This window comes from Grampus griseus (genome assembly GCF_964374135.1).
Source record: "Grampus griseus genome assembly, chromosome: 17".
Classification (NCBI taxonomy): Eukaryota; Metazoa; Chordata; class Mammalia; order Artiodactyla; family Delphinidae; genus Grampus; species Grampus griseus.
In genome coordinates, this window is record NC_139011.1 from 69323884 (window position 1) to 69468062 (window position 144179).

Here is a 144179-nt window from a genome sequence, read left to right on the forward strand (position 1 = left end):
TGTTAATTATGTGCAATTAATGATTGAACCTGTCTCATATGGCAAAGTCTTAATAGCCTTTGGCTTAAAGAGATGCATGCATTGCTGTTATTTCCTCATCTAGTTCCCTAAGGTATCTGTGTCTGGCTCAACCAGATATGTCAAAGGCTTAAATGGAACTTAAAGGACTACAACTCTTCATATACCAGAACACCCTTAAATTCCCTAGGTTTTCTAGAATAAACAGCTTCAGTTCTTTTAACTTTTTCCACACCTCTTTTTCTCTCTTTTTTTAATGTTTTACAACTCTCGTACAACTTCTTTCCAAATTCTCCACATTCTTTTTTAGATGAGATGCCCATTATGAGACATGGAATCTTCTTTGAAACGATTGGGTAAGTCCTTAGTATAGTGAGAGCATTCTCTCAGCCCTTCAATTCACACTCCTATAATGCAACTTAGAATTATTCTTACATTTAGAATTATATTTCATCATTAGACTTTAAAATCGGAACTCTAGATGCTTGTTTAGCATACTTACACTTCTCAAACTATATTTAAGAGGTTATTTTGATTATCCTATTGAACTCCTCTGCACCTGTTTTACCAAAACTATTTTTCCTGGATGATTTTTAATTTCATCACATTTGTTAAGACAAGACATCCAAAGTGGAGGGTACAAATCCTAGGAGTACTCAAGACAATTTACTACAGTTGAGAAAGAGGATATCCCAGTGTGTAACAGATCTTCCTCAACTTACGATGGGGTTACATCCCCAATAAATCTATAAGTCGAAAATACTCTAAAATGCATTTAATACACCCTACCTACTAGACGTCATAGCTTAGCCAAGCCTAGCTTAAACCTGTTCAGAATCCTTACATTAGCCTACCGTTGGGTAAAATCCTCTAACACAAAGTCTACTTTATAATAAAGTGTTGGATATCTCATGTAATTCATTGAATACTGTACCGAAAGTGAAAAATGGAATAGTTTTCTGGGTCCAGAATGGTTGGAAGCGTATGGGTTGTTTACCCTCCCGATTGCCTGGCTGACCAGGAGCTGCCGCTATCCAGCATCACGAGAGAGGATCATAGCAGCATATCCCTAGCCCAGGAAAAGATAAAAAGTCAAAATTTGGAGTTCGGTTTCTACTGAATTCATATTGCTTTCACACCATCGTGAAGTTGAAAAATCGTAAGGTGAACCATTGTAAGTCACGGACCGTCTCTATTTGTTTTACCTAAAAAGGAAGAAATTAAGCTGTATTATTCAACATATGCACTGCCACTGGCATGCTCATACAGTCCTTTGTCAGTCATTCGTATGCTCTGCGAGGTATCCTGAGAAGGGTGCGCTTCCACTTGAAGGGAAACCTTCATTCATCCATCATCAGTGTGATGCAGTTTTGTGTGGTACAGGAAGTCACTGATGTGATTAATTTTGTAAAAACTAATCCTTTCAATAGAATCTATATAATATTTTGTATTGAGATGGGGAGTCATTGTGGAAACTCTTTATCTTCTATCATAGTATTCAAGATGCTTGGGCTTAAAAGCATTTGGAAAAATGTAATTTTGTTGCAAAAAACAGTGCATGTGTCCTATTAAAACTAATATATGCACGCTTAAAAATTTTGGAAACAATTTTTTATTTGTTTAAATATTTTCCAAATAATGGATTTCAGTGGGTCTTAAATTCATCTGTTGAAAAGATAAAATTCTTTTAAGTCACAGGCAGACCTCTGAGATACTGCAGGTTCGGTTCCAGACCACTGCAATGAAGCAAATATTGCAATAAAGTGAGTCACAAATTTTTTGGTTTCCCAGTGCATATAAAAGTTATGTTTACACTCTACTGCAGTATATTAAGTGTGCAATAGCATTATATCTAAAAAAAGTACATACCTTAATTTAAAAAAGACTTTATTTCTAAAATATGCTAGCCATCATCTGAACTTTCAGTGAGCCATAATCTTTTTGCAATAGGAACATCAAAGATCACTGATCACAGAGCACCATAACAAGAACAAGTTTGAAATATTGCAAGAATTACCAAAATGTGACACAGAGCCACGAAGTAAGCAAATGCTATTGGAAAAATGGTGCCAATAGACAGGCTCAACACAGGGTTGCCACAAACCTTCAAGCTGTAAAAAGTGCCGTATCTGCAAAGTGCAATAAAGTGAAGCACAATAAAATGAGGTATGCCTGTAGTTTGCAAGAATTGCTGATTGATAGCAAGCAAAATGGAAATTTACTAGTCAAACTTCAATATAAACCTTTGTAGAACTGGTTGATGAGATTGAAAAAAGAAAATGAGTACTTTAATAGATACAGTCAACAACAATGCATTTCTTCCATTTAAATCTAAATATCTTGTTGAAATACCTTTTCCAGTTATGATAGTTATTAAAATGTAGTATTAGAATAATCTAACCTTAGGACCAGATCTGCAAATCACGATAGCAAGAAGAGTTAAGCCAAGAATTTTAAAAAGGAATAACATACCAAGTAACAAAACATCAAGTGAAAGCAAAACGCTCTTATACTATTAATCAAATACCATTAAATTATTTAAATATATTGATTATTTCATATTTTTAAATTTGGGGTTTATATTGTACTATGTGTACAATCTATTGCTATAGGTCACAATTACATAATTTATACAGGGGTGTGCATGCAGAAACATTCTTAAAGATGGGGTGCATTTTCAAAAAGCAAGTTGTCGGTTACCTTTCGCCATTCCTACTCCTTCATTTGGTGTCATCTAAGAATTTAATGCCTTTTGTTCTCTTCATTCTTCATTCAATAACTATTTGTTTAGTGCCTAGTGTGTGCCAGGTACTGTGCTAGGTTCAGGGAGGTAGAAATTAAAAATATAATCCCCACCCAGATCAGTAGTTTAAATCATTTATGAAACGTATAAAAGGACCTATTCCCACGACTAAACTCCACACTATCACCTGCTTCTCAACTCCTTCCCCCACCTCCAAACCTGGCCTTTACATATGTAATGATCCACTGTGGATGGGGACTTGAATCTGAAACTTGTCATTTGAACACCTACTTAATTTTTATGTAGTTTAAGTAAACCATTTATGACTTATTTTCTCTTCTAGATATCTGCAAGGTGCTTTTAAGGCAATCTTATGTAAATATAAATATTACTAATTCAACAAACACTTCCTCTGCAAAGCCCTGTGTTAAGACAGAGGGAAGTTTTTTTGTTGTTTGTTTTTTTAACATCTTTATTGCAGTATAATTCCTTTACAATGGTGTGTGAGTTTCTGCTTTATAACAAAGTGAATCAGTTATACGTATGTTCCCATATCTCTTCCCTCTTGCGTCTCCCTCCCTCCCACTCTCCCTATCCCACCTCTCTAGGTGGTCACAAAGCACCGAGGTGATCTCCCTGTGCTATGCGGCTGCTTCCCACTAGCTATCTATTTTACGTTTGGTAGTGTATATATATCCATGCCACTCTCTCACTTTATCACAGCTTACCCTTCCCCTCCCCATATCCTCAAGTCCATTCTCTAGTAGGTCTGTGTTTTTATTCCCGTTTTACCCCTAGGATCTTCATGACCTTTTTTTTTTTCTTAGATTCCATATATATGTGTTAGCATACGGTATTTGTTTTTCTCTTTCTGACTTACTTCACTCTGTATGACAGACTCTAGGTCCATCCATCTCACTACAAATATCTCAATTTCGTTTCTTTTTATGGCTGAGTAATATTCCACTGTATGTATGTGCCACATCTTCTTTATCCATTCATCTGATGATGGACACTTAGGTTGCTTCCATGTCCTGGCTATTGTAAATAGAGCTGCAATGAACATGACTCTTTTTGAATTATGGTTTTCTCAGGGTATATGCCCAGTAGTGGGATTGCTGGGTTGTATGGTAGTTCTATTTTTAGTTTTTTAAGGAACCTCCATACTGTTCTCCATAGTGGCTGTATCAATTTACATTTCCACCAACAGTGCAAGGCTACAGTAATCAAGACAGTATGGTACTGGCACAAAAACAGAAATATAGATCAATGGAACAGGATAGAAAGCCCAGAGATAAACCCACGCACATATGGTCACCTTATCTTTGATAAAGGAGGCAAGAATATACCATGGAGAAAAGACAGCCTCTTCAATAAGTGGGGCTGGGAAAACTGGACAGGTACATGTAAAAGTATGAAATTAGAACACTCCCTAACACCATACACAAAAATAAACTCAAAATGGATTAAAAACCTAAATGTAAGGCCAGACACTATCAAACTCTTAGAGGAACACATAGGCAGAACACTCTATGACATAAATCACAGCAAGATCCTTTTTGATCCACCTCCTAGAGAAATGGAAATAAAAACGAAAATAAACAAATGGGACCTAATGAAACTTAAAAACTCTTGCACAGCAAAGGAAACCATAAACAAGACAAAAAGACAACCCTTAGAATCAGAGAAAATATTTGCAAACGAAGCAACTGACAATGGATTAATCTCCAAAATATACAAGCAGCTCATGCAGCTCAATATCAAGAAAACAAACAACCCAATCCAAAAATGGGCAGAAGACCTAAATAAACATTTCTCCAAAGAAGATATACAGATTGCCAACAAACACATGAAAGGATGCTTAATATCACTAATCATTAGAAAAATGCAAATCAAAAGTACAATGAGGTATCACCTCACACCGGTCAGAATGGCCATCATCAAACAATCTACAAACAATAAATGCTGGAGAGGGTGTGGAGAAAAGGGAACCCTCTTGCACTGTTGGTGTGAATGTAAACTGATACAGCCACTATGGAGAACTGTATGGAGGTTCATTAAAAAATTAAAAATAGAACTAACATATGACCCAGCCATCCCACTACTAGGCATATACCCTGAGAAAACCATAATTCAAAAAGACACATGCACCCCAGTGTTCATTGCAGCATTATTTACAATAGCCAGGACGTGGAAGCAACCTAAATGCCCATCGACAGATGAATGGATAAAGATGTGGTATTTCTAAAATAAAAAAAAGTGGAAGAGGGAGGCAATAGAAGAGAGAGAAAGAGATGCAACTGTGGAAGAATGGTCAGAGAGATGCAACACTGCTGGCTTTAAAGGTGCAGAAAGGGGCAACTGACAATCAGTCTTAGTGAGAGGCAAGCAGGGCATGACCTGCCCTGCTTATAAACAGTTAATAAACAGTTGCCTGTTTATTAACCAGGGCTCGAACCCATGTCCCCTGCATTGGCAGGCAGATTCCCAACCACTGCACCACCAGGAAAGCCCCAAAACAGGAATTTTTAATAGTGCCTACCTCATGGCTTAAATGTGTTTATATTCACAAACTCTTAGAAGGATACCTGCCTGGTTACATAAGTATTTGTCAAATAAAATGAAGGATATGTACATGGGTCTCTTGTGTGAATGCTGGTCTCACAATTCTGTACACAGTTCTGATGAGGCTGTCCTGTTCAGTCAAACTGTCATGCTGGAAGAAGACACGAGACAGCTGAGTGAGAGAAAAAGAACTTTATTATTCACAGCACATCAAAAAAAGAATGAGCATCAGAATGTCTGCATCAATTCCCCTTGTCTCCAAGTTCCACACGAGTGACATGGAGGGGCCCAGAGAGATGCCACATGTGCAGTGGGTTTGTGTTGCAGCTGGGGAACAATAAACTTGGGGAACCCACTGCTTTTCTAGCAAGCAGCAAGCTAAGCTTGTCCTTTGTTCCAGAAGGAGATGTTACTTCATCCCTCAAGACTGCCCACTGCAAACCCAACCATGAGAAATGGCTTGCGTACAGTGGTGTGGTAGAGAGCCTCCAAGACAGCCCATAACGGTCCCCAGTATTCCCAATACTTGCCTCCCAATATTCACTCTTTTGTGTGACACCCCTCCCTCCAGTTGATTGTGGGCTGGACTTACTGACTCACTTCTAACTAACTGAATACAGCACAAGAAATGGGATGTTGCTTTTGAGATGAAGTTATAAAAAGACTGGCTTCTGTCTTGGGCACCATCTTATGTTCTCTCACTGACTCACTCTCTGGGAAGACAGCTGTCATGTTGTGAGATGCCTTATAGAGATAACTGCATGGCAAGGAAAAGAAGATGTCTCTGGCCAACAGCCAGGTGAGTGAGCTTGGAGGCAGAATCTCCTCCATTCAAGCCTGGAAATGACTGCAGCTTTGGCCAGCACCTTGACTATAGCCTTGTCAGAGGCAAGGCTGCAACCCTGTGCCAGAGGCACCCAGCTAAGCCGTGCCCAGATTCCTCATCCACAGAAACTGTCAGAAAATAAGTGATTGTTGTCTTAAGCCTCTATGATTTAGAGTAATCTGCTATGGAGTAACAGATAAGTAACACAAGCAGTCAGGGCTTTGCATTCTGGGCATCCCGAGCAAGACATGCAGGCTCGTGAGAGATAACCATCTCCCAACAACAGCCCAGGGGTCAGCAATGCTATCTTCCCTGAAAAGGGCTGGCATGCTTAGTGTCTGGCATGTAGGAAAGAGTCAGATACTGAGACTGGAAACTAGAATTTGGAAGGAAGCCCATAGCTGGAACTAGCCTTACCAACCTTGGAGCTATTTTTGAGATTTTTTGCTTGCTTGAGGACATGATGCAGGGTAGAGAAAACTGGCTTCTGGTTTGTACGGGTAGTGGGAAGCAAGGTAGGGAGGCATCCTTTTATAGTGTCAAATACTGAAACGCCTGCACTGCATTCAATGAACCAAATTATCCAGTTGTATATTACTCCCTGTACTCATTTGTCTTTTGTTCTTCTGAAGCCCTTTGTAAACTTTTGTTTAAATTTTTTCCCTGGTCTAATCCCTACTCCATCGAATTGAGAGTCAAATGCTTGAGCCACTATGTTAAAGGGGAAATAGTGCCCCCTGGAGGCCAGAGTGGCAATGCTCAGAGACCCCAAGAGGCAGGAGAAGCTAGGACAGGCGAGGGAGATGGCAAAGTTCTTGAAAAAATGCTAGGAGAATATGTGATACTATTTCAAATCTCCTTGATCTAAAGCCTTTAAGAAATTGGCATGAAAATTTTATAACTATGTGTGGTGACTGATGTTAACTAGACTTATTGTGGTGCTCATTTTATAATACATGAATTATAACATTATACATCAATTAAAAAATTCATTCTAAATAACTAAAAAACATTTTTTTTTAAGAGAAAGAAATTGGTATGGAAGGTTTTTTATTCTTGACTTGATAAAGAGCTTTTCTTTTTTCTTTCTTCCTTTTTTTTTTTTTGGCAAAGAGAGAGTCAACTTTATATGTAATGAAGGGCCAGACAATAGTCATTAAGAACATGGTTTTGAAATATGACAGGCCTTCCTTTTGTTAGCTGTATGTCCTTGGGCAAGTTGATAAATCTGAGCCTACTTCTTCATCTGTAAAGGATAATATCTTATTACATTATAGTGAGGATTAACTGAGATTGTGTATATAACATCCTTAGCACTTGGTAAACAGTATTTGAAAGCTGCTATTATTATTAACTATTACTACTACTAGTAGTACTACTACTACTATTCAGTACATTAATGAGGTGATGTGTCCCATGTAACCACACTTAATATACTATTCTACATGCTGGTAATAGAATTTTCAGATAAGAAGTATTTACAGGAGACATAAATTAGAACAGAGGAAAGGAAGACTCACTGGGAAAGAAAATCCAAGGACCTTTGTAAAGGTAAAGGGGAAAATATAATCTTTAAAAACTTTCTATCCAATACATAGAGAGTTGTTACAAATATATAATTAACATCTGTTGGATAAGTGGTCAAGGAGATGAAAAAGCAGTTTAACAAGTATGTTATTAAATGGCTTATTTATTAGTTAATAAATGCAAAATAAAACAACTTTCAGGTCTCATACCTTTTAAAGTTTCAAATGTAAATGAAAATGGAAAGAACGGATATTGGAGAAGACACAGGGAGAAGGCACTGACCATGGAACACAACACACCTGACTTCGCCTCCTACCAGCTGTGAGCCCACATATGTCACCCTCCTTCTCTGTGCCCTATTTCCTTATCTGTACAGACTGATAGTAACAGCATCTTATAGACTTGTCATGAGGATTAAATGAGAAATGACACAGAAAGCCCAAAGCGAAATATCCAGCTCTCAACAAAGAGTCTCATCATCCTTGTTGCCATTACCTTCATCACTGCTACTGATGTGCTGATGTTGTTATAGGTAGAATTGGAAAGGTAGGAGAGCCCTTCAGGAGATTCCTCAGAGCACTATGCAGTAAGAGCTATAAAGTCACATATCCCTTTAATCTGTTTTTCCCATTTGTGGGAAGAAATTTAGAGGGAAAAATTACCTGATTAAAGATGTTTATAGCTAACTGTGACCATCAAAATTAGGAACAACCTAATGCCCAGAAATGAAGGAGAGGTTAAATAAACAAAGTATATTAATAAAAGATATTAGATACAAGAGGAATATATATAAATCATAGTTTTACTGTGTATCAGCAAGAACCAGATCGAAAATGTAATGGAAAAATATCCCAGGGCTTCCCTGGTGGCGCAGTGGTTAAGAATCCGCCTGCCAATGTGGAGGACATGGGTTCGAGCCTTGGGAAGGTTCCTGGGAACCTGGGAAGGAGCCTGGGTAGATCCCACATGCCGCGGAGCAACTAAGCCCGTGCGCCACAACTACTGAGCCTGAGCTCTAGAGCCCGCGAGCCACAACTACTGAAGTCCGCGCGCCTAGAGCTCGAGCTCCGCAACAAAGAGCAGCCCCCGCTCAACGCAACTAGAGAAAGCCCGCGCGCAGCAACGAAGACCCAACGCGGCCAAAACTAAATAAGTAAATAAATTTAAAAAAATATCCCATTCATAATAACCACAACTATAAAATACCTAGAAATAAAATTAACAAGAAATGTTCAAAACAGTTTAAAAATACTATAATGTTTTATTGAAGGACGTACAAAGATCTCTGTAAGTGGAGAGTCATATCTGAATAAGAGGCCTCAATATTTTTTAAAGCCAATTCTCCCCATATTGATCTGTAAACTAAATATGATTTTTATCAAATTCCCAATGGAATTTTTTAAATTTAAAAGCTGATTCTCTAGCTTATCTAAAAGAGTAAATGTTTGAAAATAGCCAAGAAAATTTTGTAAAACAACTGTAACAAAATAAGACTTGGCCCACAAAACACTGAAAAGAACTATAAAACATGGTAAATAGGATAGTGTGGTACTGATCAGGAAAAGATAACTAGAACAGTGGAGTGGAACCGAGTCCAGAAAATAATAAGTATAATGGGTTTATACTTAGAGGGTTTCATACATGCTCAAGGTGGTATTTCAAGTCAGTAGGAGAAGACTGGATTATTCAATACAAACAGCACAAGGATAACTGGCTATCCATAAATTACTGATGGTTTAAAGATCTAAATGTAAAAAACAAAACAATAAAACTGTAAATATATATATATATATAAAGATATATATAATATCTTTATAAACTTTGGGTAGGAAAGAAATTCCTTGGCCTGAAACAAAACCTAGAAGCCACGATGGACTGATTAAATTACATAAAGATTAAACACTTTAGCAGAGCCCTGCCTTTATGTACATCCTTCTCCCCTAGGAATTCCTAGGAGAGCAATAGCACTGGGTGGCAGAAGAGCGCTGGGAGGGAAGTACAGGGAGCCTGAGAAGGGCACCCAGAATTCTTTTGCTATGCTTTGCTTTGATCCTGGGCATTGCTCCCTTCTCAGAAAAGCACAGTGGATTTTCCGCCTGGAGTTTTGATAGGTTTTTAAAATGTATTCTTAGCTCCTAGTATTTTAATTTTAAATGAAATAAAAATTCATTTATACCCTCCCACAAACACCAACATAACTTCCATATAGCAAAAAAGACCATAAAGTTAAAAGATGAATGACACACTGAGAGAGAATATTTGCAAAATGGGCAACAAAGGGTTATCATTCATAATCTATAAAGAGTTCTTTTAAACAATAAGAAAAAGAAAATAACCAAAAGAAAAATAGGCCAAGGATATGAATAGGCAATTCAGTGAGAAATACAAATTGCCAATAAACAAATAAACATATGTTTAACTTCACTACTCATCAGAGAAATGCAAATCAAGCAAGACGGCTTCTTAACCTACCTGTATACAGGGGGGGACGGGATGGTGTAGTCAGGAGGAAGGCAGGCAGGCAGTATGGGGGTGCACTGTCTGGAGAGAATTTATTTTTTAATTTTTTTGGCCGAGCTGCGAGGCACGGAGGATCTTAGTTCCCCAACCAGGGATGGAACCCGCGCCCTCTGCAGTGGAAGCTCAGATTCTTATCCACTGGACCACCAGGGAAGTCTCTGGGGAGAATTTTTTAAACATAATAAAACGTATCATTATGCTCCAGCAATTCTAAAATATGTCACTGGTAAAATGTCCTTTTTCTGTTCCAGGATCCAATCTCTTATACCACACTGTGTTGTCAGGTTTCCTTATTATTTTCCAATATGTGACAGATTCTTAGTCTCTCCTAATTTCTCAGGACATTGATACTTTTGAAGAGTACTGGTTAAGTTTTTTTTTGTTTTCTGTTTTTCTGGTGACCTATAAATCCTATTATTCTTTTATTATTAAAAATTATTCCAGGATCAGACACAACTGAAACTGTGAACTCCCTGAGTGCAGAGACAGTATCTTTTCACCTTTCCATCCTGGTCATCAAGCATAGTGTGTGACGTACATCAAGGTCTCAATAAATGTTTGCTAAATGAATGGATGAACCAACACTCGGTTCAGCTCCTTGTCCTTTATAACTCCTAGAATATTATCTGCCAGTGTTAATCTCGTTGTTAGTGTAATTTGTTTTGGTTTAAGTTGCTTTTGCTGCTTAATGACTACAAATCTTTCCTAATTGAAGACTGAATGATGAGGAGACATCAACATTTTCTGGCCATTCGAGTGCCAATTCGATTAAATAAACATTTATTGAGTTCTTACTACATTAAGAAAGTCTAGGAAGATAAATAAGATATGATCCCTACTCTTAAGATAGGTACATTTTAGTGGAGGGTATATAGTTGTACACAATAGCTATAATACAAGGAAGGATATGATAAATCCAAAGAGCTATAGGAACACAAAGAAAAGAGTGACTAATTATCAGTGGACCACGGGAAAGATCATCCACTGACCACCCAATTCATCCCAGACAGTATGTCAAGGCTCCAGCCCTTACCTATGGCTGGTGTCTGTCTGGCCTGGTCTTCTACACACTTACATCTTACAGGGATCCAGAGAGGGCAGCTGAAGCCACAGTAGCTGGTTGGTTGAGGATTTAAGGATCCTGGTTCCCAACCCTCTCTTTCATCTTAAAATAACTAATATGTATCCCTGTCAAATGTCTCCTAGTTTAGGGCCTGATCCAAAAGATACACCCAGAATTACCCAAATGTTTGATTTGGAATTATACCTTTGCTTTGAATCTTCAAACTAGTAAAGATTCAAAATGATTAGCATGAGACAGATATTAAAAAATCTTTTTAGATTTGCAATAATATTCATACACTACAATCTGTTGAAACAACCAAGCCAAAAGAACCAGTAATCTAATTCTGGTTACTGCAGGTAATAAGTTCTCAGCTTCACTGGCAACAGATGCTAATTATAGCAAAGAAATCAAAGGTGAAGGCAGACACTGAGGTGAAGAAAACATGCATTGTTTGGTCACTGCTTCTTCTGTGCATCCTTAAAGTGGAACCAAATCTGGCTTTTACGAAGCTACCTCCAGTTTAACTATTTTTAATTTTCTAATTTCTGAAATAGAGAAGACTGAGATTAGCTAACAAGCTTTATCTTGATTTTTTTAAAATGCTTCAGAAATGGTGCTATTTTCAGATTCTATTTAAGAACAGTAGACAAATCACAGCGAGTAAACAGGTCAAGAACCTGAGAAGGCTGAATGATAAAATTAAAACATTCACTCATGTTTAACAGTCTGTGTATGCCTGCCAAGCACGGTGTGTTTATGGTTCACTGTACCGGACTGTATGCCAGACACTTCAAAGAACATTCCAGAGAGATGGGCTGACTTACTGGAAGTTGAAAGGCTCAAACTCCACAGTTTGTCTTTTTTTTTTTTTAACTTAAGAGTTTTTATTATGAAATATTTAGACATTTTACAGGACAACTAATCCAGTTTCTACAACAAGTCAACGACATAAATTTTTTTAAAGGAAAAAAGGAGGACTTCCCTGGTGGCGCAGTGGTTGGGAGTCTGCCTGCTAGTGCAGAGGACAGGGGTTGGAGCCCTGGCCGGGGAAGATCCCACGTGCGGTGGAGCAGCTGAGTCCGTGCACCACAACTGCTGAGCCCACGTGCCACAACTACTGAGGCCTGCGCACCTGGAGCCCGTGCTCCGCAGTGGGAGAGGCCACGACAGTGAGGGGCCCGTGCACCGCGACGAGGAGTGGTCCCCGCTCACCGCAGCTGGAGGGAGCCCGTGCACAGCAAAGGGGACCCAACACAGCCAAAAATAAATTAAAAAAAAAAAAAAGCAGTGACTTGTATTAAAAGAGACTTAAAAGGTCTAAGATGGCATGGATCTTATTTAGATTCTGATTTGAACAAACCAACTATAAAAAGACATTTTTTGAGACATTAAAGAAATTTGGTTATAGAATTGGTATTAGATGTTAGCAATAAATTTTTATGTTTTGTGAATATGGCTTTGTGGTATGGAAGAAAATGTTTATATTTTAGAGTTGGAGCCTTAATATATGAAGGGACAAAATTACATACTTGGGATTTGCTTTTAAATACTTAAGCAAAGGAAGAAAAACAAGTGACAGATGAAGTAAATGTCAGCAAACAATATTCATCAAGTAACTGAGTAATTCCCAAGGTAATGGGAATTTATTATACTCTTCTCTTTTTACAGAAGTTTCAAATTTTCAAAATAAAAACTTTTTACAGGACTTCCCTGCTGGTGCAGTGGTTAAGAATCCACCTGCCAATGCAGGGGACATGGGTTCGAGCCCTGGTCCAGGAAGATCCCACATGCCACGGAGCAACTAAGCCCGTGCGCCACAACTACTGAGGCTGCACTCCTGAGCCCGCGCGCCTAGAGCCCGTGCACCACAACAAAGAGTAGCCTCCGCTCACTGCAACTAGAGAAAGCCCGCGCGTAGCAACGAAGACCCAACACAGCCAAAAATAAATAAATAAATAAATAAAAACTCAGAAATAAAAGGCCATATACACATGTGTACATATACACACACAGACACACACACTTCTTTAAAAAAAAAAAAGAAAACTTTTACAAAATACCCACACTTTAAATTGGGGGTGGGGTTATGGTTATAAATCTAGACCTTCCAGGCCTGAGAAGATGGTTATTTACAAACTGTATAAGCAACTCTTTTATTTTTTTTAAATTTATTTATCTCAGCTGCACCAGGTCTTAGTTGCAGCACTTGGGATCTTCGCTGTGGCATGTTTAGTCGCAGCATGCGGAGTCTTAGTTGTGGCATGCATGTGGGATCTAGTTTGCCGACTAAGGATCGAACCCGGGTCCCCTGCATTGGGACCGCAGTCTTACCCAATGGACCACCAGGTAAGTCCCTGTATAAACAATTCTTTATAGCTGAAGTTACTTTAAGTCTGTTTTATTTGCCATTGTGGTTTTTAAACTCTCTGACAAGAGGGAAAAATAATCTGAGGTCACAGAAACCTTCATTTGCCAAAGTTGCAAAGAATGCCCTGCTTCCACGTCTGACCTTCTTTCTCTACTCGTTCTCCACTTACTAGCTGGAGTTATATTAAAACCATAAGTACAGTCATCTCACTCTCTGCTGAAACCCTTCAGTGGATTCCAATTCCTGGAGTAAAATCCAAAGCTGTCCCAAGGCTCACGCAGGCCCACATGAGCCAGTCCCTGTGGGTCTCTCCTGTCTCCTCTTGGCCACTTATCTGCACCCACTATATTCCCACTTCGCTGGCTTCTGTCGCCCTCCAGTGGCTAAGGTCTGTCCTGGCCTGTGACCATTCCAGAGCTTGTCATTCCTCTTGGAACATCCTCCCCACCCATTGTTTTCTCCCTTATGGAAACAGTTCTTTTCTCTTTTATCAATTTTCACAATTTATTAGGGTTTATTAGTTTTGTGTCTATTTTTCCCACTCTTCTCCATGTGTATTCTGTTTACCACTGTGGAGCCAACAACATTCAACTTTTGTTGAATTAGCTAAGAAACATTTTTACTAAGCTTCCGGTCCTGTTAAGTATCATTATCAATTTTGAAATTTAGTTTTGGAATATTGGAAAAAGGGAATATGGTGAATATTATCCAAAAAGTTAACTTAGGGACTTCCCTGGTGGTCCGGTAGTTAAGACTCCACGTGTCCAATGCAAGGGGCGTGGGTTCGATCCCTGGTTGGGGAACCCACATGCCACACGGCGTGGCCAAAATAATTAAAAAAAAAAAAAAAGGTTAACTTAAACTTCAGAGGAATTAGGGTTGAGGGACCAGGGGGAATTTAAGAGGAAAAATATCAGAGTATAGCAAGTGGTGAGTAGGCTGCACAGCAATACCTTACACAGGGGAGATGTTGATGCCAGTGTGATTCCAGTTGTGTTTGAATTCATGAACTTCCATTTCCCTGGGACACCGTTTCCACTCAGCCAGTGCCCTAACTTCCATCCTAGGTCTCTGCTGTGCAGTGAAGCACAGCCCTCACTAATGGGAGGGATCGGGGAATGGGATCCAGACAACTGACCAGAATCTCTCACTTCCATGTCAAGGAGCAAAAGTTGGTAGAATACATGCAAAGATACACAGCTTTATACTCCTAGGGAGCTTTTAACACACTTCTCTAAAAATTGAAAGCTCATACATATATAATTTGAATAAGACAGTTAAAAAATATGAGCTAGAGGGGCAAGATAGGGGTAGGGGATTAAGAGGTACAAACTACTATGTATAAATAAGCTACAAGGAAATAGTGTACACCACAGGGGATATAGCCAATATTTTATAATAACTTTAAATGGAGTATAATCTATAAAAATATTGAATCACTATGATATACACCTGGAACTAATATAATGTAAATCAACTATACTTCAATAATAAAACAAATATGAGCTAGTGGACTATATATATAACTGTACAACCATATGATTATTTTTAAAATTGAACACTTCCTGTTGCTTATGACGTGCCAGGCACTGTTGTAAGTCCGTGTATAGCTATTGGCTCATTTAAAGAATTAAAGAGTATACATTCTTTCCCAGGTTATATGGAACATTTGTAAAAGTGATCAAGTACTAGATTACAAAACAAGTCTCAACAAATGACCAAAAGTCAGTATCTACAGATATAATCATTATGCAGTAAAAGGACAAAAACATGTAAGACAGCAGGTTCCCTGACAAAGGCAAGGGAAGGCAGGGAGGGGAGGGAGGGGATGATTGAGGAGGGGGAGTTTAGCTCTACCTACACGTTTTATTTGAGAAAAAGCAGGGAAGGAAGGAAAGAGAGGGAGGGAGGGAAATTTACCTTAAATGGCTCAGAAAAAAAAAAAAATCTGCCTATGTAATATAGAGAGATGGGGACAAGCAAAGGTGGTGCAATATTAACACCTGGAAAACTGTGAAGGGTGTACGGGAATTCTTTGTAACATTCTTCCAGTTTTTCTAAACGTCTGAAAGGAAGTCAAACTTTTAAAAAGTTATAGCAATCTCAGTTTATGGGTAAATGAGTGACACATTATCTTCCTTACATAAGTTCATAATTGAAAGATAAAAAGAAAACATTTAAATCAAGCACAGCAAATCGCTTATAGGAGGAACCCCTTGTGTCAGAAGAGAGGAGGCCATCGTTCACCCACAGAAGGCTGCCTTTGAGCCAATGAAACACAGTGCTCTCGGGGACTCTGTAAAGCAGAGGGGCCCAGAGGTTGGTCCCCACTCTCCTCTGGAGCCGGTGGCCCCGTGCAGGGAACGATCTAGCTGACTCTTCGGCCCTGACTCTGCATCCCACTTATCTACAGTTGGCGGGTTTTCTCTATGACAGGATAAATAAATTAATAAACATTAAAACACACCTAAAATCCGTCTACCCATGACTTAGTTTCTGTGCATGTATGCCAACGTTGTTCAGCTGGCATTTATACGATGCTGCTGTAAACAAAGCACTGTACTTTATATAGTAGAAAAGTATAAAAATAAATACAAGACTTGGCAAATGCTCGCCCCCAAAACCACAATCTAACAGCGGAAGGAAAGGCACGAGTGCCTGTGTGTGCCAGAGGTTACAGGGTCCACTTTCGTTTTTGCTGGCTCATTTCATTTTCATACCAATTCTGTGAAGTAGATTTCATTATTCCTATTTTATAGATGCGGAAGCCTAGAGAAGTTATTAACTAGCCCCAAATTGCACAACTACTAAGTGACAAAACCAGGAGTTTACCTCAGGTCTGTCCGACTGCAAAGTCCATGCTCTTTCTACATCACTAAGTTTATAAAAGTCACAAAAACATAAATACTGTAAGATTTCATTTATTCAAACTCTCTTGGGGATGAGTCATGATGGATAGATGACTAAGTGAAAGGGTATCCTCTAGGACAAAGAGCATTGTTCAAAACCTTCCAAGGCTAGAGCAGAATACTCCAGAAGCCTCTGGGGAAGAGGCTTTTTCTCCCTGTGTTTCTTCGCCCTCTTGGGCTTTTGGCATTTGAAGCCCAGCACACCTGGTGTCTAACTGACAAGGTTCTTTCTGAAAGCTCCAGCAAAGATCACTTTTGCCTTTTTGCTCCCTCAAAGTACAAATGAGATAAACCGATAATTTGGAAATAATTTTAGTACACATTAAGGGAAAACAAAACAAGAAGTATTTACAGAAACTACAAGCATAAAAATAGTTGGATTTCCAACACACAGTTTTCTGATACCAGATCGGGCCCCCATCCAGTCCTGAAAGTGACAACACTGCACCTTGGTCCTAAAGGGAGGTACACTGAAGTCTGTTTCTTATCTCATTACTCAGCATTTTGCTATCTCCCGGCCAGCTGGCTCTCAGTATTTATCTTGTCCTCTAATGATTCATTCTACATATGGAAATATGTAACCTCCCTGAATTTTAGATTCCTCATCTGTATAAAGTGGGAATAAGAAAATATCTAACTCGGGCTTCCCTGGTGGCGCAGTGGTTAAGAATCTGCCTGCCAATGCAGGGGACACGGGTTCGAGCCCTGGTCTGGGAGGATCCCACATGCTGTGGAGCAACTAGGCCCGTGAGCCACAATTACCGAGCCTGCGCGTCTGGAGCCTGTGCTCCGCAACAAGAGAAGCCGTGATAGTGAGAGGCCCGCGCACCGCGATGAAGAGTGGCCCCCGCTTGCCACAACTAGAGAAAGCCCTCGCACAGAAACGAAGACCCAACACAGCCAAATAAATAAATACATAAATAAAGCAAACTGTCAACAAGTAAAAATAAACACTATTAAAAAAAAAAAGAATGAGGGTTACAAGCAAACATGGACTGAATTCCAGCAACACTACTTTACTAGCTGTTCAAACTTCTGTGTTTTCTCATCTATAAATGGGAATAATGATACCTATCATCTCGGGATACTGTTAGGCTTAAGTAAGACAGTAATAATTAAGGTGCTTGGTACAGTGCCAGATGCATCACGAGTACTCAAAATATTTTCCTTTTTACAACATCACAGTAATGGCTGTGCCAGGATTCATTTAACCCAGTCCCACATTGTTAAACATTTGGATCATTTTCAATATTATCAATAATAGAAACAACAGAAAAATTTCCTATACAGTTCCGGTTATTTATTTAGTCTTAAATCCTATAAGTGATTTGATGGATCAAAGAATATCAACCTTGTAAACTTGTGACACACATTATCAAATTATTGATCAATATATAGTTTTCCCAAGTGAATCTCTATGTTGAAGGTGATCTAGTCAACTCTTGCCAATAGTAGACATTATTTTAAAGAAATACACTAATATGCAGGCCCCCAAAATAACATGTTGTTATTTTACTTATTAGACATTTTAATTTCTTCCTTTGTTATATTACAAAGCTCTTAGCCTCTAAATTAATTTAAAGTATGAGATTGGCAGGAAAATAGAAAAATAATTGGAATGGGTAAAAAAATTTAACATAGCATACTACAGACATGGCATTTCAAGTCATTTATGAGGAGAATTTTTCCAATGGTTTTCAAAGTACTCCCTGGAGCCTCCCCTGTAGGGAGGGTGAGAATGGGGGTAGGGAGTGTTGCCAGGTTGCAATAACTCTCATCCTTCCGCATTTGAACCAAATTTTAACTGTTTTACATATTGAACTTATTGGTAAGTCGATCTGAAGGGTTCTGGACCTGAAAACAAAACCAAAAACACATTTAATGCAAGGTTTGGGGACAACTGGTATTCTGCAATATAAAATAAAGAGATAAATTAAAAAGTTGAATCTCTCCCTCACATCAAATACAAAAATACACATTAGCTGGATTAAAACATTAAGTGGAAAAAACCTCCATATACTACCAGAAAATATGGGCAAACCATAAACTGTTTTTCAAGCACACTCATAAAAGTAGATCGTAATGAGGGGCACTATTTGCCTGTGTTGGTTTTTCCTAAAGTGTGTGCCTCTGACACAGATTCAGAATGGTTCTGTAGCCAAAGAAGTGTGGAAATGCTACATTGTCAATAGTAAGGCCAAGGGGTGCCTTAGGTCATTACCTCTATCAGCATGCCCAAACCAACCCCAAAATATATACTCTAAGTAAAACCAAAAAAAAAAGAATAAATAAATAAAACAGTGTGCAAAGAAAACAAATGTAACCTAGGACCTTGTGCTGCCAGCACTCTGGTCACTAAGCCCTTCCTCTCCCTAGACATTCCAGAGCTGTCACTGCTGCTCTCTGGAAAGAGTCACGTTGTCATCAGGATAGAAAGGCTCTGAGAAGTCCTACGGCAGAAAAAGAAAACTTAGTTTACTCAACATTTCCTAAACTTATTTGACTGTAGAACCTTTCCCTCAACGATACCTATTAATATCCATAGAATTTGTGGAGCACACCTTAGCAAATGCCAGGCTATATGAAAATTAATCTTCGAATGGGAAAATGCTGGCTGAGGCATCCTTGTCAAGGATATACTGTCCATTTATCACTCTCCTATGTTGTGATTTGCTGACATCTAATGCCGATGCTTTAATTTAGTACACACACATAATTTCTTCAGTATACTGCTGCCCACTGATGTAAAACGCCCCCCCTTGCAGACTGCCTTGGATTTAATTTCTTGTATGTCATCATTACGATGTATTTATATCTTGGAATACTATGAATTTACATACATGATTCACAGGGCTAAAAAAGTATGCTGGCTTATACTTTTGCTCTACTTTTGCCTATTAAAATATCTTATGAAACTATACATATGAAAAATGTGTCAAGTACTTCTTGCTCTGACTTTTTGTGTCATATTCATGGAAGGAATGAATGAGACTGTGTTGAGGGCATAGAGCTAGAAGGTTCAGAGACAGGGGTCAGGCTATTCTACAAAAACTCAAAATTGCTACTGCAATGAAGATACAAATGTTTCTTTTAGTAAATTCTTGAACTTTCTTTTACCCTTCAGGTTCTAAATTGAGGGAAAAGAAAAAGAAAAAGCAATGCTAATATAACCGCAGTGATAAGAATTCTCCTGCTCCAAGGACAGTAGTTATTTTGTCCAGCCATTTAAAATTAACGTAAATTTAAATTGTAAAATGTTTGGTTTGTGAGTATTAAGATTCAACTTCTGATCTACATTAAATGTATCTCTGTATGTTTAATAATGTCAGTGCAAATGATACCTGTTTGCACAAAGTATTAATAACTTCCAAGATTTTTGCTTCTAGTTCAAGATAATCAGATCTCATATGTTCATAAAAATTCTGGTGCTACAAAATCCTGGAATGTCAATTTTAATTGAGGATCAATTGATAACTCTGTAAAGCAGCTTATTCACTGTAAGATGGGGTTATTATTTTTGAGTACTTGAAATCTGAATTAAATAGTATCTAATCTAATTATTGATGGGAACCAAAAACCAATTCCTCACTGTGGCTTTACTAGTTCACTTACAGCTACTAAGTTGTTGTGAATATATGTATGTGTATGTGTGTTTTGTGCAATTTCCGCTTCTAACTGGAATGTGGCATTGACAGTTAAAGTGCTGGTTCTTTAGAGTTTGGCATGTCTAGGCTACTGTGTGAAGTGATATCTTTATTCATACATTGTGTCATGATGTCCTTTGGCTTTCATCTGATCCAAACAAAATCCTAAACTCAATGTGAAATCAGCACTAAAAAGTTTATGTGTTAAGGTGCTCATTTGGAAAATCATTAATAATATTACCTTGCTTTAGATTAGTATCAGAATGATACTAATCTTTTTTTAATCTTGTAGAGAATTTGTGGATTTTCTATGAACATACGCTTGGATCTCAGGCTGAGAAACTGCCATGGACGATAGCCATTCATTCATTCAACAGTATTTATTGAGGCTACTGTGTGCCTGGCACAGGGAGTCCAACAATCAACAAACTGCCTGCCCTTATGAACAGCCTTACAGTCTAATGGGGAAGGAGGACAATAGACAAGTAATTATATAATTTCAGATAGTGATTCGTGCTGTAAAGAAAGTGAGGAGGATAAGGGAATGGAGAGTGAAAAGGACAGGAGTGCTGTTTTAGAGAGGTTGGCAGGAATGGCATCTTGTTGGAGCTGACATCTGAGCAGATACCTAAATGAATATTTTCCGGGAAGGTTTTCCAAGTAGAAGAAGAGCAAGTGCAAAAGCCTTGAGACAGGCATGTACTTGGAGGGTCTGAGGACCAATAAGGTGGCTAGTGTGACTGAAACGTAAGTCAGGGAAATAATGTCAGAGAAGCAGCCAGGGGCCAGATCACGCGGGGTCCAGCGGCCAGACGACACGGGGTCCAAGGGCCTGATCACACAGGGTCCAGGGTCCAGACCACACAGGGTCCAGGGGCCAGATCACGCAGGGTCCTATAATTTTGTAGTAATGACTTTGGTGGTTGTTAGGGAAAAAAATGGGATGGATTGCAGAAGGCATGCTTTAGATAGAAAAGAAGGGGAATTCCTGTCTCTGAAAAATTTTTTTTTCCTTTTAAAATCAAGTTTATTGAGGTATAATTTACATACAACAAATGTGCTCATTTTAAGAGGACGGTCAGGTGAGTTTTGGCAAATGTATATATCCCTGTCACCATCACCAGAATCAAGATAAAGAATATTCCCATCAGCCTCAAAAGTTCCCTTGTTCCCTTTTGCAGACAGTGCTCACCCCCTGATCCTCACCAGAGCCAGGAACTCACTGGAATTGGGGACTCATTTTTTTTTTTTTTTTTGCGGTACGCGGGCCTCTCACTGTTGTGGCTTCTCCCGTTGCGAAGCACAGGCTCTGGACGCGCAGGCCCAGCGGCCATGGCTCACGGGCCCAGCCGCTCCGCGGCATGTGGGATCCTCCTGGACCGGGGCATGAACCCGTGTGCCCTGCATCAGCAGGCGGACTCTCAACCACTACGCCACCAGGGAAGCCCTAGGGACTCATTTTTAATGTGGGCTGTAAGGACCTAGATCTGTGCTGCCTGATATGGTAGCCACTAGCCAAATGTGGCTACTTTAATTGAATTTAAATCAAATTAAATGAACAATTCAGTCCCTCAGTTGCACTAGCCGTATTTCAAGGGCCTAATAGCCACACGTGGCTAGTGGCTGCCATATTGGACGGGACGGGCATGGGACTTTTCCATTGCTGCAGACAGTTTTATTGGGCAATGCTGAGATGTCACCCTGGCGGAATGTGACCTTCACCACACGGAGGTAGGCCAAGCGGTCTGAAAACTGAGTAAGCCATACACGTCACAACACCCAGCTTTATGTTACTATCTGTGTTTATTACCTTTATCACCAAGTAATTAATAAAGCCATGCTTGGGCCAGGGTGTTTAAGGAGAATGGTATGATGATGGCAACAGTAACTATGGAGTTGTTCATTGCATAGAAATTCTTTCTCCATTACTAAGTTTCAAGGATGTCCTATTTTTATTAAGGACATGCCTTTATAACTCATAAGGCACAATCTTGTTTTGAGTAAAATTAAACCTCAAATTCATAGTCTTACTAAATCTGTGTGTGTGTGTGTGTGTGTGTGTGTGTGTGTGTGTGTGTGTGTGTGTGTGTGTGTGTTTTGGAAGGGGGGATTCTAAAGCAAATACGCTGAAATGGAAACATTTGTTAAAACTAGTAGTGGTTTTTATATTATTTTTCTGTACACTCTTGAACGCCTGAAATATTTTTTAAAAGTAGGCTTTCATTTTAAATGTTGGACAAGAATATTTAATGTTATCAAGATTGTTCATGATGTGATTAAAGAATACAGGTTAAGGACTTCCCTTGTGGTCCACTGGCTAAGACTCTGCACCCCCAATGCAGGGGGCCCAAGTTCAATCCCTGGTCAGGGAACTAGATCCCACATGTCACAACTAAGACCCGGTGCAGCCAAATAAATAAATAAAATATTAAAAACAAAAAAGAATACAGGTTAAAAACAGTATGCGCAGTAGTATAGCATAACGGTCAGAATAGCCTAAGAGTCAGTATAGCATAATAGTTACATGTACTCTGGAGCCAGACTACTTGGTTTTAATCTTAATTATGTCACTTATTAGCAATGACACATTGAGTAAGTTACTTAACTTCTCTGCACCTCAGTTTCCTTATCTGTAAAATAAAAATGATAAGAATAGTACCTGGCTCATAAAGATATTACAAGGATTAAGTAAATATATGTAAGGGTCCTGGTGTACAGTAGATGCTCAGTAAGTGGTAACAGCTGTTATGATAAGGCTGAGGCTGAGGATGATACAATTTTGGTTTCTTAAAAAAGGATACTACACCCCCCACTTTTTGTTTTAGAAAAAAGAACTTGAACAGTCCATCAAAAATGTTAACAACTGTAACCTCTAATTGATAACAGACTTATTTTAATTTTCTTCTTTTTTACTTATAGACATTCTACGTCAAGTAATTCTTTTTGTACTTAAAACAACAGAAACACAGAAACAAAATCTTGGCTTTAAGCCCTTCCCCAAAAGTGCCCTACAGCCTGGTAAGCAGTGATTTTCAAAGTGTGATCTTTGGACCAGTAGCATCAGCAGAACCAGACAACTTGCTAGAAATGCAAATTCTCAAGGTCCACCCCAGATGTACTCATTCTGGAGTGGAGCCCAGCAATCTGTTTTAGCTTTATATTCGATTCTGATGCTCACTAAAGTTTGAGAACTACTGTGCTAAGGCATGACGTGTAGCTCTGTACTTGACCTCTCTCACCTTTATATAGTGATAAATACTGCCAATCATTCTTCCTCAAATACTCTGCAACTCTTGTTCGCAGTGTCCTCTTTCCACCCTTGGACATAACTTCTTCGTGAGCCTTTTGAGAGCTATTGCTCCTATCCTCAGTTACTGCCTGGCAATAGAAAATGCAAATGCCTTCTGGAGCCAGGCAGGTAATTTGTCTCAAGGGGGCCTGGTGTACGACCTTAAAGAGTGAAGTGCTGGCCACTGCCCAAAGATGTTCACAATTTTTTGAAAAGTTAAACTGCTGCTGGCCAAACAAAACCACACCTAAGCCAAGTTTGGCTACTGGCCACCATTTACACTCACTTCTTGGCTAATTCTCTCTCAAATCACTAAGCAGCTATGATGTAGTGGCAAGAGTGAGTGCTGAACATGGAAGAAAACCTTGATTTGAAGCCCAGCTCTGCTACTTGCTAGCAGGGTGGTAATAATGATAATAATGTTAATCTCTCAGAGTTAAATTTTCTCATCTGTATAATAAGGACAATACTACCTATCTCACAGGATTGTTTTAAAGATTAAGATAATATACTTAAAACACCTGCCATATAATAAGTCCTCAATAAATTTTTCATAGCTTTTGTGGTATTTAGTTTCTTGTATTGTTTTGATTATATGCTTTATTCTACTTATACTTATGAACAACTTAGTTTAGCCTATTTATTCTATTAGACTCTAGGCTCCTTTGGGACAGGGATGGCCTTCTGCATCCCTTTAAGTTCCTACAATACCTACTTCAGTAATTAAGTCCCTCTCACATCCACCTCAAGCTTCAACAAAAGCCTGTGATTGTCTGGGGTAGGGATCTGGAGTGACAGAGTCAAGTCTCAGTAGAGATGTACATTTCATATGAGAAAGTAAGTGGCTTGCTTCTAACAATCCCCAAAGTTATGCTTCCCTTCTTTTTCCAACATAAAAGAGAAAAAACGATGATGGTTACTCTGTTAAGTGGAGGCCTTTTGCTTTTCACAGTTACCACGTTTGTTAAAAGCAATACAGGATGTTCAGAAGTGCCATACTAGAAATTATGAAGAAAACGGGTTTCAGTTTTAACTTAATTTTGACAATTCAGATACAAGTGATGCTGTGTAGGTATCAGAAGAGCTAACATTAGGTGCCCAGCTCATTCTTCCCACCTGGAATAGTGAGGCAAGAACAAGAGCTATTATTTATCCCACAAAGAAGGTTATTAGGCAATAAATATCATGGGATTTGGGGAAGAGGAAGGAAGCATGTGTATCTCACATAAGCAGGTTAGAGGCTTTCTGCACTCCTATGGTTTTATAAGAAACAATGTCATATTTTGTCCTAACAAAATTTTCTTTTTCTTACTTTATAGGTACCCAGGCCTAAGTGCCTGTAAAGAATTAATTTCACATATTGAATTTGGTTAATATCATTTTAACATATAATAATATGGTTAACATATTATTTATGTTAGCTTTCTTACCTTCTGAACTTTGTATCTACAGACTCATTAAATAAATGACTTTCAGGTTAAATGATCTACTTTCAGAACTGTTTGAAAACTTACCTCCTCTACCTCCCCCCATTAACTATGCTTTGTACCAGGGTATTTCTATATTTTTCCGTCAAAAGTATAATCCTTAAAAGTAGGACAACTGTAGTAACAAATGGGTTTAGGTATCAAATTTAGTTTGGGAAGAATGTTTCTAACTAATCTAGGTTCCATATGGGTAAAGGAACACTGGACCAGTCAAATGGATTGTGCTTGAGAAGCCAGGGAAAGGCTACCCATTTCTTTAGTAGGGTAGGAAGTAGTTATTCTGTGAAGGCACAATTCAGAATGAAATATTCAGACGCAATTTTAAAAATCGATTTCACTGTTCGCATGTATCATCAATAAGGAAAATTTTGCTTGGTGGTATTGACATGAAAGTACATGACAGTGTTAGAACTGCACACTTGCTGTTATCTTTCCTGTGCTTTGAGGCTTTCATCATGAGAAAAATACAATTTCACTGCAGGTTTAAATTCTCAGTCACAGTAGAAAATAATTTCCACTTAAAGGGCATATCTAATTTCTCAACTTATAAAGAATTAAAAATCAGTTCCAAGACCACTTGTGTAGTTTACCACCAAACTACTGTCAGAATAGAAATAAATAAAATTTCCTGCATGAATTAATTCTTTAAGAAAACTTTATTGAAAATTATTCCCTTCAAGATAAATAACATTACCTATCTTGTACAGAGGTAACATTATTTTTGCAGGGGCCAGGTAGAATTGGGCAAGAAAATAATTAACATTTAAAGGATTTCCCGGGACTTCTGTGGTGGTCCAGTGGCTGGGACTGCACTCTTCCACTGCAGAGGGTGTGGGTTTGATCCCCGGTCGGGGAACTAGGATCCCGCATGCCCCACTGCGCGGCCAAAAAACTTAACTTGCTGGTTCACATTATGTAAATGTTGTTGTTGTTATTATTCATGTGATGACTGGTGTGTGAATAGCAAGTGTGGTGCTTGCAGGGAAAGAAAAATAAACCTTTAAAAAAAATAAAGGATTTCTCTTTGAAACATATTGCTTTAGAAGAAAATTGTAGACAATAATTAGGTGAAAGGCAGTACTAATACCTTTTAGGAATGTCTAGTCTACAGACGATTCATTTCAAAGTATCAAATTCTATTTACTCAAAAAACTTAACAAAGTAAACAGTAGACTTGGCAGCTACAGAAAACTGGAATGGCCTCATGGACTGCACTGATGTATCTATTTTGTGCCAAATGTTTCAGAAATTTTGAGGCAGTTCACTTATCTAAGGTTTCAGAAAGCAAGAGTTTCCAGAATTATAAGTGAAAGGAGCTGACTGTACAATATTAAAATAATACTAGCTTTCAATTAACATATGAATGTGTTTTGCGTGAAGAGGCAGTTGCCTAGCACACAAGAAATAAAATAAAGTTCTGTGGCCTCCTTAACGGTAAACATCCTTACAGCCCCTTGAGTCACTACGGGGAGATCCTGAGGCCTAACAAAAGGTCTGTGCTTAACAGCTCCTTTTTTCTCTTGTAGGAAGTAGTATAAAAAGCACTCCGGGGCTGCCCTGGTGGCCGAGGCTTCCCTGGTGGCACAGTGGTTGAAAATCTGCCTGCTAATGCAGGGGACAAGGGTTCGAGCCCTGGTCTGGGAGGATCCCACATGCCCCGGAGCAACTAGGCCCGTGAGCCACAACTACTGAGCCTGCGCGTCTGGAGCAGGTGCTCCGCAACAAGAGAGGCCGCGACAGTGAGAGGCCCGCGCGCTGCGATGAAGTAGTGGCTCCCGCTTGCCACAACTAGAGAAAGCCCTCGCACAGAAACGAAGACCCAACACAGCAAAAATAAATAAATTAATTAATAAACTCCTACCCCCAACATCTTCTTAAAAAAAAAAAAAGCACTCTGTGTCTGAGAGATCCTGGTGATTTGACCTTGGACAAATAACTTAATTACTTCTAGTTTGTTTCCATAACTGTAAATGGAGCCAACAATACCTGGTAAAGATATTACAGTTGTGAGGATGAGATGATATATGTGATCATGTTTTGTAAACTATAAAGCAAGAGTAACCAGAAATTAGTTACTATTTTATATAATACTGTCCTAACATTTCCTGCCTATGTCCCTGTCTGTAAAACGGGTACAGATCTAGGTCCAAACGCCTGTGAACTTGAGCAAGTCATTTCCTTTCTGGACGTGTGTTTCCTAGCAAGGTTATTATTACATTATGAAGATCAAATGATATCGTGTATGTAAATGCTGTGACAGGCATATATCAAGAACGCAATAAATGATAGCTGTTATTACTCTCTGAGGGTAGGATTGTAAGGATCAAACAATATTATATCTACTTAAAAGGCTCTGAATATATATTTAAATTCTGTACACATCCAAGGTATTGTTATTTGTACTGTAAACTGCAAAGACGTACATGGAACGACGAAACAAATGGCGCCTCAATGACTACCAGTAGGGGGGTAGGAAAGGCAGAAAGGGGGCTCAGGAACCTCGGCGGCTTGTAATAGCGGTGGGAATGAGAAGAGAGGAGTGTGACAGAAGAAAAAAAAAGAAAAACCTTAAAAAAATACTCTGAGAATCAATTCACTATTCTCCCCCTTTTTCTCTTATGACCTCCAGCCTAGATTAGACCATTTCATTCAACTTCCCATCCCGCCATGTCGCTGGACATTTATTTACTGTACCTTCTTCACTGAGAGCCTTTCATTCCCCTCCCCTTCTAGGAGTCGTGAACTTCAGAACCTCTGCCTCCGACAACCATTCCCTTTAACTCTGATATTAACCAAGCTTCCCTATATTCTTCCCTCCGCCTAAGGGGGAAGTAAGTCTGGTCGCACCGCAGGGCATCCTAGGAAATGTGGTCTCTCATACTCATTTTGCTTGGGCCCCAGAGTGGGGAAGACGACAGAAGGCATACAGTTAAAACTACAACTCCCGGCAGGCAAAGTGAGCGACTCTCCGCCTTTCTGCCCCCATTTCGAGTGCCTTCCTCTTCCTCCTCTCCGCAGGCGCCGAACCTCTTGGCCTCACGGTATTTGTAGTTCTTTATGGACCCAGGATCCTAGCACTTGATGGCCAGGAGAGAGGCTAGAAAACTCTAATTCCCAGAGGGCAGAGCGAAAGGTGCGCCTGCGCAGTCTCAGTGAGGGCGTGTATGTCTGTGTGTCTGAGGGAGAGAGAGCGAGAGCGAGTGAGTGTGAGTGCGGGCTAGGGTGGTGGCCGTTACGTTCGGGGCAACGGCTACGGTAGTGGAGAAGCAAGAAGAGAAACAACGTCCGGCGCTTCCGCCTTCGCTTAGGAGGAGGAGGAGCTGGTAGGGAAAGGAAAGTGATTCGCCCTGGGCCTGGACTAGACCGAGTCGGGCCGGCGGGGGTTTGGCTATGAGCCTTTGAGGGTCGCTTGGGACGCGGAGCGAGACTCGGGAGCCGAGAGCTATGTCTCAGCCGCCGCCGCCGCCTCCGCTGCCGCCGCCGCCTCCTCCCCCAGAGGCTCCGCAGACTCCGCCGTCCCTGGCGGCGACGGCGGCGGCTGCTCCGGGAGTGCTCTCGAAGCGGAGAGACCGGAGAATCCTCTCCGGGAGCTGCCCGGATCCGAAGTGCCAGGCGCGTCTGTTCTTCCCGGCCTCCGGTTCTGTCAGCATCGAGTGTACCGAGTGCGGACAGCGGCACGAGCAGCAACAGCTGCTGGGGGTGGAGGAGGTGACCGACCCGGACGTAGTGCTGCACAACCTGCTGCGGAACGCGCTGCTCGGGGTGACAGGGGCACCCAAGAAGAACACGGAATTGGTAAAGGTGATGGGCCTTTCCAACTACCACTGCAAGTTGCTGTCGCCCATCTTAGCTCGCTACGGAATGGACAAGCAGACAGGCCGGGCTAAGCTTCTCCGGGACATGAACCAAGGCGAGCTGTTCGATTGCGCTTTACTGGGGGACCGCGCCTTCCTCATCGAACCAGAGCATGTGAACACGGTGGGCTATGGCAAGGACCGCTCCGGAAGCCTCCTGTATTTGCATGACACGCTTGAGGACATCAAGCGGGCCAATAAGAGTCAGGAATGCCTCATTCCAGTGCATGTGGACGGGGATGGACACTGCCTGGTGCATGCTGTGTCCCGGGCTCTAGTAGGCCGGGAGCTCTTCTGGCATGCCTTGAGAGAGAATCTTAAACAGCACTTTCAGCAGCACCTGGCCCGATATCAAGCCCTGTTCCATGACTTCATTGATGCCGCTGAGTGGGAGGACATTATCAATGAGTGTGACCCTCTGTTTGTACCACCTGAGGGTGTTCCCTTGGGCCTGAGGAACATCCACATATTTGGCCTTGCCAATGTGCTGCATCGCCCGATTATTCTGTTAGATTCACTCAGTGGCATGCGAAGCTCTGGTGATTATTCAGCCACCTTTCTGCCAGGCCTTATCCCTGCAGAGAAGTGCACTGGGAGAGATGGTCATTTGAACAAACCCATCTGTATTGCCTGGAGTAGCTCTGGTAGAAACCATTATATCCCCTTGGTAGGCATAAAAGGGGCTGCTTTGCCCAAACTGCCTATGAATTTGCTTCCTAAAGCATGGGGTGTGCCTCAGGACCTCATTAAGAAGTACATCAAACTTGAGGAGGACGGTGGTTGTGTTATTGGAGGAGACAGAAGTTTGCAGGATAAATACTTACTTAGGCTTGTTGCTGCTATGGAAGAAGTCTTTATGGACATACATGGTATCCATCCTAGTTTGGTGGCTGATGTCCATCAGTATTTCTACAGGAGGACAGGGGTGATAGGAGTTCAGCCTGAAGAAGTCACAGCAGCTGCTAAAAAAGCAGTAATGGATAATCGCCTTCACAAATGTTTGCTCTGTGGTGCCCTTTCTGAACTTCATGTTCCTCCAGAGTGGTTGGCTCCGGGAGGGAAACTGTATAACCTGGCAAAAAGTACTCATGGACAGCTGAGGCCTGACAAAAATTATAGCTTTCCCTTGAACAATTTGGTTTGCTCATATGATTCAGTGAAAGATGTTCTGGTACCAGACTACGGATTGAGTAACCTGACAGCTTGTAATTGGTGCCATGGCACATCTGTGCGAAGAGTCAGAGGAGATGGGTCTATTGTGTATTTGGATGGGGACAGAACTAATGCTAGGTCCACTGGTGGCAAATGTGGTTGTGGATTCAAACATTTTTGGGATGGTAAAGAGTATGACAATCTACCAGAAGCTTTTCCTATTACTTTGGAATGGGGTGGAAGAGTGGTCAGAGAAACAGTATATTGGTTCCAGTATGAAAGTGATGCATCTTTGAATAGTAATGTTTACGATGTTGCCATGAAACTTGTTACCAAGCACTTTCCAGGTGAATTTGGGAGTGAAATCCTGGTTCAGAAAGTTGTCCACACTATATTGCATCAGACTGCCAAAAAGAATCCTGATGATTATACTCCTGTAAATATAGATGGTGCTCATGCCCAAAGAGTTGGAGACGTACAAGGACAAGAGTCGGAGTCCCAGCTCCCAACTAAAATTATTCTTACCGGACAGAAAACAAAAACTTTGCACAAGGAGGAGTTAAACATGAGTAAGACTGAAAGAACTATTCAACAGAATATTACGGAACAGGCTTCTGTAATGCAGAAACGAAAAACAGAGAAGTTAAAACAAGAACAAAAGGGGCAGCCCAGGACTGTTTCTCCCAGTACCGTTCGTGATGGTCCTTCCTCTGCACCTGCCACCCCTACCAAGGCTCCCTATTCACCAACCACTTCTAAGGAGAAGAAGATCCGAATAACAACTAATGATGGACGACAGTCCATGGTTACACTTAAGTCTTCAACAACGTTTTTTGAACTTCAGGAAAGCATAGCCAGAGAATTCAACATTCCTCCATATTTACAGTGTATTCGATATGGCTTTCCTCCTAAAGAGTTAATGCCACCCCAGGCAGGAATGGAAAAGGAGCCAGTTCCTTTACAACATGGTGACAGAATTACAATAGAGATTCTAAAAAGTAAAGCCGAAGGGAGTCAGTCTGCAGCAACACACTCGGCCCACACTGTGAAACAAGAAGAGAGTGCTGTCACTGGTAAACTGTCATCTAAGGAACTTCAGGAGCAAGCTGACAAAGAAATGTACTCCTTGTGTCTTTTAGCAACGTTAATGGGTAAGATCAATTTAACTCAGACAGTATTTCTTAATTGTGAATGTAATATGCTGAGTTTTTCTGATGTCTTCATGGAAAAAAATGGTCATCCTAAAAACTATCTGATTATATATTTTAGAAGAAAATTATTTTCTTTAGTTTTTTGACAGTTAGTGGATAGATGTTAGTGTGATTTTCTATTGAGTAAATATTAGGAAAACGTAACTAAGAAAGTGAAAGTAGTCCCTAATTGTCACCAGATTATTTAAATATAACGTATTCTTGTAATTGTTTTTTTAAAAATAGGCTTGTAATGGATCCATTTAAAGGCTTTTTCATTTTTTCCCCCTTGGCTCTATTGAGCCTGCCCACCTTGTCCCTTTTCATTTATTTTTAAATTTCATTTTCCTGCGTGTCATGTGATTTCAGGACTTCCTGTTTGATGAATTGCAGTTTCTGGGTTTATATGCTCACTGTACTCCCACCTAATGGTCTCTCTCATCCATTTCCTGTTCTCCCTTTCCCAGTTCATCACATTTTTCTTATTTGTACATTAGGATTTGTGTTTAAGTAATTTCCTTGCTCGGTGACTCTTTGCCATGAATTGTAATGAACTATTATAACTGAAGAGAAACATAAGGAACCGAGCTAGATATTAACGGGGTTGCTTAAGAAGCATTTCTTTTTAATAATTCAACACAAATTAAAGGAAAATAGATTATCAATCAAATATATGATTTAAAGCTTTAGATGATTTGGGAAATAATCCAATGGTGTACTTTTTACATTATTTTTATTGACTAATCTTTGTGTTTAAATTACTGTTAATATGCTTTATTAAGGCTTGAAATAGAAGTAAAATTGAAATACATTACATATTAGAAGGGCCTTATTTTTGCTGAAATGAGAGCTTTCAACTGGAAAAGTGATCTGGGTTTTGATTGTGTTTTCTAAGAGTACTAAATATCAGTGAATTGGTCCTTGACCTTCCAAAACGAAGATTATTTATTTCTGGCTTGTTAAGTTTAGGGGCCTAGTAGTTAATAGGGGATCTAAAAGCCCTATACAAATTTATAACTTAATATTGCTGACTTTATTTTGGCAGACATAGTCATTGAATTGGGGGCTATGTCAAGAAATGTACTAGCTAGGCACTTTGCATTTTTTTCTATCTCTTAAGAGTTTTTAGTTTCTTAGAGACTGCGTGGAATAAAGGAAAAGATTGTGAATTTTGGAGTGAGAAAGACCTAGAATTTGAATTCCAGCTCCACTACTTGTTAATTTAGTGATTTCAGGCAAGCTGCTTAACTCCCCAGTAGTACTTCAGTTGCCTCCTATCCACAAGATACCCCTTGTAGTTGGTACATAGGGCAACAGCAAAGTACTCCCAGAACTCCGAAAATTTAATAACATCATTAATAACAGAATGGATAAACTTAGATATGTGCTGAAGCCACTTTTAAGAAAACCAACAATCTCCCAGGTCAAAACAGGAAAAGAGGTCTTTCTCCATAGAAGAGGAACTCTTGAGAATGTGGCTCATATATAACCTTGGATGTTCAGCACCTGGTATGATGCCCAGCAGGGAGTGGGCACTTTGAAATGTTTTTTTTTTATTGAATTAAATAGATGACATTAACATATCCAAAGAAAGGCTGTGTCAGCAGAAATGGAATGGATGGTCAGCACTGAACACTGAAAAAGAGTTGAAAAGCAGAGTTTGGCAATGTTTATACACTGCTATACAAGGGGAAAAGATACATCAACTGGGGTTCGTGAAAATTCTGGTAACTAGAAAGGTGGTCTCAATTGAGGGGCAGGAGTATTTGATCAGTTCTCACTGTGGCCTGGCTCAAAGATCTGAATCCCTTTACTGATTGCACAGTCACCAAGCATCTAGTCTGATCACTCATTTAGCTTCCTGATGTAAGTATTGATAATACAGGTGAGAGTGCAGGTGAGGATTATATTCACTTGGAAGGCTGTGTTCTCCATGTAGATTAATAATTTGGCACGGGTGAGATTATGATCAGTAGTCTAAAAGTCTGGTCAGCATAATATGTTTCATAATGAAAATTAGTAAAATATAATTCTCGTTTACAGTTAGTCACTTTTTGAGGTTGGATTGAGGTTTCTGGACCTGAATATCTGAGTACTGGACTGTGGACTGCAATGAGTTGACCAAGATAACGTCGTCTTGTTACGATCTCTTCCCTCTTCACCTCCAGCATTTATGTTGCTGCCCCTACAAACCCACACATTTCTTTAAGTCTCCCACTTCTACTTCTGACACAGAATTTAAGCATAAAAAGAGTGTTTTGCTAATTTTATGGTGGTGGTTCTTGAGAGACTTTCTGCTTTAAAGTACTAAGACAGTGCCTGGCCTCTATTAGTTCCTCTATAAACATTAGTTTTCTACCTCTAATTCTCTCATAACTGTATTTGAATTACATAGAAGTTTTTTTTTTTTTTTTGGCCCCCTGGCTTGTGGGAACCTAGTTCCCCAACCAGAGATTGAACCCATGCCCCCTGCAGGGGAAGTGCAGAGTCCTAACCACTGGACTGACAGGGAATTCCCTGGAAGATGTTCTTAATTAAAAGTGATAGGTTTGTAAAAATGTCAGTTTGGGGTTAGCTAAGTAAGTACACACAGCCCTGTGTAAAGAGTGCTGAGGAACTCTTGATGTTTAGATTGGAGAGGGCTGGAAAATGAAAAATGACGGTTTATTTAGAAAATTGCAAATTTCAAAGTGCAGAAATAACTTTGTGAATTACCAAATGTGAGCTAAGCTGCTGGTATGTTGGTTTAGAAAATAGCTCATCAAGCTTTCTGCTGTTCAGATAGCTGCCTCCTTCTCACTTAGGTTAAGGCTTTACTACCACTTTCTTAAAGAGGTTGTCTCCTGACCACCTTATCTAAGGGTTTGAGAGACCTTTGCTAAACCACTCTATTACTGCACCCTGTTCAATTCCCTCTTAGCACCTGTTATAAGTTTTCATTATCTTGTTTGTTGGTTTACTTACTCATTTGCCTCCCCCATTATAAATGCCACAGAGGCAGAGACAGTAGCCTGTTTTATTCACCGATAAATACTTTATCACCTAGTACAGGCCCTGGCACTTATTAGGTGCCAAGTACATGCTTGTTGAATGAATGAATGCAGATTATGTCAGCAAAATGAACATCTGCTGTGAGCTAGAGATTGTGTTGTAGGTACAAAGATGAATGAGACATGGTCCTTGCCCTCCATAAACTTACCTGCAGGGTCTCAACTGAGGGCATCCCATACTTTTATAGTTTTCATTTATAATTTTTATACATAGAGAAAAGGAAGCTGGAGATCTGTTGATGAAAGCTACAAAAGTATGGGGGATATATATATATATAGATAGATAGATAGATAGATATAGGATTGTGTGTCTTCATTAAATAGGCTGACTTCTTGATAGCCAGGGACGTGTGTGTTGCCTATCTACTGTTTTTAAGTAGGATATTTATTAAATAGAATTTATATCTATTATTATTTGTATCAACGAGACTAAGTGAGTACATCAATCTTTTGCTCAGTTCATGGAACTAGTCACTTTGAATCTAACAATGGTAGTTTAAAATGAAATAACAGTGTTCTACCTGTAATATTTCACAGATTTTAATCTGCTTTATCCAGACCACTTGGACATTATTAAACAGTTTTTTCAGACTGTTATCTTCATTATTTATACAGTATGTGAGTGACTTTAACTCTGGCATTGCAAAATATGTAATTAAATTTTCTTATAGACCAGTTTTTTGTGGATTCTATTTTGTGGTAGATATGATAGATAGTAGTACATCATCCACCGTGAATACTAGGCTAATTTCTTTTTTATTAATATTGTATTCCACTAACTTTTTAGTTAATTTTCTCTTTTAAGAGATAAAGACAGATTTGTGAAAAACGGTTTGTCAGTTTTATACATACTTTGTCAGAGTTGCTGTAATGGAATTAGGCTATTTGTGAGATATTTACCCCACTTTACTTACAAAGGTTAGCATCCTTTCAGGGGTTGAGAAACTTGTGTGATTTTTATATACCTTCTGTCTTTCTTAAAGAACTGTATGAGTTTTTAGTATACATTTTTAAATTACACAATATTTTATAATTTCATAGTAACTGCCTTGGGCTTTTCCAAAATCACACGTGGTATTCAAACACTTATTTTTAAGATGACTTGGGGTCTGAATATCATTGCATCTTGAATTTTTTCTTCAAATATTGGGTGAAGGACGTTTCAAATCTAGATAGGACTTAATGCATCTGTTATTCTTAACATACACTCTGGTAACCCTTCCAGTTGATTTGTAGACAGCATATTTCTAATGGGGGAGCTGTCATAAAGTTGAATAAAAAGAATGCATATAGATGTATCTTAAGGTAAATATGTACCTTCAAAGTATGATATTATAAAATCACCATTTATGACATAAGTGATAAATGGTGATTTTATAATATCATACTTTGAAGATTAAGTTAAACATCAATTCTATTTCCTTTATTCCTTCACATTTTTTTAATTATAAGATAATATTATTTTTAAAAATTCAAAGATCTCAAGTATGTATAAAGTAGAATATAGTAGTTCTCTTTAACATTTGTACTCCCCAGAGAGAATCAGACTCTGTGTGTGTGTGTGTGTGTGTGTGTGTGTGTGTGTGTGAGATAAATATATCTTTTAATGACTGATGATGACACTAAAAGACACTTAAGGGACTGAGTATAAGGAGAGAAACAAGCATGCCTTTCTTAGAAATGGTTTTGACTATTGATAAGGTAGATACAGTTTTAGATGGGAGGATCTGCAGGAAGGGTGGAGAGATGGCAACAATTTTTCTCAGCTAATGAATACCTTTAGGATTCTTCTAGTAGAAACAGCCCTATGTTCCTACTTTAAATTTACATTTTGGTCAGTTTATTTTATGGTAATAGGAACTTGAGTTCAGAATTAACTTAGGTATTTTGGGGGGGAACTTAATAATATATTTCATATATTTTTTATTTGTTTTGTTTTTTTAATATATTTCATATAGATGTTAGATTTTAAAATTTACTCACTTGTTGAAACTTCAAATTGCTTTTTAAAATATCTAAAGTTAGAAAATTGGAACGATGACCTTTTAAACTCACTTTTAACCCATGATTTTGTTACTAGTAGTAAAAATTAGAAAAACAATGATATTTTTAAAATGTTTAATTTTAACATACTTAAAAAAATTACCTCTTATTAAAGAGGAAAAATATTAGATAACCAAAAGAAAAAACATCCATAATATCACTGCCATATATAATAACTACTGTTCAGGTGAGAGAACTGAAGACTATTAGGAAGGATTCAAGGAAGACGAGGTATGAACAGAGCTTATCTATGGTGGTGGTATAGACTTTTTTCTACATTTATACATATATGCAGTATGTTCAATATAAGTATTTTACTGTTGTACTATGAAGAAACAGTTGAATTATAAAGCAAAATTAATTGGAGACTAACAAAAATATGAATTAGTATAGTATTTGTTAGATGCTTTACCAGACTAGTCCTGTTCTCTAAGAATTTGTTTTCCAATGAAATGGTAGAAGAGTTATTCCTCCTCCCCCTTTTTTAAGCAGTTTTCAAATATGGTATTATTAAGTATGGTCACCATGTTGTATATTACATCCCTGTCACTTATTTATTTTATAACTGCAAGTTTGTACCTAAAAGCCTTTACTTTTGTTTTTGCTATGATTTTGTTTTATTAGATTCATGAAGAGGTACAGATAGTACCATTAGTTAACATTTTATCCATATAACATTAAAGAGCAGTTGTCGTTGTGCTGCTTCAATTAAGTTTTTCATGGACATCTCTCAGGCATTATTAAAAGAAAACCTCATTTATGCTAGTATTCATTTCACGAATTCTGAGTGCTACTAGCTCTCCAGCATTGTGCCAGGCCCGGGAATAGAAAGTGAAATAGGCCACTGACCTTTTCCTGACTCTGAAAATCTTCTGGTCTAGAAGGGGAAACAGAAAAGTAAACTGAGTTAACCTGCAGTGTGATCAGGGCTATGGTGTTTATATGCATGGGAGCATTAAGGAGGGTACCTACCTAACCACCACTGAAGAAGAATCCTAGAGGAAGTGACACCTAAATTGAGTTTTAAGGAATACATAGCTATTACTCGTCTTTGGGGAACTGGAGCAATTTGGTGGTGTTGCTTTGTAGAAATCAAGTTAGGATATGATGAGAGAGCTGTGAGATAGGAGCAAGGGTAAGGAATCTTAGGCTGCCTTTTATGCCGTGAGAAAGGAGCTTGGACTTACCATATGGTTTGGTGGAACCATTAAAGGTTTAACTCTGAAGGCTGTATGGAGTAGAGATTTGAGGAGAGTAAGATTAGAGGGAAAACCAATTTTGAGGCGGTGGCAGTGCTTCAGGCAGGAGATGGGCCTGAACCAGGTCAGTTGTAGAAGGAATGGAGAGAAATGTAGCAGAGAGCCATCTGTGACTGATGGGGGACTTGTGCAGTGTCACAATCCTTGCTTCCTGATCTCTGATCCCTTTTCCTGGTTCTGTTTCTAACAAACATGACTTCAGTGGAAGTGTGTATATACCAAAGGAAATAATTTGCCTAGTTTTTCTTTCAACCAGTTGTTGATGCCATGGATTTCTATAAGAAGAGAGTATGGATAGTTCTGCCAAATTTGTTGTAACATGATTTGACCTTTAGTAGAGGTTTAGTATCAGTGGAGAAGGTATAAGCTGTGGAACGATATACAGGATTCAGATCCAGGCTTTGCCGCTTACTAGCTATTTGATCTAGCGAGAAATATTTAAACTCTCTGAGCTTGTTTCTTTTTCTGTAAAATTGGGCTCAGTTTGGAGGAGAAAACGAAATTATGTGAAGTGCCTGATCAGAGCTGGGTAGACAATAGAGATTTAGGTGGTATCTATCCTTCCCTTAAAGCAATAGAGTATCCATGCTCACTGGGGCCATATAGGTCTGAAGGGGGTGAAAATTGGTTCTTGGGGGAGGGTAAAATAAATCTTACTCTAATGAAAAAAGTACAGATATACATATAGTATGTAAACAGATAAACAGCATATCTGTAGTATGCAAATACCATGGTCGAGGCAGATTAGGAAGATAATGGATAATTCTTGGGTAGATAATGAAAACACAAGGTTGATAAACAGTTCAATAGAGTTATTACTTTTTAGAGTTCTGCCTGCTTAAGTAAGGAATAGTTGGGTTTGTAAAGTATCAATATTAAGAAACATCGTTTTTCTTACTAGTATTTAGGTGTTCAGTTCTGAGGAGTTTACTATTTTGGCACCCGTTTAGATTTTTTTTTTTTTTTTTTTTTTTTGGCGGTACGCGGGCGTCTCACTGTTGTGGCCTCTCCCATTGCAGAGCACAGGCTTCGGACGCACAGGCTCAGCGGCCATGGCTCACGGGCCCAGCCACTCCGCGGCATGTGGGATCTTCCCAGACCGGGGCACGAACCCGAGTCCCCTGCATAAGCAGGCGGACTCTCAACCACTGCGCCACCAGGGAAGACCCCATCCTTAACTTTTTATTTGAAACTTCTTATTGATAATAGGCACTGTCAAAGGATGTTCTTGAAAACAACGTTTTTGTGAAATAGTGGGTTGCTTATAGCTATTTTGTGGGCTTCTAATGTTTATTCTAAATCTCATCAATAGGTCATTTCCCCCCTAAATTTCTGTTTTAAAAAGTCAACTTTGCAACAACAAAATACATTAATTACTTATCTTCAGTCTACCTATTTACTTTTCTCCCTAGTCCTTTCCATCTGTTTTTATTAGTTTTAACCTAAATATAGAATATATTTTTTATATTCTACTTTAAAAACATAGTATCTTTCTGTAACCTTTTTTGTTGTTCTAGTCCACAGTTGCATACTAGTTTACTTTGAACTGGATTGGGTCTTCATATGTATTTTGTTTAATATGCCCATTATTGACTCATGCAGCTTTAAAGACACTTTTTATTTTTAAAGATGTTGGGGGTAGGAGTTTATTAATTAATTAATTTATTTTTGCTGTGTTGGGTCTCTGTTTCTGTGCGAGGGCTTTCTTTAGTTGTGGCAAGCGGGAGCCACTCTTCATCGCAGCGTGCGAGCCTCTCACTATCGCAGCCTCTCTTGTTGCGGAGCACAGGCTCCAGACATGCAGGCTCAGTAGTTGTGGCTCACGGGCCCAGTTGCTCCACAGCATGTGGGATCCTCCCAGACCAGGGCTTGAACCCGTGTCCCCTGCATTAGCAGGCAGATTCTCAACCACTGCGCCACCATGGAAGCCCCTAAAGACATTTTTGAATTAGTTCCTACATTTAAAAATGGGGGGACTTACCTGGTGGTGCAGTGGTTAAGAATCTTCCTGCCAATGCAGGGGACATGGGTTACATCCCACATGCCGCGGAGCAACTAAGCCCGTGCACCACAACTGCTGAGCCTGCGCTTTAGAGTCCGTGAGCCACAACTACTGAGCCCACGTGCCACAACTACTGAAGCCTGTGCGCCTAGAGCCCGTGCTCCACAACAAGAGAAGCCGCTGCAATGAGAAGCCCACACACTGCAATGAAGAGTAGCCCCTGCTCTCCGCAACTAGAGAAAGCCTGCGCGCAGCAGTGAAGACCCAGCACAGCCAAAAATAAATAAACAAATAAATAGAAGACATTAAAAAAAAAGGGGGGAGAATTAAACATTAAAAACCTGGATTTCTGGCTTCTCTTGAAATGCCATTTGATATTGAAACATTGGGCCTCTACTCTTCCATGACAGCACTTGGCGATGGCTGCCATCTTAGATGGACCATGCATTTTCTAGTCATGTTCCCTCATTCCATATCACTTCCTATATGTTGTATTACACCAGACTGCATCACTCACTTAGGAGGTCTGCCTTGCGATCTCTGTTCAAGGCTAATCCATATTAAAGCAAGCCTGGGTTGAACTCTCTTGTTAGTTGCTAATACTGTATCTTTATTTTACAGGAGAAGATGTATGGTCTTATGCAAAGGGGCTTCCTCACATGTTCCAGCAGGGTGGCGTATTCTACAATATTATGAAGAAAACCATGGGTATAGTTGCTTTCTGATTTTATTCTTAGATAATATCTCCACTCAAGCTATTCTAAGATTAAGAAAGTTCAGATAATATTCTTATGAAACTATTTCCAGTGTTAATATTAGGTACATATTTTTCTTTATCAGTCTGCCTAGTTAAAATGGATTATTATCCTGATATGGTCAGCTACGTTTTCTGCTATAATATTACTAAAAATCTCCTATCACTTTCTTTCTCCTGTTTTCTCATTTAAGTTATGTATATGATCCTTAACAACTAAAGACAAATTGTGAAATTAGAGGCCGATTTGTTTATAATGCTAGTGACTGTCCCAGAACCAGATAATACAGTGTTTTTTTGTTGTTGTGTTTTGACTATGATTACTATATACCTCAGTATTTTCTGGATTCTAGGAAACAGCTCACTTTACATTTAACCTCTTTTCACATTGGGTATACATTGTTTATAAAGATATGTGCAAGTGTATAACTGTATCTTCACAGTTTCAAGAGAGAGGTTGCCAGTATGTATGTTTGGACCCCATGTGTTTTATCAAAAATTTGATGTGAGTACTTTTGGCCCCAGACTTTATCACTCTGGCTTATCTCACTTTCTTACCTACCTGACCTCTGTAGATATTAAGTACATAATCTCTATTTTATGTTTGTTTGTTTGTTTTCTTTCTCATACACTTCTTTTTCCTTCTTAAAAAAACAAAACCCAACTTGGCTATTGTAGAAATGTTGAAACACATAAAAGTAGCAAGAATAATGTAATGAACCCCTATTTACCTACCACCCAGGTTCAATAATTATCAGTACATTTCTACCTACCCCATCTCAAATGGACTGTTTTGAAATAAATCTCAGACATAATTTCATCTGTAAGAACTTCAGTATGTATTTCTAAAAGTAAGCACTGTTTTTTTTTCTTTTTAAAAAATAACCATAATACCATTATCACATCTAAAAAATATGAACAGTAATTTTTAAGATATCACCAACTATCCAGTCAGTGTTTAAATTTCCTTGATTTTTGATTGTCTCAAAAAATGTTTTTTCTTTTGATTTATTGAATTGGGGACCAAAGAATAGCCAGCTGGCCAGTTGCCTTGCTTCCTTCCTTCCTCCCTCCCTCCCTCCCTCCCTCCCTTCCTTCCTAAGATAGGATTATTGAAACATAATTTGCATACAGTAAAACTCACCCTTTTTAGGAATACAGGCATGTGAATTTTGACAAACATACAGTCACATAACCACTACCACAATCAAGATATAGAGTATTTCCACCATTCCAAAAAAGTCGCCTTGTGCCCCTTTCTAATTAATCCCTTACCTCTCCCCCTAGGCTCTGGCAACTACTGATTTGATTTCTGTCTCTATATGTTTTCCTTTTTCATATCACCGTATAAATGGGACCATATCGTTTAACCTTTTGTGTCGGCTTCTTTGATTGAGCACAGGGGTTGGCAAACTCCTACCCGTGAGCCATACCAGGCCCGCTGCCTGTTGTATATAAAGTTTTATCAGAACACAACCACACTCATGTTTACATATTGTCTGTGGCTGCTTTCGCAGTGCAGTGGCAGAGTTGAATAGTTGTGACAGAGACTATATGGTCTGCAAAACCTAAAATATTTACCAGGTTGCCCCTTTACGGAAAAATTTTGTCAATTTCAGTTTTTAGCCTAGTGCTTTTGAGATTCATCCGTCTGGTTGCATGTAGTTTATTTGTTTTTTATTGCTGAGCATTATTCCATTGTATGTATGTATCACATTTTAAAAATTCCATAACCAATTGAAGGACATTTAGTTTGTTTTTAATTTTTGGCTACTATGAATAAAGCCACTATAAACATTTGTGTACACATCTTTGTGTGGACGTATGTTTTCACTTTTCTTTGGTAAATACCTAGGAGTGGGATTGCTGAAAAATGTGGTAAGTATATGCTCATCTTTATAAGAAACTTCCAGACCATTTCCAGATTGGCTGGACCATTTTGTATTCCTCCAGCACTTGGTAGTATTAGTTTTTTTTGTTTTGTTTTGTTTTTTGCAGTACGCAGGCCTCTCACTGTTGTGGCCTCTCCCATTGTGGAGCACAGGCTCCGGACGCCCAGGCTCAGTGGCCATGGCTCACGGACCCAGCCGCTCCGCGGCACGTGGGATCCTCCCGGACTGGGGCATGAACCCATGTCCCCTGCATTGGCAGGCGGACTCTCAACCACTGCCACCAGGGAAGCCCTCTCTTGCTTTTTTGCACTGGCTATAAATTCAGTGTTGAATAGAGTGGTGAGAGTGGATATCCTTGCCTTGTTCCTGGTCTAAGGTGGAAAGCATTCAAACCTGTAGGTTTTTCAGAAATGCCCTTTGTCAGGTTGAGGACATTCCCTTCTATTCCTAGTTTATTGATGGTTTTATAGTATCGTGAATGGATGTTGAATATTATCAGGTGCTCTTTTCCCACATCTATTGAAATGATCTTATAAGGGCTTTCTTTTTAGTTTGTTGATAGTGTGAACTACATTGATTTTTGACTGTTGAACCAATGTCACATGCTGGATTCTTTTCTTTCTTTTTTTATAATCCATTAAAAAAATTTTTTTTGTTTATTTATTTAGTTTTGGCTGTGCCAAGTCTTAGTTGTGACAGGTGGGCTCCTTAGTTGCGGCTCCCGGACTTAGTTGTTGTGGCTTAGTTGTGGCTTGCTGGCTCCTTTAGTTGCAGCTGGTGGGCTCCTTAGTTGCGGCTCACAGGCTCCTTAGTTGTGGCATGTGAACTCTTAGTTACGCTGTGCATGTGGGATCTAGTTCCCTGACCAGGGATCAGACCCACGTCTCCTGCCTTGAGAGGCAGATTCTTAACCACTGTGCCACCAGGGAATCCCCTTTGCTAATATTTTGTTGAATGTTTTTATGACCGTATTCATGAGGCATAATAATGATATGTAGTTTTCTTGTAATGACTGTTTAATCAGGGTAATGTTGGCTTCAGAAAATTGAGTTGGGAAGTGTTCACTCCTTTTCTGTTTTCTGGTAGATTTTGTAATAGCTTTCATATTATTTCTTTCTTAAATGGTAGAATTCACCAGTGAAGCCATCTGTGCTTGGAGTTTTCTTTATTGGATGGTTTTTAACTATGAATTTAATTTCTTTAATAGACTGCTCTTAAGGTTATTCCTTTCTTCTTGAATAAGCTTCATTAGTTTTGCCTTTCAAGAAATCTGTCCGTTTCATCTAAGTTATCAATTTTATTGGCATAAAGTTGTTTATAATATTCCCTTACTGTCCTTTTAATGTCTTCAAGGTCTATAGCTCTGTCATTTCTGATATTGGCAATTTGTGCCTTTCTTGTTTTGCTGACTAGTCCAGCTAATGGTTTAGCAGTTTTATTGATCTTTTCAAAGAAACAGCTTTGGTTTTACAGGTTTTCTGCATTGTTTTCCTCATTTCATTTTCTTTGTCTTCTCCTATTATCTTTACTTTTTCTTTCTTATGCTTCCTTTGGATTTAATTTGCACTTCCTAGTTTCTTTAAGTAGAAACTTAGATTATTGATTACAAATTTTTGTTTTCTAATATAAGCATTTAAAGCTATAAATTTCTCTCTGAGCATCCCCCTGCCTTTTTTTTTGCATCCCTTTTTTTTTTTTTTTTTTTTTTTTTTTGCAGTATGTGGGCCTCTCACTGTTGTGGCCTCTTCCATTACGGAGCACAGGCTCCGGACGCTCAGGCTCAGCAGCCATGGCTCACGGGCCCAGCCGCTCTGTGGCATGTGGGATCTTCCCAGACCGGGGCACGAACCCATGTCCCCTGCATCGGCAGGCGGACTCTCAACCACTGCGCCACCAGGGAAGCCCTGCATCCCTTTCTTTTTAACTTTACATCTTTTTTTTTTTTTAAATAACTTTCCATCTTTCACTTCATTCTACCTTCTGAAATATATCAATACCAGTTAATTTTTTTTTAAATAAATTAATTAATTTTTGGCTGCGTTGGGTCTTTGTTGCTGCGCGCGGGCTTTCTCCAGTTGCAGCGAACGGGGGCAACTCTTTGTCGTGGTGCACAGGCTTCTCATTGCGGTGGCTTCTCGTTGCAGAGCACGGGCTCTAGGCACGCAGGCTTCAGTAGTTGTGGCACGCGGGCTCAGTAGTTGTGGCTCGCAGGCTCTAGGGCACAGGCTCAGTAGTTGTGGCACACGGGCTTAGTTGCTCTGCGGTATGTGGGATCTTCCTGGACCAGGGCTCGAACCCGTGTCCCCTGCATTGGCAGGCGGATTCTCAACCACTGTGCCACCAGAGAAGCCCCAGTTAGTGGTTTTTAAAAAGTTATTACTTAATTATGATTGATGATAGGGCTCCCAGTAATTGGGGTAAGTATGCACTGTCTTTCATAGGACTGAAAATAACTTCCCTCAGTTGTTTTTGTGTGTGGGAGGGTTGTGGTGGGTGGTGTGGGGATGACGCTCTTGATTATTTTCTAAATAGTTTTTTGGTTTTGGTTTGAAATTATTTTTAAAATGTTAGCTGTGATGCTAAGACAATTTAATGCGGGAAAGAATAGTTTTATCAGTGAACAGGGCTGGGACAACTGGATATCCACATGCAAAAGAATGAAGTTTGACCTCTCCTTCCCACCAAATACAAAATTAACTCAAAATGTATAAAAAAACTGGAGTATGAGAGCTAAAACTAGAAAGCTCTTAGAAGAAAACATAGGCATAAAACTTCTTGACTTTGCATTAGGCAAAATCTTTTTAGATATGACACCAAAAGTACAAGCAAAAAAATGTAGCTAAATAAAAACAAATTTTTGTGCTGCAAGGACACCAACATGAAAGTGAAATAACAACTCACAGAATGAGAAAATTTTGCATATTATATATCAGATAATAGATTTGCATCTAGAATATAAAGAACTCAGCAGTAAAAAGACAACCCAGTTAAAAATGGGCAAAGGATCCAGAGAAAATATATAAATGGCCAATAAGCACATGAACTGATGCTCAACATCATTAACCATAGGGAAATGCAAATCAGAACCACAATGAGATAGTACTTCATACTCACTAGCAAGGCTATAATCACAAAGACAGATATTAAGAATGGTGGGCAAGGAAATCCTGGTGGGAAAGTAAAATAGTGCAGCCGCTTGGGAAGAAAGTCTGGCAGTTGCTCAGAAGATTTAAGATGGAGCTACTATATAACCCAGCAATTCACTCTTAGGTGTACACCCGAGAGAAATGAAAGCGTGTCCACAAAAAACTTGTACACAGATGTTCATAATAGCATTATTCATAGTAGTGAGAACTGGAAACAATGCAAATGTCTATCAACTTAGACACTGGATAAGTAAGATGTGATATATCCATACAATGAAATATTACTTGGCAATAGAAAGGAATGGGAATGCAGTACTGATACAGACCACACTGATGAACCTTGAAAATCTTATGCTACATGAAACAAGCCAGAAACAAAAAACCATATATTGTATTATTTTACTTATATGAAAAGTCATATAAATGACAGAATAGGCACACCTAGAGAGACAGAGAGAGTAAATCAGTGGTTGCCTAGGGCTGGGAATGGGATGGAGGAGGAAATGGGAGTGACTGCTAATGGGTTCAGGGTTTCTTTCTGGGAAAATGTTCTAAAAGTGATTGTGGTGATGGCTACACAACTCTGAATATGCTAAAAAACATTGAACTGTACACTTAAAAATGGGTGAGCTGTGTGTGAATTATATGTCAGTAGAGCTGTTATATTTTTTAAATGTTACCTGTGGTATTTATTCTTATTAGGAGGGAGTTTAGAGCTCTGGAGTAGGAACATCTGATACTAAATTTTGGTTCTACTACTTATTCCTGTGTGACTTCTAAGTCTCAGTTTCTCTATTTGTAAAGTGGGTATGATAATATCGGGGTTATTATTAGGATCAAATGAGATTGTGCACATAAAGCAGTTAGCAAAGGGCCTGGTACCTAATAAATACTTAGCTAATGTTTGTTATTATTAGAATCCCAGCTGTTATTTGCAGAATTATTTTTAAAATTTTTGACTGTAACACAGACATTTGAAATGGGTCACCATCAGAAAATCATTTTACCTTTCAAAATATAATTTCATCTGATATTTGTGGTAAAATGTTACCTCTATTTTTAGGACAGATTCATGTGGCAAATCATTATCATCATCCCGTGGTCAAAGAATCAAAGCATAACAAGCCCTCCTCACCCCCAGACATACACCCATACCCTCCAAAAATTGGAAAAGAACATAATTCTCTTACTTTGTTCAAATCCACCCTAACAGATGGATGGTTATATCTACATTTGAACAGACATATTGCCCAATATAACAGATAGACTTTTAATATTCCTATTCTTTATGTTTGGAAAGTTATTTTTAAATTAATTCATGCATTGTTCTGGTGCACTTTAGGTAGTTTCCAGTTTTTTGATGTAAGAAAGAATGTAGCTATAAACATTATTATACATGTCTTTTGGTGTATATGTGCAATAGAATTGTTGATATATGATATAGAAATTTTAATACACCTTGATTCTTAAAATTCAAAGGACTATATAAGTGATATAAAACCTAAATGATTGTTTAATCACAACACAGTATTTGTATTGATTTTTCAACATATATTTTAAAGTTTTTTAATAATGTAAAAAGTCTAGAAACTATAGAAATGGGGAATATCACCTATAATTGCTAAATACTTGTCTTATACATGCATTTTTTGGTCATGATTGTAATTCCAATACTTAGATTTGCTTCCTGCTATTTTCCTGTATTATGCATATTTTACTGTATCAATGAGGCATCATAGGTTACTTATTTATATCAGTATTAATAGCTGCATATTACTTCTGTCAGGTAGATAGACTGTAATTTTCTTAACCCTTCTCTTCTTGTTGAAGTTTAGATTGTTTCCAGTGTTTCATTGTAAATAATACTGTGATAAACGTGTGGGACCGTGATTCTTTCCAGGGATAGCCAAGGGAAAGCATCACAGTAGCAGCCTGGAAACGACTACAAACCCTTGTGATCTAATATAGAAATTAAAACTATTGACTGCATGATGTATATTAGGCACTGTGGTATGTGCTTTGCATGTGTTCTCATATAATCCTCAAATAATTAGTTGAAATAAGTACTATACTCATTGTTATACTTACCTGATTGCATTATAATTGTCTATTGACACTCGTCTCCATCTCCTAACAATTACATTTTATTTTGGAATCTTCAGGGTCTACTTTAGCTCCTGGCATATAGTGAGGCTCAATAGTTGTTATCTATTGAAATGATTGTTTAAAAGCTTTTCCTTGGGGCATCCCTGGCCTTACCATTCAAAATTCTCTTTTTTGCTACCTTTGTTTCCTGAGCTATGGTTTACAGATCTCTGAGGTAGGGGATTGGTAGGAGGTAAACTGATTTAAGGGTTGTACTCTGAAAGGTACTATTTAGACATCTCTGATTTTAATTTTTGTACATCTATTTTTGTCAGTTCTCTCTGCCAAAAATGTGCCAAGAGGAAATTCTCATTAGATTTTCACTTATCACTGAAATGAATGTTTATTTGAACTTACTATATGGTATTTATTCATTTGAAGTTGTTTTTTTCTCTGATTATTTGGAATATTCACAGTAAGATACATTAGAACCATTCCGTAGCTTTTTTCAGAGAGGAAGGGACTATTCTTAATAACCTGCAAAACTGGAGAGAGACTACCTAAGTGCCCACAAAGCATTCCAGAGTTCACTCATCCTTCCCCTCTCTGAATTTCTGTAGTACTTACTAACAGTCTCATTCATTTTAAACTAGTTTGCTTTTGCCTTTATATTTTGCCATAAACATACCCATATATTATTAAAAGTTCATTTTTTTTAAACATAGAAAATTTATGGTTTCATAAAAGTTGAAAAGCCTTATTTTTGCATATTTGGAGTCTATACTTAAAATGTAAAGATATTGGATAGCTTAAAACACACATGCAATTTTTTTATGCCCAGGCTGGAAAAAGTATAAAAATTTGAAATGCCATGTAGTGAGACCAAACTCTTCAGCTAGAAAATAAAGGGAAGCCTGCTTTAAAATTCTTACCCTCTACTGCTGCATTGACTGTGAGAAAGTATATCACGCTGGGCCATTTGAAGAGCATCCATAACTCACTCTTGTTTTGGTGGTTCTGATCTGCCAGAGAGGAATAAGAGTTGTAACATGAAGTACAACTATTTCAAAGGAATTGAATTGAATACAATGTTATTAATCTTTTGTAACCAAATGTCAGTTCTTCCAGTTATACTTAAGTCACAGTGCCTTCCTTAATCCTAGCTTTCCTAAATGTGCCTCCACACCTATTTAATATGGAGTATCTTATTTTGAAAGTTCATACTTTTTATATTTGTGAAAAATACATATATATACACAGAGAAAACTTTTATTCTGGTATTCTGTAATTTAATAGAATCACTTATGATTTTTAATTCAAGACACTGCGCAACATATGTACACAACACTTTGCCCTTATAGGTATTTTTAAAGTTTATAATTTGAATTTTACTAAATGAAAGTATATTTTCTTATTACTTTACTATGAGCAAATGCTTTACTAACACAATTGCTAGTGTTTTTCTTATGCAAGCTGTTTGTTTCAAGCCTAACAAACAGGTTTGTTTCAAGCCTAACAAAAGGTTTGTTTCAAGCCTAACTTTCCTAACCTTGTGATAGGTTAATGATATATATTTTTCAAATCCCCTGGGAAACTACATTAAGGTTTATGGTGGTATTTCTTTTTTTGTAATAGCATTAAATTCTATTAATAAGTGTAATAAATTATTTGCTAATTAAGTTTGTTTTGAAAGCTCTTACCTGTAAATTATTATTGGAAGTTTACTATTTCAATTATAATTGTCTTTACTACACCTTTCAAGTAAGATTTTAATATGTTAAATTCTTTTTCCTCTCTTCAGGTATGGCTGATGGCAAGCATTGCACTTTTCCACATCTGCCTGGCAAAACCTTTGTCTATAATGCTTCTGAAGATAGGCTGGAGTTGTGTGTGGATGCTGCAGGACATTTCCCCATCGGTCCTGATGTTGAAGATTTAGTCAAAGAGGCTGTAAGTCAGGTTCGAGCAGAGGCTACGACAAGAAGTAGGGAGTCAAGTCCCTCACATGGGTTATTAAAACTAGGTAGTGGTGGAGTAGTGAAAAAGAAATCCGAGCAGCTTCATAATGTGACTGCCTTTCAGGGAAAAGGGCATTCTCTAGGAACTGCATCCAGTACCCCACACCTTGAGCCAAGAGCTAGGGAAACTCCAGTTGTAAGGAAGCAGACCACAGGGACACACTTTAGTAGTTCCATTAAAACAGAGCCTTCTGTATTCACAGCTGCTCCTAGTAACAGTGAGCTTATTCGAATAGCTCCTGGAGTAGTTACAATGAGAGACAGCAGGCAGCTTGATCCTGATATGGTTGAGGCCCAGCGAAAAAAATTGCAGGAAATGGTTTCTTCTATTCAGGCGTCGATGGACAAGCACTTGCGGGATCAAAGTACAGAGCAGTCACTGTCTGATCTTCCTCAAAGGAACGTCGAAGTTGTGAGTCCTTCTGTGAAGTCTGGGAGTCTTCAGACTGGCTTACCTGAATCTTTTTCTCTAACTGATGGCACTGAAAATTTGAACACGGAAACAACTGATGGCTGTGTGGCAGAGGCACTGGGAGCAGCACTTGCTACAAGGTCAAAAGCACAAAAGGGAGATTCCGTGGAGGAGCCTGAAGAGATGGATAGTCAAGATGCTGAGATGACAAACACAACTGAGCCAATGGATCACTCTTGATTTAATTAGAGGCTAATAAATGCAGAATGTTTATTGTGAACATGTAATATTTGTTGGCTGGGCCACATAACTTGATTAGTCATTAAAAATCTTGTACGTATATAATTCAAAGATTATATCTTGTTATTCAGTGCATGATAGCAAGTGTGTGATTGGCAATAGCTTTTAATATACTGCTGCCCAGGCTGGCTCTAAATTCCTATAAATTAGTTATTAGATCCGCTGAAATGACTTTCTTCCATATATGTGGTTCACTGTAATTTTAATTCCATGAAAGTCTTAATGTTTAAAACATGAAAATTCTCTTGCTACTTATGTTTGATTTCTGAAAAGGCTAGGGCTGGGGGGAAATAAGATTTTGCTAATGTTGATGTCATCAGGGTAACCATTCCACATATTTATTAGCGTGTCAAAGGATTTATGTAAATTTGAAGGTTATCTGAAGTAAATTGTATCTTGAAATTCATAAAAGGATATATTAGACACTGGGATCCTGACACTTTTGTGAACATGAACACATTCATAGAGATATATATTCTTGGTGAAACTATCTTGAGAATGTAGTGTAATGATATAACATTTTGCTGATTTGAGCAAGGTTGGGGAAGATAACTATTCTAGAATGATAAAGTCAATGTGATTCAGTAATGTTGCTGTCTGAGCCAACACAGCCAAGTGTGTGCTCTGTTGTTGATAATATGTTACCATTATTTTGAATCCTGGCCTGGTCAAGTACTACCAAAAATTTGTCCTTTAATCTTGCAGAAAAGTTGATTGCAATGTGTGGTAGAAAATAATAAAAATAATGGTAGCAGTAGTTAATCTCTAATTTTCAGAGTTTGTCAGATTCACAGAGCATTTATAAATAAGAATTTATCTTTATGAATGAGTTACATTGTTCTACAATTTCGATCAATGGTATTTAAGCTTGTATATGCTAAATGTATTTGAGCCCCTTTGAACCAAAAATGTTTCCCTTTTTTCTTAGAATCCATAAGATTTTCTTCATTTGTTGGCTTCACTTGGATTTGGATGCAAATTTGACTGCGTCATACCCTGATCAACCAGGCATTTGCTTAAATAGTGTATTCATCAAATCTTTAGTGCCAGTTTCCTCAAGAAGCAGCTTTCACGTTTACTCCTTAAAGAATGTTTATCCTGAGACTGGTATTGCACTATTTTATCCTATTCTGCAAATCTGTATTCTGAAATGTACACGTTAATCCATCTTTTTCCTCTGTTCACTGAAATTAAGTTGAATTTGAATGGATGAAAGACAAAATGTATGTTAATACAATCTCTTATCTAGAGCATTTAAAGCCTGGCTCTCTCTGTTTGCTCGTGTTAACAGATGCAGAACCGTTTGCATTTCAAGAAAATGTACATCAGAAATTATATTATCAGGTGTTTTAAAATGTCAACCTGTTGATTCATAAGGAATATAGACAGAACTTTAACTTGTGTTTCCAAATAAGGGAGTTTTTGGTTTCTTTCTATGAAAGTATCTCTGATGAATTCACTTATTAAGTTAACTACTTTATTTTGAATAGGGAAAGAATGGAGACTCTAGATATTTTGCAGGTGATATCTGAGCAAGATACATATTTGGGTTAGTTTTATCACATTATCACATTTTTAAAACCATATTGTCTCCATTCTTCTTCTAAATTTACTTTCAGATACGTCTCTCTATGTCTATAAATATAAGGAAATTTTAGAACTTTTATATTGTGTACTAGTTTTGCATAAAGAACTGCAGCTACCAAATAATATTTCCCATTTGGTTAGTACAGGTGACTTCTGTGTGTTAAATTAAAAATTACAAATATCACTAACCACTATAATTATTTTTGGGTTTTTTCAGCCACTAACACCCTCCCGCCCCTCCATCACCACATACTTTTTTTAGTCTAAATACAGGAAAACTGGTTAACAAACGAATGCATTGCTTCCAGGTAAATGATATAATCACCTTTTAACAATATTTTCTTCACCTGTGGCTCGGTATGTTTAGTTAATAACTGACAAATATAATTTCATAGCATAAAGTAAAAATATCAGATGCACATTTTATCTCCCTATTAAATACTTTTGCATTTAGTCAAACTAGAATGCACCTGTGAACATTAGAAGGCAGGCTAATCTTTGACAACACTATTAATTTCTCTTGCCAGAGCAGTGCTATTTAGAAGCTGGTTAGGTGTGAACATTAAAATAATAGTTTGGGTTCTCCCTTGATAAAGAATAAAAGGCTCGATTCTGAGAATGGTCAGGTTTCTTGAAATTATTTTAGATAACTGAAATTTGGTTGCAGTAATTAATGGTTTTTGAGAAGTGGGCCAGGTATCATCTTCACAAAAAAGTTTTAGAGCAGAATTTCTTTAAGTTCTTGACTACCATCGTTTGCCCTTCCATATGGTTATCATAATCAAATACATAATTATAGGAATGATTATTTTATTAGTACTACCATTTTAATACTACCAGGACATCCGCAACTTTGAGTCCAACCTAGGGATCATAAATTAGTTGAAATATTTTCTTAGCCCTACATGTAATGTTATAACTCTAATTCAGTCCTATAGTTAAATTCTATTTGCAGTGTTTAACTGAAAATTGAAGTAAATTTTTTTCTTCACTAATCCATTTTATAGTTAGTCATACCAAGGTTGACTATATGACCCAAAGTCCAGGTAGAGTTGAAGATGATGTGTGTCTAGAATACTGGTTGTGAGAAACTGGTTGAAATTGAAGAAAACAAGACACTGTCAAATATTATGAGCAAGAATATAACGAACTCCAAGGGAATGGTTACTCAGGAACTAGTTAAAGAGCAAGCCTAAGGCCCATTTCCCCTCCTTTCACTATATTTCAGGTATTTTATTGGAAAATGTTAAGCTCAAGACCTGAGAAATTTAGCAAGTGCTATTGACTGTGAAACTTGCTTTATATCTTCTGATGATTTTTAGTTTCGTTTTTACAGTCAAGCCTACTGCTTGCAATTAAGATAACAAAGTGAAATGCATCTATGATTCCCAGCCACACAGGTCCTTATTGCCATTATTTTTAAGAATCTAACTTTATTGGAAATTAGCAAACTTTTGCATATGGTCTCTTACCTCAGGGAAGATCACTTACTAGCAACTCACATACTAATGACAGGTTTCTGATAATTGTACTGACATCACATGTTAGCTACTAACTGCAAAGTTTATAACAGTATTATTTTATGTAGTTACCTACTAATAACTGGCTGCTAGTGAACATTTCTCTAAAAAATTTAGACCTCACTACTAACCAACCTTTAAGTATGAAATAAACTTACAACTTCTGTCTTTAATTAAGCTTTGGTCAATATAGTGACAATATCATAAAATGTTTATTTCAGAATATCAATACCATTTGGTCTTCATTTTTCAAACAGGAATTTTAATTGGCCCAGACATAAAATATTGCAGAGCAGATATTGAGAGATTCATGGTTCTCAAAACAAGGTTTCCATATTAAGATTTTCATAAAAACCTTTGCAAAATCAGATTAAACTCCACTCATCTTAATATGAATTTAAAATTACCTCATAACAGTAGTAGTGAGATACATACTCTAAGTTGGGGTAGATATATCCTACATTTCCAGGTTATCATGTAATTTAACAAAATTGCATAACCTTAAGGCTCTTAATATAATTTTTCAAACCAGAACTATTCACTTGAAAACATACCACAGTAGAATGTTTACTTAAGAAATAACAAAAGGGGCTATATCACCAATGTAAGATTTGTAGTTAATTGTAAGTTCTGCCATTCTTAATAATTCTTTGAGATGCTAAGTGTTTCAATTCATATTTAATGATACTTAAATTGTGAGAATTTTAATGTTTGCTCCAAAATAGCAGAAATTGTAAAAATTGTGAATTATTGGAGAAAATGCCATTACTTGTATATCTGACATTTAACTTTTTAAATTATGGAGTCTACATGCTTTTTAGTATAATATTAATACGATGATTCTCTTGTAAAAGAAAAGGAAAACTAGTAAAAAAAAAGTTTTAGTTGATGTTATCTGCTTGTGAGTATCAATTACTTAGTATTTAAAAATTTTAAGGTATTGCATACTTTTCTTTAGAATGCACAAGTCCCTTCCTGAGCTTTTATGCCTGTGGTAGAGCAATAAAGGACTGAAAAGGTTGTCAGTATTTTCAGGTTTATTTGACTTTAAGAATTAGTGCCAAGAGCTGGAGAGTCTGCTTTTTAGAGGGAAATGTTATTAAGAATATGTAAAAATAAGTGTAATAGTGTAAATATTTAGAAAAAATTAAATAGCAAGTGCTTTAACTGCTCAATAAAATAGTATAGATGTTCTACCATCCCTAAAGCACTGGCTGTTATCCATTATTTTCTGATTTTGTGATTGCTGTATATATTACACTTGAGTGATAAATAATTGGTAATAGTGTATTCCATCTATATAGAGTTCTACAGCACACTTCACTGTACAGTATTTGAAGTTTTCTTTTGTATCAGTAATAAAACTATAAGTTAATACATAGTTTTCTGGGATTATACCTAATTATTATAATGCATGAAAATATAGTTCATTTTTATAAAGGAATTCTTAGTATAATAAAGTTTATTTGAAAACTTCCTTCACTGGGATATCATATAGGGACAGTGATTTCTCCCCTTAGTGCAGATTTCAATGCAAATGAAATGGACCCAATTAGAAAAGAGTAAGCAACATTTCCTTAGACATATTACATAATTGGGTCATGTGATGCTTACTGAATACTTAAAACAGATATGTTCTAACAAAGAGAAAACTTGTTCCATTCTTTTAAAAAAATTGTTAGAGATAATGAGGAAATGAAGGGAAATATAGAAAATGGCACTAAATTACATTTGTATAGCTTAGCAATCAACACAACTGATACATTAAAACTTTTAAGTTTTAATGTCCAATTTGTTAGAGCAGACTGTTTAAGTTAGTGGTCAGAGCATAGCTTCAGATATCAGACTTACAGATGAGTCCTGGCAGCTGCTTACTATGTGACCTCTGTGCTTCAGTTTCCTCTCTGAGAGGATGATAATGACATCTACTGGGGTTTTTGTGAGGATAAAACCAGTTAACACATATCAGATGGTTAGAACAGTGCCTGACATATAGTAAACACTAAAATGTTTGCTATTATTGTTATTTATACGTCAAAATAACTCAGTAGAGCTCAGTTGCCATTTAAGTAGGACAAATCTTACATAGGGCGTACGTTATTTAAATAGTTCATGTTAAAACTCGCTTTATTTGTGGCATATAATTAATGAGCTAAAAACGGATTGGTTATGTGTCCAAGTGTTTATGCAAGAGATTTATGATCACATGCAACATTGAAAAGCTGGAGAACTGACAGTCTCTGCTCTGTGACTAACTTATTCTGTGACCTAAGGCAAGTCACGAGCCTTTCAAGACCTCCATTTCTACTATAAACTTGTTTTACAGTTGTTACCCTTTTGTTCTGCTGACCACGTCATTGTGGTCTCACTTGCTGAAGGCATAGTGCTGATGGGAAAAACGACATTGGTATGAGCCCCAAGATAACTAAACGTAATTAGCTTTGCTTTGTGATTTGGCTACACTTGTCCCAAACTTGGACTTGAGGTCTTGTACGTGCATGTCACTGGTCACATACTACATAGTTTGGAGCTCTCAAAAACTTCAGTGACTAAGACAAACATCCTACTTATGACAGTTCAGTATGGATTTTATTTTTATTGACTGGCTTTTTCAGACCACAGTAACTGCAATTCTGACTGCATAGTTGATTGTTTCTAATCATTAAAAATGTATATAGAAAAATTGAAGTAAGTCTTTAATTGATTTTCTAAACTGTATATGGTATACTGAGGTGAAAAACTTACGTGCTCTTCAAATTTGTACTCTTTCTTCTTTGGAACTAAACCCGCCTTTGGTTCATTTATCATACCACATAATTCTTTATCTAAAAACTGATAGTGTGAGAATCTGGGGGGATTATTCCTGTTTGTCGGTTATATGTATAGAAAGAAACATGTACATGTTGGTGGGAATGTAAATTGATACGGCCACTATGGAGAACAGTATGGAGGTTCCTTAAAAAACTAAAAATAGAACTACCATACGACCCAGAAATCCCACTACTGGGCATATACCCTGAGAAAACCATAATTCAAAAAGATACATGCACCCCAATGTTCATTGCAGCATTATTTACAATAGCCAGGACATGGAAGCAACCTAAGTGCCCATTGACAGATGAATGGATAAAGAAGATGTGGTACATATATACAATGGAATATTACTCAGCCATAAAAAGGAACGAAATTGGGTCATTTGTAGAGACATGGATGGACCTAGAGACTCATGCAGAGTGAAGTAAGACAGAGAAAAACAAATACTGTACATTAACACATGTATGTGGAATCTAGAAAAATGGTACAGATGAGCTGGTTTGCAAGGCAGAAATAGAGACACAGATGCAGAGAACAAATGTATGGACACCCAGGGGGAAAAGCAGGGGGTGGGGTGGTGGTGGTGGTGGGATGAATTGGGAGATTGGGATTGACATGTGTACACTAATATGTATAAAATGGATAACATTTAAAAAAAGCAAAAAAAAAAAAAAAAAGAAACGTGCAGTATGAGATATACCTCATACTTATTTGGCTTATGGAATCAACATATTATACTTGAATCCTTCATTCATTTAAAACTTTTTATTAAGCACTGATCAAATGCCAAGCTTCTGTTCTAGGAACTGGGGAAACTGTTCTAAATGAGACAACTTCCACGTGGCTCTTGGAGTTTACATCGCAATAATGGAGACAAGCAATGAACACGAGTATAATAACTATCATTTAGTGACCCTTTCCATATATCCAGGCAATAGGCAAAACACAACATGAAACAATTAGTTTAATCCTCAAAACAACTCTTTGTGGTTGAGTACCATGATTTTATTCATCTTTCAGGAAACAGGCTCAGGTAGGTAAGGTAGTTTACCCAAGGTCCTGAAGTTAATGGCAGAGCTGGGATTTAAACCTAGATGTTTATGACTCCATACACTGTGCTCTTAACCTCAGTGCTACATTCGTAATTTAGCAAAGAAGTAAAATTTGGTGGTCACATCTTTTTTTTTTAATTGAAGCATAGCTGATTTACAATGTTGTGTTAGGTGTACAGCACAGTGATTCATATATATATATATATATATATATATATATATATATATATATATGAGAAAGACATTTCTTACCTGCCTTTGTTATGCTTATATTTTTAGTGAAGGAGAGAGACATTTAAATAAGCAAGTGCAAATCTAGGGGGAATACTGAGTGGTGTGGGATGACACTACAGGAGGAACTACCCTGACCTGCTAGTGGTTAGAGAAAGCGTCCTAAGAGGTGATGTGTTAGCTGAGACCTAAAGAATTAACAGGATGTTTAAAAATCAAATTGCAGGCTTCCTTGGTGGCGCAGTGGTTGAGAGTCCGCCTGCCGATGCAGGGTACACGGGTTCGTGCCCCGGTCCAGGAAGATCCCACATGCCGCGGAGCGGCTGGGCCTGTGAGCCATGGATGCTGAGCCTGTGCATCCGGAGCCTGTGCTCCGCAACGGGAGAGGCCACAGCAGTGAGAGGCCCGCGTACCATTAAAAAAGAAAAAAAAAAAAAAATCAAATTGCAAGATACAGCACTTCCAAAAATGTTTTATTTACTTAAGTCAGTCCATCAAGCAAAATTAAGTTGGATGCTTATGTTTGCCATACTTTAGACCCCATCCAGTTGAATGGATAAGGATGAAAAAGTTTGAGAAAGCTTGTGCAAATAGGGTTGATAAGGAAAGGGAAACAGATTATAACAGAGGTTGAGATTCTAAATTCAGTGTATGAAACCACTTCAGAAACATGAGCTTATAGGTGTCTCTGCTACTGAATATGATCGGTGTAAATTAGATGCATAACAAAAATGTAAACAAAATAGTAAAGCAAGAATAAAATTAGAAGCTGGAAGCCCTCAATTTTTCTGACTTAACATTACCAGGATTATAGAAAGATGGTTCCATTTCTTCTTCTAGCTTCTCATGGCCCTGTCCCAGTATCTGTCACCTTGGTTTCCATTAAGCAGTATTACTCTCTAAGTGGCTAGTAACCAATATATATCTTAAGTTGTGCTTACAATATTGCTTTTCAAGTTAAGATTATCATTTTACCTTTCTTATAGCAAGTGATTTGGCTTTTTCTTTTGTATAGTAAACTTAACAATGTTATTAAATTTATTTTTGGTACAGTCATTAGAAAACTTAAACCAAAATCTGAAAAAGAAGTAATCTGTAAACGTTTTCCTTGAAATTGGACTTAATTGTTTTCCTTTTAAAAAGTTATTCTCAAGGCAATGCATGTACATGGTTAAAAAAAAAAATTAAAAACTACAGCAAAACACCCAGCTCCCCCATCTCAGTTGCTAAATCAACCATTTCTCTTTTGGTGGCTACCCCTATAACTTAAGTAAGATGTTTACAGGTCTCATCTCTTTTTTAAAAAAAATTTTTAAATAAATGTATTTTCTTATTTTTGGCTGCATTGGGTCTTCGTTGCTGCACACAGGCTTTCTCTAGTTGCCGTGAGCGGGGGCTACTCTTCGTCGCAGGTCGCGGTGCGCAGGCTTCTCAATTGCGGTGGCTTTTCTTGTTGCGGAGCATGGGCTCTAGGCACGCAGGCTTAGTAGTTGTGGTGCACGGGATTAGTTGCTCCACGGCATGTGGGATCTTTCCGGACCAGACCTCGAACCCGTGTCCCCTGCATTGGCAGGCGGATTCTTAACCACTGAGCCACCAGGGAAGCCCCTCATCTCTTGATTTATCAACTTTAGACAGTATTTGATTCCTCCATTATGAAGGCTGAGTCCCATTGCTCTTTTTAGGTTTTCTTTATAACTTTATATAATGTATTGAATAAAGTCTCTGTTTATTGAGCCATCAACTTTAGACATTACCTCTTAACTCTCCATTATATAAAATGAGGAAATTAACATTTCTATACTTTATCATGTGCCTTATCTTTCCATTCTACTTCCTTTTATTAGCTATACTATTACTTCTATGTTATCAAGGTTTATATATTCAAAATATGTTCTGTAGCCATAATTGCTTTAAAGTATAGTTTGACTAAGCTAATAAACAGCTGAGGTGATCTCAAATGTCAAAATGAGGACTTTTTTTTTTTCTGAGACGCCGACTAGAAGTTGGAGCTTTCCCAAGGCAGATATTGTAATTTAAACAGATTTATGTTTTAAAAGATCCCACAGGTGGCCAAGTGGAGGATATACTGGATTGGGACGAGAGATCAGTTAAAGACTTGCTGTAACCAGATAAGAGATGAAAGATGGGAGCTTGAACTGATCCACTGGCAGTGGGGATGGAGAGAAGAGGATAATGGAGAGTAAAAGAGTCAATCCAGACTCTCAGGTTGTGATGTGAGAGGCTAGATGGTGGTGCTACTAAATTGGAATTGGATGCAGGAGTAATTACACATTGGTGGGTAGGAAGTGAATCCCATTTTTGGACGTGTTGAATTTTGGGTGTTTAGTGCTTCCAGATGGAGAGAGATGGAGTTCAGGAGAGGGGTGGGGATTGGAAGTAAAGATCTGTGAATCATAGGATATGACTGAAATCACAGGAGTGGATGAAGTGTAAAGTGAGAAGAGCGCTAAAGATGCAATTTGGGGGAATGCCAACTTTTAAGGAGCAGGCAGAACAGAGGCTAGTGAAGGAGTCTGAGGGATGGAAATCATGGAGGTGATGTCACAGAAAACAAGGGATGGAAGTTTCAAACAAAAGGGAGTAATGATGTCAAATGCTGTAGAAAGTTCAGGCAAAATTGATTTCCTTCTTCAAGTGTCCATTGGTTTTATAGCCACAATTTCAATGGCATGATGGTGGTAAATGTTAGATTGTGAAAGGACTGAAGACTAATTGGATAGTGAAGTCAAGACAACTTTTAAGAAGTTTGAGCCAAAAAAAAAAAAGTTTGACTGAAAGGGAAGAACAGAATACTGCAGATACAGGGTTAAGGGAAGGATGGGTGGATTTTAGATAATTTTAAATAATATTTAGATCAATATTTTCAACTCTATTGGAGCCAATATCCCCTTTTTATAACAATATATTCTAGTCCCTATACTCTACTAAAATAAAATACATAGATAACTTATAATTTTTTAAAAAAATTTAATGCTCTACCTATAATATGAGGAGAAACAGAAGAGATTTATAATAACACCCCTCTCAAGCACAACTAATCCAACTGATACATACGTAGACTCACCATGAACTCAATAGCTACAAATACAGATATCAGTGGGCTGTATTAGCAACTTAAAATCTTGAGTGTCTTAATACCTTCAGTGGTGTGATTTTCTAAAATAGGGAAACAACTCTTGCTTAAGTCTGAATAAAATAAAATACAATCTTCCCCTGGTTTACATAGTACTTGTGTTTCTGGAAATATTCAGTGTATTTCAAAACAGTGAAAAATCCCCCAGTACTTGTGTACTTCTGTTTATAAGTAAAAAGGAGTTGGTTCTAGGCTAAAATAATTATCACCAGGCTTTTCACTTACTGTCTGGTTGAACTTTGAATGGAACTCAACATAATTCTTCCTTGTGTAGGAGTCTCAGACACTGCAAGAGTCTTATGTTCCTAGGCCTGGCACTCTAAATGGCAGTAAGGACCTTCAATAACCAGAAATTCCCCTAAAATTTCCCGAATTCACTGTTCCCTTTGGGACTGCCTGGATGTGCTAGACCAGAGGAGAAGAGGAGGCTGAAATAAAGCCAAGCTAGATTATTGTCCCTGATACAGTGGGAGGTGATAAAATTGAGAGTAGAGGTAGAACATTTAGGATTTAAGAGGACAAGCACACATTCATATCTCGGCAGATGTCATGTTTCCCACAGATCAGTGATAGGTCTGCCTTAAGGATTTTGTGATATGCTGGTAAATTCTCTCTCTTTTTCAATGCCCTGAGTACCCTCTCCCTTAACTTGGAGTTCCTATCCTTTGTTTAAAGCCTTCAGCTAGTAGGCTCATTTGCTGTAAGTGAGGGCTAAATTTTGAACACTATGAAAGATTTCTTTTTTGAAGAGAAAGCACTATTTTTATTATGATAGGCCAAAAGTGTTGAAAATTTCAGAGAAGATATATTAGTTTCCTATTCCTATTATTGTATTACTGCTGCTGTAACAAATTACCACAAATTTAGTGGCTTAAAACAACACAAAGGGGACTTCCCTGGTGGCGCAGTGGTTAAGAATCCACGTGCCAATGTGGGGAACACGGGTTCAATCCCTGGTCCGGGAAGATCCCACGTCGTGGAGCAACTAAGCCCGTGCGCCACAACTACTGAGCCTGTGCTCTAGAGCCCGCGAGCCGTAACTGCTGAAGCCCGCGCGCCTAGAGCCCGTGCTCCACAACAAGAGAAGCCACCGCGATGAGAAGCCCGCGCACCACAAGGACGAGTAGCCCCCGCTCGCCGCAACTGGAGAAAGCCCGCGCGCAGCAACGAAGACCCAATGCAGCCAAAAATAAATACAATTTTAAAAAATACAAAGTTATTATTCTAAGGTTCTGGATGTCAGAAGTGCAAACGGGATGTCCTTGAACTAAGGTCAAGGTGTCAGCAGGGCTGTGTTCCTTTCCGGAGGCTCTAGGGGAGAATCGGTTTCCTTGACTTTCTAGTTCCTAAAGGCTGCCTGCATTTCTTGGCCCATGACCCCTTCCTTCATTTTCAAAGCTAACATCATAGCATCTTCAATCTCCTCAGACTCTTCTGCTTCCATCTTCCACTCTTAAGGACCCTTGTGATTACATCGGGTCCACCTAGATATTCCAAACTCCCCTTGTCAAGATCCTTATTTAATCACATCTACAAAGTCCCTTTTGCCATTAAGGTAATATATTCACAGGTTCTGGGGATTAGGACGTGGACATATTTGGGGGGCCATTATTCTATCTACCAGAAAAGGGTAGAGCAAGGAATATTGGGTTGAAACTGGGACACTTTAAAACATTTTTTTTTCTCTTACAGTATTTTTTTTTTTCTTGCAGTTCAACCACCCTTACTTTTGCCTTTAAAAGCCAACCTAAGAATTCTATAGCTGCTTATGTTAGTACGGTTTCTATTTATAATTCCCATCAAATTTAAAATAGCACCCTAAATGTACAGATTAGCAAAATATATTGGTGGTGGGGAGACAGATGTTGGACCATACATTTATGTATTCAAAGTAGCATTCTAAACCTGATTTTGGTTTTCATATCAAATACATAATATATGGTTTCATTATTCTGCCAAGGCATATTTATTTAGCATTATCAATATTGGGACAAGTTTTACATACCATACTTGTGCTATTTCCTTGTGCCCAATTTTCCTCATTTATAAAGTGGAGGAAAGTAACGGTACCTATCTCATAGGGTTGTTACAATTATAGAAGTTGTGGCTATTACCAAAGACTAATGAATGCAAAGCACCTAGAAGGGCCTAGTAGTGTAACAGCCATTTAATGGCATTGTCTTAATATTACACTATATTTATTGGCTATATAATTGTTTTTTCCTGCTGATGAACCATTTAAACTAGGCTCAAAATGTGAATGCTTCCAAACTGGGGTTCTAAAGGAATACACTACTATAAGCACTCAACACATCTTTTTTGCTTGTATTGAACTATATTTTAAATTTTTGTCAAAGGCTGTGCACACATTTACGGCTTTTGCTTGGTATTGCTTTCCAAAAGGATTATACCAGTTTCAATACTAACATCAAGGAATTATTCAAACTTTGTTGGCAGGATTTCGAAAAATTTTGCTACCTTAGTAGTCATAAAATCGTGTTTCAAATCTGGTTTAATTTGTACTTGTTACATCCCTGTAAGCATAAATATTTACTCAATGCACTTATTTATATTTTTCCATTCATTCTACAGTTATATTTATTGAGCATCTGGGTGTGTCACTATTCTAGGGACTGAGGATCTAACAATAAATAGAACAGACAAAAATCTACTTATGGGAATGGTTGATACAGCTCTATGAAAACTATAGTCTATTAGGTACTATATTAAACCAGCATAAGCTTTTCAAACTAAGTTAGCAAACCTCTGGAGTATTTGGCCTTTGCAGGAGGATAAGAAGCTGGTGCAGTCATGTGAAGGATGAGCATGGTGAACCTTCTGCTCATTTATTTAATAATAATGAGGCGATTTATTTAAAGATTTGGAGTAAGAAAGTAAATAATTTAAAAACTTATTTTTAAATATAAAAAATGAGTTTTCAAAGAAATTTCCAGCACTTGCCCCCAACCCCTGTCTCCCCTTGGTTTTCCCCCCTATACCTCTGTGGAAAGACTTGAGAAGCATTAACAGACTATTCAAAACTAACTCTTGGGGGCTGAGGAGTAAATGCATGACAAAGTTCCTTGTGTTTTCAGCTTCTGGTGATTACAAATAAAGCCACTGTAAACATCTGTTTTCCAAAGTGGCTGTTTCAGCTGCATTCCTACCGGCAGTGTATGAAAAGTTATACTTGCTCAGCATCTTCATCTTCGCCAACACTTTTTACAGTCCCCCTCCCCCCATTCTAATAGCTGTGTAGTAGTACCTCATTGTGGTTTTACTTTGCATTTCTCTAATGATTAATGATGTGGAGCATTTTTCATGCTACTTATCTTTTTCGGTGAAGTGTCTGCTCTAATTTTTGCCCTTTTTATTGCTTCTTTTTTTTTTCTCATTATTGAGTTTTGAGATTTCTTTATATACTCTGAATTAAAATTCTTTATTAAATATATTTTGATTAAAAAAACGCAAGTCACAGGTTATATTTGAGTATGTGTATTCAAATGACTCTGAACCACTTTAATTCCACACTTTTTTTTTTTGTAACTAATTTAAATGAATTTGCGATGTTATCTTTCTGAGGAATTATGTTTTTCTCTATCTCTAAAATGAGAGGGACTTAGTTTGCTGTCAAAATCTAAAACAACTCTCTTCAAGCTCTAAAAACGTATTCTGTATACCTTTTAGACTACAGCCTAAAATATAGTAGAAACTCTGCTTCCTGTTAGGATGTAAATAAGCGGAGTGATGTTTGAACCAAGAGTAAAGAAAACACTGTTTTCAAACGATATTACTTTCTAAATTAGTTTTTTTTTTTTAAGTTAACTAGCAACACAGCAAGCAATGATTTGAAAGAAAAGCTGTTTTACCTTCCCAGAACCCATACCTTGAGAAAAAGGAACTATAAAAAGGCAGGTGTTTTAAGTTTTAAAAGTAGTGCATGCAAGCTCCTCTTAATTCACATTTGCACCTGCATCTCTTATTTGCAAAGATTGATGCGTAAACTTTCAAAATAGCAAAATGTAAGTTTGTTACAATATTAACCTGTGGTTTCGTGCTCCATGCAGTAGAGCATGTTACCTTGCAAATTTGTATCCTTTACCATTTCTAATCCTTACTGTAGTTAATCTATTTTAACGCTACTTGAACTGAGCAGTTTGTAGTTATTAGACTTGAAACCTCTAGAGTAGTTTTAACTGCCAGAAGCTCCTCCAGTGCAGTTGCCCCGTCCTCCTGTCTCTCCTGAGAAGGAAGGTCACCTTCTACTGTTGACGACCGTACTCATTTATCTGGGCGAAATTCCCAGTCCGCTCCGGTCTTCCTGCATTCTTCCCCCGGATCAGGGCTCCTTCACCGCGCACAGCAGCTACTTCCCGTAGAGCCGGGGAGGAGATTAAGCACTTTGGAGACCAGCCGCCGACCCGGATTATTTCCCTTTTCAGTTCCAAGCACGTGTCCAGCTAAAAACTTTTTCACCTGTCACACTCCTGCTCATTCTTGATATTCGGTTTCCTGCTACGGTCTTCGCTAGTTCAGCGGCTACGATGTTTGGCAAAAATAGCTCGCAGTTTTGCTTAAACAATAACGGCCGCGCAAATTTTATGGTTAGATTTGTCTCAAGTCCGAAGACCGAGCCTCCTAACTAGTGAGGAGGGATACACCCGAGGACTGAAGAGCTGAGGCCGAGAGAAGGCTTCGGGGACATGCCCTGGCGGGACACCTCAACCCTCAGGGACACCGTCCGCTCACCCCGGGAAGTTTGGGCTCCCGCCGCCGCTTCCGGACACGCCTCTCCGCGAGCCTGGAACTCGCTTTCCCAGCAGGCCCCGCGCTGCCCTCGGCGTCCCGCCCCCTCGGGTGCGGCGCTCTGCGCGCTCCGGGTCCTGTCACTGCTGGACCCGCGAGCCTGGCCTGCGGCCCCACCCCCTGGCTCCCAGCTCCTTCCCCGACTCCCGCGGGTTCCAGTCCCGACTTCCAGCTCCCCAGCCCCCGCCCGCAGTCGCGCGCGCTCTCCCCGCCCCGCCCTCGTCCCCCCGCGTGCGGCCGCCACAGCCAATAAGATTCGGGGCCGCGTGCGCAGATTCAAACGGCGGCTCTTGAGGGAGGCTGGGCGCGAGATTCGGCGGTGCGGACAAAACCCTGCAGGAGGCTGTGATCCCTGCCGGGCTGTTCGCTGCGGGGAGAGGGCGGGGGTCGGCGCCCGCGGCGGAGCCGCGCTGGGACAGCGGCGAGGAGGCTGAGAGGTGGCGGGAGGGGCCGGCGGAGGGCGGGAGCGCGCCTGCTGACATGTTGGGGGCATCCGTGACCGGGCCGGGCCGGGGCTAGGAGCGGCGCTACGGACCGGGGGCGGGTCGCGGTCCGCGCCTCAGTCCTTCTGTCCTGCCCTGCCGGGGACGTGCGTTCCGCACTCGGTCGCCGCGGAGAGGGACCTCGGAGAGGGAAGCGGAGGGAGGGTCGGGGAGAAGGAGCATTAGCCTGAGGCTGGAGGAGGCTGAACTGCGTCCCCGCCCAGCCCGCGCCTATGCGGTACTTGAAGGATGGCGAAGAGGTCGCGCAGGTGGGTGACATCCCTTTCGCCCGGGCCCGTCGGCACAGTGTCGGCTCAGATTCCCTTTCCTTTCCCACTGCTTCCGCACCAGGCCCTCCCCAGCCGGGGCAGAGTTTTTCTTCCCGCTGCTCCACAGCCGCTTCGGCCCGCTGGCCTCAGCGCAGCCGTGACGTGTGGAGTTGGGGACCAGTGTGTTTCAGACTCAGAAAGTGACTAACAGATGCCCAGGTTGCTCTTTTGAGTCGACTTTCCCCACAGCGCACATCCAGACCCCCAAACGTTCACAGCCACTTCTTGGTGGGAGTTGACAGGTAAGTCTGTGCGCTTTCAGGGAATACGCTCCGCAGATGAAAGTGGAAGTGTCCTGCCTGGACGACCTGAAAATGGTGTTCAGAGGGCCTCTTTTTCTCTGAATGACTGGGCCAGTTAAAAATAGGAACTTTGTGATAAACCTGGGTGGGGACCCTTCTGCCGTCTTTGCTCCCTTGAAAGGTGTGGAAGTCCTCTGAGGAATAGCTGAGGAGAGAGGACCTTTTTTGATGTTTACTGTAATTACCATACCCATGTTCTCAGCTTTATGTATGTATTTTTAATATCTTCTACTGGGAAGATGCCACACTGTTACCACCAGGAGCTTGATCTTAAAATAAAACAATGTGTTTGAGTCACTTAATATTTTGTGTGTCTGTTGGGCTCTGACTGTGCCTAAGTGTTGCAAAGAGGTAGGGCATGTTTTTTTGGAAAACTTGCTAGGATGAATTTACGCTTCTCATTTTTATTTATGTCATTATAGTAGCTACTCCTAAATTGTGTGTAGGAATTACTTAGATGACAAAAAACTACAGTATCTTTTAGTTGTCAGTATTATTAAATAAACATGAAAAGATGTGTGACAGGATTTCCAAATGGCTTTATTTATCTAGATCCACAGCCTCAAAGTCTCAACTGGAGGTGTATTTCCCAAGTTGAAATTTAGTACTAGCTTCATTCACTGCAGATTACTGTTAAAAATTGGCAATAAGTACACATAGTATTTGTTGCTCTTCATTTATTAAGTATCTGCTGCATGTAAGGTATCTTTTGCAGAAATCAGCATAGAATGTAGTTAAGTCTTTGTTAGATTATTACTTTGTAGCAACTACAGAATAGATCAAACTCTTGAGGTGGAACAAATGTACACACACACACACACACACACACACACACACACACACACACACACTTCTCTAGAAGAGGCTTTTCAACCTAGGCACTTGATATTTTGGATCAGATAATTCTTTGTATGGGGAAGGCGGGGTGGGAGGGGTACTGTCCTGTGCTTTGTAGAATGTCTAGCAGCATCCCTGGCCTCTACCCGGTGGATGCCAGTAACACCCCACTTCCCCCAGGTGTGACGATCAAAAATGTCTCCAGACATTACCAAATGTCTGTTGGGGGCCAGAATCACCCAGGTGAGAATTATTACTCTAGAACATCAAGGACCTGACTGACTTCTCAGTCTTCAGAAAAGATAGATATTAAAATCTCCTGTAACTATAATTACTGAGGTATTGATTTAGGCCTTTTCTTTTGAATTTTTAAATATACCTTCATTAAGCAAGGTGACAAGTGAATATTGTCAAGTCAATAACAGGAGTTAGTTTATATTCAATGTGTGGCATTATCTACTTATCAGTATTGATGTTAATCTTATTTGAAACAGTTTCTTGGCTAATTCTGTCATTAGCAGTTAGTTATGGTTAGACATGGATGCTTGAATGTCAGAACCCTGCCTTCTCCAGTTAGTTTTTCTGTCCATAATTTGCATATGCTTCATAATAATAGGCTAAGAAAGAAGTGATTTAATGATTAATTTGCCTGTATAAGTTGTTTTATTGACAATACTGTGAACTTTGAGATCTAAACATTAATTGCACTGTTGACTTTTATTCCTGTCAACTGTATAAATTAATTGAAATGTATTACAGAATGATTGAAAGAGTCATAAGTCTGGAGTAGTTAAATGTGGTGGGGTGAAGCTACACTCCCTATGGGAGTATGCAGGTAGAAGATGTGATGAGGAATTATCATCTGTGAATGGTGTATTTCTTAGGGTCTTCATTCTTGAATGTGTTTTGTGCTCTAAATTATATTTCTTGTATAGGTAAATATGACTTATTTATCTTAGAAAATAATAGGATGTGAAATGTTTTGAAGGATAAATAATCTATTGGGCAAAGTCTAGTCTCATGCCTTTAACTAAATATCTTAATAATAAATATGAACCTAATTTATAGTTGAATGAAAAAGGACATAATTCAGTCACTTTAAAATCTCCACTATACAACCATTTCAGTATTTGATTGAAAACTATACTCACTGTATAAAAGTTTTGCATAAAACTACAGGCATAAATCCTGTAATAACCTCTCCTGTATGATCTGAAAAAAAAAGTAAAAAATGTTACCTCAGGTTTAAACAACTGAAGGATGTTAGCTCTTTTGATCTTTAAGATAGCTATAGTATCTCTGATCTGGATTTACATAAAGGAAAAGGTTTATTTGGTGTTGTGACTTTAAATAGTTTTTAGATCCCACTGGGGGTTTTAATGACATAATTTACAGGCAATACTAAAATTGGTATATCTGTTATTAACATGTATTTGATTTTTAACCATATTTATGTATTAAGTAATTAATTTTAGGTTTTAAAAGCCAGTTCTACTCTTAAAAATAAGCTTTAAAAAGGGTCATTTAGACGCTAGAAGGCCTGTTTAAGTAGGAACAGATTCAGGTATTTACAGTTGGGATGACTGGTGACTATACTAAACTGGAAAGACAAAAGCCAGCTCTTTAGGTATGTGGTATGTGTATTGTAGGAAGCAATTTTATTGTGTTGTTTCTAGTGAGATGGGTGTTGTGGGTGAAGAATACTGAAATAGGAGAACTGATTTTTAAATCATCTTTGTAATTAGCAATATTGTTTGGGGAAAGCAAGTAAACTCTATAGCCCTGTTTTTTGTCTGTTAATATAAGGGTTTGGATTTTGTGGTCTATAAGATACCATCTAGCTTTAATATAGTTCCTATTTTGAACTCTTTTTGTAATCATCTTTCCTCATTTAAAAATATACACACACTGATGGAATAAAATAGAAATGTTCTCGCATTGTTTTTGTTTATGGATAGCTAGGTAGAAATCCCTTCAGTATTTATTTCATTATTGCTATTAATGGTCAAATAAAGTCGAATTTGTCTTACTATAATGATGCTAGTTTGCAGATTTGGGAATAAAATATTCATGTATGCAGTACATCGTATTAACCACTGGGTGGCCTGATTTCACTTTATTAAATCAAACTGGTAAATTTTCATCCCTTGAATTCGACTGAACTTAAAAAATTCACAGTTATTCTGTCAAGACAGTATAATAAAGATGTATTTTTTGATTATGATAAAAATATTCAGACTTGATGCAGTTTGATTTAAAATATTATCAAGTTGAAGTGATTTTACTGGAGCAAATTTTATAGAACTACTGATATTTCTCTAATTCAAATCAGTTTCTATTCAAATAAAAATAAATTAAAAAAAATTTCAAATTCTTCCTTTGGCACACCACGTTTTACTCTTTTTTAGGTGGAATAATTGATGTCCTTTAAAATTGAACTTCTCTCGAATGTTTTATCTTAATATTCCCAAGTGTGAATAGTTTGTGTATTATTTCACAGGGAAAGTTATGACTATCACATCCTATTAGCTTACACCCCAGTGTAGAATTACTCTTAACCACTTTCCTGGCCTAATGAGTCATAGTATTTTTGTGTGTGTGCATATGCTCTTCATTTTGCAGTTTCATAATCACCCTAATCAGTTTGTTCATTCATAATCTACACAAGTTTTTCAATATGGTACTTAGGTTATGCATTAGACAGTTACAGAATAAATATTTTATTTGACTTAAAAAATAAAACTGGCAGAATGATTCTGGAAACCAAGTCCTGAATGGAGATTCAAAGACCAAATTCCTCTTCGGTTTTTGCTTTGTGACTGGAGAAATAATTTCACCTATTTTTACTGTCTTCTAGATTAGTCACCCTAGGCTAAAAATGGTTTATCTATTTACAGATAGATAGTAGGAAGTTGATTTTATTTAACTATTAGACATTACCAGCATTGATAGCTACAATAGAGAAATACTAAAAAATGAAGTAGAAAGCAGAAAAATAAAGCAAATAAAACAAATAAAGAAAATGAAATAATGATTTGTTTTGATGGTGTCTAACCATTTTTAAGCAATGGGACTTTTTCATTGTTAAATGGTGAAAGTAGAATATTGGTGAAGTTATTTGTGGGGTTTTATCTCTTCCCGTTTTTATTCGCAAATTGTAGGCATTCTCACTCTCAACCACTGCGCCACCAGGGAAGCCCCTCAGGCAGCTTTATGTTTTAGCTACTGATGAGTTTCTAGGATCTTCTTCTGTCATGCTTACTTGAAAGTTTTATCATCCTTTCAACAATTACTTAAATAATATAGAAATAATGCTAAAACTAAGAGGTAGATAGATTTTAGGGAAGTCCCAGTGGTAGAGAGATGGATTCTAAGAATTCTACTTTAATCCTCCCTCACACTTAACCACTCAAAAAACCCAGCTTCCTGAACATGATGGCCATACTGATGCAAGACAGAATGAAACCTCTTTTAGAAATAGAAATTTCTCACAAATCAAGTATGTGGTTAAAAAATAAGGCAGGTTTTTAAAGTTAAAGTGAACATGTTTTCAGGAATATTACTCCTTGGAAACTAGTCTTTTGACCAAAATAACATTTTTGGATTCATATCTTTAACTTAACATATTTTGATAAGAATACTGATAAGGTGAATTTTGTACAGATTAGATGTGATGTAAATATTTTTGTGAATACTCAAAATTTATATGGGTGAGTCCCTAAATTAGAAATTGTTTTCAAATAACCTAATTTTTAAAGCAACCTCAAACATGCTGTTATGGAAGGTGTTGGGGTCTGAGGGGAGGGAAGAAGAGATGGGAACCTGTAAAAAGCATTACTGAGGGCTGTTTGGGATGACAGGAAGTGATAATGTTGCAGGGGACAGTTCTAGGAAAGGTTAGGCAATATTAGTAGACACCCCAAAGAACCCCTTCTGTACTGAATATTTTTTTTATGTTTGTTTCAGCAGGTTATGCTTAAAATTCTACCACTTGGAGGTGCATTTGGATTTTGAAAGTTCTTTTTAATAAATGGGAATGCTTTTTATCTCCTCTTAGAGGTATTTGCATTTGTTAAAAAAAAGTTTTCTTTCTCATGTCAACTTGAGATCAGCTGTATTAAGGGAGGTAAAAGTTTTGATTGGGTTGGGAAGGAGTGAGGTAATTTTGGAATACAGAATACTTGGAGGAGGTGAAAGAGTAAGCAAGAACATTCAGTAATTTTACAAATGTTTGAATGGCAGGTACTGTGCTTGATGAAGAGAGGTGAACGTATTAGACATGGTCTTTGTACTCCTGAGTTTACAATTTGGTTGGGAAGGTCGACAAGTGTGATAGCATTGAGAAGGATGGGTGAGTTCCATGAGTGCGTACAGTGGACAGCAAGCTTCAGTATGATGTTTTATCTGGTTTACTAGCCTTCTTAGAAATTTATGAAGTCATTGGATCCTGAACCATCTCCAATTTAACAGTTTAATCGTGGCTAATCAAGTGATATTTCTGATAGCTGAAGATGGCTGCAAATAACAGGTATTTAATTAAACCTGTGCTTTTATTTTCAGCATAGTTTAACAAAACAATCATATATGGAAATAGGACTGGCAGATCATTAAAATAGACATTGGCTTTAGGGGAGAAAGTATTGGAATACAGAAGTGCATTAAACTAAAGAAGCAGTTAGGTGCCATAGGTAGGTGGGTGGGGGATTTTGGTGTCTTGTTTGGTCAGATAAGAATAATTTTGGTCCTAATGGAATTGACAAATCAAGGGAAATTAGAAGTTCTGCAAAGGATCTGTAAACAGTATATATTAAATCTAGGCCTTCATTTTCCACAATGTCTGGTACTTAGAAACGTTAAGTAAATATTAGCTCATGTTATTTTCAGATGCTCATAACTTTATTCAGTCCATTGACTACTGAAAATCCTCTAATTCAGTTTATCATAAAGACCTGCCCTCTTTTCTGGGGTTTTGTGCTCTCATGGCTTTAACTGTTCTCTGTGTGCTGGTGATTGCCAAAACTGTATGTCTACCCTAAACCTGTTACCTGAGCAGAAGATCCATGTGCCCAGTTGTCTTCTAGATCGGCTCTGCCTAGTAGGAGAGCCACTAGTCACATGTGGCTGTTGAGCTCTTGATATGTGGCTAGTTGGAATTGCTATGTACTTCTAATTTTATTTTATTAAAAATTTTTAAAATTTAATTTAATTTTTATTTTTCTGATTAGCTCTGTCTGTAGCTAGGAATTCACTTTGTTGCTCCTGGGCTCTTTCTATCAGCTTCATCTTCTTGTATTTTTTTCCTCTTTCTCTTTTGCCTTTGGCACTCTCTTCCCTCCTGGACAATGCCACACCAGATTTTGAAGACTTAAGTAAGAAGAAAAGAATGTAAAAGATTTTGTGATTATGTTGATTACATGTTGAATTGACAATTAAAAAATATATTGGGTTAAATATTATTTATTATTAAAATTAATTTCACCTGTTTCTATTTTTTTTAAATGTGGCCACTAAGAAATTACATATGTGGCTTGCATTACATTTCTATCGGACAGTGCTGTTCTGGATATATCCAGTATCTACCTGTATATTTCTGAAGTGCCTTAAAATCAGTCCAAATTGCTTACTCTCCTCATTCCCTTCTACCTTCCAAAGTTCTGTTTCTCCTTCTATTCCATATCTCAGTGGATAGCTCTATTTATGCTCCCAAAGCCAGAAATTTTGGAGTCTTCCTTGAATCTTCCTCCCATGTCTCTCAGATTCATCAGTTGAAAAATCCTTTTGTTTCTACCTTTTTCATATCTCAGGTTTATGTGCTTCTTTCTATAACTACTATCACGACCTTAGTTGGTTTATTCTTTTATGGTTTCTTGATTTTTGTCACATTTAGATTTCTTCTACTCAAGGATGTAAAAAATAGAATTCAACCCTATTATAGTACTATTATGTTTTCATTTTTTTAAGTGTAAAATATTTGCTTCATCTGAAGTTTTTATTTTAAAGTAAGACTTTAGCTTTATTTTTTAAGATAGCTACCCAGTGTCTTACCCTTCATTGAAAAGTCCATCTTTACCCCACTGATTGATATGTTACAATTTACCAAATTCCCATACGGGTTTTGTGTTTTTCCTGAATGTTCTATTCTGTTCCATTGATTTGAGTATCTGCACATGTGTCAGTACCATTCTGTTTTATTTATTGTTTCTCTACAGTATATTCTGATATTGGGTAGTACTAATTCTCTCTCTCCTTTTTTAGAACTTTTTTGGCTATTACTGCCTGTTTATTTTTCCATATGAACTGTAGAATCAGCTTGTCTAAGTTCCTCTGAAAATCTGTTCGTATTTTTATTCATTTAATCTAAATTTATGAATTAATTTACAGAGAATGGACATCTATAATATTGTTTTCCTTTCCAAGAATGTGCTCTGAATGTTTTTTCATTTGTTCTTCTGTGTCTCATAATAGTGTTTCATTGTTTACTATAACTTGATCTGTATACTCAAATTATTTCTACATATTTTAACTTTTTTTGTTGGTGTTGTAAATGGCTCATTTATTCCATTGTGTCTTTTAACTGACTTTGTTTTGTATTTTACCATTATCGTTGCCAGGCCCTAATAATTTCTTACTTGGGGTATTGTGAAAGATTACCAACTGGTCTTCCTTCCTCCATCTCTCCACATTCCTGCCAGTGACTTTTGCTGAAACACAAGATACTGATCTTTTACTCCCTTACTTAAATTCCTTTAACTCTTTAGGTTAAAGGTCAAATAAAGAATAAAGGTCAAACTCCTTAGCATGACATAAAGGTTATCACTTGGCCTCTACTGACATATCTAGCTTCATTCCTCTGTGTCAGTAAGAACTACAGCTCCTCTCCATTGTATGACTCTTAATTTTTTTTATACTTTGAATAATCTCGTTGGACATATGTCTGCTAGTCTGAGTGGCTTCTTTTCATCGTAACTGTGTATTCAGATTCAGTGACTGAATTCACATCTTTAAATAAAATTCTTTTTTTTTTTGCGGTACGCGGGCCTCTCACCGCTGTGGCCTCTCCTGTTGCGGAGCACAGGCTCCGGACACGCAGGCTCAGCGGCCATGGCTCACGGGCCCAGCCGCTCCGCGGCATGTGGGATCTTCCCAGACCGGGGCAGGAACCCGTGTCCCCTGCATGGGCAGGTGGACTCTCAACCACTGCGCCACCAGGGAAGCCCTAAGTAAAATTCTTGATTTCACAATTGTGTTCTTTTCAGTGAGGATGAGGATGATGACCTTCAGTATGCTGATCATGATTATGAAGTCCCGCAACAAAAAGTGTTGAAGAAACTCTGGAATAGAGTAAAATGGACAAGAGATGAGGTAATTATGTGATAAGGCTTACTAATTCCATGCTCGTATTTAATGATTAATAATATATATTAAAGATATTTAGAAACAAAACATGAGAAAAGTTATCCATCAACTGACTTGCACATTATTTTTCTTCAACCATACATGAATAGCGGGTTGATATTGAGACTGACAGAATCAGTTTAGTAAATGGGAGAACTTGTGTTATAATGGCTTCAGTCCTTCTAAAAATGGCCACCAGATACGACATGGAAGAATTGGAGAGTATCTATATTCAGGAATAGGGTGAGGGAGAACTTTCTAATTTTTCATACCTGTTTTAATAGGATGATAAGTTAAAGAAGTTGGTTGAACAACATGGAACTGATGATTGGACTCTAATTGCTAGTCATCTTCAAGTAAGTGAAACATTATCCTTTATTGCTGACATGAATGATTTAGGCCATGGGGTTACATTTGCTATTTTTCAGAAATGTGTCTACATTATTTTAGATTTAGATTTCCTTCCTAAAAACATCTCTTTTGTTCTGATCTTCCTACAGTTGGAAGTTTTTAAAGTCTGATTTTCTAGTAATTAGTTTATCCAGGGATCTAAAAAGATTAATAATCTAAAACAAAAATGATACGAAGTTTGGGTAGGGCTTTATAAATATTTGCTGATAAATGTTAAAACATTTTGAGAGAAGTTAAATATATTGAAGTATTTTGGTAGCTAATTAATAAAACCAGAAAAAGCTACGTTGCTGTGAGAATTAGAAGTAACATAGGATGTTTGGCACAGTTCCTGACATTTAGCATGTGTTCAGTAAATGGAAGCTAAATTAGAAAAGCTATTTACATTAGCTTTATCAGTTTAATTTCAATGGTATAACAGCAAATTAAGTGAACAGAGAAATGCTACAAGGCTATACAGGAACAGCCTAATTATTTTGAAAAATTGATAACCTTAAAATGGATCAGCATTGATGTACAGAAGCTGTAAATGAAGAAGCTCAGTTTGAATAAAAATAAGTCCACTAGGCACCAGGACAGAGCTATTGGTAAATAAAGTATTTGTATTTATATGCTTCTAAATCATCTGTAATCCTGTATATGAGCTAATATCTTTGGAAACTGAATCGCTAATGAAAAGTTAAGTGTTATTATTATTATCCTTGTAATACATAGGAGTTACTAGGTTGTGACTTGACTAAAATAAGGCTACACTTATGAATCATTTTTGGAGTTTGGGATGTTTCTACATAAGGTTTTATCCTGGTAAATTCATTTTCCTTTTGAACTTCAACACTTAAATAATTTAACTGGTATATAATGCACATCTTCTATCTAGGTATATTTAGTTTTTACTTGATAACTTGGAGGTTGTCATTTATAAACATCCTTTAAATACCATGAGTGGTCTAATAATGCCTTTCAGGATTTTTTAATTTTCTAGAGTTATGTACTGCTATACTATATGAATCCAGACTGCTATGCTGTTTGAGTTCGTCTGTCTGCTTTGTATAGTTGTCTGTTTACTCCCTTTTATTCATCAGTACATTTCTTTATGGCAGTATCTGTGTTGTAGCTTTGCTTTTTGCTGTTATAAGGCAGAGTATAGAGATACATAATTTAACTTCAAATGTATATTGTCTTTATTTATAGTCTAAGCAATGCTGACAATTTTAATTAAAAATGAATTGGGGCACAGGCATGTAAAATAAATACTACATTTTTCAAGAATGCTATTGAATGCATTATTCTCGAAAAACTTTCTTCTTAAGGTTGTGAGATATAAGTTTGGGCTGACTTGCTTTCTGGAAGACAATTGTTCAATAACAAAATCATCTGAATTCTTTCAGAATCGTTCTGATTTTCAGTGTCAGCATCGGTGGCAGAAAGTTTTAAATCCAGAATTGATAAAGGGTCCCTGGACTAAAGAGGAAGATCAGAGGGTAACATGTTCATATTCTTTATTTTCACTGTGTAGGTGGACTTGCTTTTTTTCTTCCTAATACATTGGTTTTTTGTCACATAAATACATATTTAAATCACTTTGATTTGTTCTCTGAGTTACTGCTGGCATAAGAATTGAAACTTGAGTATCTTGAAATGTAGTTTTTTCAGAACTGAGTCAAACCAAATATAATATATATAGCCTTTGCTGTCTGAAAGTTTGGTTTGCAGAAGGAAAAATACTATCAGCTTAGTCACCTTCTTTAGAGCTTAGGTTAGCAACATTTAGGATATAATTTCTTGGTGAAAATTGAGTTAGCATTTTAAAAACAGAATTTAATTTTATTCCTATTTTATCTGAAAATGTGAGGTGTAAGGAAGTCATTCTTAACTTTCCCTCTTGACCTATAATGAACCCCCAAGTAAGATAGATATCAGAGCATCATGTTCCCAAAGAGTTGGATGATTCAAAAACCAAGGTAATTCTTTGTGTTACGAAAGTGTGAGAAGAATGGGAGAGTTGCTGTCCTCTACTGAGAATTGCTCTTTAGTTCATGCTCTTTATGGCATAAATGTTGTTAATGTAGTTGGGAAATTAGAGTATTCTTACTGCCACTCAAAGTAAAAAAAAAAACCAACAAAAAACAAAACAAAACAAAAAACCCCCAAACTTCACTAGGTTCAGAACTGATCTGATTTATTTGATGGCCAATGATAAGTTTTAAAATGTATGATTTGTATCCTTTCAGTTTGCGAAAGGAAGAAATGAAAAGACAGTAACTGTAGATCCTTCCTGCTTCCATAATGATTTATTAGGCTTTCAGCTGAAGCTTTAAAAAAAAAAAAAAAAAAAGTAAGAGTAGAAAATGCTTAAGTCTCAACGTTTTTACTGTTATTTCATATTAATGTATGAAACAATTTAACTTACAAGTCACTTTAATTAACTTGTATTTTAGATAAGTTTGGAATCAATTTTTGATTGCAAAAAAAGATGGCAAATGCTGAAGGAATAGTTACTAGTAAAATTTTTTTTTTTAAGTTGTAGTTGTGGTTTGGATTTAATGCATTAAAAATGGCATTCTTGAGTTATGTTTTAAAATTCTGTGAAGGTAGTGCTTTTTTAAAATTGAGATATAATTATGTATTAGTTTCAGATGTACAAAATAATGTATATATTGCAAAATGGTCACAAGTCAAGTTAATATCTATCCCCATATGTAGTAAAAATTTTTTTTTCTTGTGATGAGAACTTTTAAGGTCTACTCTCTCAGCAGCTTTCAAATATGCAATACAATATTACTAGCTGTAGCCACTATACTCTACATTATACCCCCATGACTTATTTATTTTAAAAAAGGTAATGCTTTTTTAAACTTTGCTTTCTGTTTCTTAGGTTATTGAATTAGTTCAGAAATATGGGCCAAAAAGATGGTCTTTAATTGCAAAACATTTAAAAGGAAGAATAGGCAAGCAGTGTAGAGAAAGATGGCATAATCATCTGAATCCTGAGGTAAAGAAATCTTCCTGGACAGAAGAGGAGGACAGGATTATCTATGAAGCACATAAGCGGTTGGGAAATCGTTGGGCGGAAATTGCCAAACTACTTCCTGGAAGGTACTTATATAAATGTATATACATTTTTCATTTTTACTTAAACTTGATCTTTATTATGTTACTATTAAATATATTTATAAGTACCCCATGACTTTTATTTATAATTAAAATTTAGACTGCAGAATACAAGCAACTCTTTGCGTTATTTGTAATATCAGTACATTTTGTGGTAAGGGATATAATTAGTTTTTTAATGATATATTTTATAGCAGTAATTTGTGCAACAAAATGATGGACCTTTAGGTTATGTGAACATTTAATGCACTCCCAAAATTGTGTTTACACATCAGTGCCATTTAAGCAACCTTCTTTGTACAAACTAAGTTGGAGTGGAATCTGAGTTGAAGAGATTTCTTTCGTATTGGATTCTGTGTATAAGACCAGAGAATAACAAATACACTGGCTGAAAAAAATTGTTACGAAAGTACATTAGAGAAAATTCAATTCTTAATTAATTATGGTATCATTCAGATCATGAGTAGTGTGTATATATCCATGTGGCTAAAATATAGCACTTCCCTCAGGGGCACTGATGTGCTAAGTACACTATACATGGCACTGGTTCAAATGTTTCCTAGCTGTCTGTAGTACAGTAGACCAACAATCTTGGGAAAATCCATACCTCACTCGGAAGATACGCAGTTGTTTTTTATTGCTGTAATCTCTGTATAGTACTTAATAGTTTATAAAATGCTTTTTACATATTTTCTTTTTTTCTTTTTTTTTTAGAGAAAGAAAACACTTTTACTGTTGAATAAACATTAAATCAGAATGTGATGCCCATCATAGGCAATCTGATAAGAGATTGCAAAAAAACGGAGAGAAATCCCACCTTTCACCCACATAGCCAAGCAGATACCACCCATTACATACAGGTTCTCAAGATAAACAATAACTAGTCCTTAAGTCAGAAGACTTGACAGCACCATTTTATTTCACACAGTTCATCCTATTGTACACTTACCTAGCAATTGGAGTAGCCATCTGTGTTAGTTACTTGGCTTTATATAAAGGAAAAACAAACTTCTCATATCTTTTTTAGAAAGTAGTTTTACAACTTGGAGCCAGGTCAGCTGAAGTTGGGCTCCTACCCTCCTGCTGAAACTTGGAGATAGCGTGTTATATTCTATATATTCTTAATTAATCTTCATATACTTGTGAAATATGCAGAGCAAACATTGCTGTCTTTGTTTTATAGATAAGGAAATTGAAGCATAGTGTTAAGTTTTTTTATCCAAGTTACTGAACCTGGTCTAGGAACTTCTGATGTTTTCAGTCTTTGATACATCTTTTTACTGTCCATAGAACCTAGCTTAGTGCTTAGCATAAAGTAGATTCTCAGTAAATGTTTATGTATTTTTAAAAATTTATACTACAAGTAGCTGTAGGTTGAAGACTTCCATTTTTACAAGGGGAACTTAGGTAAAAGGGCAGCCAATGAACTCTTTCTTTCGTAGGTATTTTGTTGTAAGAAGTGAAAAAGAATACCGGGATTCTGTATTTTGTGGTTTGCATTTTATTACCATGTTTGATCTTGGCTTTAGGGCTTTTGCCCTCACTATGCCCTTTGCCTGGAATGCTCTTTTTTTTTTTTTTTTCTGTTCTTGTATAGCTGGTTCATTCTTGTCATTCAGATCTTAGCTTCACTGTAACCTCACAGAGGACTTCCTGGACCACCTAATCAAAAGTACTATAGTTACTCACTTTTCTTATCCTACTTTAAATGATCTGCATTGCACTAGTTTTCTTATTATTTATTTTTTTGTTTTTCTCTTCCTTCCTCCTTTCCTGCCCCCATGCTTCCAGTGAGAACATAAAGCCCTATGAGAGCTGGGACTTTCTTTATCTTATTCACTGCTGTATCTCCAGTGTTTAGAGCTTTATCTGACAGAGACATACAGTTTATTTTTTGAATTAAAAGAAGTGTCTAATTTCACCAGTTGTAAAAATTTGTTTTAAGTACTTCGTATACTTTATACAGCGTTAACATTTATGGAATCCTCTTTTTCTTTTTAAATATATACTTTCTTAGGACTGATAACTCTATCAAAAATCATTGGAATTCTACCATGAGAAGAAAAGTGGAGCAGGAAGGCTACTTACAAGATGGAATAAAATCAGAACGATCTTCATCTAAACTTCAACACAAACCTTGTGCGACTATGGACCATTTGCAAACCCAGAATCAGTTTTACATACCTGTTCAGGCACATATTTTTAATACCTTTATTATTTAAAAAATATCTTTAGTTGCTATATTTCTTTAGTTTCTTTAGGGAAGGTGTTTAGTTTCTTAATAAGACAAAAACAACATATATTAAGAGGAATAGACATTTAAATTTCCAAACTGAAGAAATAGGCCATGACTAGCTGTTAAACCATTAGTGGAAGTTTATCTCTACTTGTTTTGATTGATAAATATTTTGAGAACAAACTCATTAAAATATTTCCTTTTATATATAATTTTTACGTTATCTAGTTAAGAAACTTAGTATGTACATTTCCTAATACTATCATTCTTTGAATCTTCATGATTCAAAGCTAATGATCATTTGTGCTTTAATAGTGATTGTAGTTTACTTTTTAAAAAAATTTCGTGTAATTGTAGTATTGCTTACCTCTAAGAGATAAGTGTATATAAAATGGTTTAGAGGAGAAGATAGTCAAAAATCATTCAAGCCATCATTTTGGAGTGTGCAGTAAATAATTGGTTCTTTGATGGCATTCAACTTTGCTTTTCCCTCATCACTCAACTGACTGAGTGACTTCAGCCTTTGTTTAGACAGGTTCATTGGAGATCACCCACGTTCATCATAGGGCAAGCTCTGTTTTCCTTACAATGCATTTTCCTACCTGCAAGAAATTAGGAGTTTTCATAAGATTTGTTTTACGTTTTCCTGTCTATTTGTCTGTCGTGCCATTTTTCATGTTGAGCAGTTCTTGGTTCTTGTCACATAAAATGTGACAAGATAAAGTATCTACCAAAAGATAAAAATTGGCTAATGGTTAACAATCTGTGCTTAGTATGCCACAGATTTGATTTTATTCCACTAAGTGGACATTATTTTTTTAGCCATAATTTCAAATGAATCACTTAAAAAAGGTAGTGAGATCTTAATTTACAAATAGGGAAACATGTAAAGACAGTACAGTTATTTGCTGATACTCAGTACCTTAAGGTTTTTATGGTCTGTTTCTTTACATTTTTCTTTTGAGTCCTAGATTTCAGCAGCATAAGCTGAAACATTCTGCTTCTATCTTAGAAAGGTTATCATATAAATGTATTTTTTTAACTCATAGGAAGACAATTTTTTTTATTATTTGGGGCCAATGGAGTGTTTAACACTCAATCAAAATATATTGGAAAGTAAGGATATTTCTTGTACTTTAAGAATTATTTACCTTACTTTTAATAATTCTTGACAGGTTTGTGTATTCATAGTTCAATTCATTTAAACTGCTAAAAAGATAATTCTAATTTTGACTTGAAAGAAGAAAATGGATTGGTTTGAAATCCTGTCACAGATTAAAATGAAAAGTTTGAGAAAGATAAGTTTCTAATTCATTGGAAGCTGAGCAATAACTGATACTAATGAAGTGTTGTGAAAATTAAGTTCCATGTTAGAAGTTATATATAATGTTTCTGCATTATGTAGTGATTTAGGTAGTCCATTATGGAAAATAGACAATTTCATATTTATATTTATTAGATTTTAAGGTTTTAAAAAACACTTCTCATATTTCTCCTTACCAGTGCTCACTAAGTTTGCATGCAACTTCAGAAATTTTATTACAGATGCTTTAGAAAAGAAACAGAATAATTCTTAGTCTATTTTCAGAGTATTAAAAAGTACATGAGTGATTCTGATTGTTTTTCTGAGACAAGTAATAGAAGCAGCCTCTGTTTTCATATCTTTCTGTACAGAGATTGGCATGGGGTGGTGGTAGAAGTAGGAGTTAAGAATATTGAAGACTTGCTTTAGGCTCTAACTTGGAGAGTGCTTCATATGGACCAGCCCCTTCCTCTGAAGGATAGGAACACAATTACTTTGTCTTCTGCAGGAGGCAGAGCAATCCTTTAATAGCAGATTTTAAAAAATACTTGGTGGGGCTTTCCTGGTGGCGCAGTGGTTGAGAGTCTGCCTGCCGATGCAGGGGACGCAGGTTCGTGCCCCGGTCCGGGAAGATCCCACATGCTGCGGAGCGGCTGGGCCCGTGAGCCATGGCTGCTGGGCCTGCGCGTCCGGAGCCTGTGCTCCGCAACGGGAGAGGCCACAACAGTGAGAGGCCCGCATACCGCAAAAAAAAAAAAAAGAAAAAAAAATACTTGGTGGATATTGTAGATAATAGATAGACTGACTGGGTGATAAATCTAGCCCAGATAATTCTTATATTTCATTCAGGAGAAAATAGGTGTTTGCTGAGTTATGACTTTTAATCAGTAGGTCCTAAGATTAAAGATGTAGTTATTAAGGAACTATTAATATGTATAAATATTCAAAGTTAACAGAGATACTGAGTTTTTCATGTTGATTTTCAGTTTTTGTGCTTTGTCTCAGATTTTTAAAAATTTCCAGAGCATTATATGTATGATATTAATGTTCTAATTACTTTTTAGATCCCGGGCTATCAATATGTGTCACCTGGAGGCAATTGTGTAGAACATGTTCAGCCTTCTTCTGCCTTTATTCAGGTAACTTTTTATTTATAAAAAGCAAAAAACCAAAACAAACCCAAAGGAAACACTTTCAAACATTTTCAGATCTAATAGTGCCTGTTTCCTCATCTTTAAAATTAGGGCAAAAATAGTACTATCTGGTCTATTTACTTTGAGTATTGTAACATTAAAGGAGAAAGTTCGTGTGTTTGAGAAATATAAACTGTACAAATGAAAAGTAGTTCACAACAAGAGTAAGGTGGTTCTTTCATTCTTCCAACTTAGAGCATTCAGATTATGAATGGACATATTTTTGCTAAATTGGATAGAATATATTAAGATTCAATAAATTAAAACAGACTCCACACATAAGTTTTTCAATTGATACAGATGATACAATGTAAGGTTTTTCATGCATTTAAATTTCCCACATTCTTTCTGTTAAATTGAAAATATTTACCAGCACCCTCTTTAGATACCAGAAGGATTGTGATACTGACTATTTGGGATTTAGTAGTATTAAGCTTTATTAGAGAAAATAGATTTTATGTTGCATAGAAGAAAATAAAAATTAGAACATTAATAATAATAATAAAGCAATTTTGTAAGTAGCCTGTTTTTTTTCTTTTATTTAACTTATTTTAGCAACCCTTTGTTGATGAAGACCCTGATAAGGAAAAAAAAATAAAGGAACTTGAGTTGCTTCTTATGTCAGCTGAGAATGAAGTTAGAAGAAAGCGAGTTCCATCAGTAAGAAATAAGCTTAAGTGTTTAGATTTTATTGTTAGAATCTTTTATATGCTTTATATGCTCTTATAGTTTTAATCAGGACTGACTTTCACATGCCAGCAAGTGGAAAAAGCATATTCAGTGTGACTTCAGATTTTAATATGGACTAAAAATAGTTTTTCTAATTTGCAACTTTGAAGTTGCCTGTTTTTGATATGCATCTCTTTGAACATATTTTACAGTGTTCTGTATTAAGATGCTTCTTGAGTCATAAATATCAAACAGACTTAAGGTATAACCTTCAATATGTATATCTGTGAAAATGTCGTGTGGTTCAGATTAGGCTTTGGTTTTACTTTGGACATTCCATGTGATAATGGCCTTAATAGAAAAAAAAAAGCTTAAAAAACAAGGAATTTAATAGATGTGTACAGATTTTTGTGCTTCAGAATTATTTTTATTGTCTCTTTGAAAATGTTTTCCTGTTTACTACATTTAGAACACAAATTCAGTAAATTGGAAAAAGTTATAATGTTAAAAATATGGGAAAAGGAAACATTTAGATTTTATGCTCTCTAAAGAAATTTTTCTATGGATCTTGGGTTTTGGTTATCAGGTATGAAAAGTATTGTCTGAGATTTGGTTGATAAGACCAACTAGGAGTATTAAATCAGGATAAATGGTAATGATTCTAGCTAAGTTAAACAGGCTATGCTAGATGGATTAAAAGGAAAAAAAAGTTTATATTTAAATGACAATTTAAAAAGTTTAATACCCTGGGCCTTCTTACGTTTAGGAAAGTGTTTTTCTTGGTTTGGGGCTGAATGAGGGGACAATATATTTAGAGTGACTAATACAAAATTACTAAATAGAATAACCTGAGGACTTGAAATAGTATTATGAGGCAACTGGCGATGTCTTTATACCATTTCAGAGAGTATTAATAAAAATGACATTTGTTAATTGTAGTAGATGAGATATACACCATGAGAAAAGTAATTTTTGTTTTGAAACTGCAAAAACCGTGGGCAAATAGGGAGACCTGAAGTGTACTTATTTTAAAGTTAATTTCAGTTTTATTAAGAAGCTGCAAATAAATAATCATGGTTACAGAGTTCACATTTGTAGGTTATCATGTTTAAGCACATTTAAAATTTTTTGATAATAGTCTATCATTTTTACTATAACAGGAAAATTTAATTAGCTAAAAGAATTGCAATTTGCATTAAAAAAGAAAGTTATTAATTTTTTTTCATAGTTTCTGTCTAAAATCCACTCTCATAAAGATCTGGTTGAATAGGGAGATTGGAGGTTCTAGAGGGAAATTGCTGCACCCAGTATAATAGACTCCATATGCATATAAAGTATTTATTCTAGACAATTATGTGATGATAATGATTGCCACTTTACTGAGCATTCATTACGTTCCACTGTTGTAGATGTGTTATATGTATTCCTGGTGATCCTTATATTAACCCTGCAAATTAGGTGGTTGGTTGCTAGGGATTCAGAATCGGGCCAGTGGGCCTAGTAAACCTCCCTCTTTGAACCTTTTTCCTGCCCACAAACTTAGTTGAAATGTATATGTTTGGAAGTTATCTCCAGAAAGTGATTGTAAACTCGGAAGGTGGCTCTGCTAGTGAAATAAGATTGCTTTAATTTCTTTTATTTATAGGAATCTTTAAAACAGGTGGGACCTGTTTTGCAACAATGTTGAAAATTTGTTTTTTCACCTTACTAAACTCGAAACTTAACATTTTGCTATTGTGAATATCTAGCATATTCTAGTAATTTTTTATTTAATAGTCATAGGTACTGTTTATGGAGTGCTTCCTATGGACTGAGCAGTGTGCTCTCTAAAATATGGTAACTGTTAGACACATTTAATTCGAAATTTAAAAATTCAGCTCCTCAGTTGCACTGGCCACATTGTTGTTGCTCATGTGGCTGGCGCCCATATTGAGCAGTTTCAGGTGCAGAACATTTTCATCACCTCACAGATTCTGTTGGACAGTGCTATACACTTTACATCCTGTTTCTTTCTGTTTTTTTCCTAGTTTTTTTGAAATATAATTAACATATAGCACCATATAAGTTTAAAGTGTGCAGCATAATGATTTTACTTACATATTGTGAAATGATTACCACAATAAGTTTAGTGAACATCCATTGTCTCATATAGGTACCAAAAAAAAAAAAGAAAAGGGAAAAAATGTTTTTTTCCTTGTAATGAGATCTCTTGGGATCTACTATTGTTAACAGTTCTCAAATTACATAATGTTTCTTGACCATGGCTCTTCAAGGTCTCTCTTCTTGTTTTTCATTATGAGACACTAGGAAACTAGGCTCAAAAGATAAGTAAATTGGCCAGTGTACATCTCTAGAGAGATAAAGAAAAATGACACAGTCCCTGAATTCAAAGGACAGTGGGGACACAGATAAGAAACAGCATCCAGTGTGATATAATAAGTAACACAGTTTTATGGGAGTTCATAGAAGATGGAGATTTAGGTAGTCAGAAGGGTTCCTGGAAGAAATCCTATTTGAGCTCAGTCTTGAAAGACAGGCAGTGATTATATATTAGCAAAAAGATGAACTAGGACATTATTATAAACAGAAACAGGTAGAAGTGTATAATCAGATGGGGAACTTTCCAATATTTGAACTGTATCTTAAATGAGGAATAAGAATTTTCCCTGGTCAGTAGGTTGAGCATTCCAGATGAAGGGAACAGCAGTGTGTGCAAAGGCTGCTCCCTTTATCCAGGGTGAAAGACCAAAACTTATCAGGGAATTGCAAGTACTGTACTATAGTTGGGTATTCACTATTCCCTGGGAGCGGGGGCTTGAGTTGGGAGATGAAGTTAGAAAGGTAGAGAAAAGACAGATTCTAGGAGTTTGGACCTTATGTTGTAGTATATATGGTACATTACTAGTTTTATCTCACCATGACTTTATAGATTTAAGAAAAATTTAGTTAGAAAAAAATATAGTCAAGATGAGGTTTAATTTAAAAAGTTTTTATATCAGTTTTGAGGAAAGATGGTATATTTGCTACTATATTTTTAGCTGAAATGTTGTGAAGTATGTTGGTCTAGAAAAAATTTTTACTTAAAATCCAAATTTTTGCTTAGATTGGGAATGACAAATAATGTTCAAATTTCTTTTGTACTTTTAGCAACCTGGAAGCTTTTCTAGCTGGTCTGGTAGTTTCCTCATGGATGATAGCATGTCTAATACTCTAAGCCTCGAGGAGCACACTAGTGAGTTTTACGGTCTGGATGAAAATCAGGCTGTGTCTGCTCAGCAGAACTCACCCACAAAGTTCCTGGCTGTGGAGGCAAACGCTGTGCTGTCCTCTCTACAGACCATCCCAGAATTTGCAGAGACTCTAGAACTTATTGAATCTGTAAGTTTGAAATTGTGAGATTATCAAAAGCTCAGTTTTTGTTATGTGGTTACATGTTCAGAAACTCCGTTTAATGGACACTGACCAGTTTTATGTTACACATTACCTTGTCATGCTTAATTTTGTTCTGATATTTTGCAGTGGTTTCTGGCAAAAAAAAAAAATATATATATATATATTTATGTATTTATTATACAAGTTGTATATTAGAGATAGTTGGAAAGTAGAGAACACTGTAGGAAGAAAATTAAAACCCCCATAAACCCAGAGTTAATAATTTGAGGTATTTCCTTGCAGGCTGTGTTATAGACATATAAAACACACATATATGTATACATTTTTAAAGCCAAACATACACTAATGTATTATGTTTGTGAATTTTTTTCCCACATTATATCATGAGCATGTCCCTGTTTTCTTAACTCATTTTTTTGTAAACATCCTTGCTTTCTTTTTTTTTTTTTTAATTTTATTTATTTATTTTTGGCTGTGTTGGGTCTTCGTTTCTGTGCGAGGGCTTTCTCTAGTTGTGGCGAGTGGGGGCCACTCTTCATCGCGGTGCGCGGGCCTCTCACTGTCGTGGCCTCTCTTTGTTGCGGAGCACAAGCTCCAGACGCGCAGGCTCGGTAGTTGTGGCTCACAGGCCTAGTTGCCCCGCGGCATGTGGGATCCTCCCAGACCAGGGCTCGAACCCGTGTCCCCTGCAATGGCAGGCAGATTCTCAACCGCTGCGCCACCAGGGAAGCCCTCTTAACTCATTTTTAAACTTGAGTTTTAATCGCTTCATGGTATTCTGTCATATGAATGTAGCAAAATTTATTTATCCAACATACTATTATTTATTTATTTACACCATTTATGTGGTGTCCAGTTTTTCAGTATTACAAATTAAAGAACATACATAAAGCTTTGTGCAAAATCATGATTACGTCCTTAGGTTAAACTGAATTTTTGGATCACGGTGTATGACCACTTTGAAGATATTCCATACATATTACCAAATGATTATGTAGATGTGGAATAGAGTATAAAGTTTTCTGATGTGGAATAGAATGTGAAGTTTTATGACGAACTGTACTCTCTTATAAAAATAACTTAAAATAATTTGTTATTTTCATATAAAGTACTTTGACAGTAAGCTTCAGCTACTTAGAATTAGATGAAATATTACTTTGGAATGTTCCAACTGGAGTTGTCGTAAAAGCATAATCTGTTCCTCTCGTATGGGCTTGCTTAAAAAAAAGATGAACCAAGGAAAGCCTATTTCTACTGATAAAAATGAGTAGTTAATTAACTCTGGAAATCATCATCCTATGTTCAAGACTAGATTTAACGAGGTTATAATATTAATAACTTTAGTTAAGAATTTAATTTATTGCAGGATCCTGTAGCATGGAGTGATGTTACTAGCTTTGATCTTTCTGATGCTGCTGCTTCTCCTGTCAAGTCCACACCAGTTAAACTAATGCGAATTCAGCACAACGAAGGAGCCATGGAATGTCAATTTAACGTCAGTCTTGTACTTGAAGGGAAAAAAAACAGTTGTAACAGTGCAGACAGTGAGGCTGTTCCTTTAACATCCCCAAGTGTGGCTAAGTTTAGCACTCCACCAACCATCCTCAGAAAGAAGAGAAGAATGCGAGTGGGTCAGTCCCCAGGCAGCAACCCTGGTGATGGCTCATTCAATGATGGTGGTAATACGGCACTAAAACACACACCGGTGAAAACACTACCATTTTCTCCTTCACAGGTAGTAGTGTCATTTTTATTTATGTTTTCCAAATGCTGACGAGTTGGATTAAATTAGATCTTTAACATCCATACTAACAGTTCCTTGCTTTGATAACACATAAAAATGGATAATGTATTTAAATGTATACAGGAGAGTGCTGAGCTATGGTAAATCAGCAAAGTATCTCACAAAGTGTAGTAGTTGCATTTTATCTTACAATTTTTAGAGCGGAAAGGGATGTTTTAGGTACGTAGTTCTACATCTTTATAGAACTCATCAGGAAATAGGCCCAGAAAGATAAAATGATTTGCCCAAAGTTATCTAATGGCAGAGCTGAGACTGGGAGCCAGTTTCCTGACTGACTGTTCAAGAGATATCAGGTATATATTCATAGACAACTGCTCCCTATAAGAATTTCATGTGTCAGTAGGTTGTTTAGGGATGTCAGGAACTATCTGCTTTCTCCTGTAGTTATATCCCTGGGGAGCAGATATTTATATCAAGGCAAACTGCACCTTTTATTTTATAATACTATCTTTCTTAATGAACACCATGTTCCAGGCTGTGTGCTAAACATTTTTCTTATAGTATCTTAGTTAATGCTCTTTAAGAAAACCTTAGAGGTAGGTAAATGAAATTCAGAAGTTAGGCAATTTGTCCAAGGTCAGTTATTAAGAAAGAGATGAAGCTGGTGTTTGCTTAAAGTGTCTTGACAGAGGTTAAAAAGTCCAATAGGAGAAGAAGGAAGTTTAATGGCCAAATAAACTTGGAGGATGTTGGGATATTATTGGAGGTATGTTTTTGATGCTGGGAAGATGAGGATCTGGTAGTAAGTATACAGCCACTGTTTTCTCTGAAAATGGCACCCCCTCTGCTTCAGGGGATGCTATTTACATAGGCTACAATGCAGGTAGTGTGTCCACCCCCCACCCCAAGAGTTACAGAGTATCCTGAGGAAGGTGAACCAGGCTTGAGCAGACTAGCAATTTTCTATTTTTGGAGTTTTGTGTACCTGCAATTTTCATTGAACAGTAAATTGTAAGGTGGAAAATGGCTGAGAAGGTGAGGCATGATTATAAAGATTGTATATCCCATGGCAAAGAACTTGGATTTTATCCTATGATTTATGGGCATCAGAAGTGATAGAGCTATTATAGAATTCATTCCAGTTATAAGCAACCTTAAAGCGATTTCCATTTTTTTCTTAATTTATTTATTATTATTATTATTTTTTGGCTGCGTCAGGTCTTAGTTGCAGCATGTGGGATCTTCACTGAGACATGCGGGATCTTCTTTCCTTGCAGAGTGCGGGCTTCTCTCTAGTTGTGGCGTGCAGGTTTTCTCTCTCTAGTTGTGATGCGCAGGCTCCAGAGAGCTTGGGCTCTGTAGTTTGCGGCATGCGGGCTCTCTAGCTGAGGCACGTGAGCTCAGTAGTTTTGGTGCCCGCGGCATGTGGGAACCTCGTTCCCCGACCAGGGATCGAACCCGTGTCCCCTGCATTGGAAGGCAGATTCTTTACCACTGGACCACCAGGAAAGTCCCTGGCAATTTCCACTTTTTCTTACCATTGCTTCTACTATGTTGGCTACAGAAATAAAGTAGTATTTCACAATTGTATGTAAGTTAAGATCCAATGAGTAAATTGTGTCATTTGGAAAACAGGCTCTATGATACCGATTTTGGCTGCTCAAAGGTTCTGAGCTGTGTTCTAAATAGGCAAATTTGCCAGACAACTGTACTTCTTCTTAGCAAAGCACTGTTATTATATTCTGAGTTCTAAATATTCTTATAGAAAGGAACACTTAAGATCATTTATTAATAAAATCATAAAACATTTTTTTCAGTTACACTGTTGTACAAAGCTTACATTTAACACAGCAGCTATTTATGGTTTCTATAGATTCCTATTTGATAAGATGCACTGTTTGGAAATTTTTTTATTGTGTTTTGTTACTTTTGAATATTTGTTAAGCGGCTATTTTTTGAATACCTGTTACCTCTTAAACACTGTTCTGCGGAGGCAGTGATGAACAAAACAAAAATGCCTGCCCTCTTGGAGCTTAATTTTTATGGAGTGGAATGTAAATGTATTATTGATAATCCTTTCCTAAAAGGAATGGAGAAATAATTTGAAAATCTTATCAGTTTGATATTTGGGTAGGATTTTGACATTTTAGAAATTGTCTTTGAACTCTCTTCCTTTTTTAGTTTTTCAACACGTGTCCTGGAAATGAACAAATTAATATAGAAAATCCTTCATTCACATCAACCCCTATTTGTGGGCAGAAAGTTCTCATTACAACTCCTCTTCATAAGGAAACAACCCCCAAAGATCAAAAGGAAAATGTAGGGTAAGTACATATTAAATAATTATGTTAGAGAAAATGGGAAGCACAATTTCAAGAGCAGATTACCTTTTGTCCATTTATACATATATCATCACCCCTGTCCATATGGGATTTAGAATTTTAAAAAAATCATAACCTTATGTTTTATCCCTAGGAGACTGAAAACCAGCTAAATGTAGTATAAAACTTTGATCTTGAGCAAACAACATTTTTAGTACTTATTTCTGCATTAGTCTTTTTTCTATTTTAAGATGATTGATTGGAATAAGAATAGTTTAGGCAGGCACGCTTTAAAAGTCTTGGAATGTTTAAATAAAGCATGTGTATATACAAGAAAATATAGTGTGTGATTTTATTGTGGCTTTACCTTCCTTAACTCATATGAAATCAAATTTTGACTGTAATACAAATATCTAAATGATTGGATAGGTTTAGAACACCTACTATTAGAAGATCTATATTGGGTACCACACCAAGAACTCCCACTCCTTTTAAGAATGCGCTTGCTGCTCAGGAGAAAAAATATGGACCTCTTAAAACTGTGGTATGTATACTCCTTTTATTTTTAAGAATTTTCCTAATTTTAATAAGACACAAATTTTGATTTTTATCCTTGATTTTTAACATTTTAAAAAAGATGTTCAATGAACTGGATTAAAAAAATGTTATCTCGATTTATAAGTTTGAATTTGTGTTAATCTTTTTCCTTGTAAGTAAACCTTTGCTTGGCTTCTTTTGAATTCAGACTTTCTTTATATCGTCTAGAGAAGGCAAGTCAAGTTTCAGTAGAACTCATTGCTTAATACTAAAACCCACCTTTTAGTAGTTTCAGTAGCAGTTACCTACAGTAGAATAAAATAATTTTAATATTTTGATATACATAAGTACTTTCCTAATAATATTTATGAAACTGATTGATCATGATACCTCTTTAAGGCTCAGTTTCCTCTTCTATTCAGTGGATATCATAAAACACCCCAGCAGGTTATTTGTGAAGATAGATAATAGAAATAAAGAGGCTGGTACTAAGTTTCAAGTAGTATGTGCTTAGTTGCTGCTATTATTATTTTAATAATAGTGGTAACAATAGTAGTACATGAACAGAGGTGGGAATTGTTACCTGTGTTAGCACACAGATAATTTTGAAGTACCTTAGGTGAACCATGGGCACTCTGATTCTAGGCAGATAAAGACTTCTGACAAATTACGTACATTAGAAATAAAATATGATTTTTAAAATATTGGTCACTTCTAGGGTACTTTAGTTATCTTCTATTTTTAGTCACATTTTGAGTAAATCAATTAATAAATTCTAGTTTACTTGATTTAATCAATTTTCTACCAAAGAGCATGTCTCACACTCAGATCTCCTAGTCTTTTCCTTTTTTTGAAATACTGTTTGAGGGTACATAGTAGGATTGATCAAGTCTTTTTGTCACTTAGTTCCATATGCTACTATGAACAATTATATTCTCTTTAGAGTTCTCTAAACTTTTTAGTTTTTATGAATATATACATAATAAAAGTGGGATCACACTGTGTACTCTTTTGTAACCTTTTAAAATTTAATAAATTGTATATATTTATCCCATAATTTTTAATGTTTTTGTATTAGTCCATTGTATGGAATTACCTAATTGATTTAATCTGTTTCAGCATTTTGTTATTCGTTTAAAAAATTTATCATTAATTTGATAAATATTGATTGAGTGCCTATTATGTGCCAGGCACTGAGCTAGGCTTTTGGGGATGTAATGTTAAACATGTCAGGTATGCTTCCCGCCTTCAGAAGGGTGTGTAGCCTAATTGGGAATTCGACAAATAAGCAATAATTTGAAGACAGTTGAAAAATTCTGACAGTGCCTCAGGGTCATTTAGTCAACATATACGTTGAGTAAAAATTATCATTTTAATAATAGTGCATAAGAAATTAGGTTTCAGATATCTAAGTCCCTGTCAGTTTGTTCATGTTTCGGAAGAATTTATCCATTGCCAAAACAGGTCATTTTCACCAGCAATTTAAGATAAAAAGAAAGTATTGATTTTGTAATTAAAATTTCTAAAGTATCTGTAGGCTCATTTGTAGCGAGCTGACTTTTCATTCCTTCCGCTCCTCCTCCTCCAGTTGTTTACTGAGTACCTACTATGTGCTCACCACTGAGCTTTCTTGTGTATCTTACAGTGGGTCAAAGGCACTTCTTAGAGGTTGGCTTTCTAGGACACTTGTATTCTTTCTTTTTTTATTTTGAAACTGAAGTATAGTTGATTTACAGTGTTATGTTAATTTCTGCTATACAGCTAAGTGATTCAGTTACACACACACACACACATACATATATACTTTCTTTTTCATATTTTTTTCCATTATGGTTTATCACAGGATATTGAATACAGTTCCCTATGCTATACCGTAGGACCTTGTTATTTATCCATTCTATATATGATAGTTTGCATCTCCTAGCCCCAAACTCCTAATCCTTCCCTCCCCCACCCCTCTTCCCCCTTGGCAACCACAAATCTGTTTTCTATGTCTGTGAATCTGCTTCTGATTCATAGATAAGTTCATTTGTGTCTATTTTAGATTCCACATGTAAGTGATATCATGCGGTATTTGTCTTTGTCTGACTTACTTTACTTAGTATGATAATCTCTAAGTCCATCCATGTTGCTGCAAATGGTATTATTTCCTTCCTTTTTATGGCTTGAGTATTATTCCCTTGTACATATGCACCACATCTTAGGACACTTGTATTCTTACAGGGGAAAAATAGATTCCAGGTTTCTTTTTAAGAGCACCTTATCTATATTCTTTGTGAGATGTAATCCTTAAAACAAGATCTCTTGGAGCAACACACAGAAATACTGACATAATTCCTGCATGTCTCAGGCTGTAGATGAGAGCACTTTAAAAAAATTCTGTTTCCATTTTTAAAGTTTTTGTAAGTGCTGTGAAATCTCATTTATATATGAATGCTACTCTCCCTAACTTTGTCGACTGGGAACATAAGCTGCTGGTCATTACATGCTGCCAGTTTGTTCTTTTGTTTAGTGGCGCTTTGATTACCTTTTTTTTTTTTTTAAACAGATAGATGAATAATCTTTTGAGACTATTTCATCATTCAGCCCATATTCACGTTTTTTTTTGTATCCTGCCTTCCCACACTCCAGTACACACATAGACACACACAGACACACATGCACATGCACACACTTCTTGAACACTGTGTCTCAGCTCTAAGCTTAAGGCTAGGTGTGCAGAGATGTATACACAGATGAAAAAGATGTGATCACTGCTCTCAAATAGCTCACATATTTAGTAGTAAGAGAAACATGTAAACTAGTAATTAGACACTATGCAATAAGTACAATAAAAATAGAAGAAGGAGAGCTACTGTAGTCCCAATTCGTTCTATGTTTCCTATTTTTATATAAAAATACTTGGGGAAATAATCACTTTTCTGTTTAATTTTGAGGATCCTGATTGAAGCAGGAGCTGTAATAGGTTCCCCAAAAGGAAGACTTTTGTTTAGTGCCCTAGCGTGAAGAAAGTGGCACACTTCATTCAGTGCTTGCAATGTGCAGTATTATTTTTGCCAATAATATTTTGCAATATTATTTTTGCCATAGCTATTTGAGAGCAGTGATCACATCTTTTTCATCTGTGTATGTATCTATAGGGACTGGGAGAAAGTTATGCCAATAATGAAAAAGTATAAAAGATGGGTTTCTATATATGGGGAGAAAAAGGAATTGCTATAAAAGGCTTTTTAAAAACCCTTTTAAAAATAATTTAGTCACAGCCACTTGCCTTCTTGGAAGAAGATATTCGGGAAGTTTTAAAAGAAGAAACTGGAACAGACATATTCCTCAAAGAGGAAGATGAACCAGCTTACAAAAGCTGCAAACAAGAGGTGATCTTTTAGTATTGTTGTTAATAAAAGTCTTACCGTGTTCAAGTGACTTGACCATAATGTTCCTGTTGTAAATTATCCATTCTAGCATACTGCTTCTGTAAAGAAGGTCAGAAAATCACTAGTCTTAGATAATTGGGAAAAAGAAGAACCAGCCACTCAACTAGTAACTGAAGATCTTTCAGGCATGCAGGTTTGTAAAGAATTTTTCTTATATTAAGATGGTTGCTTTATGTCCTAGTGGTTCCTGTGTTTTACTCATTGTGTGGCTAATTCATTAGAGCTTCTTAGACGGTTTCCTTTAGTAGTATTCTGCCTAATTCAGAGAGAAACAATTAACTGTAGAGAATATCTTATTTACTTCTTTGCTTTTTATATTTGTTTGGTCTTGAGGGGAGTTAGCTCCCTTATGTATGATGTCAAAAAATGGTAGTTCTCAAAGCTTTAAATTTCAATATCTTTGGTTCATTTCTTAAATATTTAATTTTACTGCGTTACTAGAAATTTCATCGGAACCAGAAGCTTTCTTGGAGGGAAATGAACAGGGCTTCCACTACCACTTACTCAGTAGTCCCTCTATTTGTCTCCATTTTTGAATTAGTTATTTTATTTTCCTCTTTCTTTTTTCTCTTAGTCAGAAAATATATTTACAACATCTTTATTAATGATACCATTATTGGAAATACATGACAATAGGTGCAACTTGACTCCTGAAAAACAAGATATAAATTCAACCAACAAAACATACACACTTAATAAAAAGAAACCAAACCCTAACACTTCCAAAGTTGTCACATTGGAAAAGAATCTTCAGGTATGAATTTATAAATTTCTTTCAGTGATTTTTGTTGTTGTTCATTCAATTATTACTTTGGACCTACTGATCAGAAATTATACTTTTTCTTTTAAATTCAAAATTGACTATAATAGTAACTAGACATTCACCATTGTTTTGTCACTCAAACTAGATTTGGGTTTTTGAGAGACTCGCTCATCAGGGCACATATAAACTAAACAATTGGAATGGTAGCCAATGTTGTTTCCTGTTATTACAAGCTAACATAGTAAAGACAATTGGAATCACTCTTCTGGTGATTTCTTAAGCACTGTTGCATTTTTAAACTAAAAATATCTAAATCTACTTCTGGCACCTCTTCTGTAATAAATAATTGTAGCCCTGATTGCTACTTTTAAAGGGTAAGTGGTTGGAAGCAGTTTCAAACTTGATTTTGTTGGTATCGATATAATGGTTTCCAGTGAACTTTCTGGCTCAAAGTTGTAAAACAGAATCCTTTTTTCTGATGCTATGCAGCCATTATGTAACTGCAAATGAAGGCTGGAGAAATTTTTACTTTGTTATCTTAAGAATTCAACCAAGAGAATTTGAGAGGTCATTGAGGAGGAAGTTTTCTTCTTTACACTGCAGTGACTGCAGAGCTATCCTTCCTGACATTCAAGCATTTCTTGAAAACATCTTTGGCAATCAGATGTGGCCACCTCCTCTCTTTCTTGAGCCACTGCTCTTCACAGAGCCATGTAACACATTCTCTGAATCCCCATTTACCAGTGTTTAACACAGAACTTTTCAGGAAATTTTATTACATAGCAGGTCATACCTATGGAGTAGTAACCTTTACTCTATAATAAGGGAAGAAAACAAATGAAACAAACGTAAACTTGACTTTGTGTTATGATATATTTCCTGATTTGCAAGACATAAAGCATTCTTGGTTCATTTTTTGACATTGCATTCTCTCTTTAAATCTTTTGCAAAACTTTGAAGCAGTAATGACTGACATTTCTTTCCATGTTTAGACTGATTTGATTTGAGGGGCAGTTGTGGGAACAGAAATTTTAAACTGCCTCCACAGTCCTATAGATAGCTAAAAAATTGACTTAAAAAACTTGATCATAAATATTTTAGTATGTATTTTTGAAACATCATTATTTAAAAAGAATCACAATGCTGTTATCAAAAACATTTTTTACAATAATTATTAAATATCCAATCAATTAATTGATTTTTTAAAAGTCTAATTGTGAAGTAGAATGGATAGTTATCTTAGTAATTTTCACATCACTATTAATATTGCCTTCCTAGTCTTGTGAATGGGAAACAGTGGTTTATGGGAAGACGGAAGACCAACTTATCATGACGGAACAAGCAAGAAGATATTTGAGCACTTATACAGCTACAGGCAGTACCTCAAGAGCTCTCATACTGTGATTGTTATTAAAACGGATGAAATGCCCCACTTCCTTATTAGAATCTATACCAAATTAGGCTGCAATGAATTTTTTTTGTTGATTAACTGTTTTTAAAGTTTTAATACAGCCCTAAAATGGTTTGCATCCTTTTTCATATTGGGCAAGCAGAAAGCTAGGCACTTAAGTAAGGGGTAGGCAATTTCACAGTTTATTTTTTAAGACGTAAGATTTTAAAAAATTGTTTTTAAAGAACAAGGTGGGGAAATCATATTAGAATATTCCTGGGTATTCTAAAAGTAAATTCTCACATATTTTCTTCAAAAGATATATGTTGCTACTCTCCTGATGCTGCGGTTTTGTTATAGATAGGTTTTATGAGTATGTATGATTTCTGAAACTAGTCTCTGTATAGAAAGCACTCATGGTTTTATGAAGTACTTTTGCCTATCTGCTGATTTACTTAGGCTACCATTTACAAAGAAACACAGTGGAAAGGAATTTAAAAGAAAGAAAGTCGCACTACTAATTTTTGGTATTTTTCAAAAAACAGTAAAATTAACTACAGTGTTAAATGTATTTATTTGAGCATAGTACTAAAAACAAAAGGCATTGCAAAAAGGTTTTTTCCTTATTAGTAAAGAGTCAGTATTTTCTTCATAAATCTCAGAAGAGCTGAGAGTTTTGTTGAATGTATTGTACAGTATGTAGGAGCAGGAAAACTTTGTAAATTGGAAAGAAGTCTGTTTTTATAATTTATTTTCATTTTTAAAGCTTAAATGTAGATATTTATACCTATACAGGGTGTCTAGAAGCCAATGTTGTTTCCTGTTATTACAAGCTAACATAGTAAAGAACAGTTTTGAGTTTTAAGTATGAAACAATAGTAAGTTATAGCTGCAAAGAATACAATATCTATACTGTATGTCACATCTACCTAAATATTGCACTATGTCCTTTAAATCATGTTGGTTATATAAAGTAGTTCTAAAAATGTACTAAATAATAATTTAATATTTTCTTTTTAAATTATATGGGGGGGTCATATAATTTAATCTGGTGATTTGTATATGTGTTTGAAATTTTTGCATTTTGTTTAAAAAATAATATGGTACTTGGTCCCTAAAAACAGTCTGCACTTAGACGTTTATTATATTTACTCAATGTTTCAGAAGTAGAGAACATTATCTTTTATTTATAAAAATATATGTCCTTTTATAAATGTTTTGTGTTTCTCTACAGGTTACAACAGTTGCTTCAGTTGCCTGTTTTAGGTGTTTGCACTTATTTTATTTCTTCTTGAAAGAATGTCTTTATTTGCTTTTGTGTAGAGATTTTATGTAATTTTTTTTGAGACATATAATGGTGTGCTGTCAACTTAAACACTGACAGGTAAATAGAATTGTACACTGTAGTTTTAATTATTTGTAATTGACACACTCTCTCCCTCTCCACTCCTGAAGTATGCTGCTATAGAAGATAGCAGAATCGGCTTGCTGCTATGAGAGAAGGAAAGAGCAACCACCACTTGCACTGTGTGAAAAGATAAAAAGCAAATGATGGCAAGTTCTCAAGTTAACTTAATGGAATCAACCATTACCAGGCAAATTCTTGCAAATATTAAAATGCTATGCCTTAAAACAAAAACAGCTTAAGATTCTCTGATGTTTTTATGTTGATAGAAATGGAAATACTATTTTAATGCCTAGCTTTTGAACAGTAGACCTAAAAGGGTTTTAAGCTATTTAAATCTACTTGCTCATTTTTGCATATTATATGTAGTGAGAAGTGAAGAAAATGTGTGGTACTAAGATTATGCCTTGTTGATACAAATAGATGAACCAATTTGAATCTTCGTAGCATGTTTGTTAAGTATGTTGATTGCTTCCTAATTAGTGAACTTCTCACAGAAACTTCACTTTGTAAAACCAGTGATTGTAGCAAAATCATACTGGATCATTTCAATTTCAGTTATCTTGAATAACATATAATGGTTCCTTTTTTTTTTTTTTTTTTTTATGTAGCCCTTAGCTGGTTTGGATGAACATAGTCTCCAATTACCAAAGTATAATATCTTGGAAGAGCTATATTTTTTTAAAGCATAATTTTTCTTGAGCATTAAATTATCCCACATGTAATGTATTGAAAATCAGCTTGGGCTTTTTGGACAGAGTACATATTTGGGTTGGTATTGGTTGAATCCTCTAGTTAACTGCTTTGTTGCTTTTTGCAAGAAGATTTCTTAATCTTAAACATGTCAGGCATCTTAAATCACCTTTTATACTGTTATGTTCCTTTGAATTTCTTTCAGTATGTTATAAAAATGCCAGACATACATGTAGCAGCCATACTTGCATGGAAACTGACTACACATATATAATACCACATTTTGTTATAAGGTTTTCGCATTAATACAGCAATTACCCTGACTAAATTGAGTTTTTTGATGTATGGGAAAACTTTCCATTGTAAGAGAATCTTGCATACAATGTTGACTGTTAACATCCAAAATAAAACATCTGTGTACAAGCTGACATGGCATTGCTCATTTCACTTTGGTTTTGTATTTTATGGTATTGATCGAACCTTTAAGGACTTAACCCAACATTCTGTTCTTAGACCATTTTTCTCCTTTAGAGCTCCCTTTGCAGGTGATTTTATCTGTTAACACAGCTTCACGTCTTTACTCAAGAAATGGAAATACTTGAGCCTCGTTTAGAGCCATATTTTCAACTGCCTTTTTTTTTTTTTTTTTTTTTTTTGTGGTACGTGGGCCTCTCACTGTTGTGGCCTCTCCCGTTGTGGACCACAGGCTCCGGACGCGCAGCCTCTACGGCCATGGCTTACGGGCCCAGCCGCTCCGTGGCATGTGGGATCTTCCCGGACCGGGGCACGAACCCGCGTCCCCTGCATCGGTAGGCGGACTCTCAACCACTGCGCCACCAGGGAAGCCCTCAACTGCCTTTAGATATGACTCTCCATATGACTCTTCTGTTGGTACCTTAAATGTAGTATGTTCTTTTTTTCCCAACTTGGACCTGCCCCTTCTTTGTTCTATCTCTTAGTGGTGTTATTTTCCCTTTGATCACCCACTGTGAAATCTCGTGCTTCTCCCTCACCCTGCACATTGAAATCTGTTGTAAAATCTCAGCCCACATAAAGGCACAGCTCTAATTCCATTCCTTCATCTTTTATTTAGATGATTGCACTAATCACTCTGATCTCCATTCTACAGAAATATGAAGAAATTGTTCTGTGACATCAGGGTGTCACCTGGGCAAAGCCAACTGGTCACCCAGTCAGGTTTGTGCAGTATTATATCACCTCGGTGAATTTGCCACCATCTAGATTTTACTTTTAGCCTTAGAAATCTGATGGGTTAACGCACCAAAAATGAGTTTACCTCTCACTAGAATGCCTATATCAAGTGTGTGAGACTGACACATGAAACCAGAATGCTAATTTATTAATTTACAGTGTGAAATATAACTGCTGAGAGGAAATACAACTGCTTATATGTGAGTGTAAAGAAACTTATAAAAAACACACAGGTTTGATCACATCTCTCCTATTCAAAGATCTTCCATAATTGTCTGTTGCCTAAATAACAAGACTTCTTCACTTCCTAATCTGGACCTGGCGACTTGGATCTTTCCGGAACATATATGTGCATGCTTCTATCTCCGTGCCTCTCCTCATGGCTGCTTGTCTTTGTCTCCCTACCTGTTAGAATCCTACTCAGCCTTCAAGGCACAGGTCTGTGAATCATTTCCTGATTATCCTGGTGTCTCCATAAAACTTTCCCACTAGACTTCATGTTTTGAAGAGTAGGGATTGCTATTTACAGCTCCTGTGTCTAGCGTGGTGCTTAGAAAATCTCAGTAAGTGTTAAATTGAAAGAATGTTATAAAAGGAGTCATGATGCTTAGGGAATATTAACTATACTTATTTTACACAACAGTTGTGAATAGCTTTGGTCTCTCAGTTATCTGCATAAAACCAGTGTTGCTTTATAGTCAGTAAGCTATTATTTTGTTAAAATCTTTTAGTTCATTTTATAACCATGTGATTTCTTGCCTGATTTATCCAGTTATAGAGTGGTAGGCTTGCCAGCCAATCAGACTTTTAATTGTAATATAAAACAGATGGGAGGTTTTGAAGAGGTACTTCTCACTCTGTGACTCTGTGAGAAGTGAAAAGTTATTTTTAATTAAGTAGTGGAGGGTAAAAGGAACCAAGGGCAATTGCATCAGAACATTACTTTCCCCTTCCCTGGCTGTGTTTGTTTGTTTGTCTTAATAAATGGATAATGTCAAGAAGATGTTTAAAAATATTGGTGGAAAACCAAGATAAAGTACACCAGGAAAAAAATTATTCATGGCTGACATGTTGGGAAGAGAGTGTTTTCAAAAACTTTTTAGCATCTTGGCATCAGTACATTAAAAGCTGTTGAGTTTGAGCAAACTCCATATTAAAAGCAGTGTACTATCCTGCCCTTATTTTTGAAGGTCTCAGATCCGGTATACTTACTCAAGTTCCAAGTACAGAATGTGCTAGATTTGAGTGGATTTTTCTTGCCAGCACAGGGAAAGAAGGAGGGAGATTGACTTTACTCTGGTTTTACTACTGTAATTTTGCCAACCATAGCTCAAAAGACTGGATCAGTTTCTGACATAATTTCCTAAGCCCCAGTGCAGTTAGCACTTATTTATTTGTTCAACTAGCAACCAATACTTAACTGTGTGTTTACAGTACCTGGCACTAGGTACTGGGCATGCTGTGGTAAACAGGATAGCTTCCCTTGAGGAAGCTGATATTCTAGAAGAGATGCATAAATGTGTAACAGAAATGGCATCTCTCCTCCTTTGGCCAAAAGTGGGATCAAGTAGCCAAGTTCCGCCCAGATAGTGTGGATTTCCTCCCTTACACTATGGAGAATTGTGCCCAGGGGTCTTCCACCTCCCAGGAAGTTCACTGACTGGAAGTTTGAGTACAAGTAACAGCTGCAACCATGTGCCAGTCACATATATAATCTCATTTAATCCTCCCAACAACTCTATTAGATAAACATTTTATAATCCACTTCTATGGATATGGAAACAGGCTTAGGTTAAGAGGCTTGTCCAAACTCAGTAAAATGCTGAGCCTGGATTCATTCAGTCATCTGAGATTTGGATTGATTCTTTAAAAATTAAGCATAGGGCACGAAAGAATACATATATGATTCTATTTCTCTAAAAGTATAAAGACAGGCAAAACTAATGTATACTATTAGAAGTCAGGTAGTGGTACCCTGGGTGGGAGGATTGTTGAAGGGAACCTTGAGGGGGGTGTCTGGAGTGCTGCAGTGCTCTATTTCTTGCTTTGGGTGCTGATTTGGGGGGGGGGCGCACCACACAGCTTGCGGGACCTTAGTTCCCCAACGAGGGGTTGAACCCGGGCCCCGGCAGTGAAAGTACAGAGTCCTAACCACTGGACTGCCAGGGAATTCCCTGGGTGCTGATTTTATGGATGGTTTTATGTTTATACAAATTCAAGCTTTACTATTACATGTGCACTTTTCTGTGTTTATGTACATTACACTTCAATGACACGTTTTTAAAAATTAAGCCTAGGTTGGATAGTAGAGGAAAATACAAACGAATTATGCCTTGCACTATTCCGTTCATATGCTTACATGTAAGAGTCCACAATGCTAGCACTGTTATGGATGTCTCACCATTATTCTCTAGTATATGTTGGGCCCATTTCTTCTGGTAAATTTATGTTAAAGTGCTGCATGGAATAAGTGACTATTTCCTTGGGCTGTATATACCAAATATACCAAAAGTTGACCTGTAAGAGCTTCCTACACTCCACCGAATGAACTTTTGTCAGAGTCCTCCATAACAGTCCAGTTACATCTCTGAACCTTGCCGCCACCTTAAAGTTCAAGCTTTCACTCCTGCCCCACTGAAATTTCCATATTCTCCAATTATACGTCTCTCTAATGTGGTCCACTAGTTACTTTGTACTTTGTCAGCTACATTGCTTTATAGCACAATGTGTTATTACCTTGTTTATTTAGTGTTGATCTTCTCTCTCTCGCTGTTTTTTTTTTTTTTTTTTCTGGCGGCGAGACTTGTCGGATCGTAGCTCCCCAACCAGGGATTGAACCCAGGTCCTCAGCAGTGAAAGCACTGAGTCCTAACCACTGAACCGCCAGGGAATTACCTAGTATTGACGTCCTCTTAACCAACATTCACTTAACTTACTCATCTGATTGACGGTTAGTAAGCTAACAGGTCTTCTCCAGGTTATTGAACACTTTTGCTCAATTAACAGTGAGTGCAAATAATGTCAGATAAGAGGGCATCTACATTTTTAAAAGTTCAATAATTTATTTAACCCAGTATATCCAAAATATTATCATTTTAACACGTGATTAATATACATTTTTAGTGAGGTATTTTACATTCTTTTTTTTCCCATGCCAAATCTTTGAAATCCAATGTGCATTTTATACACATCTCAACTAAGACCAGCCACGTTTCAAGGGCTCAATAGCCACATGTGGTCAGTGGCTACCGCACTGGGCAGTGCAGTTCTAAATCACTAGGAATTTACAGAGAAAATGTTCTGTAATTCAGAAGAAACACTGCCTATTTCAGGCCACAGCAGAACAACTTCAGAAGTTATAGTCATTGTAATAATTCTTCCCACTCTCCCTTCCCTCTTCCCCTCCTTTCGGCCTAAGTCTTTTGGAGTTCATTAATTTAATCCCAGTTCTTCTCCTTACTGACCGAGGGGCTGGGGACATCTGCTACATTCTTTAACCTCCGTATGACTGACTCTCTCTCTCAGTGGATTGTAAGCTCCAAGGGAATGTGTCCAGAATTTAGCACACTGCCTGGAGCTGTGCAAAACGCAAAGGATGCAATAGCAAAAGCAAGCAGCCCAGGAGCATGCTTCCATCTGGGAGGGGAGACAGACAGAACTCTAAGTGCTGGGAAGGAGAGAAATACATCCTATGAGAGGCTGTGACAAAGGAAACTGATCCGTTTTCCTCAGGAGAAAGTTATGTTTGAAGTGAGATCTGCCAGATGGATAGGCAGGAGGTAGTTAGGTAAAGAAGATTGGGGAACAGCAGGTTAAGGTCCCATGGAGGGAGCTAGTGTTCCACATGCAAAAATCCTTAAGGCCAGAGGGGCTGAAGTGTTGAGATGAGTGGAGAAGGAGGACAGTGCAGAGAAGGCTCCTGAGGAAGAGGGCACAGAGCGGGGAGGACACGCATGCCCTGGGAAGCAGACCCTGGTGGGGATTAGCAGGCGAGAGAGAAGTGAACTAGGGAGCCCTCTTGTAATCAACGCCTGAAGAAGGAAGGAAGCAGGACTGGGCAGAGGGAGGAGAAGGCCTTGGCCAGCTCCATGGGGACTTCTGAGGCTCGGATGGCCCTTCAAGTTGTTCCAAGTCAGGTGAGGAGCCCAAGTCTTTCTAGCCCTGGGTCTACCATTGGAAGTGGGCTCCCCAGGATGGGGGCCTGCCTTGGGCGAGCACTTAGCTCAGCAGAGGCAATTCTTTGACTTCAGTTTCTTTGTGGGGTAAGAGGCAGGGACTTCTGCTGAGAAAAAAATGGAGGAATGGTTGGTGTTAGAGGGACCGTCAGAGATCTGAGGAGAATAAAGGGTTTCTGAAACAATTCTTGAGAAGAATGGAGAAGGGATTTGATCAGGGAAACACAGCAGAACTGCCAAGCAGCATGGAGGACTTGTTTTAGGTTGGCAGGTGTGGTTTTTTGTTTGTTGATGTTGTTGTTTTGTTGTTTTGTTTTGGCTGTGTTGCATGGCGTGCCGGATCTTAGTTCCGCAACCAGGGATCGAACCCAGGCCCCAGCAGTGAAAGCGCCGAGTCCTAACCCCTGGACCGTGAGGGAAGTCCCAGGTTGGCAGGTGTGAGGTCAGGCCCTCTGCTAGGTCCGTAATGATGCTTTTGTGTTCATCCAGCCCCACTTGTCCCCTTGGATGGGTGCACAACCACAGGCAGGGCCCTGCACCGAGACACAGTGCTGTGTGTCTGCTCTGCCCTTGGTGCCCACCACAGGGGCCCGTTGATCACATGCAGCAGCAGAGGAAGCAGACAGCGTATCCATCTGCCAAATGTATGTGACAAAAAGACTGAGGGGCAAGGGACTGTGGAACGTTATCAAGAGAGGTAATTCACGGACTAGGCAGGGTAACCTCCACTGGAACTCACTTTGCCTCTTCTGACTTCCCACTGCACTTTATCTGTCCCTCACTGCTGGTTGTCATTACTTCTGGCATTTTTTTGTGGTATGCGGGCCTCTCACTGTTGTGGCCTCTCCCGTTGCGGAGCACAGGCTCTGGACGTGCAGGCTCAGCGGCCATGGCTCACGGGCCCAGCCGCTCCGTGGCACGCGGGATCCTCCCGGACCGGGACACGAACCCGTGTACCCTGAATCGGCAGGCGGACTCTCAACCACTGCACCACCAGGGAAGCCCACTTCTGTTTTTTTGTTGTAGTTTTTTATGTATGCCTTAGCTCCTCTTGCGGACTTGTAGCTCTCTGAAGAGTTCCAGCTCCCACTGGGCCCTCAACATATATTCTTTAAATGTTCCAGGATGTTGTGTTCCGGTTTTATTTTGACTCACCTACGCTGACTCCATTTATAACTTAACCAAGTATTTGTTAGGGGAGGAGGAGAGGAGCCTGGATCCTCAACCCATGTTCTTTTTTTTTTTTTTTTCTGGTTCATTTACTTTTTTTTTTTAACATCTTTATTGGGGTATAATTTCTTTACAATGGTGTGTTAGTTTCTGCTTTATAACAAAGTGAATCAGCTATACATATACATATATCCCCATATCTCCTCCCTCTTGCGTCTCCCTCCCACGCTCCCTATCCCACCCCTCCAGGTGGTCACAAAGCACCGAGCTGATCTTCCTGTGCAGTGTGGCTGCTTCCTACTAGCTATCTCTTTTACATTTGGTAGTGTATATATGTCCAAGCCACTCTCTCACTTCGTCCCAGCTTACCCTTCCCCGTCCATGCCCTCGAGTCCTTTCTCTACATCTGTGTCTTTATGCCTGTCCTGCCCCTAGGTTCTTCAGAATCTTTTTTGGTTTATTTTTTGGATTCCATATATATGTATTACCATACAGTATTTGTTTTCTGACTTACTTCACTCTGTACAACAGACTCTAAGTCTATCCACCTCACTACAAATAACTTAATTTCGTTTCTTTTTATGGCTGAGTAATATTCCATAGTATATATGTGCCACATCTTCTTTATCCATTCATCTGTCGATGGACACCTAGGTTGCTTCCATGTCCTGGCTATTGTAAATAGAGCTGCAGTGAACATTGTGGTACATGACTCTTTATGAATTATGGTTTTCTCAGGGTATATGCCCAGTAGTGGGATTGCTGGGTCGCATGGTAGTTCTATTTTTAGTTTTTTAAGGAACCTCCATATTGTTCTCCATAGTGGCTGTATCCATTTACATTCCAACCAACAGTGCAAGAGAGTTCCCTTTTCTCCACACCCTCTCCAGCATTTATTGTTTGTAGAGTTTTTGATGATGTCCATTCTGACAGGTGTGAGGTGATACCTCATTGTAGTTTTGATTTGCATTTCTCTAATGATTAGTGATGTTGAGCATCCTTTCATGTGTGTGTTGGCAATCTGTATATCTTCTTTGGAGAAATGTCTATTTAGGTCTTCTGCCCATTTTTGGATTGGGTTGTTCATTTTTTTAATATTGAGGGGCCTGACCTGCTTGTAAATTTTGGAAATTAATCCTTTGTCAGTGCTCCATTTGCAAATATTTTCTCCCATTCTGAGGCTTGTCTTTTCGTCTTGTTTATGTTTTCCTTTGCTGTGCAAAAGCTTTGAAGTTTCATTAGGTCCCATTTGTTTATTTTTGTTTTTACTTCCATTTCTCTAGGAGGTGGGTCACAAAGGATCTTGCTGTGATTTATGTCATAGAGTGTTCTGCCTATGTTTTCCTCTTAAGAGTTTTATAGTGTCTGGTCTTACATTTAGGTCTTTAATCCATTTTGAGTTTATTTTTGTGTATGGTGTTAGGGAGTGTTCTAATTTCATTCTTTTACACATAGCTGTCCAGTTTTCCCAGCACCACTTATTGAAGAAGCTGTCTTTTCTCCATTGTATATTCTTGTCTCCTTCGTCAAAGATAAGATGACCATATGTGCATGGGTTTATCTCTGGGTTTTCTATCCTGTTCCATTGATCTATATTTCTGTTTTTGTACCAGTACCATACTGTCTTGATTACTGTAGCTTTGTTGTATAGTTGAAGTCATGGAGCCTGATTCCTCCAGCTCTGCTTTTCTTTCTCAAGATTGCTTTGGCTATTCAGGTCTTTTGTGTTTCCATACAAATTGTGAAATTTTTTGTTCTAGTTCTGTGAAAAATGCCACTGGTAGTTTGATAGGGATTGCCTTGAATCTGTAGATTGCTATGGGTAGTATAGTCATTTTCACAATGTTGATTCTTCCAATCCAAGAACATGGTATATCTCTCCATCTGTTTGTATCATCTTTAATTTCTTTCATCAGTGTCTTATAGTTTTCTGCATACAGGTCTTTTGTCTCCTTAGGTAGGTTTATTCCTAGGCATTTTATTCTTTTTGTTGCAGTGGTAAATGGGAGTGTTTCCTTAATTTCTCTTTCAGATTTTTCATCATTAGTGCATAGGAATGCAAGAGATTTCTGTGCATTAATTTTGTATCCTGCAACTTTACCAAATTCATTGATTAGCTCTAGTAGTTTTCTGGTAGCATCTTTAGGATTCTCTATGTATGGTATCATGTCATCTGCAAACAGTGACAGCTTTACTTCTTTTCCGATATTGATTCCTTTTATTTCTTTTTCTTCTCCTACTGCTGTGATTAAAACTTCCAAAACGTGTTGAATAATAGTGGTGAGAGTGGGCAACCTTGTCTTATTCCTGATCTTAGAGGAACTGGTTTCAGTTTTTCACCATTGAGAACGATGTTTGCTGTGGGTTTGTCATATATGGCCTTTATTATGTTGAGGTAAGTTCCTTCTATGCCTACTTTCTGGAGGGTTTTTATCATAAATGCGTGTTGAATTTTGTCGAAAGCTTTTTCTGCATCTATTGAGATGATCATATGGTTTTCCTCCTTCAGTTTGTTAATATGGTTTATCACATTGATTGATTTGCATACATTGAAGAATCCTTGCATTCCTGGGATAAATCTCACTTGATCATGGTGTATAATCCTTTTAATGTGCTGCTGGTTTCTATTTGCTAGTATTTTGTTGAGGATTTTTGCATCTATGTTCATCAGTGATATTGGCCTGTAGTTTTCTTTCTTTTTGACATCTTTGTCTGGTTTTGGTATCAGGGTGATAGCAGCCTCGTAGAATGAGTTTGGGAGTGTTCCTACCTCTGCTATATTTTGGAAGAGTTTGAGAAGGATATGTGTTAGCTCTTCTCTAAATGTTTGATAGAATTCGCCTGTGAAGCCATCTGGTCCTGGGCTTTTGTCTGCTGGAATATTTTTAATCACAGTCTCAATTTCAGTGCTTGTGAATGGTCTGTTTATATTTTCTATTTCTTCCTGGTTCAATCTCGGAAGGTTGTGCTTTTCTAAGAATTTGTCCATTTCTTCCAGGTTGTCCATTTCATTGGCATATAGTTGCTTGTAGTAATCTCTCATGATCTTTTGTATTTCTGCAGTGTCAGTTGTTACCTCTTTTTCATTTCCAATTCTATTGATTTGAGTCTTCTCCCTTTTTTTCTTGATGAGTCTGGCTAATGGTTTATCAATTTTTTTTATCTTCCCAAAGAACCAGATTTTAGTTTTATTGATCTTTGCTATTGTTTCTGTCATTTCATTTTCATTTATTTCTGGTCTGATCTTCATGATTTCTTTCCTTCTACTAACTTTGCGTTTTTTTTTGTTCTTCTTTCTCTAATTGCTTTAGGTGTAAGGTTAGGTTGTTTATTTGAGATTTTTCTTGTTTCTTGAGGTAGGATTGTATTGCTATAAACTTGCCTCTTAGAACTGCTTTTTTTGCATCCCATAGGTTTTGGGTCATCGTGTTTTCATTATCATTTGTTTCTAGGTATTGTTTGATTTCCTCTTTGATCTCTTCAGTCATCTCTTGGTAATTAAGTAGTGTATTGTTTAGACTCCATTTGTTTGTATTTTTTACAGACTTTTTTCCTGTAATTGATATCTAGTCTCATAGCATTGTGGTCGGAAAAGATACTTGATACAATTTCAATTTTCTTAAATTTACCAGGACTTGATTTGTGACCCAAGATATGATCTATCCTGAAGAATGTTCCATGAGCACTTGAGAAGAAAATGTATTCTGTTGTTTTTGGACGGAATGTCCTATAAATATCAATTAGGTCCATCTTGATTAATGTATCATTTAAAGCTTGTGTTTCCTTATTTATTTTCATTTTGGATGATCTGTCCATTGGTGAAAGTGGGGTGTTAAAGTCCCCTACTCTGAATGTGTTACTGTTGATTTCCCCTTTTACGGCTGTTAGCATTTGCCTTATGTATTGTGGTGCTCCTATGTTGGGTGCATAAATATTTACAATTGTTATATCTTCTTCTTGGATTGATCCCTTGATCATTGTGTAGTGTCCTTCTTTGTCTCTTGTAATAGTCTTTATTTTAAAATCTGTTTTGTCTGATATGAGAATTGCTACTCTAGCGTTCTTTTGATTTGCATGGAATATCTTTTTCCATCCCCTCACTTTCAGTCTGTATGTGTCCCTAGGTCTGAAGTGGGTCTCTTGTAGACAGCATATGTACGGGTCTTGTTTTTGTATCCATTCAGCCAGTCTATGTCATTTGGTTGGTGCATTTCATCCTTTTACCTGTAAGGTAATTATCGATATGTATGTTCCTATTACCATTTTCTTAGTTGTTTTGGGTTTGTTATTGTAGGTCTTTTCCTTCTCTTGTGTTTCCTGCCTAGAGAAGTGCCTTTAGCATTTGTTGTAAAGTTGGTTTGGTGGTGCTGAATTCTCTAGCTTTTGCTTGTCTGTAAAGGTTTTAATTTCTCCATCAAATCTGAATGAGATCCTTGCTGGTAAAGTAATCTTGGCTGCAGGTTTTTCCCTTTCATCACTTTAAATATGTCCTGCCAGTCCCTTCTGGCTTGCAGAGTTTCTGCTGAGAGATCAGCTTTAACCTTATGGGGATTCCCTTTTATGTTATTTGTTGTTTTTCCCTTGCTGCTTTTAATATTTTTTCTTTGTATTTAATTTTTGATAGTTTGAATAATATGTGTCTTGGCATGTTTCTCCTTGGATATACCCTGTATGGGACTCTCTGTGCTTCCTGGACTTGATTGACTATTTCCTTTCCCATATTAGGGAAGTTTTCAACTATAATCTCTTCAAATATTTTCTCAGTCCCTTTCTTTTTCTCTTCTTCTGGGACCCCTATAGTTCAAAAGTTGGTGGGTTTAATGTTGTCCCAGAGGTCTCTGAGACTGTCCTCAATTCTTTTCATTCTGTTTTCTTTATTCTGCTCTGTGGTAGTTATTTTCACTATTTTATCTTCCAGGTCACTTATATGTTCTTCTGCCTCAGTTATTCTGCTGTGGATTCCTTCTAGAGAATTTTTAATTTCATTTATTGTGTTGTTCATCATTGCTTGTTTGCTCTTTAGTTCTTCTAGGTGCTTGTTAAACGTTTCTTCTATTTTCTCCATTCTATTTCCAAGATTTTGGATCATCTTTATTATCATTACTCTGAATTCTTTTTCAGGTAGACTGCCTACTTCCTCTTCATTTGTTTGGTCTGGTGTTTTTTTTCTTTCTTTTTTTTTTTTTGTGGTACGCGGGCCTCTCACTGTTGTGGCTTCTCCCGTTGTGGAGCACAGGCTCCGGACGCGCAGGCTCAGCGGCCATGGCTCACGGGCCCAGCCACTCCGCGCCATGTGAGATCCTCCCGGACCAGGGCACGAACCCGTGTCCCCTGCATCGGCAGATGGACTCTCAACCACTGCGCCACCAGGGAAGCCCTAGTCTGGTGGGTTTTTACCTTGCTCCTTCATCTGCTGTGTGTTTCTCTGTCTTCTCATTTTCCTTAACTTACTGTTTGGGATCTCCTTTTTGAAGGCTGCAGTTCATAGTTCCCGTTGTTTTTGGTGTCTGTCCCCAGTGGCTAAGGTTGGTTCAGTGGGTTGTGTAGGCTTCCTGGTGGAGGGGGCTGGTGCCTGTGTACTGGTGGATGAGGCTGGATCTTGTCTTTCTGGTGCGCAGGACCCTGTCTGGTGGTGTGTTTTGGGGTGTCTGTGACCTTATTATGATTTTAGGCAGCCTCTCTGCTAATGGGTGGGTTTATGTTCCTGTCTTGGTAGTTATTTGGCATGGGGTGTCCAGCACTGTAGCTTGCTGGTTGTTGAGTGGAGCTGGGTGTTAGAGTTGAGTTGGAGATCTCTGGGAGAGCTTTTGCCATTTGATATTACTTGGAGCCAGGAAGTCTCTGGTGGACCAATGTCCTGATCTCAGCTCTCCCACCTCAGGGGCACAGGCCTGACACCCAGCTGGAGCACCAAGACACTGTCAGCCACACGACTCAGAAGAAAAGGGAGAAAAAAAGAAAGAAAGAAAGAAAAAAGAAAATTAAATATATTAAAAAATTAAAAATTATTAAGAATAAAATTTTTTTAAGTAATAAAAAAAAAAGGAGAGACAGAACCCTAGGACAGATGGTAAAAGCAAAGCTATACAGACAAAATCACACAAAGAAGCATACACATACCCACTCACAAAAAGAGAAAAAGGAAAAAAATATCTGTATCTCTCTATATATATAAAAGAGGAAGAGAGCAACCAAATCAATTATCAAATCTACCAGTGATAATAAACTCTAAATACTAAACTAAGATAAACATAAAACCAGAAACAAATTAGATGCAGAAAGCAAACCCCAAGTCTACAGTTGCTCACAAAGTCCACCTCCTCAATTTGGGATGATTCGTTGTCTATTCATGTATTCCTCAGATGCAGGGTACATCAAGTTGGTTGTGGAGGTTTAATCCGCTGCTCCTGAGGATGCTGGGAGAGATTTCCCTTTCTCTTCTTTGTTCTCACTGCTCCCAGGGGCTCAGCTTTGGATTTGGCCCCGCCTCTGCGTGTAGGTCGCCTGAGGGCGTCTGTTCCCGCTCAGACAGGACAGGGTTAAAGGAGCAGCTGATTCAGGGGCTGCGGCTCACTCAGGTGCGGCGCGGGGGGGTGGGCACGAAGTGCAGGGCGGGCCTGCGGCGGCAGAGGCCGGCGTGACGTTGCACCAGCCTGAGGCGCACCTTGCGTTCTTCCGGGTAAGTTGTCCCTGGATCACGGGACCCTGGCAGTGGCGGGCTGCACAGGCTCCCAGGAGGGGAGGTGTGGAGAGTGACCTGTGCTCGCACACAGGCTTCTTGGTGGCGGCAGCAGCAGCCTTAGCGTCTCATGCCTGTCTCTGGGGTCTGTGCTGATAGCCGCGGCTCGCGCCCGTCTCTGGAGTTCCTTTAAGCAGCGTTCTTAATCCCCTCTCCTCGCGCACCAGGAAACAAAGAGGGAAGAAAAAGTCTCTTGCCTCTTTGGCAGGTCCAGAGTTTCCCCCGGACTCCCTCCCGGCCAGCCGTGGCGCACTAACCCCCTGCAGGCTGTGTTCATGCCGCCAACCCCAGTCCTCTCCCTGCGCTCCGACCGAAGCCCGAGCCTCAGCTCCCAGCCCCCGCCCGCCCCGGCGGGGGAGCAGACAAGCCTCTCGGGCTGGTGAGTGCCGGTCGGCACCGATCCCCTCTTTCCGCTTTGCCCTCCGCACCCCTGTTGCTGTGCTCTCCTCCGCGGCGCCGAAGCTCCCCCCCTCCGCCACCTGCAGTCTCCGCCCGGAAGGGGCTTCTACTGTGTGGAAACCTTTCTTCCTTCACTGCTCCCTGCCACTGGTGCCGGTCCCATACCTGTTCTTTGTCTCTGTTTTTTCTTTTTTCTCTTGCCCTACCCAGGTACGTGGAGAGTTTCTTGTATTTTGGGAAGTCTGAGGTCTTCTGCCAGCGTTCAGTAGGTGTTCTGTAGGAGTTGTTCCACGAGTAGATGTATTTCTTATGTATTTGTGGGGAGGAAGTTCATCTCCACGTTTTACTCCTCCGCCATCTTGAGGGTCTCCCCTAAAGATTTTTCATTCCCTGTAGATTGTGCCAGCGAGGTGACAGTCTGGACAGATGATGACTGTAGATCAGCCCCCTCAACCCAGTGCTTTGACACTATGTAAGCTGGGTCACTTGGAACAGTCTGAGGTGGTCTGCCTCTTTCTTCAGTCTCTCCTTTCCCTCTGTGTACAGGGGCCGTTTTGGGAACCAACAATTATGATTACAAACTAAGTAGAATTATACGTATGTTTGGATGAGAAATCTGGGTTTCTAGAAAGGAAGTCTTCGTTTCAATCTCATGCCATTGTTACTGACCCTTTGGAGTCAGGCCGAACAAGGGTCCTCCTGACCAATGTTTTGCTCACCAATATAATGAGACCAAGTTTGGTTCAGAAGCAAAGGAAAGCGTTATTCTAGGATCCAAGAATGGAGAATGTCAAGCTCCAGCTATGTAGAGTATACCGTTCTCCCTGACAGGCCAGCAGCGGGGCTGCGTTAGAGGATTACATCCCATGTTCTTATTCATTCATTCTCTCAACAAATGTTGACCATAACCGTAAACTAGTAGGGACAGATCAGACCTGGTTCCAATCTTACCTGATTTAATGTTTAGTGGGGAGAAAGACACACTAAACAAACAATGATCCTAATGAGTGTATAACCACAAACCATGATGAACGTTCTGAAGGAAAGGAATGCCATGTTTTATGCATGTCTACAATGTCAACTAGATGGGTGGTCAGGCAGAGAAGGTTTCCCCAGGGAAATGATGCTTGAGCAGAATCTCTCCCGAGAGAGAGAGATAAAATATAAGAATATGAACAGAATGAAGCTAAACTTATTTATTAGCTGGCGTTTGCTCTCCAGGCTCTATGTTGAACACACCTGCAGTCTGCACACCCCCTCAGCAGGGCAGGCTCTCTCGGCTTCTACTGCGTCCACTGAAACACCGCATTCTAAGATCAGAGGCCACAACTGCAGGATGTGTAGGGTGCATGCCTGAACATGACCTCAGCATCTTTCAAAGTTTCAGGAGGGCACCTAGTTGGGGAGTGTTGGAAGAAGGGATGCCAGCTCTCAGGAAAGCTCTTTGACCTCTGGTTCTCAATTACCACCTCTAGCTACTTCTGGCCGAAACTTCCTCTCCAAACATGTGCAGTCTATTACTATAACTATATTGAATCTAGAAAAATCAAGCTGAACATATACTGTTGGGGCCTTATCAGTTATTGTAATTGTCAGAGTACTGTGTTTACTATTATCATTAAGTCCCATAGGACTCTAGAATTTATTGAAATAGTATTTTTTTAAAAAACCTGAAATGGCTTGAGAGGCATATAAAAGCAGTTTTGGGGTGAATTCTTTCTTTAAAAACAATGTAATAATAAGTAAAGGGTTTCATTGGATTATGTTAACGGATTTTCCTTAGACAATTTTAACTTTTAGGTTGGTTGGCTTTTATTGGTTGGTTTTTATCACCCACCTGGCTCTTGCCCATAATCTTGTCATTCCTGCTCAAGGAATATTGAAACTGGGCCCCATAGAGTGAACAGAAGCTGGTGGCTAACAGGAATTCTTGAGATTGTCTTGCAGAGCAACAGATAGGGAAACAGCTTGTTAAAACCCTTCTGCTCTTAAACTGCCTTTGCTGATTAAGCTGGCTTTTGTTTTCTTCCTTCCTTCCTTCCTTCTTTCCTTCCTTCCTTCTTTCCTTCCTTCCTTCCTTCCTTCCTTTTTTTTCTCTCTTTAATTGCATGCCTTCCCAGCTTCACATAGCCCCACTGTTTTACAGGAAATTGGAGGGAGCTCTTGTCCAGTGCCAGCCGGCTGAGGCTGGTTGGGACCACTGACCCTAAAACTGGGCTTGTGCAGGTGTCCAGTGGATGGTCTTTTGACATCAGAGGACTGGAGAACTCTACCCTAAGATCATGTTAAGTGCCTCCATTTTTTTAAAAAAGTTTTATTTATCAATCAATTAATACACAGTATAGTCATTGCTTATAACATTATATATTGCTGTTTATTATATAGTTTTATTTATTTATTTATTTTGGCTGCACCAGTCTTAGTTGTGGCATGTAGGATCTTTCAACTGCGGCATGCGGACTTATTTGTGGCATGCAGACTCTTAGTTGTGGCATGCAGAATCTTAGTTGTGGCATGTAGACTCTTAGTTGCGGCATGCATGTGGGATCTAGTTCCCCAACCAGGGATCAAACCCGGGTCCCCTGCATTGGGAGCGTGGAGTCTAACCCACTGGACCACCAGGGAAGTCCCAAGTGCCTCCTTTTTGAATATGAGAAGCATGTAACCCAGATATGCCTGTGCAGAACACATTATCTTACCTTTTCCCCTGCCCCCAGTCACCTTTTTCCACGCCTAAGTCCTCCCTGCTTATCCCTTAAATATCCCATATACCCATCGACTTCAGGGAGGTGGATATGAGACTTGTTCTTCCATCCCTGTACTTGGCTGCCTTGTGAGTAAATTCTTTCTTGGTTGTGAACCTTGGCATCTCAGCACTTGGCTTGCTGTGAGTTGGCCAACGGACCTGCTTTGGTAACAATATCAACTCGTCTTATTCAAGTCACTGTGCTCAACTATTTTGGCTCATAGAAGTTTGAAATAGAAAGATCTTAGGTCTCTCTCTGTAAAATGGGAATTAATACACTATACTCTGCTGTATTAATTTCCAATTGCTGCTGTAACAAATTACCACAAATTCAGTGGCTTAAAACAATGCAAGTTTATTATCTTACAGTTTGGAAGTCAGAAATTTGAAGTCAGTTTCAATGGGCTAAACTCAAGGTGTCAGAAAGCCTGCATTCCTTCTGGAGGCTCTAGGGGAAAATCTATTTCCTTGTATTTTCTAGCTCTAAGAGGCTGCCTGCGTTCCTTGGCACTTAGCCCCTTCCTCCATCTTCAAAGTTAGGAGTGGTTGGTGGAACCTTCCTCATGCTACATCCCTCTGACATTCCTCTTTCTAGTCAAACCTCCCTCTGTCTCCTTTGTGATTACACTGGGTCCACCTGGGTAATCTAGGCTACTCTCCCCCATGTCAAGACCCTTAACTTAATTACATCTGCCAAGTCCTTTTTTTACCATGTAAGGGAACATGTTTACAGGTTCTAGGGATTTGCACATCGACATCTTGGGGGTCATTATTCAGCCTCTCATATTAGGCTACTCTAACAGTGTGAATTGTTGCATTTGTGGTAGATATATAGTCCATGGGCAAATTTTTAATAATGGAGTAAATATAACACAAATGACATAATGCTCAGGAATTGTAGTCAATGAAAAGAAGCTATCCAGATAGCCCCTTGTAAGATGAATTTTATCTTTAAAGAATTTAAAAAATTTGTTTGGTCTTTATCTTAAATGCTCTTTTTTCTATTACGGTATTTTAGTTCCATTCTTAACTTTTTTTTTTTTACAAAGTTGGATACACTCTCCTTATTAGGAATTCATCATGTTACATTGATGTAACCGGAAAGAAAAATCAGGTCAGCCTAACGTTTGAAGAATATGAAAGCCAAAATTCAAGATGTGGAGAAGAAACCTGGGTTGAAGCTTTCGGAAAATTTAATTTAAAATTTGAGGTCAATTCTCTAACAGAAGGCACCGTTATTAGATATTTACTTTCAGTATTTAAGGAAATTCACTTATAAGTATTTAATTATCTCCAAATATTAAAAAAATATATACTTTTTAAATTATGAAAGCGAAAACTGTAGTCTCAGGAAAATCCTGGGAAGTGATAGTTATGCCTCACCACCCACTCTTTAAAATTAGTTAATTGGTTTCTTGTCTCCTCTCTCCAGCACGCAGAGGTGGTGTCTGGCCCGTCCTCCTGTCCCTTAGTCTGATCTGCTTGGAAGGTGGCACCCAGCCTCCCTGTTACGTTCATCCGTTCATCTCTCCTGCCCACCGTGTGGTCCTTGGGCTCCATTCCTTCCTCCTTTGTTATGTAGGTAAGGTAACTTGAGCTGAGGCTGGAGTAGTTGTAATTGCAGAAGCTTTTTTTTCATAAAGGCAGGACTAAAACCGAGGTAAATTGTTTAAAATGAGACACTTGGCATCTCTTGCCTGTTGAGGTATTAACACCATTCCCAGATTGTGTATTATTTTACAGGTACCTAATGAATCCCTGTTTGTCAGAGCCAGTAGGATATCAGGTAAAATGCAGCCGCATGAAAATGATCGTTGGAGGGCTCTATGTTGTAAAACCTGGAAGAGATCACTTAGGGACAACTTTCAGAGGTCACCTTCAGATTTTAGCATTTTGGAAAAGTTGCCCCAGAAGAGGGTGCCTTTCTTGGTGAGGCTGCAGTAACAGGAAATAGTTCATTGAAACCTTTGTGGGTTACCTATAAGATAAAAAGGACTGTGGCGAAGTCCCAGTGGTATAAAGGAAAGCGTTTATGTGTTGTCTAAACTGGATTTCCCTGCAGTGATTTGTAAAAGCCAAATTGCTGAGGGCAGCGAGTCCCTCTGTTGAATACAGGCCACCAGAGAGGCCAGCCCTGGCAGTGTGCACCTCCAATGGGGCGTGAAACAGACACAGCTCCAGGCTTTTGTTCCATAAGCAGACCAGCTTGGGTAGGAAATTCATCTGAGACTGCTCTGAATTAGAAACTACAAAGTTATGAATGGCCCGTCTGCTCACAGGCCAGAGCCGTTGAATCTCTTGAGTCCTTTAACATTTTTCTAATTGCTTCAATGCATCCCCGCCCCCCCAGAAAAAGATTTTTTTTCAGGCATTGTTTTCAGAAGAAATAATTAAGGGGATGACCCAGATAAATTGTTGCTTTACCTACTTCCTCCTTTAACTGCAAATTGCTAGAGAAGACTGTATAAAAACTCACAAAATCTATTGGTCTAAAAATCCATTAAAGGTGACATAAGGAAGGCAGGCATAGATTGTTGAAAAATGACAATAATCTATGTAACTGGAAGGAAACTGGTCTCTATGAGGAACAGTGCAGGGTGTCCCATACATAGTCTCCACCTCCCAGTCATTGGCATTAGAGGAATAATAACCAGACTGTGTGGTCCCCACAGGTTCTAGCACTGATTTCTGCGTTATTTTCTTTGGTCCTCACAGCAACCTTCACAGGTAGCTATTATGATTCCACTTTGTAGATGAGCAAACTGAGGAACAGAGAAGTTCTGTGACCTGTCCAAGATCACACAGAGCGGGTGGACATACTATAAAGCAAATGAAGCTTAAACTTCAGGGTCCCCACTTGCATGGGTCCCTGTGAGCGGGGAAGTCACGTGGGGAGGTGGGATGTGGTAGCTGGGACGGGGGCGGGGGGAACAGATTGTAATCAGAGAGCATTTCTGTATTAGCATTTCTGGTAAATTGTCTAAAGAGATCTCAGAAGAAAAGACTGAAATCTCGAGAAATGTGTTGTGATTTCCTTTTTCATTCCAAAGAAATATTCAATTCTGCTCTCAGTTTTGTATTCCTAAAGAGTGGCCCCCAAGCCTTGGGCCCCATAAGACCTACATCTGCCTTCGCAGGTAGGTGGTAAGTGGTAGAGCTGCATTTGAACTTGGGTCTTCTGATTCCAAGGCCTGTTCTATTTTCAGACTATGTAGATACAAACACAGAAAAGTATAAAGAGAACATCAGGTGAAAAAAAGCTGGATATGAGAGCTATAATCGTAATAATGTAAAACTTGTGCCCCCAGCGGGGCCTCCACCCTTTGGCTCAGAAGCCCTGTGCTCTGTGTCCACAGCTCATCTTCCTTCTCAGAGACGGCATCGAATCCACGTCTGTTCCCTCACAGGACACGGGAAGGGCAGTGCACCAGCAGGTGGTTGATAAACATCAGGTAACCAATGTAAAGGAGTAAATGTGATTTATACTTTCATATTTGGTTTATTGTTCACTTTCTAAAGGAGAAAGTGTATGATGTCACCAGGGTGTCATAAATGAATCTGGGGGATAGATGTGATGATAAAATCTGTACTTCCTGCAATGGCTGAGCTCTGTAGGTCTAGTGGGAACTTATTTGTGTGGTTTTGAGTCTTTTAATCAGTTTCTTTTGCTGTAACTTTTCACGATGTGGTGATAAAGATGAACGTTTTCCCAGGTTTGCTGATGGAGAAAGAGTGGCAAAGGGAATTATTTCCCTAGGCCATCATGCAAATTAAGGAGGTGGGGATGGATAGGATAAGAACATAGGATCTCTGGCATTCACTAGAATTGCAGCACCATATTTTATTGCCTGAATTCTAGCATTCAGTTTGGGATCGTTTTTATCAATTTTTGATCTAGGTAGAGAATTAGAAACAAATGTTTTTCTAATTCCATTGTCTACATGAAAGACAATATTGGTCTATTTGGGGTGAGGATATGCTCTTATTTGAGGAAAGTGGGTGGGCATAAGTTTTTAAGTAAAACAAAAAAGATTTTTTTAATTGAAGTACAGTTGATTTACAGTGTTGTGTTAATTTCTGCTGTACAGCAAAGTGATTCATTTATACATATATATATTCTCATTTATAAAACAAAATTTATTCACTTATCAAATAGTCATTTATTCTGAGAACATGTTCTTCTCATTTTGGGGGTGTTTAAATAGTAATCCTTCTTTTTAAAACAATGAGGATGTCTTTATTTGACAAAATATGCCAGACTTCAAATCTATGTCACTCCCCCAAATCCTCAATATTTTTGAAATCTTACAGGTCCATGAAATTTGAAAGTTTGAGAACCACTCCTGGGGCTCTTGGGTAAGAAATATCATCTCCATAGCTTTTTGCTGGAGGGTTCTAGAACGACTTTTACCCTCTTCTAGGCAATTCCTTGTATTTTTAAAAAAATAATTAACATTTATTTTTGGCTGTTTTGGGTCTTCGTTGCCGTGCGCGGGCTTCTCACTGCGGTAGCTTCTCTTGCTGCAGAGCACGGGCTCTAGGCGCGCGGGCTTCAGTAGTGGTTGCATGTGGGCTCAGTAGTTGTGGCTCACGGGCTCTAGAGCACAGGCTCAGTAGTTGTGGCACACGGGCTTAGTTGTTCCACAGCATGTGGGATCTTCCTGGACCAGGGCTTGAACCTGTGTCCCCTGCATTGGCAGGCGGATTCTTCACCACTGCACCACCAGGGAAGTCCTTCCTTGTATTGTTGATATTCTTGAATGTGTTTGGTGGCCAGTGAACTAGGACATCAAGCTTGGTGAGAGGTTAGGATTTAGCCCTTGTTGCCATTAAGTTTTCTTGGCACATGGATATCAGACACTGCACTCAGCAGAGTAGCTGATTTCATAATATTAATGTAGAAGAACATGGTGGTGGTAGAAATCAGTGCAGCCACGATGATGTCTTTTTAGGTCCTGTGATGAAAGAGAAGTTAATTGGCAAATTTCAACCTTAATCCTCATATAGAATGTTGACTGTGACAAATATCAAAGAGGCTCACGGGAAATAAGGCTCATTGCCTTCCCCACAGCTGCATGCATTTTCCTCTCTTATAATGCAGAGAAAATGGCTCTGAGTGACAAGGCAGTGTGTCTGGTTACTAATAACCATAAAGGGTGAGTGGGTGGCTGAGGAGGTACAGCGCTTGAGGAGAGGGATGAGAGGGACCTGGGAGGCAGAACTTCTCTGAGGCACGTAATTAAATCATCAGTTGTCAGCCATTGCCTGTCTCCTACATTGTAAGGGGAGAGCTGTCTTCTCAGTTATGATATTTTCCGCCCTTTGCATGAAAACATAAGATGGGGTGTGTCCTGGAAAAAATACAGACTATTATGCTTGAGAATATGATCATTATTTTATAATTCCCATTTATTAAGCACTGAGATGAAGTCATTTCCTGAGACAGATATAAATTAGTGCAAAATTCAAGGGGAGAGAGAGAGAGAGGGGTATATGGAGTATATATTTGGGGATGGAGTTGTGTGCATAAAGTAATTCATGTTAATAGGAAACTCAAGATATGAATGATTTCCATTATGTAAATAAAATTAATCCAATTATTGTAGTGTTGGTTACACAGTTCTGTGAATTTACTAAAAATCGTTGAACTGAACACTTAAAGTGAGCGAATTTTATGGTATATTAATTATACCTCAAAAAAGGTGTTAAAAATTCATCTAGTTTTGTTTGGAATGTATAATCAGTAAAACAGTAACAAAATAAGAGAGTAGGAGCAAAACATTTAAAAAACAATACAGCAGGACTTCCCTGGCCGTCCACTGGTTAAGACTCTACGCTTCTTTTGCAGGGGGTGCGGTTTCCATCCCTGGTCGGGGATCTAAGATCCCACATGCCCCGAGGCTTGGCCAAAAAAAAAGTGATGATAATAATAAAATAAAAATAATGTAGCCCAGTTCACACTCATATTTAATACTGAGGGCTATGCAGGGATGGTTAAAAGGGAGAATCTGATACTGAACCACATGAGAGTATGATAGAGGTTGAATTTTCAGTTTGCAGGTGGTTCTGAATGCTTTGACTCAAGTACCCACCCCCAGTCGGAACTCAGTGCCCACTGATGACTCCATTCGGTTGGCAAGGTGCCAACGGGAGTGTTTTCAAGGGACAGTGACTCAGGGGGCCTTTGTTGACTTGCTATAGTAGCTCTATATAGTATAACTGGGAGACCAAATAATTGATCACCTAACCCAGGGACAGTGTGGAGCTTGAAATGTGGTGCTATTAATAATTACATGGGGACAATAATCATATGCAAGGTCCCTGTAGCTCTAATTGTGTCTGTTAATACAATACATATTTCTATGCAACTCTTGGTTGATTTTATATGCAGGGTTTGGAATCAGAAGACCTATGTTTACCTTTCTGAGCTTTGATTTCCTCAATTCTAAAACACAGACGCTTCCTCCTCCTTCGCTTCCTCCTCCTTCGCTCCCCCACCTCTTTCTTCCCTTCCTCCCTTCCTTCCTTCAACACCTATTTATTGAGCTCCTACTATTTTGTTTTTTAAGTTCTGTACTAAGAATTCAGGAGATAAAGGACCTCCTAGTTTAATTTTAGAAACAGGCTTAGTGACAGCACCTCCCTCACCTTCCTGGAGGGTGCAGCCCTTAAGTCTTAAGTCAGAATAGGCTTTAGGCAGGGGTGGGAGAAGCTCCTTCCAGTAATGGGCTGAAGCACTTTGCAGAGCAGCTAGAGGCAAACACACAACAGTACCAGCTGATCTTTTGTAAAATGTACATCGATGTCCAAGCTCAGGCAGCTGCCACACATCCTAGAAATACCTCATCTCACCCTGGCCACACCTCCCAAACTGTCTGCACCTAAGCTCTGCTTTCTTTCTCCCTGTGGAGGGTGAGCTGTCCCAGGAGCTGGACCGCTGGCCTCTCACCCGCCCTAGCTGGTTGCCCTTGCAAATCCTCCTTCTCTGCCCAGCATCCCTAGCTACTGGATCACTGACTCCCTCTTTACCTAAGGGTTCTCATCATCCTACAGCAATGTTGAAATGTTTCCCACTCTGAGAAAACAACCCTCCCTTGGTGGACACTGCCCTCCACATATTGCATTTCTCTGCAGAACTCCACTTCCTTGCCTTCCCTCTTATCTGATAAAATTCCATCTTGCCAACCCATGCCCAATTTGCTGTCCTAATCTCATTCTCTGACCTCTCAGGGACAAGTGATAGTGACTGAGCCACTTCTTTCTCTGGGCCTCTGGGAAACTTCTGGTTTTTCTCTCTTCTTACTGGCTGCCCCTTCTTGGATTCCTTTCCTGTCTTCTCCTCCTCTGTCCAGTTTCTAAACCCTGGAGTCCCCAGGCCTCTGTCCTGGACCTCCTTCTCTTTTCTATATTTCCCCTCATCTGGTCCATGGCTTTAAATAATATCTATAAGTAAATGAGAAAGCTGTCTCCAGCATTCATTTTTTAAATTTCTTTTTTTATTACACAATTAAGGACATGTGTAAAAATCAGAAAATATGATCAAATATAGGAAGATAAAATCAATCATAAACTCAATAGCCAGAAATAATCATTTAACCTCTTGGCATAGATACTTTTTCTACATACATATATATATGTGTGTGTGTGTATATATATATATATATATTTTATATATAACAAAACAGAATCACATTATACATATTACTTTGAAACTTGCTATTGATATTTAAGCGTGTTTTTGTGCATGTCCTTTGATGCCAACAGACACACAGGTCTCCAGCATCATCTGTAATCGCTATTTCCACGATCGATGAAACCCAACCCATTCTTAACTGTCAGAGTTGTTTCCAGATTTTTGCTGTTGTGCAGAAAGGTAGTGCTGCGGCTCCGTGGCAGCTGGGTCTTTGCGCCCTCGTAAATTGCAGTCCAGGCCGCGTTCGTTCCCGGGAGCTGAAACTGCTGAGTCAGAGGCGCGCGCGTGTGTTAATCCTTCGTGCCAGCGCCTGATGGGTCCCAGGGTTCGGACACCCGCTGACATCGCCTGTCGGTCCTCGGGCCGCGGGGCGCGCGGGGACCAGCCCCTCGCATGGGGAGGGCCTGAGGGACGGGACGACCGGTGGCCGCTGGCGGGGTGCGGCCGCCCCAAAGCACCCCAGGCTGCAGAAAGGGTGGGGCGGGGCGGCCGGGGGCCTTTGTGTGCGCCAGACACCAGATGGGACGCGAAGAGGGACGTGCGAGCAGGTCAGATGGCAGGCTTTCCACGGACCTGCTGCTGCTGCTGCTGCATCGGGTACAAGATATTTTGGCGGGAAGAGAAAATGCTTAAAACAAAACAAAAGTTTTCCCTGTGACAGGCCCTTTGGACAAATGTCTTTTTGACTCCATGTGTGCTTGGGGGCGGGGTTGCCGCTCAGAACCGGTCTCTTTCCTTCTGAGATAAAAGCCTTTTGCTCTGTCAGATGTGGACCCACAAATGAGGGGTGGGGGGCTGTCCATCTGGCATTTCAGGGAGCGGAGCGCGGAGTGGTGTTTGCACTCCGGTGAGCACGGCTGGCCCTTGTTAGGAGGACAGAATGCAAAGGATGTCAACGAGGGGTGGATTTGTACAGGGTCCAGGGGGCCTGCACGTGCAGAGAGAAAGGATGGTGGTGAGGAGGGAACCCCCAGAGAGAATCCCCCAATTTACATCTTAGCCCAGTGTTCATGGGCAGAGCAAGACCTGGCAGGTAGGAGATGTGGCAGCTCCTTGACCAAGTGTTGATTTGCAGAGTGTGTGTGTGTGTGTGTGTGTGTGTGTGTGTGTGGATGAGATGAGGGGAGGGTGGTGGGAGATGCAGAGGAAAGCAGAACCTTCCTCTATCTGTTGCCATATGCCCCAGGGTCTCCACCATCTGGGGTGACCCTTTCTAACTCTAGTAAACGTGACTTATCCAGGACTGCAGCTTGGGCATCGTTTAGATGAAGTGCTGAAGGCCCTGTTGTCTAGATCTGAATGGAGCGTTGAGTTCTAGAGCATCACTGTCCTGGACCAGTAGACATGAGGGAGGCTGTGTGAAAACCCCTCTCTCTCTTCTGAATATCTGCTCCACTGCTTTGCCCTCTTCAGGTCTAGGTGTTCCCTCCGGAGGCCCCTGTTGTGCTGGCAGTGGTGTCCCCAAGTCTAGCACGTTAGCACATCCCAGCACTTAAGCGGAGAGCTGTGCTCCCAGCGCAAATGTACTACGGGGACTCGAGGAGCTGGGAGAGGCCTGGGGTGAGTGTGAGAGAGGGCAGGCAGAGCAGGTGAGGGCCCAGCAGGTCCTACTGGGGGGTGGGGCAAAGAGAGAGGGTGCACCAGGGGACTCCCAAAGCCCCTGCCCACACGTGTGCCCAGGGAGAGCCTGCTTGGGTCCCAGCTTCCCACCTAACCCTGCATTTCTAAGAAGTAACCCTGGGTGATATGCATAGGTGTCCATCTGCATTGGGGTGGTGTGTCACGGGTCATCTAAAAAGAGAGTGAATTCTGTGTGGGACAGGACAGAACAAAGCCACGAGAGTCCCTTGGAGTTTCAGGAATTGTCGCCTGGAAGCAGGCTCTTCCAGAGCACTGTATGGCCAGCACGAGGAGTCAGGAGTCCTGGGTTTGAATCCCACATCCACTTGTTCATGGTGTGACCTTGGACCAACCCTCAGACTACTGATCCTGTTTCCTTATTGTTAATCAGGAGCGAATAATCCCCAGTTCACAGGGTCAGGGTGAAGGTGGAACAAGCTCTCTGAAGACCATGCAGATGACAGTGATATTTCCATCAATACTTATGATGGCCTCTTCCCCTACTGCAGTAGGCAGGCAAGATGAATACTGGTGTCCTTAGATTATTTTTTCCCTTTATTTTTAATTCCCTGACTCTGAGAGGTTCAGTACAATAGCCATTAACTGCATGTGTCTGTTCATTACTTGAAATGTGGCTGGTTTGATTGATTTACAATGTTGTGTTAGTTTCAGGTGTACAGCAAAGCGATTCAGTTATATATATTATATATTCTTATATTATTCAGTTATATGTATTTGTTATATGTACATATTCTTTTCCATTATAGGTTATTATAAGATACTGAATATAGTTCCCTGTGCTAATAGTAAGTCCTTGTTGTTTATCTATTTTATCTATATCTATATATTTTAATATATATAGCAGTTTATATCTGTTAATCCCAAACTTCTAATTTATCCCTGCCCCCCTTTTCCCCTTTGGTAACCATAAATTTGTTTTCTATGTCTGTGAGTCTATTTCTCTTTCATAAATAAGTTCATTTGTATCATTTTTTTAGATTCCACATGTAAGTGATATATGATATTTATCTCACGTAGTATGATAATCTCTAGTTGCATCCATGTTGCTGCAAATGGCATTATTTCATTCTTTTTAATGACTGAGTAATATTCCACTGTATATATGTACCACATGTTCCTCATTCATCTGTTGATGGACGTTTAGGTTGCTTCCATGTCTTGGCTATTATAAGTAGTGCTGCTCTAAACATTGGGGTACATGTAGCTTTTTGAATTAGAGTTTTCATCTTTTCTGGAGTGGGATTGCTGGATCATATGGTGTGTGCTCTAAGTATAAAATGCATGCCAGATTTCAAAGACTTAGTACAAAAGAGAATGTGAAAGATTTCACTAATAATTTTTAAGTTGACTACATGATGATAATATTTTGGATACATTGGGCTAAATAAAAATATGAAAATTAATTTTCTGTTTATTTTTGCTTTTTTATGTATGGCTTCTAGAAAAATTAAAATTATATATATGGAATGCATTATATTAAATTGGACACTAACATAAATATCAGGAAGACTACAGATGGCCCTCTGTATCTGCAGGTTCTGCATCTGTAGATTCAACCAACTATGGATTGAAAATATTAAGAAAAAAAAATTCCAGAAAGTTCCAGAAAGCAAAACTTGAATTTGTCTTACTCCAGCAACTATTCATATGGTGTTTACATTGTATTTCCAACTATTTACACAGCATTTACAGTGTATTTACACAGCATTTACAGTGTATTTACAACTGTTTACATAGCATTTACATTGTATTAGGTATTGTAAGTAATGCAGAGATGATTTAAAGTATACAAGAGGATGTGTGTAGAGAATATATATAAATTTATGCCATTTTATATAAGGGTCTTGAGCATCCGCTGATTCTGGTATTCGTGGAGGGTTCTGGCACCAGCCTCCAGTGGACACTGAGGACAGCTTACCTTTCTTACTGTCCAGCCCTATCCTCCCTCATGAGCCTGGCTGGTTGGGTGACAGAATTCTCTGATCTGCCTTTTTGTTACTCTTTAGGAAACTCAGTCTTTCTGGCTTCAGTGTTTTCTTCTCTCTTTTTTTGTTTGTTTTGTTTTGTTTTATATTTTTTTTCTGGCTTCAGTGTTTTCTGACATTAGGTTGTTTTGAGGCTGTGAGTCTTGCCTTGTTTCTATAAATCAAGACCAAAGCAAAGCTCTGCCCTCAGGTTGACCCATGCTGTTTCAGAAATGGGGCTTTGGCTCCTGCACCTTACGTGTTAGCACAGGTGATTAGAGAAAGCCCAGGACAAAAGGAAAATCTGCCAAGACCTTCCTGTATTTCATGCCTTATTTAACTGGCCATTGCTTTTCTCCTTTATAAGTTTAAATCAAAGCAGAAGATGGTTAGGGCCCAAGGGAATGTTTTGATGTAGTGAGACTTGTGGCCACATGTTGGAGAAGGTGTCTTTCTTTCCCTCTCTGAGCACTTCATCAGGAGTGACTGTCCCCCGCATGTACAGTGATCCTCCACAAGAGTGCCTAGGGAGAATAACTCCTTCTCACCCCCTCTGGGAAGCAACCAAGGATGTCTCACTTAGTTCTCACCAAGGAAGTGATTTCACACCAACCTCTTTGTACTTTGGTCTAGGCCAGGCAGAATAAGTTCCGTTTTCTTAGCTTAAAATTTTCGTCTAGACAGTTTAAAATTCCATTACATTTCTGTTTTTCAGAGTGAAAGCAGGGTCTCAGAACATTGGATGGGAGTCAGTCCAGGGGTTGGGATGTCCAGGCTGGGTCCCGCTGGTGGGACGCCTTCTTCTGCTGTCAGAGGTACTGCCGCCCTGGCACCTGGTGGGAGGACCCTCCCACTGGCCTGCGGCCCAGAGTAAGGCTGGAGCTGGCCCTTCCTGGACACAAAACAGCCTTGTGGACATGGTTGACAGAGAAGCCCTCACTTCTAAGGGTGGGAGGATGTGAGGGCCCCCTCTAGCTTTTATAATTTATATACTTTTAAAAGGCTCTCCTCTGGCTTGGCCAACTGCAACTGGACAAGTCATTCAGCCTCCCCATTAAAGAAGGGAATTGGCAAGATGGACTCGCCAGTTCCATCCAGTCCCCAAGTTTTGTGATGCTATTAAGAGAAAGAAGAAACAGCCGGCTCAGGGGAACCAGGTTCACGAGAAAAAGGACTGAACGTTTCTTCTTAGAACAGCACGTACCCAGAAACAAGTATAGGTGAAAGGAGATTACTGTCAAAAGGGGCTTCTTATTTGATAGCCCTCCTTTCTGATGATAAACATGCCCAATGACAATCACCACAGCCCTTGACTTTGATAAATCTCTTGCTTTCATACTTGCCGTCAGAGCACACCCGTGCTCCATGGCTGTCTTGCTGGACGCAGGGCTGGTACCGCTTCCCAAGCCTCAGGGCAGGCCTCAGTGGGGGCTGGAGTCTCATCCAGCCCCAGTTAACTTTGAGATGCTGAGCATCTGTTAACTACATGGTTGGCAGGAAGGCGAGGGTGGTACTGGTGTGGGGAGATAGAAGGACATGAAAGAAGAGGATAATAACTGTGTCTTCAACTGGGAATCTAGGAAGCAATAGGAGAGTCTCACAAATTCTTCCTCCCTCCTTCCCCAGAAAAGAGTGCCTGGTGTATAACTCCAAAGCACAGATACGGTGATGTCATTGCCCTACTCAAAAATCCTTGGTGGCTTCCTGCTGCCCACATTTGGGCATTTGGGGCCATCTATAACTACCCCCAAATCTTCTTTCCATCTTTCTCTCTCACACTCCTCCTCAGAGAAATCCTTCATCTTCCCACCTCCTTACTTTTTCTGGACTAGATACTCTTTCTCAAAAACTCTAATCCCAGAATTACCTCTTGAAATCCTCATCATCATTCAAGGCCCAGCTGGTTTTGGTGCCTCCTTCATGAAGCCTTCCTGGATTTCCTGAGCCAGGAATTTTCCCTCCCTTATCTGAGCATTCATAGCCTTTGGTTTGTATCTCTCTTTTGGTACAACTTGCTTTCTGTCTATTCTTATAATTATTTCTACACACCTTTGACTATGCCTATGTGGACCTTAGAGCATTTAGCCCATGCTGTGCCCTTAGTAGGTGCTCAACAAATGTTTCTAGATCCACATATGAAATAAAAGTGGCAAAAAAGCCCATGCATTGGTGCTGATGTAGCAGTGCAGGACAGCTGCCAGGCCAGGTGAAACAAAGATCTAAGAGCAAATGGCCTCAGACCACCTCAAAGCACAGAGGCTTTATTTTCCAGAACAGAATTTGCTGGTAGCTTGCCAGCCCTGTCTGCCTCCCAGAGGGGACCTATTTTTTCCCCCTTCTCTTTTCTTCTTTGAGCCCCACACACCTGCCTCCTTCTCATATTGAATAAAGGAAGAATTGGAAATACAAGAGGCACTTAAGGAAAAGAAGTACTAATTTTGAAGATTATGTTGTGGTTAGGTTAATCTCACGATATGAGGAGTTTAGTTTTGATCACTTTCTGCTTATCATTTACTTAAAAAAGACAACCATCATATTTAAAACAAACTTTAGGACCTTGGAGGTTCTAAGCCAGTGCCTTCCACACTTGGATGAGCATACACACCTCTGGAGGATCTCACTAAAATGCAGAATCGGACTTGGTAGGTCTGGGTAGAGTCTATCATTTCACATTTCTAACAAGCTCCCAGGTGATGCCTGTGCTCTGGTTCTGTGGAGCACACCTTGAGAAATACATGATTTTCAAATTATGTGCAGTAACTAAGTTTCTCAAATCACCTTTCTCACTTTAAGCCCCCATAATGGTGCTGTTCTTTTTTTTTAATTTTATTTTATATTATAGTTGACTTACAATGTTGTGTTACTTTCAGGTGTACAGCAAAGTGATTCAGTTATACATATATCCATTCTTTTTCAGATTCTTTTCCCATATAGGTTATTAGAGAAGATTGAGTAGAGTTCCCTGTGATGTACAGTAGGTCCTTGTTGATGACCTATTTTATATATAGTAGTGTGTGTTTGTTAATCCCGAACTCCTAATTTATCCCTCCCCCTCCCACGTTTTCCCTTTGATAACCATAAGTTTGTTTTTGATGTCTGTGAGTCTGTTTCTGTTTTGTAAATAAGTTCATTTGTATCATTATTTTTTAGATTCCACATATAAATGCTACCATATAATATTTGGCTTTCTCTGTCTGATTTACTTCATTTAGTATGATAATCTCTAGGTCCATCCATGTTGCTGCAAATGGCATTATTTCATTCTTTTTCATGGCTGAGTAATATTCCATTGTATATATATACCACATCTTCTTTGTCCATTCCTCTCTCAATGGACATTTAGGTTGCTTCAATGTCTTGGCTGTGGTAAATTTTTTGGCGCTCTTCTTAAGGCCCATTTAGCAGACTTCATTTTGTTATAGCTATGTATACGTTAGGAGCAATTGCTTTGAAGGTAGAAGCCATCTCTTCCTGTTATCTTCACATTTTCTTTTATAACCCTCATACTAGCAGCACACAGTAAGTCTTCACAAATGTTTGTTATATGAATAAGTGAGTGAATGGGCAAAGCAAAACTATAAATCTGTATTCCAGGGCACAGTTGTGCCCCTCAGAGTAAGCTGAGTCCAAGAAAACAAATCAAGGTGTTCGATGGAAACTGACCTCTGTCAGGAGCTGACCTCATTGCTTAGGGAGAGGGACCGTTTTGAACTGACTGGACCATATGCCCTTTTGAATACCATAGGCTCCCAGTTATACTTTGGAATGTGCCACTAGGAAGGACACACCACATAACATATGGCAGTCACCATACACTGGGGTTTAGTGTTATGAACCTCTGGCAACTTCTCACTACAATCCTGTGTAATTATTCAAATGCTAATTATAGAACCCATGGAGTATCCAGGCTCTTAGCCTTTTCTGCTTATTTCTGCCTCCTTGTTTATTTTTGGTCACTTTTCAACATTTTGGCACTCTTCATCATGTCATGTGCAGAGCTGCTAGTGAGAGCTTTACTGTAACAGAGATCTCTTCAGAGCCCTTGTCTTCCTGGGCTTCACATGCCTGCCCACTGCCAACCAGAGTCAAGACCCCTGCTGAGCAGGGCCTCCTGGGCCCTTAGGTGCCCGCCCTGTGGCCTTTCTCCGCTTTATCTTTCAGCCTTTGCCACCATACTCTCCACTCCCTCCAAAAAGACTGTTTTCCAATCCCTGAGCACATGCTTAGTCTCCGTGTGTTTGCTTTTCCTGTTTGCTTTGCCTAAAATGCCTTCTCTCCACCTGGCAACCTCCCTTTCCCCGCCCTGTCCAATCGTCCAATCCCACCTTCCCCTGGGGTCCTCCTGAAACTCCAGAAAGAACAAGTCAGTCTTCCGGGGGCCCTGCCTCTTTGCTGCTCCTCTGTTTCTTCATTCATCCCATTGCGTTATCGATGGAGCCCTACTCTGGCCCACCTACCTTCCCCTTTTGTCTCCAGCCCCACCGTGGGCACCCAACTCATGCTCGTTGAAGAAATGGAGTCCACGGGAAAGCACTTTAACCACCGCTATTCACAATAATCCCTCTTCCTTTCTCCTGGCCGTCCAGAAGGAATTCCCATCAATCCAGGACCTGCTTTGTGCCAGCCTCATTACCTCCTGTCTTATTTCTTCTTCACAACTTCTCTGCGTGGTAGGTGTTATTAACCTTATTGTGTTCACGGGAATGCTGTGGTTCAGGGAAGCTAAGTCACTTGCCCCAGAGCTTTCTGAAGGTTTTGTCTGCAGATGTGGGACCCATATGCTAAAAATTGGGGCTCTGGAAGCCTAAGTCCCATAAAGTATGTGCTGAAAGCCGGTGCCTCCTTAATAAAGCTGTTGGTTGGGTAGGAAGTCTGTCAGAGGCATCTGAGTCACTCATTCCTGAAACAAGACCTCAGTGTCGAATGGAATTCCCCCTCTTTCCTGTCCCTGTTTCCTTTATATGACTCAAGAGGAGGGCACGGTACGTAGGGAGCTCGCGGACTTGGTAGGTATGACTTTGAGGGTGGGGCAGCATTTTTCGAACCACAAGTAGCCAGATTATTTCCCCTTTCCAGAGGGGTTATTGTTGGTCATGCTCATGGAGCCATCATTTCAAAATATTTTCAAGAGGTTTTTTTCTTTTGCCGTTAATTTAAAGACAGGTGATTTCACGCTTGCATGTTTCCTTCTTTAGATAGATTGCACTTGTGGGTAATTGACGGCTCTAGGATTGATACAACACAAACACACCCAGTATCTGTGTGACCTTGGACAAATGATCGAACCTCTCTGAGCCTTCACTTCCTCATTTAGAAAATGAGGTTGCTGGGGGGACTACCTGAGAGCATGCATTTATGAAAACAGGTGCTGAGCCTACAGTAGCCGCTCACAAATATTTGCCGAACCTGAGGTCCCAGCACCTAGTTTTCCCCAACGCTTCTTTCTCATCAAAATCCTCCTCAGGCACTGAAGTGCTTAAGCAATTCTAGAAAGAGTTTGGATATAAATTACAAGCAAATAGTCAATGATATAACTGAATATTTAAATAAGGGTGTCCTTTGGGTTTCTGTTTCTTCTCCAGAAGAATGTGGGCCACAGTGAAGTGAAGGTAAAATAAAAATGAATGAAACTCATTCACTCACTGAGGATTGAGAGCCAACTGGACCACTAGCGTCAGAATCCCCTTTAATGCCCCATCCTAACCTAGGATGATCTCTAGCTGAGGAGTCCTAGAGTTTGGGTGAGTATCAAGAAAGGAGATGTAACTTAGTGAGCAACAAACTCATCAGGTGATTCTTATAAGGATTAAGAGTTGAGGATGACTCAGCTGCTTTTCTTAATTCAGTCAAACTAACAAAAGGTGCTGTGGAGAATCAGTCTCCCTGCTGTGGTCACGGTTTTTCCTTCAGGAGACCTCAGACCCATGTTTGGCATTTGTCACACCCCTTGTTGGTTTCTGTATACAAACCTTTTAAGCCTGAAGGTGGTGAACTGACATGTGTTTTGGAAGGAAGACCGTGGAGACGGTAGAATTGCAGCACTGGGGTTTTAAATCACAGCCTGTGATTAGAAACCAGCAAGAAGATTCATTCTGATATTGGTATTTGGCATTGATTTAGAAAACTCAGACATTCTGAGAGTCTCTACAGGGAATGCAAAGTGAATGAATCAACTCGTTTGGGTGGAGCGCATTTAATCCAGGGAAATCGGTTTGTGTAAGTTACGACGTGCACTTTGGGGGGCCGAACAGTCCTTCCACCTGTGTCTGCTTCCACTTCCTGTCCTTGGAGCAACAGGTGTACTAGCATCCCATTAAGTCGGGGAGGGCACATGGCATTTTGACACCGTTGTTTTTATGCAAGTACATTTGATACAGCCTTAAAAATGAAGCCTAAAAAAAAGCCTTAAAAAATCTCTTATGTTTTAGTTTTATTACCAAATGAAGTAAGACAAAGAGCTTCACCCATCCCCGCCCATTCAGTCCCAGAACATCACCTCCGTGCTAATCCTCCGGAGCTCCTCTGATGTAAAGATGGGACTAAGCTGGGCACCAGGGGTGTGTCAGGTCGTCAGGGTGGGCGGTAGCTGGTGGAAAATCACTAGTAATGACACAGCAGTTATGTGCCCTCAGGAAGGGCATTGTCATCCTGAGTGTCGTTTCTTGTCTGAGAATCTGGGAGTTCTCTGTCTCGTGTCCTCTAATTTTGCTCTTTGAGTTGCAACACCCATAATTATTACTTTCGATTAATAATAGATTGGCAAATACCTCTGCTTTGTGTAAGTTTCTTGATTATGTCAACTTAATTATTCTTTAGACACTAGAGGGGATGGAGGGAAAGGAAGTTATTTGGGACACAATGTAGTCCTTTTTCCTTAGGCTGTCCGGAAAATGTTCATTTTTGTTTTTAATAATTTCCTCAATACACATTTTATAGAGGTTTGTTCAATATTGTTAAATTCCCTTATGATGACAGTTTGGAGGGGACCCTCCTGTGAGACTCAGTTTGAATAGACTTTTCCAAAATATTTTTGCTGCCTTAAAAGTGGTTTTTGAAAAATGAGTAAAAGATACACACGGCAAAAGAAAAATCAAACGCACAACTATGGCAACGGTAGAATGATCAGTCTTTGCTGGGGCTTAGAGGGAAGGAGGGAGGAATGGGTGGGCAGAGGGGATGTTGAGGGCAGTGAAACTGTTCTGTGTGATACGATAAGGGCAAACACACACGATATACATTTGTCAAAACCCACAGAATGTTCAACATCAAGGGAACCCTAATGTGCACTGTGGACTTTCGTAATCACTTATCAGTATTGGCTCATCAGTTGTAAGATGGGAACCCCACACCAGTGCACGATGTTAGTGATGGGGTGTGGTAGCTGAGGGAGTACATCCTGTACTTCCTGCCCATTTGTTCTGTAAACCTGAAACTGCTCAAAAATAAATTTTAAAAAAAGACTTTAGAAAATAAGTAAAAGATGCATATGGTAAAAAATGTATAATGTATAAAATAGATGACTAATAAGAACCTACTATATAGCACAGGGAACTCTACTCAGTGCTCTGTGGTGATCTAAATGGGAAGGAAATCTAGAAAAGGGGATATATGTATACGTATTACTGATTCACTTTGCTGTACAGCAGAAACTAACACAACATTGTAAAGCAACTATGCTCCAATAAAAATTATTTAAAAAAAAATACAGAGTTTGTGGGGAGGGAGTTGTCCCCATTTCTGATCCTCAGTCCTCAGCATCCTGCCCCGGAGGCAGTGATGTTTGTCAGTTTAAAAAATATCCTTCCAGAGATATTCTCCTCGAGCACACGCACATGTAAATATGATCTCCTATCTTTTTAAATACAAATATTGCATGTTATATATAATTTTCATTAAAAGGAAATAAAATATAAGACTAACACAGAACAGAAAACAATAGAGTAGGCAAAAATCCCCCATAAATGGTGGAGGCAGGAATGGAGCAAGGTCAGGGGTGCAAATGGGGTTTGGTGATACCCGAGAGAGGTGTTTGACAGGGTGGTTCTGAGGCAGTTCTGGCAAAATCGCTGCCCCCCAAAGCTGTATCGAAACAGCCTGCTCCTGTCTCTGATTAGACAGTACTGTGAAAGCTGTATAATCTAAGGGTTGTTCTCTTCAAGACCTTGGCAAGCAGTCCATTCATTCCGGTGACATCATCTCTCAAATGTTTTTGGAACCTCTCCTCTGTAATTGGCCTTCAGAGTCGGCCAGACAGTTTGTTTTGTTGCATTTTTTAAAACTGAGAAAGGGGATCATCTGATGGCTCTGAGCCCGGGGGGTGTGAGCCCCGGGGACTGTGCACCTGAATTTGCTAATGTGGTCGTGCTGTTGTTTGCTTTTTGTTTAACAGAAAAAGCAAACAAACCAACACCCCCAGCCTGCTCCCACCACCTGCATTGCGGTAGGATAAATGTGGATGCAGGGGGCTGCTTTGCATCTGAGAAAAATGAATGCTAATACGGCAGCTTGATTTGTTTCTGACTTTTTTCCAGGTTAAGTTAAATGACATCCAAGGAGTGAAGACATTAGACCTGCGCTATCCAATACGATAGCTACAAGCCACGTGAGTTGAGTACTTGCCACTCAGTAATGTACTAAACACAATTTACTTATTTATTAGCTTATTGTTCATTGGCTCTCCTTGCCCTTACCTCACCTCACCCCACTAAAGTATAAGCTCTGTAAGCCAGGGATCTTTGATTTATCTACTTATGTATCTAAGTATTTGCACACAGTAGGTTCTCAATAAATGTTTGTTGAATGAATGAATGAAAGACCTCACCTTCATGCCTGAAAACCTTTCTCTCTGGTTGGGAAGGGAGCAAAGGTACACACAGGAAATGTGTCGAGAAGAACATAGGAGATACATACACACATACATATATATGTTTGCATGTGTACATACAGATTGTGTGGTATGGGTTATAAATGCTATTAGAATTCACAGAAAGGAAATAGTCAGGTCTGGAGACTTGAGCTGAAACGTGAGCATGGGACCTGGAGTCTGTGTGAGAATCAAGAAAGGAGGAGATGTTACTCAGTGAGACAGATGGTAAGTGAAGCTCCAAGAGGGTGCTTGTGAAGAGGAGGAGCTAAGGACTGAGACCTTGGTTTTAGGGGGACACCTACAGTTAGGGTGTGGAAGCAGGAAGAGAAACCAGCCAAGGAGTGACGAAAGAGAAAGTCAAGATAAGGGAACCCGGGAGTGCTCTGGGGCCAGAAGCCTAGGAAGCAAATTTGAAGAAAGGGAATGCAATCATGAGGATTCCGTGCAGGAGCCAGTATGGGATATAAACACACAGTGAAGGTAGGTGTTTTTTTTTTTTTTTTTTTTTTGCGGTACGCGGGCCTCTCACTGTTGCGGCCTCTCCCGTTGCAGAGCACAGGCTCCGGACGCGCAGGCTCAGCGGCCATGGCCCACGGGCCCAGCCGCTCTGCGGCATGTGGGATCTTCCCGGACCGGGGCACGAACCCGTGTCCCCTGCGTCGGCAGGTGGACTCTCAACCACTGCGCCACCAGGGAAGCCCTGAAGGTAGGTTTTGACCTAAGGGGAGTTACTAGGTGTTGTCGTCACTTGCTAGATTTTGAATTGCCAGGTGCAGTTATTGCAGTTTGGATAGTTGCCAGTAGGTGCTGCTTTGCTTAAGTTTGATTGGTTCATGAATAACCAGGAGACCATAGATGGATCGCCCTACCATCCAGTCTCTTAGCATTTACCTCTAAAATAGAAATCTCCTCTAAAATATGTATCTCCTTTGTAAAAATAAGCTATTATTAATTGCTGCTTATAAAGAAAGTGCTACATAATTTAGAGTAACTAAATATAGGTTAAATTCCATTGACATTAAGCTCAATTATATTATTAGTCTTTCCTCAGCTAAGTCTTGGCTTTTTTGTTTTCTCCTAATTTAAAGGAATTTTTCTAATTTAAAGGAATCATACTTATTAGAGTAAAACTATACGTCTAGGTTTGCTTGAGACAGTCCCTGATTTTGCCTCTTATTCTGGCATCCTGTCTGGATTAGCCTTTGTCCCAGATGTTCCTTTTTTTTTTTTTTTTTAATAAATTTCTTTCTTTATTTTTGGCTGTGTTGGGTCTTCACTGCTGTGTGTGGGCTTTCTCTAGTTGCAGCAAGCGGGGGCTACTCTTCGTTGCGGTGTGTGGGCTTCTCATTCGGTGGCTTCTCTTGTTGCGGAGCATGGGCTCTAGGCGCGCAGACTTCAGTAGTTGTGGCATGCGGGCTCTAGAGCGCAGGCTCAGTAGTTGTGGCGCACAGGCTTAGCTGCTCTGCGACATGTGGAATCTTCCCGGACCAGGGCTCGAACCCATGTCCCCTGCACTGGCAGGCGGATTCTTAACCGCTGCGCCACCAGGGAAGTCCCCAGATGTTCCTTTTTAAAGGAGGTACTGTTTCTGCTAGTACAGAGATAAGCAGGGGTGGGTTTGGTAGATTTTACTCCTTGACCAATCGTATGTGAGACACAGTGCAGCAGCCAGAGTTCTCCCTTCAATGCATGGTTAAGTCTGAAACACAGTTAAGCATCAGGCCTCTTTTCTTGTAGCTTTCCAGATGTAGCCTGACTCCTCTTCAAAGACAGTATGCAGCACGTTTGCTGATAAAATGAAGCGCCCTGGACAGGGGCAGCTGGGGATAACGAACGCCCTTTCTTCTCGGGTGCTGGCAGCTGATGCCTCTGGACCAGGTGCTGGGTGCCGCTGCTGACTTGGTAAACCAGCCAGTTGTGCTGTGACCCATCCTTTGGTCTGTGTGATGCTGTACCCTCAAAGTGCCAGTCTGCAGTCCATGGGGCCAAGATGAAATATGAGAAAATACAGGCTAATATAGGTGGACTTGAGATATGTTCAGGAAAGAGGCTAAGGAGTTCTACCTCAGAGCTTATAGGGAGTATCTGAAAGCTGCTGCTACATTGGTTGTGTCGTTCACCGTATTGTGTAAATCTGCATCTAGTGTTTACATTGCTTAGTGTGGTAGGCTGGATGATGTCCTCCTCCCCCGAAGATGTTCGTGTCCCAATCCCTGGAACCTGTGAATATATTACATTTGAAAATGCAGGTCAGTTATGGGTCTTGAAATGGAGAGATTATTCTGGATGATCTAGGTGGGCCTGATGTACTCAAGGGTCCTTATATGAGGGACGCAGGAGCTCAGAGTCAGTAGTAGATGTTATCACCAAACCAAGAGTTTGGAGTGATGTGAGGAAGGGGTCATGAGCTAAGGAATACAAGTGGACTCAAGAAGTTGAAAAAGGCAAGGAAATGGATTCTCCCCTCTGAGCCTCCAGAAGGAACCAGCTTAACTGACATTTTGGCTTTAGCCCAGTGAGACTGATTTTGGACTTCTGACCTCCAGAACTGTAAGACAATACATTCGTATTATTTTAAGTCACTAAGGTTGTGGTAATTTGTTATAGCAGCAATGGGAAACTAGCCCATTTAGAATGCCTCTTTATTTTGCAATAAATCTTTCTGCCAACAATCAGCTAAAAAAATGAAAAGTTCGTACTTAATGAAAAATTAGATGCTCAGATGTCTGTGTCTTAATGATAGTCGATAATGAAACTATAACATGAACAAAGCATTTGTCGACATTTATTGTCCACAGTGGGGGAACCATAATGATATCACTGACTACAGAAAAAGCGGAAGACACACATCTGTTGAGGCTGCATCAGCATCTACTTAAAAGTTTTGCTCAGCTGCAGAAGATGTATTTACATATTGCTCAGTGAAGCGTGACTTTTTATTTAGATCAAATACCATTTCTTCTAGATTAATTCCACTCATTTTCAATTCCAAGTTTTCTTATATATATACTAAAAAGAGAAGCAATTGACATTAATGTGGCTTCATTGGTAGCAGAAGAAACTTTTTTTTTTAATAAATAAGTCTTCTGATTACTTTTAGATTAAAATCAATTTTAAATGTTTAATCGAAGTAGTCAATGAAGGAAGGGCCAAAAAAATTTAATGTTGGAAGCTTTTAACAAACTGAAGCCATCAAAAACCAAGTTGCAAATAGGGAGATATTGAAAATTATCCCTAAAAAGGCAAAGGAGAAATTGAACAATTAAACATTGAGGGCTCAGATATTGTACAAGATTTAATTTTAAAAATCTATGCTCGTGCTTGTGCTTTGGAAGATCTTGATTTGTGGCACTCTGTTGACAAAACTCCTACTTTTAATTGTACAAATTTAGATTCTGAAGTGGAATAGAATGATATCTAGAAGGCTTACAATTTTGCAGCATCTACATTTGGCAAAATATTAAAAAGAATCATAAATAGATACAACTTAATTTGATCAGGTTTATCTTACACAAGTATTTGTTTAAGAAATGTACTTTGGGGGCTTCCCTGGTGGCGCAGTGGTTGAGAGTCGGCCTGCCGATGCAGGGGACACGGGTTTGTGCCCTGGTCCGGGAAGGTCCCACATGCCGCGGAGCGGCTGGGCCCGTGAGCCGTGGCCGCTGAGCCTGCGCGTCCAGAGCCTGTGCTCCGCAACGGGAGAGGCCACAACAGTGAGAGGCCCGCGTACCACAAAAAAAAAAAAAAAAAAAAAAGCAAAAGAAATGTACTTTGGGGTCGGGGTTGTGCAAAATGGGTCAAGGAGGTTAAAACTTACAAATTTCCAGTTATAAAATAAATAAGTCATGGGGATATAATGTATAGCATGGTGACTTTAGTTAACAATGCTGTATTGTATACTTAAAAGTTTCTGAAAGTAGATCATCACAAGAAAAAAAATGTGTAACTATGTGTGTTGATGAGTGTTTAGATTTATTGTGATCTTTTCACAATATGTATATGTCAAATCATTATGTTGTACACTTGAAACTAATATAATGTTATATGTCACTTATATCTCAGTTTAAAAAAAGAAAAAAAATGTACTTTGACCTAAGAAAAAAGACAGTACCTATAAAAGAATTTGGTCTGAATTATTTACATATTTCAATATAGAAAAAAAAATTAGAATTGTGAACTAGAATTTATATGAATAAATTCTTCTATTTAGCATAATTTGTTCTCAGTTTACCAAGTACTTTAGCATCTGTAGAAAGAGTATTTTCCCAACTAAAAATATTGTGGTCTATAGAGAAATCAATTGAAGATATAAACAATTTAAAATTTATTAATCGTATAATGCAACTTTGCAGAAAATTACAGGCAACTTCATTAAATAATTAAAATCTTCAAGACTGCAATAAAAAAATACATTCTTCAAAATATTTCAGTAAGATAGATATGACTAAGTAATGAATTAAAGTGCATGAACACATACCAAGAATGTTTTTCTTTATTTTTAAACTTCAGATAATCCATGTAAATATGTTTTTTTTTCCTATTTTGCTTTAATATACATGGATATTGGCTACTTTTTTTTGAATTTAATTTTATTTATATTTTTATACAGGAGGTTCTTATTAGTCATCCATTTTATATACATCAGTGAATACATGTCAATCCCAATCACCCAATTCATCCCACCCCCACTCCCAGCCCCCACCGCTTTCCCCCCTTAGTGTCCGTACATTTGTTCTCTACACCTGTGTCTCAACTTTTGCCCTGCAGACTGGTTCATCTGTACCATTTTTCTAGGTTCCATATATATGCATTAATATATGACATTTGTTTTTCACTTTCTGACTTACTTCACTCTGTACGACAGTCTCTAGATCCATCCACATCTCTACAAATGACCCAATTTCGTTCCTTTTTATGGCTGAGTAATATTCCATTGTATATCTTTACCACAACTTCTTTATCCATTCGTCTGTCGATGGGCATTTAGGTTGCTTCCATGACCTGGCTATTGTAAATAGTGCTGCAATGAACATTGGGGTGCATGTGTCTTTTTGAATTATAGTTTTCTCTGGGTATATGCCCAGTAGTGGGATTGCTGGGTCATCTGGTAATTCTATTTTTAGTTTTTTAAGGAACCTCCATACTGTTCTCCATAGTGGCTGTATCAATTTCCATTCCCACCAACAGCACAAGAGGGTTCCCTTTTCTCCACACCCTCTCCAGCATTTGTTGCTTGTAGATTTTCTGAGGATGCCCATTCTAACTGGTGTGAGGTGATACCTCATTGTAGTTTTGATTTGCATTTCTCTAATAATTAGTGATGTTGAGCAGCTGTTCATGTGCTTCTTGGCCATCTGTATGTCTTCTTTGGAGAAATGTCTATTTAGGTCTTCTGCCCATTTTTGGATTGGGTTGTTTGTTTCTTTAATATTGAACTGCATGAGCTGTTTATATATTTTGGAGATTAATTATTTGTCCATTGATTCGTTTGCAAATATTTTCTCCCATTTTGAGGGTTGTCTTTTCGTCTTGTTTATGATTTCCTTTGCTGTGCAAAAGCTTTTAAGTTTCATTAGGTCCCATTTGTTTATTTTTGTTTTTATTTCCATTACTCTAGGAGGTGGATCAAAAAATATCTTGCTGTGATTTATGTCAAAGAGTGTTCTTCCCATGTTTTCCTCTAAGAGTTTTATAGTGTCTGGTCTTACATTTAGGTCTCTAATGCATTTTGAGTTTATTTTTGTGTATGGTGTTAGGGAGTGTTCTAATTTCATTCTTTTACATGGAGCTGTCCAGTTTTCCCAGCACCACTTATTGAAGAGACTGTCTTTTCTCCATCATATATCCTTGCCTCCTTTGTCATAGATTAGTTGACCATAGGTGTGTGGGTTTATCTCTGGGATTTCTATCTTGTTCCATTGATCTATATTTCTGTTTTTGTGCCAGTGCCATATTGTCTTGATTACTGTAGCTTTGTTGTATAGTCTGAAGTCAGGGAGTCTGATTCCTCCAGCTCCGTTTTTTTTTCCCTCAAGATTGCTTTGGCTATTTGGGGTCTTTTGTGTCTCCATACAAATTTTAAGATATTTTGTTTTACTTCTGTAAAAAATGACATTGGTAATTTGATAAGGATTGCACTGAATCAGCAGATTGCTTTGGGTAGTATAGTCATTTTGACAATACTGATTCTTCCAATCCAAGAACATGGTATATCTCTCCATCTGTTGGTATCATCTTTAATTTCTTTCATCAGTGTCTTATAGTTTTCTGCATACAGGTCTTTGTCTCCCTAGGTAGGTTTATTCCTAGGTATTTTATTCTTTTTGTTGCAATGGTAAATGGGAGTGTTTCCTTAATTTCTCTTTCAGATTTTTCATCATTAGTGTATAGGAATGCAAGAGATTTCTGTGCATTAATTTTGTATCCTGCAACTTTACCAAATTCATTGATTAGCTCTAGTAGTTTTCTGGTGGCATCTTTAGGATTCTCTATGTATAGTATCATGTCATCTGCAAACAGTGACAGTTTTACTACTTCTTTTCCGATTTGTATTCCTTTTACTTCTTTTTCTTCTCTGATTGCTGTGGCTAAAACTTCCAAAACTACGTTGAATAATAGTGGTGAAAGTGGATATCCTTGTCTTGTTCCTGATCTTAGAGGAAATGCTTTCAGTTTTTCACCATTGAGAATGATGTTTGCTGTGGGTTTGTCATATATGGCCTTTATTATGTTGAGGTAGGTTCCCTCTAAGCCTACTTTCTGGAGAATTTTTATGATAAATGGGTGGTGAATTTTGTCAAAAGCTTTTTCTGCATCTATTGAGATGATCATATGGTTTTTATTCTCCAATTTGTTAATATGGTGTATCACATTGATTTGCGTATATTGAAGAATCCTTGCGTCCCTGGGATAAACCCCACTTGATCATGGTGTATGATCCTTTTAATGTGTTGTTGGATTCGGTTTGCTAGTATTTTGTTGAGGATTTTTGCATCTATATTCATCAGTGATATTGGCCTGTAATTTGCTTTTTTTGGTAGTATCTGTGTCTGGTTTTGGTGTCAGGGTGATGGTGGCCTCATAGAATGGGTTTTGGGAGTATTCCTTCCTCTGCTAATTTTTGGAAGAGTTTGAGAAGGATGGATGTTAGCTCTTCTCTAAATGTTTGAGAGAATTCACCTCTGAAGCCATCTGGTCCTGGACTTTTATTTGTTGGAAGGTTTTTAATCACAGTTTCAATTTCATTACTTGTGATTGGTCTGTTCATATTTTCTATTTCTTCCTGGTTCAATCTTGGAAGGTTATACCTTTCTAAGAATTTGTCCATTTCTTCCAGGTTGTCCATTTTATAGGCATAGTGTTGCCTGTAGTAGTCTCTTATGATGCTTTGTATTTCTGCCATGTCCGTTGTAATTTCTCCTTTTTCATTTCTAATTTTATTGATTTGAGTTCTCTCCCTCTTTTTCTTGATGAATCTGGCTAAAGGTTTATCAATTTTGTTTATCTTCTCAAAGAACCAGCTTTTAGTTTTATTGATCTTTGCTATCGTTTTCTTTGTTTCTATTTCATTTATTTCTGCTCTGATCTTGATAATTTCTTTCCTTCTACCAGCTTTGGGTTTGGTTTGTTCTTCTTTCTCTAGTTCCTTGAGGTGTAAGGTTAGATGGTTTATTTGAGATTTTTCTTGTTTCTTCAGGTAGGCTTGTAATGCTCTAAATTTCCCTCTTAGAACAGCTTTTCCTGCATCCCATAGGTTTTGGATCATCGTGTTTTCATGCCATTTGTCTCTAGGTAATTTTTGATTTCCTCTTTGAGTTCTTCAGTGATATTTGGTTATTTAGTAACGTATTGCTTAGCCTCCATGTGTTTCTGTTTTCTACGTTTTTTCCCCTGTAATTGATTTCTAATCTCATAGCGTTGTGGTCAGAAAAGATGCTTGATATGATTTCAATTTTCTTAAATTTACTGAGGCTTGAGTTGTGACCCAAGATGTGATCTATCCTGGAGAATGTTCCATGCACATTTGAGAAGAAAGTGTAATCTGCTGTTTTTGGTTGGAATGTCCTATAAATATCAATTAAATCTGTTTGGTCTGTTGTGTCATTTAAAGCTTGTGTTTCCTTATTAATCTTCTGTCTGGATGATCTGTCCATTGGTGTAATTGAGGTGTTAAAGTCCCCCACTGTTATTGTGTTACTGTCAATTTCCTCTTTTATAGCTGTTAGCAGTTGCCTTATGTATTGAGGTGCTCCTATGTTGGGTGCATATATATTTAGAATTGTTATATCTTCTTCTTGGATTGATTCCTTGATCATTATGTAGTGTCCTTCCTTGTCCTTG

At 38.5% G+C, this 144179-nt stretch overlaps 2 protein-coding genes and 1 long non-coding RNA gene across 6 annotated transcripts; 2 read left to right on the forward strand and 1 right to left on the reverse strand.

Annotated features, from left to right (window-relative positions):
• Positions 1-1666: 1666 nt before the first annotated feature.
• On the reverse strand, positions 1667-27781 carry LOC309835323. Its single transcript, XR_014297982.1, has 3 exons — positions 27657-27781; positions 5397-5498; positions 1667-1754 (listed from the first exon to the last, which is right to left on the reverse strand). It is a non-coding gene; the product is annotated as an uncharacterized lncRNA (long non-coding RNA).
• Positions 27782-28172: 391 nt separating this feature from the next.
• On the forward strand, positions 28173-54595 carry VCPIP1 (valosin containing protein interacting protein 1). Of its 2 annotated transcripts, XR_014297935.1 has the most exons (4): positions 28173-31119; positions 40134-40220; positions 49191-50152; positions 51048-54595. XR_014297935.1 is itself a non-coding variant. In XM_082674396.1 (3 exons), exons 1-3 carry the CDS (start codon positions 28407-28409, stop codon positions 50057-50059), a joined length of 3669 nt encoding a protein of 1222 aa, XP_082530522.1. In that variant the 5' UTR covers positions 28173-28406; the 3' UTR covers positions 50060-54595. The 2 variants fall into 2 exon arrangements, 1 of the variants encoding a protein (XP_082530522.1); XM_082674396.1 differs by having other exon boundaries at positions 49191-54595.
• An 11422-nt stretch (positions 54596-66017) lies between these two features.
• On the forward strand, positions 66018-97735 carry MYBL1 (MYB proto-oncogene like 1; the record flags this gene model as incomplete). Of its 3 annotated transcripts, XM_082675205.1 has the most annotated exons (16): positions 66018-66037; positions 74493-74598; positions 74916-74987; positions 76431-76523; positions 77918-78138; positions 80171-80345; positions 82757-82831; positions 83441-83545; positions 86702-86932; positions 88314-88682; positions 90873-91015; positions 91442-91556; positions 94807-94923; positions 95012-95116; positions 95558-95737; positions 97025-97735. In XM_082675205.1, 16 exons carry the CDS (start codon positions 66018-66020, stop codon positions 97148-97150), a joined length of 2253 nt encoding a protein of 750 aa, XP_082531331.1. In that variant the 3' UTR covers positions 97151-97735. The 3 variants fall into 3 exon arrangements, with proteins under 3 accessions (XP_082531331.1, XP_082531332.1, XP_082531333.1); XM_082675206.1 differs by lacking the exon at positions 95558-95737; XM_082675207.1 differs by lacking the exon at positions 95558-95737 and having other exon boundaries at positions 86705-86932.
• Between the last annotated feature and the right edge of the window lie 46444 nt (positions 97736-144179).

Bases quoted from the DNA above. Each gene is read 5' to 3' on its own strand.
- VCPIP1 (XM_082674396.1), top strand. From the start codon at position 28,407: ATGTCTCAGCCGCCGCCGCCGCCTCCGCTGCCGCCGCCGCCTCCTCCC. The intron at 31,120-40,133 runs GTAAGATCAATT...TTTATTTTACAG, and splicing joins TCTTTTAGCAACGTTAATGG to GAGAAGATGTATGGTCTTAT. The intron at 40,221-49,190 runs GTATAGTTGCTT...TCCTCTCTTCAG, and splicing joins TATTATGAAGAAAACCATGG to GTATGGCTGATGGCAAGCAT.